Source organism: Hordeum vulgare, chromosome 5H, assembly GCF_904849725.1.
Source record: "Hordeum vulgare subsp. vulgare chromosome 5H, MorexV3_pseudomolecules_assembly, whole genome shotgun sequence".
Lineage (NCBI taxonomy): Eukaryota > Viridiplantae > Streptophyta > Magnoliopsida > Poales > Poaceae > Hordeum > Hordeum vulgare.
The window spans coordinates 469,989,548-470,133,726 of record NC_058522.1 but is presented as its reverse complement, the minus strand read 5'-3'; the positions used below and the strand labels follow the sequence as shown (position 1 = coordinate 470,133,726).

Genomic DNA, 144,179 nt, shown 5'->3' with positions numbered 1-144,179 from the left:
GAATAACTTGCAGTTCACTTCTTGCATGCAGCGTTAATCAACACGGATGGTTTTATGACACAGCTTCCTGATGCTTTTCTTAAGCCCGCCCGGATTTGAAAGCTTAAGGAGGAGGGAAGGGGGAAGGGGGAGGGGGGGCAAAAGCGTGTTTGGAGTGAATAAAAGTATTGCATGGGTGGTAGGCTTTAACTAATCTAAAGCTAGATTCGAGCCTTCGCTAACCCCGAGGCTAACGAATTGTTTTTATCCTACTGCAGCCACAGAAAGATTGAGATTAGGAGAATCTCAACTCTGCGAGAAAAAAGCATCTCCAGCAGCTGGGGCAGACCGCAACTCCTCTAATAATCAATCAAACAAAAGGTTTCATTTCAGCTCTGAATTTCTCAAGAAAAAGAAACGCTGCAGTTCCTACGAGTTTCCTATACGCTCGAATGTCCAAATAAATATCCCTGCTAATTCATAAAGGAAATGGGACGAAAGCGGCGTTGCTTTGCCGTGGGGGGCAAAATGGCGAGGCCTCGATCGCAGCCCCTCGTAATGTTGACCACCAATTTCCCTTGAAGAAAACTAATGATGGATCATGGAGGGCGTGTAAATAATTGCCCGTGTCGACCGATTAAAGAAGTGCAAACAGTCAAATAATGATGAGCGGGGTGGGTGCACAAGTTTTACAGCCAGGCAGGCACCTTGAGAAAGCGAGCATAAACTAATGCCTGCGAGGGTTGGCAATGTCAGGGATGCCCTCTTTACGCCTGCTCCTCCCCTGCTCTGCTATATGTGATGCGGTGCGGTGCGGTGCCAAGCAAGTAAGTAACCAGGGAAGATGGAGTTGTAACTAAAGGAAAGCAAAGGTAAACACCATGATTAAAGGGCTGTTAACAAAGGAAAGATAAAGCGGGAGCGATTACGGTGCCATAAACATTTTTGTGCTTAAACAAAACAGGAACAGGCCATGGATGGCGGTGGTGGCCAGTTTGTGACTAGGCGGAGGAGGAGAGGACTAAAGCTGTTTGTTCGTTGCCCCTCTCTCCTCTTTCTCTCTCTCTCTCTCCCCCTCCCTCTCTCTGGTTAACCATGCACAAAAACTAGTAGGGCCTCTGGTGGTAGTGGTCAAGAAGAAGTGGTACTAGTAGTGTAGTCCTACAAATGCCACAAGCCTTTGCCTACACACTCCCTCTAGCTATCTATGTAAGCATTGGTCTATGCGTCTCCCTCTTTTCCTAGCCCATCTTCTTCCTACGCCCCTCGCCGGAACACCTAGCGCCACAATCTGCAGCGGCCGCCTCTCCTTTTCTTGCCGTTTCTGTCCATAGGCTCGCTGCCATAAGACCTTTTGCCCGCCTCGCTTGACTGGCGCTCACATCGCATTGCCCATACGCTTCTCTCCGAGCAGAGCACTTCGTCTTCTCCCTCGTGTTCTTTCGGCCAGCGGAGGAATCCATTTGCTCTGCTTCTTGTTGGAGAAGGCAGTTGGCTAGGGGCCATGGACATGAACGAGAGCAACGAGAAAGGGATGGAGGGCAATGGTTCCTCTGGCCCCGGCAGCGGCATCCCCGTGGAGTGGCAGAGCCAATTCGGCGGCGGCAGCGGCGGCTTCTCGGCCCACCACCATCACCACCAGCAGCAGCATCCCCACATGATGGACTCCTTCGCGTCCGGCATGTGGCCATCGGCCTCACAGAACGGGGCGGGGTTCCTGGCGCCCGTGCCCGGGTTCCTCCCGCCGCCTGGCCTCGGGGGCCATTTCCCTGTGGACTCGGGCTTCATCGAGCGCGCCGCGCGATCGTCGTGCTTCGTCGGCCCCGGTGCCGGCGGCGGGATGATAGGCGCTGGGGCTTTCGGTGGGGCGGGCGATCAGCACATGGGCAGCGCTTTCGGGGAGGGGTACTTGGATCATCGGAGGAAGGACGGCGGCGACAAGGCCGAGCCGGAGCTCGCCGGGAGCGGCGGGGTGCCGAGCTCGGAGGCAGCCGGCGGAGACTGCTCGTCCAAAGGGTCGGACTCCAAGAAGAGGAGGAGGCCCAGCGAGGTATACACTGCCTGCTGTTCATCGGCGTTTCCAGCTTCAGTTCAGTACTTGTGTCAGGCCTTCAAGTACGAACTTGTCTTTCATTCAGGTGATGGGAGGCGATCAGGTTCAGTCCTCCAACGTGGCCGCTGATTCGGCGAACGAGAGCGTCCAGAGCAAAGATAAAGGCGAGGAGAGCAGCCCGGCGACGGGGACGACGACCGGCGGCAGGTCCAAGGGGAAGGGGGCCAAGGAGGGCTCCGAGAAGGAAGACTACATCCATGTCCGAGCCCGGCGCGGGCAGGCAACCAACAGCCACAGCCTCGCTGAAAGGGTACGCATATTTTGCTCGTCACTTGCTCGTTTGATTAGCGTGGAACTATGGATGCAGTATGTCATGTATGCATTAGAGTAGACGAGTGGTGCTGAGACTATGGATACTTGTGCGTGCAGCTGAGAAGGGAGAAGATCAGTGAGAGGATGAAGCTTCTGCAGGACCTTGTTCCCGGCTGCAGCAAGGTATGTGGGTCGCTCTTTCTTTTTCTACAGAAAATAGTTGTGTATTTCTGATCAGTCCATTTCGTAGCAAATGTAAACATGTTCTGTGTCTTCTCTTGAACTGAATTCAGGTCACCGGGAAGGCGGTGATGCTCGACGAGATCATCAACTATGTTCAGTCCCTTCAGAGACAAGTTGAGGTAACAACCTGCAATTCTTCCAATGTGTATGAGAATCTAGGCAACCTTAATTAGCTTACTACAGCAGGAGTTTAGCTTTGAACATAGTTGTCAGGTGTAACGGAAGAAGTACAACCACTGGATACAGATAACTGAATACTGTGTGTTGTAGACTTGTAGTAACTAGCATGTCTTTGACACTCCCTTTGCAATTTGCAGTTCTTATCGATGAAGCTCGCGACAGTCAACCCGAGGCTTGACCTCAACATAGAGGGGCTTCTCTCAAAAGATGTAAGAGCACCCTCGCTCATATGAATGGCCTTCCATCCATCGGTAGCCTTTCGTGTGGATTGTCTAACTAAACCAATAATACTCCCTTGTCAACAACAGCTTCTTCGCTTCCCTGGGGTGTCTTCGTCCTCGATGGGATTCTCCCCGGAGATGATGCACCCGCAGCTGCAGCTGTCGCAGCCAGGGCTGATGCAGGGAGGCGCCGCCGCCATGGCTAACTCGGACGTGTTCAGAAGAATCATGCAAGCGCAACTAGGAGCAAAAGATGGATCCCATTCCCAGGTTAGCATCTCTTCAACAACTGATATGTACCAACAAGTGTTTTGTTACTCCAACAACGATAAACAATCTAATTTGGTCCCAAAACCTCAGCAGTCAACAGCTACCAAAGATCAACCAGCTATGTGCTAGATAGACTCTAGTGTGAATGTGTGACCGATACCTACGCCTGTAGGATAGCAGCTAGCGGCCTATTAGATTCACTCACCTGGCCAGTAGGAGTAGGAGTATGACTATGAAATGAATACTTTGAACAAGTACGTGCATGCATATGCATATGCATACTTACATAGCTAACGTGTAGCCTCATGCATGCATAAACAACATGTGGATGAGCTACGAACATGTTGCTGATGATAAGTTTTGTTGATGGATGGCGCAGATGGCCCACGCATTGAATGGCCCGTTCAGCGAGCACGTTGCGCAGATGGCGTACCCGTCCATGGGCTCCTCACACTCGCAGGACCTCAGCATGAGGCCGTCCCAGGACGCCTACCAAATGTGACGCCACTGCCAGCCAGCTCCTCCTGAGAGCCACCCGGCCCGAGTCTGTTTGTCCAGCTAGCTGGCCTAGCTATCAATCACCTGACCGCCAACGGGACGGGCAGCAGAGGCCGGCCACATGCACCAGCAATATCACCACTGGAGCTGCTGCTGCTGCTGCTGCCGCCCCGTGCGTGCGTGCAGTGCACAGCTGGAGCCTTTAACTGCTCCGTGCGTGGCCGTGTGTAAATCGACCGTGTTCTTGTTGTATCCGGGGCTGGAACTGGAAAAAAGGGGCCGAACCCCACGGGCAGAAATGAGATCCTGTGGCGTGGAATCGATGGGAATTGTCTTCTATCTGCATTTATGTGTGGTGCATGCACGAGGCAGCGGCAGCGGCTGATGAATTGCTGCTGCCTCCTCCTCCTGCTGCTGCTGCTGCCGGACGTATCTCATCTCATGATGTAATGCGAGGGGTTTCCCGTTTGTGTTGGGTGGAATTTGTTGTGCGACCCGTGTTGCTCCGTTTCGATGCTCGGGGACGCAGGCATTTATTCACCACTCCCACAACTTGGGGGACGGCGGTCTCCAAACATTGAACGGAAATCCGAAATCTCTGCGTGTAATACGAAAGAATGATGAAAAATGCTACTAGCCATCGAGTTACCATTCCTCTTGCGCGTAGCGTGTTCGTTGATCCACTCGCTCGCATGCACGGTCGTACGGCCTACCAACGAAAGCAACTGCGCAAAGCGCGCGCGTGCATGTAGTAGGCGACGCTGAAGCGGACAGTGCTGCGGGCGCGCATCGTGCTAAAAACAAGTCGAGCTTTGGGGCAGCACGTACGTACGTACGTTCTGCTCTGCCGGTGTCGTGTCGTGTCGTCGCTAGGGGTTCCGGCCAGGACAAAAAAGGGTTTGGCAAGATCAGACCCCTCCGACGAGAGGGGGGGCGCTGCCTCCGTTTACGCGATTATTACATCTGTGCCTGCGGCTTGCACACGTCGAAAACATCGGGGCAAGGGGCGATTCCGTGGACGCCCTTTCTTTAACCCGGCTGTTGAAGGGTTTGGGTCGTCCGTGCAGCGATTTGTACCATTGCGGACAAGATTATGCGGAGAGAGACCGATCGATCCCGGTTGGCGGTACGGACGGAAACACCCCCAGCGAAGGCGACGGCGAATGGGACAGTTTTCTCGCCGTGCGCTCCTGCTCTCCCGCATTTCCACCGGCGTCTTGTATTCTTGTTGGCCGTAGAGACACGTAAGCCGGACACACACACACACACAAAATCGGCCATGAATGTTTTTTGTTTCTCCACAAAGGGCTACTTTATTCATCACAGACTGTAAACAGTGTACGCACGACCACCTTCCCTTTGTGAGGAACAAAGCTTCAAGGGCTGATTTAGTTTTGCAGCACCAAGGTCGGCTGCAGCGAAACAAGCAGCGTGAGGAGGAGCGGTTCCTAAAAGCTCTCTTAGCTAGAGAATGAGTTACCAAACTCAAGACTCTAGGGATGTGAGAGACTTTGTAGCGTCTCAAATAAGCAGCAATGAGAAGAAAGTTCGTCGGAATTGGTCCGATATTCCGGTGGCCTGGATTGGACAGAAGGTCCTTAGAGCATCTCTAACAGCCGCGCTATATAGGCGTCGTGTTGAAAAAGTAGTTATTTTAGCGCGTGCGCTACCGTTCCGGGCGCTCCAACGGAGGCGCAAAAACCACGCGCGCGGCATATGTAATTCAGCGCACGGGAGAAAACGTCATGGCGCGCCTGTTGAGTAATTAGGCACAATTTCCATGTTTAAATTCAGAATATAAAGCATGACGATACTAGTTACTAACATGTGAAACTCTAACATATTAGATGCAGTAGACAACATGAATAGCAGCAATACCGTATATCAAAACATGTACGCATCTAACATGTTCATCAGGCCAACGGGAACACGACGCACGTGCCGAACGTTTGTAGATGAAGCAGATGTGTTCGGTGCAGCTACGTTGTTGACGATGACGTTGGCGATGACGGGACGAAGTAGACGACGCTTGAGGCGGCGGTACGCAGTACCGCCCGACTTGCTAGGTAGACAACCCGTTGTGGAAGCAGCGAGCAGTCGCACAGAGCACTTATTGGTTCTTGCGATGTAAATACACTGCTGGAATGAATGTTTGTAATGTTATATTTTGGGCTCCTATAATTTTTCATGTTGCTTTGGAAATGTATCGAAGCCGAATATAGATTGTGGTGTGATGTATAGTAATGTCAACGGCCTAGAAAATCAGGCTGGATTAATTATTTCAGTGTAGCTTAAACTATATTGGATAGTTGTTTATGATGGAAAAAACGTGAGAAGTCCAAGGCACATCTAAGAAATGACCCAAGAAAATACTACACCAAAAAGAGATATGTTGTTAAAAGGCCATTACACAGAAATTAAAAAGACCATGACCCAACAATTAAAAAGGCTAAAATGTTGGGTCTCGCCCATTTAGCTGACCAAAACTAATAGGAAAAATATAAAAAGGTTGAATTAATCGGCTCAGCCCATCTAAAACACCAAACTGGACCGGGCTGATTCTAATCTACGACCAATTCATTTGGTCAAAATTTTGCCACGTCAGCTTGCCATGTTGGATCTGATGTGGCTTAGGCAGACAACCAACGACCAAAATAATTGCAGTGCTTTCGTTTGGTCGTAAATGTCTTCGACCATTCTAGAAAAAAGGTCGTTATAGTTCATTAGAGACCCTCAGCTTTTGACCGTCTGTTTTTGATCGTAAAAAGGTCGCAAATGAAAATCAACGACCATTCGGTGACCAATATTAAAGGTCGCAAGTTAGCATATTTCTTGTAGTGGTGAGCTCTAGTAACTGGTATAGTATGTATAGCATCTGGGGCTGTGGGTGTAATAATGATATTGATGTCCTCATCATGTATCATTACTCAAAGTAGAACGAAGAACATACATATTAGGTGCTCTAGTGTTGGTAGGATTACTCCCAGGCAATAAACAACGACTCTTGAAGAAAGCAAAGTATTGCACAACTGAATTTTGAATAATCGCTAACTTAGCCCTCATCAAGTCCCCATTCCCACCTCTACAAAGTGAGTGATATAAACTATCAAGAGATAAAGGAGATGCTCTAGGTTCAAATAAGCGCCCACCAAACGGCACTCGAATAGTCTCGCAAAATTGATCCAAATACAAGCTAATATGGTGATCATGCAACCTAAACAATACGCAAGGATTTCCCCGACTAAAATTACAATAAATGTGATGCATGTATTGATCACATAAAATTTCATATGCATGGGAAGGATGTGCGAGGAAGTCTGTTAACCTGCATGGGCTGCGAAGGCCGCAAACTCTCTCTTAATATCAGTATCCATCATGGAAGTTTCACATAGATACTTAGCTGACTTCACTTTCGCATACCGTGGAAGATCCCCGATGAAATCTTTGTAAGCAACTATCCCTTGCCGCCTACTTGAAGAAGACCTTTCTCCCTTGAAGAAGAGGACGATGAACTCCCCATGAACTTTCTTCTTATGCTCTTCCACATAGTGTCAATATTCTGAAATTTTTGAACATATCAAAGAAAGGTGAAATGTGATCACAAAAATCAAAGGGGAAATATTTTTTTTGTCCTAGTGACGTTGATACAAACCAACAGTACAACCATCAACTCCCTGAGCCTTTCACGATGCCATGCCAAACAATGCTTTCTTCACTTCCTCGGCTACAATTTTTTTCCAAGAGGTTCATTCATATGTTTCGAGACCCGAGGACTGATGACATCTAACAATTCATGCATCTCATTAAAACCTCGTGAGTGATACACCGACTAATGGAAATTGAGAATCTCTTCCCTAGCATCATCGGGATCAACACAAACATAACCGTCACTTCTCTAGAGAGTAGTGATTCAGTTCTTTATTTTTATCTACGTTGCTTAGGCTTGAAAATAACGAGTATTGCCGCCCCCCTTGTGTAACCATTGCACATGTGAATGTTGTTTAACCCATACTTCCTATTGAGCCTTAATGTAAAGCTTCTTTCCACCGCGTTGTCATGGCCATTACCTGTGTCGATGTACCATGTCAACCAAGACAGTTTTCAAATATTCAAGCCTTTGTTGCAACCTACAAATATTTTTTTGATAAATTACCGAATTCTTTCGTGCCCCAAGAGCCTAAATGTTTTTGGATGGACGATAAGGCTTCAACGACTCCCCTTAAACCCCTCTCACCAACCCCACTTGCTACCAATCCATGACAAAAAAATCATGGTTAGTGCGACACTTTCATATATTCTCATACTGTAACGTACGGGGTGCCTTTGGCAGATGATTCAATGACACAATTTTGACTTCCGCTAGTACAAAACAATATTATGATTCCACTTAACCAATGTCCTTGACACTTGCATAATCAAAAGGCCTAGAAATGCATCATACACAAGACCTCGATCCAATCTTGCCTTATTAACATTGGCATTTCCTTGTTAACTATTATCCCAACTAAAGGAACACCCGTCCAACTCAAGTCCTGGAAGGAGTTTCAGTCACCACATCGTGAGAGAAAAACATCTCCCTCTCCGGACGGGCATTAACACTAAAGTGTTCATTTGTATGGAGCGTCTTGATACGTCCATTTTGCATCATGCTTTCATGTTGATATTTATCGCTTTATGGGCTATTATTATACTTTGTGGAACCATACTTATGCCTTTTCTCTCTTACTTTGCAAGGTTTATTTGAAGAAGGAGAACACCAACAACTGGAATTCTGGACTGGAAAAGGAGCAAGTCCGAGTCCTTTATTCTGCGCAACTCCAAATGCCCTGAAAATCAACGTGGATTTTTTTGGGAATATATAAAAAATACTGGGCGAAAGAAGTGTCAGAGGGGAGCAACTAGGGGCCCACAAGCCTGGTTGCCGCGGCCTACCCCCCTGGCCGCGGCAACAGGGCTTGTGGGCACCCTGGTGGCCCACTGGCCCCCCTCTTTTGCTATATGAAGGGTTTCGTCCGAGAAAAAATCAGTGTGGAGCTTTTTCGTGGATTCGCCGCCGCCACGAGGATGAACTTGAGCAGAACCAATCTAGGGCTCCGGCACGACGATCCTGCCGGGGAAACTTCCCTCCCGGAGGGGGAAATCGTCGCCTTCATCATCACCAACACTCCTCTCGTCGGAGGGGAGTCATCTCCATCAACATCTTCATCAGCACCATCTCCTCTCCAAACCCTAGTTCATCTCTTGTAACCAATCTCCGTCTTGCGACTCCGATTGGTACTTGTAAGGTTGCTAGTAGTGTTGATTACTCTTTGTAGTTGATGCTAGTTGGATTACTTGGTGGAAGAGTTTATGTTGAGATCCTTGATGCTATTCATTACACCTTTGATCATGATTATGATTATGCTTTGTGAGTAGTTACTTTTGTTCCTGAGGACATCGGATAAGTCATGCTAATAATAGTCATGTGAATTTGGTATTCGTTCGGTATTTTGATATGTTGTATGTTGTTTTTCCTCTAGTGGTGTTATGTGAACGTCGACTACATAACACTTCACCATATTTGGGCCTAGAGGAAAGCATTGGGGAGTAGTAAGTAGATGATGGGTTGCTAGAGTGACAGAAGCTTAAACCCCAGTCTATGCGTTGCTTCGTAAGGGGCTGATTTCGATCCACTAGTTTAATGCTATGGTTAGACGTTGCCTTAATTCTTCTTTCATAGTTGTGGATGCTTGCGAGAGGGGTTAATCATAAGTGGGATGCTTATCCAAGTAAGGGCAGTACCCAAGCGCCGGTCCACCCACATATCAAACTATCAAAGTAACAAACGCGAATCATACGAACATGATGAAACTAGCATGACAGAAATTCCCGTGTGTCCTCGGGAGCGTTTTTCCTCTTATAAGACTTTGCTCAGGCTTGTCCCTTGCTACAAAAGGGATTGGGCCACTTTGCTGCACCGTTGCTACTACTTGTCTCTTGCTACTTTTCTCTTGCTACGTTTCACCTCACTACACCATCACTTGTTACCGCTACTTTCAGTGCTTGCAGTTATTACCTTGCTGAAAACCGTTTATCTCAGCCTTCTCCTCCTCGTTGGGTTCGACACTCTTACTTATCGAAAGGACCATGATTGATCCCCTATACTTGTGGGTCATCAAGACTCTTTTCTGGCGCCGTTGCCGGGGAGGGAAGCGCCTTTGGTAAGTGGAATTTGGTAAGGAAACATTTATATACTGTGCTGAAATTTATTGTCACTTGTCACTATGGAAACTGTTCCTTTGAGGAGTTTGTTCGGGGTATCTTCACCAAGAACGGAAGCACGAGGAGTTGTTCCTCAACCTGAGGTACCTACTGAAAATATCTTTTATGAAATTCCTTCGGGTATGCTTGAGAAACTGCTGGCTAATCCTTTTACAGGAGACGGATCTTCACATCCAGACTTGCATCTAATCTATGTAGATGAAGTTTGTGGTTTATTTAAGCTAGCAGGTTTGCCCGATGATGAGGTAAAGAAGAAAGTCTTTCCTTTATCTTTGAAGGATAAGGCGTTGACATGGTATAGGCTATGTGATGATACTGGATCATGGGACTACAATCGGTTGAAATTGGAATTTCATCAAAAGTTCTATCCTATGCATTTAGTACATCGTGATCAGAATTATATTTATAACTTTTGGCCTCGTGACAGGGAAAGCATAGCTCAAGCTTGGGGGAGGCTTAAATCAATGCTATATTCATGCCCCAATCATAAGCTCTCGAGAGAAATTATCACTCAAAACTTTTATGCTCGGCTTTCTCATGAAGATCGTACCATGCTTGACACTTCTTGTACCGGTTCTTCTATGAAGAAGGATATAGACCACAAGTGGAATTTATTGGAAAGAATCAAACGTAATTCTGAAGATTGGGAGATTGAAGAAGGTAAGGAGTCAGGTCTAAATTTCCAGTTTGATTGCGTTAAATCTTTTGTTGAAACAAACACTTCTAGAGATTTTAGCGCTAAGTATGGACTTGACTCTGAGATAGTAGCTTCTCTATGTGAATCTTTTGCTGCTCATGTTGATCTTCCCAAAGAGAAGTGGTTTAAGTATCATCCCCGTGTAGAAATCAACATAGTTAAACCCAATCTAGTTGAGGAGAAAGTCATTGCTTTTAGTGATCCTATTGTTCCTTGTGCCTACGCTGAGAAACCACCTTACCCTACTAGGAAAAAGGATTATGCTAAAGCTCCAACTGTGATACGTAGGGGTTACATTAGACCACTTGCACCCCCTGAGGAGATTAGAGTTGAACCTAGTGTTGCTATCATCAAAGATCTCTTGGCCGAAGACATAGACGGGCATGTTATCAAATTCTGTGAGGACTCCGCTAGAATTGCTAAACCTCACGCGAAAGACAAATACGGACCTGTAGTTGGCTTGCCCGTTGTTTCTGTCAAGATAGGAGATCATTGTTATCATGGTTTATGTGATATGGGTGCTAGTGTTTGTGCAATACCCCGATCCCTATATGATGAAATCAAAGATGAGATTGCACCTGCTGAGTTAGAACCCATTGATGTCACTATTACGCTTGCTAATAGAGACACTATCTGCCCTCTAGTAATTGTGAGAGACGTAGAAGTCCTGTGTGGTAAGACAAAGTATCCTACTGATTTCCTCGCCCTTGCTACTGCACAAGATAGCTTTTGTCCCATCATATTTGGTAGACCCTTTCTCAACACTGTCAATGCTCACATTGATTGCATTAAACAGACTGTCACTGTTAGTTTCGAGGGTGTGTCTCATGAATTTAACTTCTGCAAGTTTGGAAGACAACCCCATGAAAAAGAGTCGTCTGGTAGGGATGAAATCATTGCTCTTGCCTCTATTGTCGTACCTCCTACGGATCCTTTAGAGCAATATCTGCTTGAGCATGAAAATGATATGCATATGGATGAAAGATATGAGATAAATAAAATTGTTTTAGAACAATATCCTATTCTCAAGAATAATCTGCCTGTTGAACTGCTTGGGGATCCTCCCCCACCAAAGGGTGATCGTGTGTTCGAGCTAAAACAGTTACCAGATACTCTTAAGTATGCCTATCTTGATGAGAAGGAGATATATCATGTTATTATTAGTGCTCACCTCTCGAATCACGAAGAGAAGAAGTTATTAAAAACTTTGAGGAAGCATCGTGCGGCTATTGGATATACTCTTGATGATCTTAAGGGTATTAGTCCCACTCTATGTCAGCACAAGATTAAAACCGATCCTGATTCTAAGCCAGTTGTTGATCATCAAAGGAGATTAAATCCTAGGATGAAAGAGGTTGTGAGAAAAGAAATATTAAAGCTTCTGGAAGCAGGAATCATTTATCCTGTTGCTCATAGTGATTGGGTAAGTCCAGTACATTGCGTACCTAAGAAGGGAGGTATCACCGTCGTTCCTAATGATAAGAATGAACTAATCCCACAGAGGACTATTACTAGCTATAGGATGGTGATAGACATCCGGAAACTGAACAAGGCAACCAGGAAAGACCATTATCCTTTGCCGTTTATCGACCAAATGCTAGAAAGGCTATCTAAACACACACACTTCTGCTTTCTAGACAGTTATTCAGGTTTCTCGCAAATACCTGTTGCACAATCTGATCAGGAGAAAACCACTTTCACCTGCCCCTTTGGTACCTTTGCTTATAGACGTATGCCTTTTGGCTTGTGCAATGCACCTGCCACCTTTCAAAGATGTATGATGGGTATATTCTCTGACTTTTGTGAAAAGATTGTTGAGGTTTTCATGGATGATTTCTCCGTTTACGGTTCTTCCTTTGACGATTGCCTCAGCAACCTTGATCGAGTCTTACAGAGATGCAAAGATACCAACCTCGTCTTGAACTGGGAGAAGTGCCACTTCACGGTTAATGAAGGCATCGTCTTAGGACACAAAATCTCTGAGAGAGGCATTGAAGTTGATAAGGCTAAGGTAGATGCAATTGAGAAAATGCCTTGCCCCACAGATATCAGAGGTATACGAAATTTCCTAGGTCATGCTGGTTTCTATAGAAGGTTCATTAAAGACTTCTCTAAGATTTCTAGGCCTCTTACCAACCTCTTGCAGAAGGATGTTCCTTTTGTTTTCGATGAGGATTGTGAGGAAGCTTTCGAAATACTTAAGAAGGCCTTGATAACCGCACATATTCTTCAACCACCTGATTGGAACTTGCCCTTTGAAATCATGTGCGATGCTAGTGATTATGTTGTTGGTGCTGTTCTAGGACAAAGAGTTGACAAGAAGTTGAATGTCATTCACTACGCTAGTAAAACTCTAGACAGTGCCCAAAGAAACTATGCCACTACGGAGAAGGAGTTTTTAGCGGTCGTGTTTGCATGTTAAAAGTTCAGATCTTATATAGTTGACTCCAAAGTCACTATTCACTCTAATCATGCTGCTATTAGGTACCTTATGCAGAAAAAGGACGCTAAGCCTAGGCTAATCAGATGGGTTCTCCTGCTACAGGAATTTGATTTGCACGTTGTTGACCGAAAGGGTGCTAATAACTGATACGTCTCAAACGTATCTATAATTTTTTATGGTTTCACGCTGTTATCTTGTCAACTTTGGATGTTTTGTTTACCTTTTATATCTTTTTTTGGGACTAACTTATTAATCCAGTGCCAAGTGCCAGTTCCTGTTTTTTCTGTGTTTTTGACTCTTTTCAGATCTGATTTTGGAACGGAGTCCAAACGGAATAAAATCCCCGAAATAAATTTTTCCAAAACGGAAGAAGATCGGGAGGCCTGAGGGCCAAGGTAGGGCCCCCCTGGGAGCCCACAAGCCATGTTGCCGCGGCCAGGGGGCCCACGACAACCAGGCTTGTGGCCTCCCTGGCACTCCCCTGCCCTAGCTCTTTGGCCTATAAATTCCCTAAAAATCCAGAAAAAATCACAGCATGCACGAAAACACTTTTCCGCCGCCGCAAGCTTCCATTTCCTCGAGATCTCATCTGGAGACCCTTCCCGGTGCCCTGCCGGAGGGGACTTTGGAGTTGGAGGGCTTCTACATCAACATCATCGCCTCTCCAATGACTCGTGAGTAGTTCACTTCAGACCTACGGGTTCGTAGTTAGTAGCTAGATGGCTTCTTTTCTCTCTTGGATCTTCAATACAAACTTCTCCATGATCTTCATGGAGATCTATCCGATGTAATCCTCTTTGGCGGTGTGTTGGTCGAGATCCGATGAATTGTGGATTTGTGATCAGATTATCTATGAATTATATTTGAGTCTTTGCTGATTTCTTATATGCATGATTTGATATCCTTGTAAGTCTCTCCGAGTCTTGGGTTTTGTTTGGCCAACTAGATCTATGATTCTTGCAATGGGAGAAGTGCTTGGTTTTGGGTTCATACCGTGTGGTGACCTTTCCCAGTGACACAAGGGGAAACAAGGCACACATCGTGTTGTTGCCATCAAGGGTAACAAGATGGACTTTTATCGTAGATATGAGATTGTCCATCTACATCATGTCATCTTGCTTAAGGCGTTACTCTGTTCTTTTGGACTTAATACACTAGATGCATGCTGGATAGCGGTCGACGTGTGGAGTAATAGTAGTAGATGCAGAAAGTATTGGTCTACTTGTTTTGGACGTGATGCCTATAGATATAATCATTGCCTTAGATAACGTCACGACTTTGCACGGTTCTATCAATTGCTCGACAGTAATTCGTTCACCCACTGCTTAGCAGTCCCCGACAACGACACTAGAAGGATGTTGTTGACGAGTCCCTGACTTGATGCCTTCGCGACAACAGAGCCAGAACTGCTCCCAGTTGCTCAACAATTAGCAATTGTCTTGCAATGGCCCACCAGCGCGTGGGTTCGCGGCAGTTTTCGAGGGTAGAGTATTCGACCCAAATTTGTTGATTCGCTAGGTAGGAGGTGAGAGAATACTCTCGAGTATTAGCAGCTGAATGCGTCGGATTCAACCACACCTGAAAGATTAGTATCTGCAAGCGAAGTAATAGCAGCAAAGTAGTATGATAACAACGGTGTCAGAAACGATGTGTTGACACGGTAGACTATTTCTAACGGTCGTATCAATGGCACCAGAAGTTGCCCGTTGACGGGAATTGTCTTTTCCCGTCAACGACGAGCGAACCAGAATTATAGCAGGTAGCAGCAGTGTAACGAGTAACAGCGGTGGCAAGGAACAGCAGCAGTGACAACGGTAGCAAGTATCAACAGTAGCAAGTAACAGCAGCAAGTAACAGTAGTGGCAACAGTAGCAGCAAAGCAAGTAACAGTAGCAGCAGCAGAGCAAGACAAGTAACAACAGCAGTGGGACAAACTCGTAGGCAATGGGTCGGTGATTCGTTTGGATGATATTCATCATGCAACAGTTATAACACGAAGATATATGTGGCTAGCTCCCGTCCGTCAATGTGATGTAGGCATGCATTCCGTGTGTCGTTATACGTGCTTAGGGAAAAGAACTTGCATGACATCTATTGTCCATCCCTCCCGTGCCAGCGGGGTCCAAAAGGATACTACGGGATATTAAGGTTCTCCTTTTAATAAAGAACCGGAACAACGCATTAGCACTTGCAAGATCGGATCTAAAACACAAATATATTGGTGACAACATAATAATTTCAGATCTGAAATCATGGCACTCGGGCCGTAGTGACAAGCATTAAGCATGGCAAAGTAGTAGCAACATCAATCTCAGAACATAGTGGATACTAGGGATCAATCCCCGTCAAAACTAACTCGATTACATGATAGATCTCATCCTACTCATCACCGCCCAGCGAGCCTACGAATAGATTACTCACGAACGATGAAGAGCTTCATGGAATTGGAGAGGAAAGAAGGTTGTTGATGACGATGGCGACAATTTCCCCACTCCGGAGCCCAAAACGGACTCCAGATATGTCCTCCAGATGAAGAACAAGATGTGGCGGCGCCTCCGTATCGCAAACGCGACGAAATCTTCTCTTCTGATTTTTTTCTGGGCGAAAGTGAATTTATAGAGCTGAGATTGGGGGCGGCAGAGCCACGTGGGCCCCACAAGCTTGGTTGCCGCAGCCAGGGGGTGGCTGCGAGAACAGGGCTTGTGGCCCACTGGCCCACCCCCTTTGGTGGATCTTTGCGCAGGTATTTTTCATATTTTCCAGAAAAATTCTCCGTGAATTTTCAGGACGTTCCGAGAACTTTCATTTCTGCACAAAAACAACACCATGGCAATTCTGCTGAAAACAGCGTCAGTCCGGGTTAGTTCCATTCAAATCATGCAAGTTAGAGTCCAAAACAAGGGCAAAAGAGTTTGGAAAAGTAGATACGATGGAGACGTATCAAACTCCCCCAAGCTTAAAACCTTGCTTGTCCTCAATCAACTCAGTTGACAAACTGAAAGAGAAAGAAAAACTTTGACAAACTATGTTTGATCTTGTTGTTGCAACTATGTCTAACTCGTAACCAGAATTTCAGCAAGATCACAAGTTAACCACATAAGCAAGTGACACAAAGGTCTCATGGTAAACTAATACCAATGGCATAATCAGCTAGCGAGCAAATAATAATGAGTTTCAGATACCAACGATTCAATCAAAACAAGCATGAAGCAATATGAATAGGTGGTATCTTGCTAGTTCTTTCTGAGACCGCAAAACATAAATGCACATCACTTTCAAAGATCAAGGGCTGACTAAACATTGTAATTCATAGCAACGAAGATGCAGTCATAGTCATACTCAATATCAATCAAAAGCAAAGCATAAAAATGACAGAGGTGCTCTCTAATTGGTGCTTATAAGAAGAGGATGACTCAACAGGAAAATAAATAGACAGGCCCTTCGCAGAGGGAAGCATTGATTTGCAGAGGTGCCAGAGCTCAAGCTTTGAAAACAGAGATAATAATTTTGGGTGACATGCTTTCATTGTCAACGCAATGACCAAGAGTTCTCAATATCTTCCACGCTGCTCATGCTATAGGCGGTTCCCAAACAGAAAAGTAAAGTTTTAACTCCCCCACCACCAATCAATCACACTCCACGGCTAGCCGAATCCTCGGGTACCGTCCATACTAACATCAGTCCAGGGGGAGTCTTGTTTTACAGTTATGTTTTCGATTTAAGCGTGGAACTGGGCATTCCAATTATCGGCCCCTTTCTCGTGAATGACAGTGAATAAACACATGTCGAGGATAACACGCCTAGCATGGAAGATATCAATAGCCCCCTGTCACGACATGAGCGGTTCGGGCATGCAAAACAGATTATTTCTTGAAGGTTTAGAGAATGGCACATGCAAATTTACTTGGAACGGCAGGTAAATACCGCAAATAGGTAGGTATGGTGGACTCTCATGGGAAAACTTTTGGGTTTATGGAAGTGGATGCACAAGCAGTATTCCGCTTGGTACAAGTGAAGGCTAGCAAAAGACTGGGAAGCGACCAACTAGAGAGCGACAACGGTCATCAAGATGCAATGAGTTTGACTAACATGGAGTGCAAGCATGAACAAGATATAAATCACCATGAACACAAACTTCATTGAGGCTATGTTGATTTTGTTTCAACTACATGCATGAACATGCGCCAAGTCAAGCCACTTGAATCATTCAAAGGAGAATACCATCCTATCATACCACATCATAGTCATCTCAAAATCTATGTTGGCATTCAAGACAAACCATTATAAGCTCCTAGCTAAATAAGCATGGCATCAGAAACTATGATCTCTAAGTTGTCATTGCAAACATGGTTCTCTCACAACAAAGCTGAATCTAGGACAAGCTAGTCATATTTACAAAAACAAAATAGATAGAGTTCATACCAGCTTTTCCAGTCTCAGTCACTTCATCATATATCATCATTATTGCCTTTCACTTGCACGATCGAACGATGTGAACAATAATAAGAGTGCTCGTGCATTGGACTAAGCTGAATCTGCAGGCAAACACAAAGGAGAAGACAAAGTAATATGGCTCTTTGAAAGCTAAACAGGTAAGCATGCAAAAGCCAATAAACATTGTAACCAATATCTTCTACCTTGACCCAAAGAAAAAGAAAACTATTTACACGGGAAAGCTCCCAACAAGCAAAAGAAGGAAGGAAAATCTTTTTGGGTTTTCTCAAAAGGACACAAAACAAGAAAACAAGAAAACAAAAATAAACTAGCATGGATAATACAGTGGCAAAGTGTGAACACCGACTAACAAAGTGAAAGCATAAGCAGGAATGTAAAGTTGGTGAGAACACGTACTCCCCCAATCTTAGGCTTTTGGCCTAGCTTGGTCTACTCCCAAGGACGGTCCTGGCGAAATTCAAAATCATAATCGGGGTTATATGGAGCGCTGCAGCCACTGCCTGAATAGCTGCCTCGCAAAGACGAGCAGCCGTCGCCTCCATCTCATACTCCTCTGCCTCTCCTATAGTTATGTAGTATCTCCGTTTAACCTGAAAGTCAAAGAAAGCAGGAGCAGGAAGGGTAATATGGAAAACACGTTGTCGGTTAAATATCAATCAGTATAGGAGGGATTCATCATCCCTCTCAAGAAACTGGTAGCGTGTCAAAGCGACGCGGTCAAGGAAAGCTGTATGAAGCGGGGGATCTCCTGCGCGGATGGGTACTCCAAGAAAATTTGCTATGCGAGTGGCATAGATGCCGCCAAATAAATCTCCCTCAATGGCGTTCTTATTCAGCCTCCTTGCTATAATAGCTCCCATGTTGAAGCTTTTGTCACCCGTAACTGCGCTCTTAAGGATACTAAGGTCGGATGCGCATAGGTGACAATGTTCAACCTTACCGTTAATGCATCTACCTATGAAGAGGGCAAAGTAGTGCAAGGCAGGGAAATGAATGCTTCCTATGTAGCTTGCGTGATGTCTCTATTTTCTCCAACAGATATACTAGAGAAAAAATCTCTAACCGAAGATTTTGCAGGATCTTTAAGATTACCCCCATCGGGTATTTTACAAATCCTATTGAAATTCTCCAAATCCATGGCATAGGATTTATCATACAAGTCAAACAGTATGGATGAGTCACGGCCAACTGAAAATTTAAATCTACGCACGAAAGAGGCAGTGAGCATAGCATACTGTTCACATTTATCTGAGAGGAATTCTTCTAACCCAGCATTGCGAACAAGTGTATCAAACTCATCCTTGAAGCCTGCTTCGATCATGAACTCATCGGAAGGCCATTCAGTTGATAAGGATCGGGCTCCCGGAAACAAAGAAGGGGACCCTTCTTACTTGAGGAACCATCATGAAACTTCCTCCTGAACATAATTTCTCTTTGTTGAAATTTTGAAGTTCAAGAGAAAATCGAATAAAGACCAACCACACCTTGTAGCAACTACTCCCACAAGTGCCTAGGGACCGTATCACGCGCTAAAACTACTTGGGACCAGCTAAAATCAACATTTCAAGCTCAAGAACAGGGTCACCAAGGTAGCAAGAACACGCGAAGGATAAAGCACTAGAGCAAAAACTAATTGGACCAATGGAGGAGTCACTTACCAAGGAGCAATTTCCCCAAAACGGTTCGGAGAATGATGCTTTGAGCAAGGAGATCGAAAATCACAGCCAGATGAGCAAGAACACGGGTTTGAGTTGCGAAACAATTTTTTCTTGAGGAAGAAGAAGAGGATAGGAGCTGGAATGAGTGGAGGGGGCCCTTGTGGGCCCCACAAGCTTGCTCCCTGCGGCCAGGGGGGTAGCCCGCGGTGACAGGGCTTGTGGCCCCCTGGGGTGGCCCCCAGGCCAGCTCTCTGTCCCAGTATTTTTCAAATATTCCAGAAAAAATCATACTATATTTTCAGGACCATCGGAGAACTTTTATTTTCGAGGTATTTTTCTCTCGGACGCTAAAACAGAAAACAGGGAAAACTAAACCAAACCTATCATTTTTCTTCTAAGAAAAAGAAAGTGAAAGCTTAAAACAGAGGTATGTGACTCTTTGATTCATCCATTTCATGGTCATCGAGAGAAATCCGTCAATGGGGTTGATCAAATCCTTATGACAAAACTTTCTCGAATCGCAAGAGAGAACGGAGAATTTTCGAATAGCCACTAAGTCACCTCAATGGGGACATGTATCTCCCCAACAAGCAATTCATACTTCATCTTGACACGAGGAATAGGGCATTCAAAGCTCCCAATAAGAATCGATGAAGTTTTTTCGATAGAATTGATGCATAGTACTTGATATCGTTTCTTCCAAAAGTGCACGGTATGCTCATTACCGTTGACATGGAAAGTGACATTGTCTTTGTTGCAATCTATAACAGCCCCTTAAGTGTTTAAAAAGGGTCTTTCGAGGATGACAGCCATGGCATCATCCTCGGGAATATCCAAGATAACAAAGTCTGTTAAGATAGTGGTGTTAGCAACCACAACAGGCACATCCTCGCAAATGCCAACAGGGAAAGCAGTTGATTTGTCAGCCATTTGCAGAGACATTTCAGTAGGTGTCAACTTATCCAGCTCAAGTCTACGATAAAGAGAGAGCGGCATAACACTAACACCGGCTCCAAGGTCACATAAGGCAGTTCTTACGTAGTTTCCTTTAATGGAGCAAGGTATAGTGGGCACTCTGGGATCACCAAGTTTCTTAGGAGTTCCACCCTTGAAAGTGTAATTGGCAAGCATGGTGGAGATCTCAAGATTGTTGGAAATATGCCCTAGAGGCAATAATAAATTAGTTATTATTATATTTCTTAGTTCATGATAATCGTTTATTATCCATGCTATAATTGTATTGATTGGAAACACAATACTTGTGTGGATACATAGACAAAACACTGTCCCTAGTAAGCCTCTAGTTGACTAGCTCGTTGATCAAAGATGGTCAAGGTTTCCTGGCCATAGGCAAGTGTTGTCACTTGATAACGGGATCACATCATTAGGAGAATCATGTGATGGACTAGACCCAAATTAATAGACGTAGCATGTTGATCGTGTCATTTTGTTGCTATTGTTTTCTGCGTGTCAAGTATTTGTTCCTATGACCATGAGATCATATAACTCACGGACACCGGAGGAATGCTTTGTGTGTATCAAACGTCGCAACGTAACTGGGTGACTATAAAGATGCTCTACAGGTATCTCCGAAGGTGTTCGTTGAGTTAGTATAGATCGAGACTGGGATTTGTCACTCCGTGTGACGGAGAGGTATCTCGGGGCCCACTCGGTAATACAACATCACACACAAGCCTTGCAAGCAATGTAACTTAATGTAAGTTGCGGGATCTTGTATTACGGAACGAGTAAAGAGACTTGCCGGTAAACGAGATTGAAATAGGTATGCGGATACTAACGATCGAATCTCGGGCAAGTAACATACCGAAGGACAAAGGGAATGACATACGGGATTATATGAATCCTTGGCACTGAGGTTCAAACGATAAGATCTTCGTAGAATATGTAGGATCCAATATGGGCATCCAGGTCCCGCTATTGGATATTGACCGAGGAGTCTCTCGGGTCATGTCTACATAGTTCTCGAACCCGCAGGGTCTGCACACTTAAGGTTCGACGTTGTTTTATGCGTATTTGAGTTATATGGTTGGTTACCGAATGTTGTTCGGAGTCCCGGATGAGATCACGGATGTCACGAGGGTTTCCAGAATGGTCCGGAAACGAAGATTGATATATAGGATGACCTCATTTGGTTACCGGAAGGTTTTCGTGCATTACCGGAAAAGTTTCGGGCTCATCGGTACTGTACCGGCAGTGCCGGGAGGGGTGTCGGGGACCATCGGGAGGGGTGTCACGCCCCAAGGGGTCTCATGGGCTATGGGAAGAGATAAACCAGCCCCTAGTGGGCTGGAATAAGTTCCCACTAAGGCCCATAAGGTTTGAGAAGGAAAAAACACAAGGTGGAAAGAGTTTCCAAGTGGGAAGGTGGAATCCTACTCCAAGTAGGATTGGAGTAGGACTCCTCCACCTCCAATTTCGGCCAAACCTTTAGGTTTTGAGGCTGCCTCCTCCCCTCCCTCCCACCTATATATACGGAGGTTTTAGGGCTGATTTGAGACGACTTTTCCACGGCAGCTCGACCACATACCTCCACGGTTTTTCCTCTAGATCGCGTTTGTGCGGAGCTCGGGCGGAGCCCTGCTGAGACAAGGTCATCACCAACCTCCGGAGCGCCGTCACGCTGCCGGAGAACTCTTCTACCTCTCCGTCTCTCTTGCTGGATCAAGAAGGCCGAGATCATCGTTGAGCTGTACGTGTGCTGAACGCGGAGGTGCCGTCCGTTCGGTACTAGATCGTGGGACTGATCGCGGGATTGTTCGCGGGGCGGATCGAGGGACGTGAGGACATTCCACTACATCAACCGCGTTCACTAACGCTTCTGCTGTACGATCTACAAGGGTACGTAGATCACTCATCCCCTCTCGTAGATGGACATCACCATGATAGGTCTTCGTGCGCGTAGGAAATTTTTTGTTTCCCATGCGACGTTCCCCAACAAAGATCTGGTATCTTCCGTTTATTAGTCACGATATCTTTCATGTACTTGGCATATGGAGACATTTTGAGCATATCAACTAACCGCATCTGCAGAAAGACGGGTCTTATCATTTCAATGAAGCACTCAAAATCCTCATCATCCTTTTTATTGGATGGCTTAGGAGGAAAGGGCATGGGCCTCTGAACCCATGGCTCTCTTTCTTTACCATGCTTCCTAGCAGTGAAGTCATTCTTATCGTATCTCTTAGGTTGTGGGTTATCAGAATTAACCGTAGGTTCAATCTTCACATCCTTATCATTGCTAGGTTGAGCATCATTATGAACATCGCTGTCCATATTGTCACGAGGTTCATGTTCATCACCAGATTGTGTTTCTGCATCAGACGCAGAAATATCATTAGGTTCTTCAGGTGTGACAGTATTTGGTGAACTGGCATGTAGGTTTCTATCATCCTTCTTCTTCTCCTTAGGATGACTGGGTGTATCAGCATTAATTCCTTGAGAATCTTGATCAATTCTCTTAGGATGACCTTCAGGATACAAAGGTTCGTGAGTCATTTTGCCTCCTCTAGTAATGACCCTGACAGAGTTGTCATTTAATTCATTGAGCAGGTCATTCTGAGCTTTAAGTGCTTGTTCTACCTGAGTAGTAATCATAGAGGCATGTTTACTCAAAAGCTCCAGATCATTGACATTTCTGTCTACGCAAGCACTTAAATGACTAAGCATATGAGTACTTTGTTCCAAATGTCTGCTAACATAATCATTGAAACTCTGTTGTTTGGCAACAAAGTTGTCAAATTCATCAAAGCATAGGCTAGCGGGTTTATCAAAAGGAATATCACTCTCATCAAACCTACGCAGAGAATTTACTTCCACTACCTGTATCGGGTTATCGAGACCATGGATCTCTTCGATAGGTGGTAGATTTTTGACATCTTCAGATCTAATGCCTTTCTCTTGCATAGATTTCTTGGCTTCTTGCATATCTTCGGGACTGAGGAATAGAATACCTCTTTTCTTTGGAGTTGGCTTAGGCGGTGGTTCGGGAATAGTCCAAGCATTATCGTTGATCAAGATGTTATTCAGTAGAGTCTCAGCTTGTTCTACAGTTTGTTCCCTAAAAACACAACCGGCACAACTATCTAGGTGGTCTCTAGAAGCATCGGTAAGTCCGTTATAGAAGATATCAAGTATCTCATTCTTCTTAAGAGGGTGATCAGGCAAAGCATTATGTAGCTGGACGAGCCTCCCCCAAGCTTGTGGGAGACTCTCTTCTTTGAGTTGAGCAAAGTTGTATATTTCCTGCAAGGCAGCTTGCTTCTTATGGGCAGGGAAATATTTCTCACAGAAGTAATGGACCATATCCTGGGGACTACTCACACATCAAGGGGCAAGAGAAGTGAACCAGGCTTTAGCGTCATCCTTTAGAGAGAAAGGAAACAACTTAAGGATATAGTAGTGGCGGATCTTCTCCTCACTAGTGAAAATGGTGGCTATATCGTGCAGTTTGGTAAGATGGGCTACGAGCGTCTCAAACTCATAACCGTGAAAAGGATCAGATTTGACTAGAGAGATTATCTCAGGGTCGATAGAGAATTCATAATCCTTATCGGTGATAAAGATAGGTGAAGTGGCAAACTTCGGGTCGTATTTCATCCTAGCTTTCAGAGATTTTTCCTTCCACTTGAGAAGTAATTTCTCAGCGTCATAGGCATCCTTACACGCAAGAAAATCCTCAGCTATCTCTCCCTCCGTGACATAACCCTCAGGAATATCAGGAAATTCATATCTAGGAGAGCTAGATCTAGCAGGAGCAAAAGGAGGTTCCATCTCAATAGTATCGGCAGTTTCAAAAGCATCACGAGCATTGGCAATAACTCTAGCAATATGAGCATCAAGGAATACCCCTAGTGGCACATCAGGCAAAGTAGTATCTCTAGAAGTATCAAGCATAGCATCATCAGGCAAAATAGCATCTCTAGCATCATCAGGCAAAGCAGTATCACGCATAGCATCTCTAGCATCATCAGGCATAGTATCTCTAGCAGTATCAGGCATAGCATCAGGCATAGTATCAAGCATAGTATCTCTAGCAGTAGCTGTTGGAAATATGCCCTAGAGGCAATAATAAAATGGTTATTATCATATTTCCTTGTTCATGATAATCGTCTATTGTTCATGCTATAACTGTATTAACAGGAAACAGTAATACATGTGTGAATAAATAGATCACAATGTGTCCCTAGCAAGCCTCTAGTTGGCTAGCTCGTTAGTCAATAGATGATCATGGTTTCCTGGTCATGGGCATTAGATGTCATTGATAACGGGATCACATCATTGGGAGAATGATGTGATGGACAAGACCCAATCCTAAGCATAGCACTAGATCGTATTATTCGTATGCTAAAGCTTTTCTAATGTCAAGTGTCTTTTCCTTTGACCGTGAGATTGTGCAACTCCCGGATACCGTAGGAGTGCTTTGGGTGTATCAAACGTCACAACGTAACTGGGTGACTATAAAGGTGCACTACGGGTACCTCTAAAAGTGTCTGTTGGGTTGGTACGAATCGAGATCGGGATTTGCCACTCCGTGTGACGGAGAGGTATCTCTGGGCCCACTCTGTAGAACATCATCATGATCTCAATGTGACTAAGGAGTTAGTCACATGATTACGTGCTACGGAACGAGTAAAGAGACTTACCGGTAACGAGATTGAACAAGGTATAGGTATACCGACGATCGAATCTCGGGCAAGTTCTATACCGACAGACAAAGGGAATTGTATACGGGATTGATTGAATCCTTGACATCGTGGTTCATCCGATGAGATCATCATGGAACGTGTGGGAGCCACCATGGGTATCCAGATCCCGCTGATGGTTATTGGCCGGAGAGCATCTGGGTCATGTCTGCATGCTTCCCAAACCCGTAGGGTCTACACACTTAAGGTTCGATGACGCTAGGGTTATAGGGAATTGTTATACGAGGTTACCGAAGGATGTTCGGAGTCCCGAATGAGATCCCGGACGTCACGAGGAGCTCCGCAATGGTCCGGAGGTAAAGATTGATATATAGGATGGATGGGTTTGGACGCCCGAAATGTTTCGGGCACCACCCGCAAAGTGTCGGGACCACCGGAAGGGTTCCGGAGGCCCACCGGGAGGGGCCACAAGCCCCGGAGGGCTACATGGGCCAAGTGCGGGAGGGAACCAGCCCCTAGGTGGGATGGTGCACCCTCCACACCCAGCCCATGCGCACCACAGAGGGAGGAGGGGAAACCCTCGGCACAGGGGGGGCCAAGGCCCACCTAGGGCGCCCCCCTTTCCCTGCCCTGGCCACCGCCCCCTCTCCCATCTGGGCTGCCGCACCACCTAGGGTGGGAACCCTAGGGGTGGCGCACCCCCTACCCTCTTCCTATAAATAGTGGGGGTTTTGGGGCTGTTTGACACATGGTTTCCCATCTCCCTCGGCGCAGCCCTGCCCCCTTTCTTCCTCCTCTGTGCCGGTGCTTGGCGAAGCCCTGCCGGGAGACCTCCTCTCTACATCAACACCACGCCGTCGTGCTTCCGGAGATCTTCCCCAACCTCTCCCTCCTCCTTGTTGGATCAAGGTGCGGGAGACGTCACCGGGCTGCACGTGTGTTGAACGCGGAGGTGCCGTGGATCGGCACTAGATCGGAATCACACCGCGATCTGAATCGCCGCGAGTACGACTCCATCAACCGCGTTCTAGCAACGCTTCCGCTTAGTGATCTTCAAAGGTATGAAGATGCATTCACCCCTCTCTCGTTGCTGGTCTCTCCATTGGAAGATATGAATATGCGTAGGAAATTTTTTGAATTTATGCTACGTTACCCAACAGTGGTATCAGAGCCAGGTTTTCTATGCGTAGATTCTATGCACGAGTAGAACACAAAAGGTTGTGGGCGATGATTTGTCAATTGCTTGCCGCTAGTAGTCTTATTCTTTTTCGGTGGTATTGTGGGATGAAGCGGCCCGGACCGACATTACAGGTACGCTTACGTGAGACTGGTTCCACCGACAGACATGCACACCGTGCATAAAGGTGGCTATCGGGTGTGTGTCTCTCCTGCTCTAGTCGGATTGGATTTGATGAAAAGGGTCCTTATGAAGGGTAAATAGCTTTGGCATATCATCGTTGTGGCTGTCACGTAGGTAAGAAAGTGTTCTTGCTAGAAACCCAAATCAGCCACGTAAAACTTGCAACAACAATTAGAGGACGTCTAACTTGTTTTTGCAGGGTTTGACATGTGATGTGATATGGCCAAAGTTGTGATGTTGCATGTATGATGTATCAGATGATCATGTTATTGTAATAGGTTTCACGACTTGCATGTCGATGAGATGACAACCGGCAGGAGCCATAGGAGTTGTCTTAATTTATCGTATGAGATGCAACGCCATGTGCTTACTACTTTTACTTCATTGCTAACGATTAGCTATAGTAGTAGTGATAGTAGTAGTTGGTGTGACGACTTCACGGAGACACGATGATGGAGATCATGATGATGGAGATCATGGTGTCACGCCGGTGACAATGATGATCATGCGATGCCTGAAGATGGAGATCGAAAGAGCAAAGATGATAATAGCCATATCATGTCACTATATGATTGCATTGTGATGTTTATCATGTTTTTCATCTTATTTCTTAGAACGACGGTAGCATAATAAGATGATCCCTCTTAAAATTTCGAGAACGTATTCCCCTAAGTGTGCACCGTTGCGAAGGATCGTTGTCTCGAAGCACCACGTGATGATCGGGTGTGATAGATTCTAACGTTCGCATACAACGGGTGTAAGCCAGATTTACACACGCGAACACCTAGGTTGACTCGACTAGCTTAGCATGTACAGACATGACCTCGAATACAAGAGACCGAAAGGTCGAACATGAGTCGTATGGTTGAATACGATCAACATGAAGTTGCTCACCATGGTGACTAGTCCGTCTCACGTGATGGTCGGACACGGGTTAGTCAACATGGATCATGTATCACTTAGATGACTAGAGGTATGTCGATTTAAGTGGGAGTTCATACTTAATTTGATTAAATGAACTTAATTTTCATGAACTTAGTCTAAAAGTTGTCTTTATAAATATTGTAGATGGCCAACGTCAACCTCAATTTCAACGCATTCCTAGAGAAAAACAAGCTGAAAGATGATGGTAGCAACTATGCGGACTGGGTTCGCAACTTGAAGCTCATCCTTGAAGCAGCTAAAAAGGCTTATGTCCTTGATGCGCCGCTAGGTGACCCTCCCGCTCCCGCAGCAGCCCAGGACATTCTGAACGTCTGGCAAACACGGAGTGATGACTACTCTCTGGTTAGGTGTGGCATGCTATACAGTTTAGAAACGGGTCTCCAAAGGCGTTTTGAGCAACACGGTGCATATGAGATGTTCCAAGAGCTGAAGCTAATTTTTCAAGCTCATGCCCGTGTCGAGAGATATGAAGTCTCCGACAAGTTCTTTAAATGTAAGATGGAGGAGAACAGTTCTGTCAGTGAGCACATACTCAAAATGTCTGGGTTACACGGTCGTCTGACTTCACTTGGAGTCGAACTTCCGGATGATGCTATAATTGATAGAATCCTCCAGTCTCTCCCACCAAGCTACAAAGGTTTTGTGCTGAACTACAACATGCAAGGGATGGAGAAGACCATTCCCGAGTTGTACTCGATGCTCAAGTCTGCAGAAGTAGAAATCAAGAAAGAGCATCAAGTGTTGATGGTCAACAAGACCACTAGTTTCAAGAAGGGAAAGGGTAAGAAGAACTTCAAGAAAGACGGCAAAGCCGTTGCCGTGCCCGGTAAGCCAGATGCCGGGAAGAAGAAAAAGAATGGACCCAAGCCTGAGACGGAGTGCTTCTATTGCAAGGGAAAGGGTCACTGGAAGCGGAACTGCCCCAAATACTTAGCGGACAAGCAGGCCGGTAGCGTTAAAGGTATATGTGATATACATGTTATTGATGTGTACCTTACCAGCGCTCGTAGTAGCTCATGTGTATTTGATACCGGTGCTGTTGCTCACATTTGCAACTCAAAGCAGGAACTGCGGAATAAGCGGAGACTGGCCAAGGACGAGGTGACGATGCGCGTCGGGAATGGCTCCAAGGTCGATGTGATCGCCGTCGGCACGCTACCTCTACATCTACCGTCGGGATTAGTTTTAAACCTTAATAATTGTTATTTAGTACCAGCTTTGAGCATGAATATTGTATCAGGGTCTTGCTTAATGCGATACGGTTACTCATTTAAGTCATAGAATAATGGTTGTTCTATTTACATGAGTGATATGTTTTATGGTCATGCTCCACTGGTGAATGGTTTATTCTTGATGAATCTCGATCGTGATGTTACACATATTCATAGTGTGAGTACCAAAAGATGTAAAGTTGATAATGATAGTCCCACATACTTGTGGCACTGCCGCCTTGGTCATATCGGCGTTAAGCGCATGAAGAAGCTCCATACTGATGGACTATTAGAGTCTCTTGACTTTAAATCATTTGACACATGCGAACCGTGCCTCATGGGCAAGATGACTAAGACTCCATTCTCACGAATAATGGAGAGAGAAACCGACTTATTGGAAATAATACATACTGATGTGTGTGGTCCAGTGAACGTTGAAGCTCGCGGTGGCTATCGTTATGTTCTCACTCTCACCGATGATTTGAGTAGGTATGGGTATATCTACTTGATGAAGCACAAATCTGAGACATTTGAAAAGTTCAAGGAATTTCAGAGTGAGGTCGAGAATCAATGTGACAGAAAAATTAAGTGTCTACGATCTGATCGTGGAGGAGAACATTTGAGTCACGAGTTTGGCACACACCTAAGGAAGTGTGGAATCATTTCACAACTTACGCCGCCTGGCACACCGCAACGCAACGGAGTGTCTGAACGTTGTAATCGCACTTTATTTGATATGGTACGATCTATGATGTCTCTTACGGACTTACCGCTATCATTTTGGGGATATGCATTAGAAACTGCATCATTCAGTTTAAATAGGGCACCGTCTAAATCCGTTGAGACGACACCATATGAACTATGGTTTGGCAAGAAACCTAAGTTGTCATTTCTTAAAGTTTGGGGCTGCGATGCTTATGTGAAGAAACTTCAACTAGAAAAGCTCCAACCCAAAGCGGAGAAATGCGTATTCATAGGATACCCTAAGGAAACTATTGGGTATACCTTCTATCTTAGATCCGAAGGTAAAACCTTTGTTGCCAAGAACGGATCATTTATAGAGAAAGAGTTTCTCTCGAAAGAAGTAAGTGGGAGGAAGGTAGAACTTGATGAGGTAATTACACCTCTTTCGAACAGGAAAGTAGCGCAGCGCGGGAAGTTGTTCTTGTGGCGCCTACACCAACTGAAGAGGAAGTTAATGATAATGATCATGAAGCTTCGGATCAAGTTACTACTGAGCCGCGAAGGTCCACAAGGGTACGCTCCGCACCAGAGTGGTACGGCAACCCTGTAATGGAAATCATGTTGTTAGACAATGGTGAACCTTCGAACTATGAAGAAGCGATGGCGGGCCCGGATTCCAACAAATGGCTTGAAGCTATGAAATCCGAGATAGGATCCATGTATGAGAACAAAGTATGGACTTTGGTGGACTTGCCCGATGACCGACGAGCCATAGAAAATAAATGGATCTTCAAGAAGAAGACTGATGCGAACGGTAATGTAACCGTTTATAAAGCTCGACTTGTCGCAAAGGGTTTTCGAAAAATTCAAGGAATTGACTACGAAGAGACTTTCTCTTCCGTAGCGAAGCTGAAATCAGTCCGAATCATGTTAGCAATTGCCGCCTTTTATGATTATGAAATTTGGCAAATGGACGTCAAAACAGCGTTCCTTAACGGGAACCTTAAGGAAGAGTTGTATATGATGCAACCAGAAGGTTTTGTCGACCCTAAGGGTGCTAACAAAGTGTGCAAGCTCCAGCGCTCCATCTATGGGCTGGTGCAAGCATCTCGGAGTTGGAACATTCGCTTTAATGAGGTGATTAAAGCGTTTGGGTTCATGCAGGTTTACGGAGAAGCATGTCTGTACAAGAAAGTGAGTGGGAGCTCTGTAGCTTTCCTCATACTGTATGTGGATGACATAGTATTGATGGGGAATAATATAGAGATGTTGGAGAGCATAAAGGCCTATTTGAACAAGAGTTTTTCAATGAAGGACCTTGGAGAAGCTGCATACATATTAGGCATCAAGATCTATAGAGATAGACCAAGACGCCTCATAGGTCTTTCACAAAGTACATACCTTGACAAGATATTGAAGAAGTTCAATATGGAAAACTCAAAGAAAGGATTCTTGCCAGTTTTGCAAGGTATGAGATTGAGTAAGACTCAGTCACCGACCACGACAGCAGATAGAGAGAAGATGAGTTATGTCCCCTACGCTTCAGCCGTAGGCTCTCTTATGCATGCCATGTTGTGTACCAGACCTAATATAAACCTTGCCATAAGTTTGGTAGGGAGGTACCAAACTAATCCCGGTATGGAACACTGGACAGCGGTCAAGAATATCCTTAAGTACCTGAAAAGGACTAAGGAAATGTTTCTCATTTATGGAGGTGACGAAGAGCTCGTCGTAAATGGTTACGTCGACGCTAGCTTCGACATAGATCCTGATGACTCTAAGTCACAGACCGGATACGTATATGTTTTGAATGGTGGGGTAGTGAGCTGGTGCAGCAGCAAGCAAGAAGTCGTGGCAGCATCTACATGTGAAGCGGAGTACATAGCTGCTTCAGAAGCGGCTCATGAAGGAGCTCATCACCGACCTTGGAGTGGTTCCAAGCGCGTCGGGTCCAATGACACTCTTCCGTGATAACACTGGAGCTATTTCCATAGCCAAGGAGCCCAGGTTTCAACGGAAGACGAAGCACATCAAACGCCGCTACAACTCCATCCAGGACCATGTCCAGAGTGGAGTAATAGAGATTTGTAAAGTACACACGGATCTGAATGTTGCAGACCCGTTGACTAAACCTCTTCCACGAGTAAAACATGATCAACACCATAATGTTATGGGTGTTCGATACATCACAATGTAACTAGATTATTGACTCTAGTGCAAGCGGGAGACTGTTGGAAATATGCCCTAGAGGCAATAATAAAATGGTTATTATCATATTTCCTTGTTCATGATAATCGTCTATTGTTCATGCTATAATTGTATTAACAGGAAATAGTAATACATGTGCGAATAAATAGATCACAATGTGTTCCTAGCAAGCCTCTAGTTGGCTAGCTCGTTAGTCAATAGATGATCATGGTTTCCTGATCATGTGCATTAGATGTCATTGATAACGGGATCACATCATTGGGAGAATGATGTGATGGACAAACCCAATCCTAAGCATAGCACTAGATCGTATTGTTCGTATGCTAAAGCTTTTCTAATGTCAAGTGTCTTTTCCTTCGACCGTGAGATTGTGCAATTCCCGGATACAGTAGGAGTGCTTTGGGTGTATCAAACGTCACAACGTAATTAGGTGAGTATAAAGGTGCACTACGGGTACCTCTGAAAGTGTCCGTTGGGTTGGTACGAATCGAGATCGGGATTTGTCACTCCGTGTGACGGAGAGGTATCTCTGGGCCCACTCGGTAGAACCTCATCATGAGCTCTATGTGACTAAGGAGTTAGTCACACGATGACGTGCTACGAAACGAGTAAAGAGACTTACCGGTAACGATATTGAACACGGTATAGGTATACCGACGATCGAATCTCGGGCAAGTTCTATACCGACAGACAAAGGGAATTGTATACGGGATTGATTGAATCCTTGACATCGTGGTTCATCCGATGAGATCATCATGGAACGTGTGGGAGACACCATGGGTATCCAGATCCCGCTGATGGTTATTGGCCGGAGAGCGTCTCGGTCATGTCTGCATGCTTCCCGAACCCGTAGGGTCTACACACTTAAGGTTCGATGACGCTAGGGTTATAGGGAATTGTTATACGAGGTTACCGAAGGATGTTAGGAGTCCCGGATGAGATCCTGGACGTCACGAGGAGCTTAGGAATGGTCCGGAGGTAAAGATTGATATATAGGATGGATGGGTTTGGACGCCGAAAATGTTTCGGGCACCACCGGCAAAGTGCCGGGACCACCGGAAGGGTTCCGGAGGCCCACCGGGAGGGGCCACAAGCCTCGGAGGGCTACATGGGCCAAGTGCAGGAGGGAACCAGCCCCTAGGTGGGCTGGTGCGCCCCCACACCCAGCCCATGCGCACCGGAGAGGGAGGGAGGGGAAACCCTAGGCGCAGGGGAGGCCCAAGGCCCACCTAGGGCGCCACCCCCCTTTCCCTGCCCTGGCCGCCGCCCCCCCTCTCCCATGTGGGCTGTTGCACCACCTAGGGTGGGAACCCTAGGGGTGGCGCACCCCCCTCCCCTCCTCCTATAAATAGTGGGGGTTTTGGGGTTGTTTGACACACGGTTTCCCATCTCCCTCGACGCAGCCCTGCCCCCTTTCTTACTCATCTGTGCCGGTGCTTGGCGAAGCCCTGCCGGGAGACCTCGTCTCTCCGTCGACACCACGCCGTCGTGCTGCCGGAGATCTGCCCCAACCTCTACCTCCTCCTTGCTGGATCAAGGTGCGGGAGACGTCACCGGGCTGCACGTGTGTTGAACGCGGAGGTGCCATGGTTCGGCACTAGATCGGAATCACACCGTGATCCGAATCGCCGCGAGTACGACTCCATCAACCGCGTTCTAGCAACGCTTCCGCTTAGCGATCTTCAAAGGTATGAAGATGCACTCACCCCTCTCTCGTTGCTGGTCTCTCCATAGGAAGATCTGAATATGTGTAGGAATTTTTTTTGAATTTATGCTACGTTACCCAACAGTAGCATCATAAGCATCATCAAGCAAAGGCAACATATCAAGATTTCTAGCAGGAGGTGATGTCGCAAACTTACTCATAACTGAAGGTGAATCAAGTGCAGAGCTAGATGGCAGTTCCTTACCTCCCCTCGTAGTTGAGGGCAAGACTTTGGTTTTCGGATCCTCCAGATTCTTCATAGCGATCAACAAATATAAATCCCGAGTGACTGAGAGAATATAGCAATTACCTCCCCGGCAACGGCGCTAGAAAAATGCTGCTTAGCAGTCCCTGGCAACGACACTAGAAGGATGTTGTTGACGAGTCCCTGACTTGATACCTTCGCGACAACAGAGCCAGAACTGCTCCCAGTTGCTCAACAATTAGCAATTGTCTTGCAATGGCCCACCAGCGCGTGGGTTCGCGGCAGTTTTCGAGGGTAGAGTATTTGACCCAAGTTTGTTGATTCGCCATGCAGGAGGTGAGAGAATACTCTTGAGTATTAGCAGCTGAATGCATCGGATTCAACCACACCTGAAAGATTAGTATCTGCAAGCGAAGTAATAGCAGCAAAGTAGTATGATAACAACGGTGTCAGAAACGATCTGTTGACACGACAGACTATTTATAACGGTCGTATCAATGGCGCCAAAAGTTGCCCGTTGATGGAAATTGTCTTTTTCCGTCAACGACGAGCGAACCAGAATTATAGCAGGTAGCAGCAGTGTAACGAGTAACAGCGGTGGCAAGGAACAGCAGCAGTGACAACGGTAGCAAGTATCAACAGTAGCAAGTAACAACAGCAAGTAACAGTAGTGGCAACAGTAGCAGCAAAGCAAGTAACAGTAGCAGCAGCAGAGCAAGACAAGTAACAGCAGCAGTGGGACAAACTCGTAGGCAATGGGTCGGTGATTCGTTTGGATGATATTCATCATGCAACAGTTATAACACGGAGAGATATGTGGCTAGCTCCCGTTCGTCAATGTGATGTAGGCATGCATTCCGTGTGTCGTCATACGTGCTTAGGGAAAAGAACTTGCATGACATCTATTGTCCATCCCTCCCGTGGCAGCGGGGTCCAAAAGGATACTACGGGATATTAAGGTTCTCCTTTTAATAAAGAACCGGAACAACACATTAGCACTTGGTGAACACATGAACTCCTCAAACTATGATCATCACCGGGAGTGGTTCCGGTTATTGTCACTCCGGGGTTGCCGGGTCATAACACATAGTAGGTAACTACAACTTGCAAGATCAGATCTAAAACACAAATATATTGGTGACAACATAATAATTTCAGATCTGAAATCATGGCACTCGGGCCCTAGTGACAAGCATTAAGCATGACAAAGTAGTAGCAACATCAATCTCAGAACATAGTGGATACTAGGGATCAATCCCCGTCAAAATAACTCGATTAGATGATTGATCTCATCCTACTCATCACCGCCCAGCGAGCCTACGAATAGATTACTCACGAACGATGAAGAGCTTCATGGAATTGGATAGGGAAGAAGGTTGTTGATGACGATGGCAACGATTTCCCCTCTCCGGAGCCCAAAACGGACTCCAGATCTGTCCTCGAGATGAAGAACAGGATGTGGCGGCGCCTCCGTATCGCAAACGCGACGAAATCTTCTCTTCTGATTTTTTTTTCTGGGAGAAAGTGAATTTATAGAGTTGAGATTGGGGGCGGCAGAGCCACGTGGGCCCCACAAGCTTGGTTGCCGCGGCTAGGGGGGTGGTCGCGGCAACAGGGCTTGTGGCCCACTGGCCCACCCCCTCTAGTGGATCTTTGCGCAGGTATTTTTCATATTTTCCAGAAAAATTCTCCATAGATTTTCAGGACGTTCCGAGAACTTTCATTTCTGCACAAAAACAACACCATGGCAATTCTACTGAAAACAGCGTTAGTCCGGGTTAGTTCCATTCAAATCATGCAAGTTATAGTCCAAAACAAGGGTAAAAGAGTTTGGAAAAGTAGATACGATGGAGACGTATCGCCCACCATCTACTTACTTTCATGAGAGAAGCCACTAGTGAACACTACGGCCCCCGGGTCTATTCACAACTATCGTTTCCACTTTCACTTTTACTTTGCTTTGTTTTCTTTGTTGCTTTCAGTTCTCACTTTGCAAACAATCTATAAGGGATTGAAAACCTATTCATAGCGTTGGGTGCAAGCTCTTTGTGTTTGTGCAGGTACTTGTGACTTGACGCAATCCTTTCTCTGGTTCGATACCTTGGTTCTCAAAACTGAGTGAAATACTTGCGCCGCTGTGCTACATCACCCTTTCCGCTTCGAGGGAACACCAACGCAAGGCTCCAAGGCCACGGGGGAATCCTTTGCATATTTTCCAAGGAAGTCCCTAAAGGCGTAGCCGTAGCAGAAGGATTCCTGGCGCCGTTCCTGAGGAGTATCAAGACAAGAATAGTCTCCCGTCAACACGCTTGTTTCTGGCACCGTTGGAAGATCTTTTGTTGCAGTAGCAGAAGTATTTCTGGCGTCGTTGCCGGGGAAGGAGATATCAAGACCTATACAAGTAGGTGTCACAAACTCATCTCTTGCATTTACCTTTTTTGCCAGTTGCCTCTCGTTTTCCTCTCCCCCACTTCACATTTGCCGTTTTCATTTGCCTCTTCTCGTTTGCCTCTTTTGTTCGCCCTTTTCTTTCGCATGCCTTTCCTTTGCTTGTGTGCTATGTGCCCTCAATATGCTTGCATCTTCGCTTGCTGAAAATCTAGTGATATGGATCCTCACCCACTTGCTAATCTCTTTAAGAGATCCACTTATGTGGAACCAATTGCTAGTGAATTGAGTGCACTTGACTATCTTTATGGAGTTTTGCTTGAGATAAGTGACTCTAAAAATCGTGATGAAGAAATTTATGAAGTGATTCACGAGGGCTCCTTGAATGAAAAGCATGATTGCAATGGTTTCACTATAAATCCTATTAGTGACAATCATGCTAAAAATATGCAAAACCCTAAGCTTGGGGATGCTAGTTTTGCTATGTCCCCTAGTTGTTGCAATAATCATGATTGGGGTGATGATCTTTCTTATGATCTTGAAAATTTGTTCAAGCCTCATGATGATTATGATATTTGCAACAATATTGAAAGTGGGATTGGAGAAGTCATGACTTTGGTTGATGACATTCCCACTATTTTTTAAGAGTGTCAACTTTGCATGCATGTGGATCATGAAAAGAATATCCTTTGTGATAGTTACATTGTTGAATTCGAATATGATCCCACATGTAATTGCTATGAGAGAGGAAAATATTCTGGTAGAAACTTTCATGTTACCAATTTACCTCTCGTTATGTTGAGATTGACATTGTCTCTTTATTCTTCCTTGCATATGGTAACTATTGGTTGTCTTGACAATCTGTTTTCCTATAAAATGCCTATGCATAGGAAGTATGTTAGACTTAGATGTGATTTTCACATGCTTTAGGATGCTCTCGTTGTGCTTCAATTCTTGTCTTTTGTGAGAGCATCAGTGAATGCCTAGCTAAGGGCGTTAAACAATAGCGCTTGTTGGGAGGCAACCCAACGAATCTATCATTTTTATTTATGTTTTGTGTTTTCCACACTTTCATAATTCTTTTATGATTGTGTTTTTTGTGTTTCTTATTCCGTTTGTGCCAAGTAAAACCGTTATGATTAGTCTTGGGGATGATCGTTTGGTCATGCTGGAAACGACAGAAACTTTCTGCTTACGAAAAGAATTTTCATTGTTTTTCTGTAAGAGCTTTTGAGTTGATTCTTTTTTCTTCTGATTGCTACGCAAATTCTTCAGAGTGTCGTAAGTTTTCAGAATTTTTGAAGTACCAGAAGTATACGAAGTATACATATTGCTACAGACTGGTCTGCTGTTAACAGATTCTGTTTTTGTTGAGTTGGTTGCTTATTTTGATGAAACTATAGATAGTATCGGGGGGTATTAGCCATGGAAGATTGAAAATACAGTAAGCCAACATCAACATAAGTAGAATTTAAGTTTGATACAGTACCTAAGGAAGTGGTGGTTTGCTTTCTTATACTAATGTTATCATGAGTTTCTGTTTAAGTTTCGTGTTGTGAAGTTTTCAAGTTTTGGGTGAAGTTCTTATGGACAAAAAGATAAAGAGTGGCAAGAGCTCAAGCTTGGGGATGCCCAAGGCACCCCAAGTTGATTCAAGTATGTCGTAAAAGCCTAATCTTGGGGATGCCCCGGGAAGGCATCCCCTCTTTCGTCTTCAATCCATCGGTAACGTTACTTGGGGCTATATTTTTATTCACCACATTTTATGTGTTTTGCTTGGAGCGTCTTGTATCGTAGGAGTCTTTTATTTTTGTTGTGTCACAATAATCCTTGCTGCACATCTAGAGAGAGAGACATGCACTCACCGTGATTTTGTCGAGCTTCACTTATATCCTTTGGTTAGACAATTCAGCTCACATGTGCTTCACTTATATCTTTTGAGCTAGTTGATTTTGCTCTATGTGCTTCACTTATATCTTTTAGAGCACAGCGGTGCGTGGCTTGGTAGTTGATCTATGCTTTTATAGTAGTCTCAAAAAGGGTAGTTATCCAAAGGGATATGAAAACTTCCACCTTCATGTGCATTGAGTAGTTGGAGAAGTTTGATTCATCTCAATTAGTTTTGAGTTGTGGTTATGGTAATATTGAAGTTATATTAGTGAGGTGTTGTGGATCTAGAAATACTTGTGTTGAAGTTAGTGATTCCCGTAGCATGCACGTATGGTGAACCGCTATGTGATGAAGTCTGAGCATGATTAGTCTATTGATTGTCATCCTTTGTGTGGCGGTCGGGATCGCGCGATGGTTTATACCTACCAACCGTTCCCCTAGGAGTATGCGTTGAATGCTTTGTTTCGATTACTATTAAAACTTTTGCAACAAGTATATGAGTTCTTCATGACTAATGTTGATTCCATGGTTTAGATGCACTTTCACCTTCCACCATCACTATCTTCTCTAGTGCCGTGCAACTTTCGCCGGTGCACAAAACCCACCAATAGCCTCCCTCAAAACAGCCACCATATGTACCTACTATGGCTTTTTCAAAGCCATTCCGAGATATATTTCCATACAACTACCACCATGGCATGTGCCACCACTTCTTCATTGCCATTGCATGATCATAAGATAGCTAGCATGATGTTCCCATTGATGTCTATGCCATGCTAGATCATTGTCACGGTACACTACCGAAGGCATTCCATATAGAGTCATTATTGCTCTAAGTTTTGAGTTGTAAGTGCGATGATCATCATTGATGGAGCGTTGTCCCATGTGAGGAAATAAAAGAGGCCAAAGATGCCCACCAAAATTAAAAAAAAGAGGCCAAAGAGCCCACCAAAAAAATGAGAGAAAAAGAGAGAAGGGACAATGCTACTATCCTTCCACACTTGTGTATATTAAGCACCATGATCTTCATGATTGAGAGTCTCTCGTTTTGTCACCACCATATAGCTAGTGGGAAATTTTCATTATATAACTTGGCTTGTATATTCCAATGATAGGCTTCCTCAAAATTGCCTTAGGTCTTCGTGAGCAAGCAAGTTGGATGCACACACACTAGTTTTCTTTAAGAGCTTTCACATACTCTTAGCTCTAGTGCATCATTTGTATGGCAATCCCTACTCATTCACGTTGATATCTATTGATGAGCATCTCCATAGCTCATTGATATGCCTAGTCAATGTGACCATCTTCTCCTTGTTTGTCTTGCAACCTCCACCACATCCACACCACTTATAGTGCTAAAACCATGGCTCACGCTCATGTATTGCGTGAGAGTTGAAAAGGTTTGAGAAAGTAAAGGTGTGAAAACAATTACTTGGACAATACCGGGGTTGTGCATGATTTAAATTCGTTGTGCAAGGATGATAGAGCATAGCCAGACTATATGATTTTGTAGGGATAACTTTCTTTTGGCCTTGTTATTTTGAAAGTTCATGATTACCTTGCTAGTTTGCTTGAATTATTATTGTCTCCACGTCAATAGCAAACTATTGTTTTGAATCTAACGGATCTCAACATTCACGTCACATGAGAGGATTTACAAAGGACATCTATGTTAGGTAGCATGAAAGCATCAAAAATTCATTCTTTATCACTTCCCTACTCGAGGACGAGCAGGAGTTAAGCTTGGGGATGCTTGATACGTCTCAAACGTATCTATAATTTTTGATGGTTTCACGTTGTTATCTTGTCAACTTTGGATGTTTTATTTACCTTTTATATCTTTTTTGGGACTAACTTATTAATCCAGTGCCAAGTGCCAGTTCCTGTTTTTTCTGTGTTTTTGACTCTTTTCAGATCTGATTTTGGAACGGAGTCCAAACGGAATAAAATCCCCGAAATAATTTTTTCCAGAATGGATGAAGATCGGGAGGCTTGAGGGCCAAGGCAGGGGGCCCCCTGGGAGCCCACAAGCCGTGTTGCCGCGGCCAGGGGGCCCACGGCAACTAGGCTTGTGGCCTCCCTGGCGCTCCCCTGCCCTAGCTCTTTGGCCTATAAATTCCCTAAAAATCCAGAAAAAATCAAGGCATCCACGAAAACACTTTTCCGCCGCCGCAAGCTTCTGTTTCCGCAAGATCTCATCTGGAGACCCTTCCTGGTGCCCTGCCGAAGGGGATTTGGAGTTGGAGGGCTTCTACATCAACATCATCGCCTCTCCAATGACTCGTGAGTAGTTCACTTCAGACCTACGGATCCGTAGTGAGTAGCTAGATGGCTTCTTCTCTCTCTTGGATCTTCAATACAAAGTTCTCCATGACCTTCATGGAGATCTATCCGATGTAATCCTCTTTGGCGGTGTGTTTGTCGAGATCCGATGAATTGTGGATTTGTGATCAGATTATCTATGAATTATATTTGAGTCTTTGCTGATTTCTTATATGCATGATTTGATATCCTTGTAAGTCTCTTCGAGTCTTGGGTTTTGTTTGGCCAACTAGATCTATGATTCTTGCAATGGTAGAAGTGCTTGGTTTTGGGTTCATTGTTGGGTAACGTAGCATAAATTCAAAAAATTCCTACGCATATTAAGATCTTCCTATGGAGAGACCAGCAACGAGAGAGGGGTGAGTGCATCTTGATACCTTTGAAGATCGCTAAGCGGAAGCGTTGCTAGAACGCGGTTGATGGAGTCGTACTCGCGGCGATTCCGATCGTGGTGTGATTCCGATCTAGTGCCGAACTACGGCACCTCCGCGTTCAACACACGTGCAACCTGGTGACGTCTCCCGCACCTTGATCCAGCAAGGAGGAGGGAGAGGTTGGGGAAGAACTCCAGTAGCACGACGGCGTGGTGTCGATGGAGAGACGAGGTCTCCCGTTAGGGCTTCGCCAAGCACCGGCAGAGAGGAGGAGGAAGAAGGGCAGGGCTGCGCCGAGAGAGAGAGAGAAAAGTCTATCTCCCAATGGCCAAAAGTGCCCGGTATATATAGGGGAAGGGAGGGGCTGCGCCCCCTTGAGGGTTTCCCCCTCCTGGGGGGCGGCAGCCCTAGATGGGGGCTGGTGCGGCGGACAAGGGGGGGAGGAGGCGTGTGGCGCACCCGTGGTGGGCCTTAGGCCCACCTGGCTTAGGGTTTGCCCCCCCTTTTCTCTCCCCTGCGCATTGGGATGAGTGGGGAGGCGCACCAGCCCACCTAGGGGCTGGTTCCCTCCCTCATTTGGCCCATCTTACCTCCCGGGGTCGTTGCCCCCCTTCGTTGGACCCCCGAGGCCACCTCCGCTGGTCCCGGTGGTCCCGGTACGTTACCGGTGATGCCCAAAACACTTCCGGTGTCCGAAACCATCCGTCCTATATATCAATCTTTACCTCCAGACCATTCCGGAGCTCCTCGTGACGTACGGGATCTCATCCGGGACTCCGAACAACTTTCGGTAACCTCGTATAACAATTCCCTATAACCCTAGCGTCATCGAACCTTAAGTGTGTAGACCCTACGGGTTCGGGAGACAGGCAGACATGACCGAGACACCTCTCCGGCCAATAACCATCAGCGGGGTCTGGATACCCATGGTGGCTCCCACTTGCTCCACGATGATCTCATTGGATGAACCACGATGTCAAGGATTCAATCAATCCCGTATACGGTTCCCTTTGTCTGTCGGTATAGAACTTGCCCGAGATTCGATCATCGTTATACCCATACCTTGTTCAATCTCGTTACCGGTAAGTCTCTTTACTCGTTCCGTAGCACGTCATTGTGTGACTAACTCCTTAGTCTCATTGAGCTCATGATGATGTTCTACCGAATGGGCCCAGAGATACCTCTCCGTCACACGGAGTGACAAATCCCGATCTCGATTCGTGCCAACTCAACAGATACTTTCGGAGGTACCCGTAATGCACCTTTATAGTCACCCAGTTACGTTGTGACGTTTGATACACCCAAAGCACTCCTACGGTATCCGGGAGTTGCACAATCTCACGATCGAAGGAAAAGACACTTGACATTAGAAAAGCTTTAACATACGAACAATGCGATCTAGTGCTATGCTTAGGATTGGGTCTTGTCCATCACATCATTCTCCCAATGATGTGATCCCGTTATCAATGACATCTAATGCCCATGACCAGGAAACCATGATCATCTATTGACTAACGAGCTAGCCAACTAGAGGCTTGCTAGGGACACATTGTGATCTATTTATTCAGACATGTATTACTATTTCCTGTTAATACAATTATAGCATGAACAATAGACGATTATCATGAACAAGGAAATATGATAATAACCATTTTATTATTGCCTCTAGGGCATATTTCCAACAGTCTCCCACTTGCACTAGAGTCAATAATCTAGTTACATTGTGATGTATCGAACACCCATAGCATTATGGTGTTGATCATGTTTTGCTCGTGGAAGAGGTTTAATCAACGGGTCTGCAATATTCAGATCCGTGTGTACTTTACAAATATCTATAACTCCACTCTGGACATGGTCCTGGATGGAGTTGTAGCGGCGTTTGATGTGCTTCGTCTTTCGGTGAAACCTGGGCTCCTTGGCTATGGCAATGGCCCCAGTGTTATCACAGAAGAGTGTCATTGGACCCGACGCGCTTGGAACCACTCCAAGGTCGGTGATGAGCTCCTTCATCCAAATTCCTTCACGAGTCGCTTCTGAAGCAGCTATGTACTCCGCTTCACATGTAGATGCTGCCACGACTTCTTGCTTGCTGCTGCACCACCTCACTGCCCCACCATTCAAAACATATACATATCCGATCTGTGACTTAGAGTCATCCGGATCTGTGTCGAAGCTAGCGTCAGCGTAACCCTTTACGACGAGCTCTTCGTCACCTCCATAAACGAGAAACATTTCCTTAGTCCTTTTCAGGTACTTAAGGATATTCTTGACCGCTGTCCAGTGTTCCATTCCGGGATCACTTTGGTACCTCCCTACCAAACTTATGGCAAGGTTTATATCAGGTCTGGTACACAACATGGCATACATAAGAGAGCCTACGGCTGAAGCGTAGGGGACAGAACTCATCTTCTCTCTATCTGCTGCCGTGGTCGGCGACTGAGTCTTACTCAATCTCATACCTTGCAAAACTGGCAAGAACCCTTTCTTTGAGTTTTCCATATTGAACTTCTTTAATATCTTGTCAAGGTATGTACTTTGTGAAAGACCTATGAGGCATCTTGATCTATCTCTATAGATCTTGATGCCTAATATGTATGCAGCTTCTCCAAGGTCCTTCATTGAAAAACTCTTGTTCAAATAGGCCTTTATGCTCTCCAACATCTCTATATTATACCCCATCAATAATATGTCATCCACATACAGTATGAGGAAAGCTACAGAGCTCCCACTCACTTTCTTGTACAGACAGGCTTCTCCGTAAACCTGTATGAACCCAAACGCTTTAATCACCTCATTAAAGCGAATGTTCCAACTCCGAGATGCTTGCACCAGCCCATAGATGGAGCGCTAGAGCTTGCAAACTTTGTTAGCACCCTTAGGGTCGACAAAACCTTCTGGTTGCATCATATACAACTCTTCCTTAAGGTTCTCGTTAAGGAACGCTGTTTTGACGTCCATTTGCCAAATTTCATAATCAGAAAAGGCGGCAATTGCTAACATGATTCGGACTGATTTCAGCTTCGCTACGGGAGAGAAAGTCTCTTCGTAGTCAACTCCTTGAATTTGTTGAAAACCCTTCGCGACTAGTCGAGCTTTATAAACGGCTACATTACCGTTTGCATTAGTCTTCTTCTTGAAGATCCATTTCTATGGCTCGCCGGTCATCGGGCAAGTCCACCAAAGTCCATACTTTGTTCTCATACATGGATCCTATCTCGGATTTCATAGCTTCAAGCCATTTGTTGGAATCCGGGCCCGCCATTGCTTCTTTATAGTTCGAAGGTTCACCGTTGTCTAACAACATGCTTTCCATCACAGGGTTGCCGTACCCCTTTGGTGCGGAGCGTTCCCTTGTGGACCTTCGCGGTTCAATAGTAACTTGATCCGAAGCTTCATGATCATCATCATTAACTTCCTCTTCAGTTGGTGTAGGCGCCACAGGAACAACTTCCCGCACTGGGCTACTATCCTGTTCGAGAGGGGGTGTAATTACCTCATCAAGTTCTACCTTCCTCCCACTTACTTCTTTCGAGAGAAACTCTTTCTCTAGAAAGGATCCGTTCTTGGCAACAAAGGTTTTACCTTCGGATCTAAGATAGAAGGTATACCCAATAGTTTCCTTAGGGTATCCTATGAATATGCATTTCTCCGCTTTGGGTTCGAGCTTTTCTGGTTGAAGTTTCTTCACATAAGCATCGTAGCCCCAAATTTTAAGAAACGACAACTTAGGTTTCTTGCCAAACCATAGTTCATACGGTGTCGTCTCAACGGATTTAGACGGTGCCCTATTTAAAGTGAATGCTGCAGTTTCTAATGCGTATCCCCAAAATGATAGCGGTAAGTCGGTAAGAGACATCATAGATCGTACCATATCTAATAAAGTGCGATTACGACGTTCAGACACTCCGTTGCGTTGCGGTGTGCCAGGTGGCGTCAGTTGTGAAACGATTCCACATTTCCTTAGGTGTGTGCCAAACTCGTGACTCAAATATTCTCCTCCACGATCAGATCGTAGACACTTAATTTTTCTGTCACGTTGATTCTCAACCTCACTCTGAAATTCCTTGAACTTTTCAAATGTCTCAGATTTGTGCTTCATCAAGTAGATATACCCATACCTACTCAAATCATCGGTGAGAGTGAGAACATAACAATAGCCACCACGAGCTTCAACGTTCATTGGACCACACACATCAGTATGTATTATTTCCAATAAGTCGGTTGCTCTCTCCATTATTCCTGAGAATGGAGTCTTAGTCATCTTGCCCATGAGGCACGGTTCGCATGTGTCAAATGATTCAAAGTCAAGAGACTCTAATAGTCCATCAGTATGGAGCTTCTTCATGCGCTTAACGCCGATATGACCAAGGCGACAGTGCCACAAGTATGTGGGACTATCATTATCAACTTTACATCTTTTGGTACTCACACTATGAATATGTGTAACATCACGATCGAGATTCATCAAGAATAAACCATTCACCAGCGGAGCATGACCATAAAACATATCACTCATATAAATAGAACAACCATTATTCTCTGACTTAAATGAGTTGCCGTCTCGCATTAAGCAAGACCCTGATACAATGTTCATGCTTAAAGCTGGTACTAAATAACAATTATTAAGGTTTAACACTAATCCCGACGGTAGATGTAGAGGTAGCGTGCCGACGGCTATCACATCGACCTTTGAACCATTCCCGATGCGCATCGTCACCTCGTCCTTGGCGAGTCTCCGCTTATTCCGCAGTTCCTGCTTTGAGTTGCAAATGTGAGCAACAACACCGGTATCAAATACCCAGGAGCTACTACGAGCGCTGGTAAGGTACACATCAATAACATGTATATCACATATACCTTTAACGCTACCGGCCTGCTTGTCCGCTAAGTATTTGGGGCAGTTCCGCTTCCAGTGACCCTTTCCCTTGCAATAGAAGCACTCAGTCTCAGGCTTGGGTCCATTCTTTTTCTTCTTCCCGGCATCTGGCTTACCGGGCACGGCAACAACTTTGCCGTCTTTCTTGAAGTTCTTCTAACCCTTGCCTTTCTTGAAACTAGTGGTCTTGTTGACCATCAACACTTGATGCTCTTTCTTGATTTCTACTTCTGTAGACTTGAGCATCGAGTACAACTCAGGAATGGTCTTCTCCATCCCTTGCATGTTGTAGTTAAGCACAAAGCCTTTGTAGCTTGGTGGGAGAGACTGGAGGATTCTGTCAATTATAGCATCATCCGGAAGTTCGACTCCAAGTGAAGTCAGACGACCGTGTAACCCAGACATTTTGACTATGTGCTCACTGACAGAACTGTTCTCCTCCATCTTACAGCTAAAGAACTTGTCGGAGACTTCATATCTCTCGACACGGGCATGAGCTTGAAAAACTAGCTTCTGCTCTTGGAACATCTCATATGCTCCGTGTTGCTCAAAACGCCTTTGGAGCCCCGTTTCTAAACTGTATAACATGCCACACCTAACCAGAGAGTAGTCATCACTCCGCGTTTGCCAGACGTTTAGAATGTCCTGGGCTGCTACGGGAGCGGGAGGGTCACCTAGCGGCGCATCAAGGACATAAGCCTTTTTAGCTGCTTCAAGGATGAGCTTCAAGTTGCGAACCCAGTCCGCATAGTTGTTACCATCATCTTTCAGCCTGTTTTTCTCTAGGAATGCGTTGAAATTGAGGTTGACGTTGGCCATCTACAATATTTATAAAGACAACTTTTAGACTAAGTTCATGACAATTAAGTTCATTTAATCAAATTAAGTATGAACTCCCACTTAAATCGACATCCCTCTAGTCATCTAAGTGATACATGATCCATGTTGACTAACCCGTGTCCGATCATCACGTGAGACGGACTAGTCACCATGGTGAGCAACTTCATGCTGATCGTATTCAACCATGCGACTCATGTTCGACCTTTTGGTCTCTTGTATTCGAGGTCGTGTCCGTACATGCTAAGCTCGTCGAGTCAACCTAGGTGTTTCGCGTGTGTAAATCTGGCTTACACCCGTTGTATGCGAACGTTAGAATCTATCACACCCGATCATCACGTGGTGCTTCGAGACAACGAACCTTCGCAACGGTGCACACTTAGGGGAATACGTTCTAGAAATTTTAAGAGGGATCATCTTATTATGCTACCGTCGTTCTAAGCAATAAGATGAAAACATGATAAACATCACAATGCAATCATATAGTGACATGATATGGCCATTATCATCTTTGCCCTTTCGATCTCCATCTTCAGGCATCGCATGATCATCATCGTCACCGGCGTGACACCATGATGTCCATCATCATGATCTCCATCATCGTGTCTCCATGAAGTCGTCACGCCAACTACTACTATCACTACTACTATAGCTAATCGTTAGCAATGAAGTAAAAGTATTAAGCACATGGCGTTGCATCTCATACAATAAATTAAGACAACTCCTATGGCTCCTGCCGGTTGTCATACTCATCGACATGCAAGTCGTGAAACCTATTACAATAACATGATCATCTCATATATCATACATGCAACATCACAACTTTGGTCATATCACATCACATGTCAAACCCTGCAAAAACAAGTTAGACGTCCTCTAATTGTTGTTGCAAGTTTTACGTGGCTGATTTGGGTTTCTAGCAAGAACGCCTTCTTACCTACGTGATAGCCACAACGATGATATGCCAAAGCTATTTACCCTTCATAAGGACCCTTTTCATCAAATCCAATCCGACTAGAGTAGGAGAGACAGACACCCGCTAGCCACCTTTATGCACGGTGTGCATGTCTATCGGTGGAACCAGTCTCACGTAAGCGTACGTGTAAAGTCGGTCCGGGCCGCTTCATCCCACAATACCGTCGGAAAAGAATAAGACTAGTAGCGGCAAGCAATTGACAAATAATCGCCCACAACCTTTTGTGTTCTACTCGTGCATAGAATCTACGCATAGAAAACCTGGCTCGGATGCCACTTTTGGGTAACGTAGCATAAATTCAAAAAAATTCCTACGCATATTCAGATCATCCTGTGGAGAGACCAACAACAAGAGAGGGGTGAGTGCATCTTCATACCTTTGAAGATCGCTAAGCGGAAGCGTTGCTAGAATGCGGTTGATGGAGTCGTACTCGCGGCGATTCAGATCGCGGTGTGATTCCGATCTAGTGCCGAACTACGGCACCTCCGCGTTCAACACACGTGCAACCTGGTGACGTCTCCCGCACCTTGATCCAGCAAGGAGGAGGGAGAGGTTGGGGAAGAACTCCAGCAGCACGACGACGTGGTGTCGATGGAGAGACGAGGTTTCCCGACAGGGCTTCGCCAAGCATCAGCAGAGAGGAGGAGGAAGAAGGGCAGGGTTGCGCCGAGAGAGAGAGAAAAGTCTATCTCCCAATGGCAAAAAGTGCACGGTATATATAGGGGAAGGGAGGGGCTGCGCCCCCTTGAAGGTTTGCCCCTCCTCGGGGGCGGCAGCCCTAGATGGGGGCTGGAGCGGCGGCCAAGGGGGGGAGGAGGGGTGTGGCGCACCCCTGGTGGGCCTTAGGCCCACCTCGCTTAGGGTTTGCCCCCCCCCCCTTTTCTCTCCCCTGCGCATTGGGCTGAGTGGGGAGGCACACCATACCACCTAGGGGCTGGTTCCCTCCCTCATTTGGCCCATCTTACCTCCCGGGGTCGTTGCCCCCCTTTGGTGGACCCCCGGGGCCACCTCCGGTGGTCCCGGTGGTCTCGATACGTTACCGGTGATGCCCGAAACACTTCCGGTGTCCGAAACCATCCGTCCTATATATCAATCTTTATCTTTGGACCATTCCGGAGCTCCTCGTGACGTGCGGGATCTCATCCGGGACTCCGAACGACTTTCGGTAACCTCGTATAACAATTCCATATAACCCTGGCGTCATCGAACCTTAAGTGTGTAGACCCTACGGGTTCGGGAGACAGGCAGACATGACCGAGACACCTTTCCGGCCAATAACCATCAGCGGGGTCTGGATACCCATGGTGGCTCCCACTTGCTCCACGATGATCTCATCGAATGAACCACGATGTCAAGGATTCAATCAATCCCGTATACGATTCCCTTTGTCTGTCGGTATAGAACTTGCCCGAGATTCGATCGTCGGTATGCCCATACCTTGTTCAATCTCGTTACCGGCAAGTCTCTTTACTCGTTCCGTAGCACGTCATCGTGTGACTAGATCCTTAGTCTCATTGAGCTCATGATGATGTTCTACCGAGTGGGCCCAGAGATACCTCTCCGTCACACGGAGTGACAAATCCCGATCTCGATTCGTGCCAACCCAACAGATACTTTCAGAGGTACCCGTAATGCACCTTTATAGTCACCCAGTTACGTTGTGACGTTTGATACACCCAAAGCACTCCTACGGTATCCGGGAGTTGCACAATCTCGCGGTCGAAGGAAAATACACTTGACATTAGAAAAGCTTTAGCATACGAACAATACGATCTATTGCTATGCTTAGGATTGGGTCTTGTCCATCACATCATTCTCCCAATGATGTGATCCCGTTATCAATGACATCTAATGCCCATGACCAGGAAACCATGATCATATATTGACGAACGAGCTAGCCAAATAGAGGCTTGCTAGGGACACATTGTGATCTATTTATGCACACATGTATTACTGTTTCTTGTTAATACAATTATAGCATGAACAATAGACGATTATAATGAACAAGGAAATATGATAATAACCATTTTATTATTGCCTCTAGGGCATATTTCCAACATTCATACCGTGTGGTGACCTTTCCGAGTGACAGAAGGGGCAGCAAGGCACACATCGTGTTGTTGCCATCAAGGGTAACAAGATGGGCTTTTATCGTAGATATGAGATTGTCCATCTACATCATGTCATCTTGCTTAATGTGTTACTCTGTTCTTTTGGACTTAATACACTAGATGCATGCTGGATAGCGGTCGACGTGTGGAGTAATAGTAGTAGATGCAGAAAGTATCGGTCTACTTGTTTTGGACGTGATGCCTATAGATATAATTATTGCCTTAGATAACGTCACGACTTTGCGCGGTTCTATCAATTGCTCGACAGTAATTCATTCACCCACCGTCTACTTGCTTTCATGAGAGAAGCCACTAGTGAACACTATGGCCCCCGGGTCTATTCACAACTATCGTTTCCACTTTCACTTTTACTTTGCTTTGTTTTCTTTGTTGCTTTCAGTTCTCACTTTGCAAACAATCTATAAGGGATTGACAACCCCTTTATAGCGTTGGGTGCAAGCTCTTTGTGTTTGTGCAGGTACTTGCGACTTGACGCAATCCTTTCTCTGGTTCGATACCTTGGTTCTCAAAACTGAGGGAAATACTTGCCGCCGCTGTGCTACATCACCCTTTCCGCTTCAAGGGAACACCAACGCAAGGCTCCAAGGCCACGGGGTAATCCTTTGCATATTTTTCAAGGAAGTCCCTAAAGGCGTAGCCGTAGCAGAAGGATTCCTGGTGCCGTTGCTGAGGAGTATCAAGACAAGAATAGTCTCCCGTCAACACGCTTGTTTCTGGCGCCGTTGGAAGATCTTTTGTTGCAGTAGCAATAACCCTGTAGCAGATAACTTGTCTAGGCTAGAGAATGTCCTTGATGACCCACGACCTATAGATGACAGCTTTCCTGATGTGCAATTGAATGTCATCCGCACTTCACATAGTGCACCGTGGTATGCTGATTACGCAAACTATATCGTAGCCAAATACATACCACCCAGTTTCACCTACCAGCAAAATAAGAAATTCTTCTTTGATTTGGGACACTACTTTTGGGATGATCCTCACCTTTATAAGGAAGGAGTAGATGGTGTTATTAGACGTTGTGTGCTTGAACATGAACAGGGACAAATCCTGCAGAAGTGTCATTCCGAAGCCTACGGAGGACACCATGCTGGAGATAGAACTGCTCATAAGGTATTGCAATCAGGTTTCTATTGGCCCACTCTCTTTAAGGATGCCCGTAAGTTTGTCTTGTCTTGTGACGAATGCCAAAGAATGGGGAACATTAGTAAGCGTCAGGAAATGCCTATGAACTATTCACTTGTCATTGAACCATTTGATGTCTTGGGCTTTGATTATATGAGACCTTTCCCGAGTTCCAATGGGTATACTCACATCTTAGTTGCTGTGGATTACGTCACTAAGTGGGTAGAAGCTATCCCCACTAGAAATGTTGATCACCACACCTCTATTAAGATGCTTAAAGAAGTCATTTTCCCGAGATTTGGAGTCCCTAGATATCTGATGACTGATGGCGGTTCACACTACATACATGGTGTTTTCCGCAAGATGCTCGCTAAGTATGATGTCAACCATAGAGTTGCATCTCCTTATCATCCTCAGTCTAGTGGTCAAGTGGAGTTGAGTAATAGGGAGATCAAATTGATCTTACAAAAGACCATCAATAGATCTCGAAAGAATTGGTCTAGCAAACTTGACGATGCACTATAGGCTTATAGGACTGCTTATAAGAATCCCATGGGCATGTCGCCATATAAAATGGTTTACGGTCAGGCCTGTCATTTACCTCTTGAGCTGGAACACAAGGCTTATTGGGCAATCAAAGAGCTCAACTTCGATTTCAAACTTGCCGGTGAGAAGCGGTTGTTTGATATCAGCTCATTAGATGAATGGAGGGCCGTGGCATATGAGAATGCCAAGTTGTTCAAGGAAAAGGTTAAGAGATGGCACGATAAAAGAATACAAAAACGAGAGTTCAATTTAGGTGATTATGTCCTGCTATACAATTCTCGTTTAAGATTCTTCGCACGCAAGCTTCTCTCTTAATGGGAAGGTTCCTACGTTGTCGAGGAAGTATATCATTCCGGTGCCATCAAAATCAATAACACAGAAGGTAATTTTCCTAGAGTGGTAAACGGGCAAAGAATCAAGCATTACATCTCTGGTACTCCCATAAATGTTGAGACAAATATCATCAATATCATAACTCCAGAGGAGTACATAAGGGATGTTTATCAGCCTGTTTTAGACCCTGAAAACGAAGAGGTATCTGTTTCGGTAAGTAATTGAACTCCGAAACTTTTCCAACAGGAATTTTTCTCCGCTTTGGAATTTATGAAAAATTAGAAAAATAAAAAGCAGTCCGGAGAGCGCACGAGGCGGCACAAGCTTGGTTGTCGCGGCCTCCCCCTGGCCGCGGCAACAGGTCCTGTGGGCACCTCGTGTGCCTTCCGGACTCCGTTTTCTTGCGGAGCACTCCTTATGGTCCAGAAAAAAATCATTATATATACGCCCGAGGGTTTTGATCTCCGTATCGCGCAGTTTTCCTCTGTTTTCGTTTTGAGCCTGTTTCTGTTGCAGATCTAGATCGTCGTGACTTCCCCAAAAGCTCCTAAGGACAAGATCTTCGAGAGGGTCATCAATCCCTACCTCACGGAGGTATTGTAGCACCCTCAATCTATCAAGATGAGCGAGGGGATGTTGCACATCCGTGATGTTGAGGGGCCTAAGAAGACCGGAAGCGTGGAGACGGGGCTCGAGGCAATGGAGCAACAAGTCTTCAAGTGCCAAGGGATGGTGGAGCGTGGACTCAATGCCAACTACATGATGATCATGGAGTTGACCAACAATAACAAGATGGATGCTATTGACATTGGGAAGCACCTCTCCAGGCTCTATGATAGGACTGATCAACTCCACGGCCAGATCTATGACCTGCAGAACCAAAACTGTGAGTATGAGTATACATTTAAATCAATAAGGTTGGCTGCAGATTTGAGGATTCCGGCGACTCGTTCATCCTGCCATGATGGAGCACCTATGCCTTGGAAGACGGAGGATCAAACTCATGTTGCAACTCCACCACCATCACCACCAAAGGAAGACAACTAAGCATTGGTATGGGCAATCCCCTTGGCTTATGCCAAGCTTGGGGGAGTTGCCCTGGTATCGTATCACCTTTATATCTTTTGCTTTTACCTTTGTTTTAGTTCTTTCCTTTTCAGTTTTATTTCTTCCCTTAGTGGAATAAGTCTTTAGTGTTTTAGTTTGAGTCTTTTGCCTTGTGTCTCCCCCGATGTATTCAAGCTTGCGAGCTATATAATAAATAATATCTTAGTCAAGGGCTTTGTTTTGTGCCGTGATCAAAAGTATGAAAAGAACGATAGCATGAAACATCATGAGATGATCTTATGGAAAGTGATAGCTTAACATATAACAAGTATGATGATTGAAACTTGTTGAGAATAGATCAACATAGTGTTGGAAATATGCCCTAGAGGCAATAATAAATTAGTTATTATTATATTTCTTAGTTCATGATAATCGTTTATTATCCATGCTATAATTGTATTGATTGGAAACACAATACTTGTGTGGATACATAGACAAAACACTGTCCCTAGTAAGCCTCTAGTTGACTAGCTCGTTGATCAAAGATGGTCAAGGTTTCCTGGCCATAGGCAAGTGTTGTCACTTGATAACGGGATCACATCATTAGGAGAATCATGTGATGGACTAGACCCAAACTAATAGACGTAGCATATTGATCGTGTCATTTTGTTGCTACTGTTTTCTGCGTGTCAAGTATTTGTTCCTATGACCATGAGATCATATAACTCACGGACACCGGAGGAATGCTTTTTGTGTATCAAACGTCGCAACGTAACTGGGTGACTATAAAGATGCTCTACAGGTATCTCCGAAGGTGTTCGTTGAGTTAGTATGGATCAAGACTGGGATTTGTCACTCCGTGTGACGGAGAGGTATCTCGGGGCCCACTCGGTAATACAACATCACTCACAAGCCTTGCAAGCAATGTGACTTAGTGTAAGTTGCGAGATCTTGTATTACGGAACGAGTAAAGAGACTTGTCGGTAAACGAGATTGAAATAGGTATGCGGATACTAATGATCGAATCTCGGGCAAGTAACATACCGAAGGACAAAGGGAATGACATACGGGATTATATGAATCCTTGGCACTGAGGTTCAAACGATAAGATCTTCGTAGAATATGTAGGATCCAATATGGGCATCCAGGTCCCGCTATTGGATATTGACCGAGGAGTCTCTCGGGTCATGTCTACATAGTTCTCGAACCCGCAGGGTCTGCACACTTAAGGTTCGACGTTGTTTTATGCGTATTTGAGTTATATGGTTGGTTACCGAATGTTATTCGGAGTCCCGGATGAGATCACGGACGTCACGAGGGTTTCCGGAATGGTCCGGAAACGAAGATTGATATATAGGATGACCTCATTTGGTTACCGGAAGGTTTTGTGCATTACCGGAAAAGTTTCGGGCTCATCGGTAGTGTACCGGGAGTGCCGGGAGGGGTGCCGGGGACCATCGGGAGGGGTGTCACGCCCCAAGGGGTCTCATGGGCTATGGGAAGAGATAAACCAGCCCCTAGTGGGCTGGAATAAGTTCCCACTAAGGCCCATAAGGTTTGACAAGGAAAAAACACAAGGTGGAAAGAGTTTCCATGTGGGAAGGTGGAATCCTACTCCAAGTAGGATTGGAGTAGGACTCCTCCACCTCCAATTTCGGCCAAACCTTTAGGTTTTGAGGCTGCCTCCTCCCCTCCCTCCCACCTATATATACGGAGGTTTTAGGGCTGATTTGAGACGACTTTTCCACGGCAGCCCGACCACATACCTCCACGGTTTTTCCTCTAGATCGCGTTTCTGCGGAGCTCGGGCGGAGCCCTGCTGAGACAAGGTCATCACCAACCTCCGGAGCGCCGTCACGCTACCGGAGAACTCTTCTACCTCTCCGTCTCTCTTGCTGGATCAAGAAGGCCGAGATCATCGTCGAGCTGTACGTGTGCTGAACGCGGAGGTGCCGTCCGTTCGGTACTAGATCGTGGGACTGATCGCGGGATTGTTCACGGGGCGGATCGAGGGACGTGAGGACGTTCCACTACATCAACCGCGTTCACTAACGCTTCTGCTGTACGATCTACAAGGGTACGTAGATCACTCATCCCCTCTCGTAGATGGACATCACCATGATAGGTCTTCGTGCGCGTAGGAAATTTTTTTGTTTCCCATGCGACGTTCCCCAACAGTGGCATCATGAGCTAGGTTCATGCGTAGATGTCTTCTCGAGTAGAACACAAAAGTTTTTGTGGGCGGTGATGTGCGTTTTGCTGCCCTCCTTAGTCTTTTCTTGATTCCGCGGTATTGTTGGATTGAAGCGGCTTGGACCGACATTACTCGTACGCTTACGAGAGACTGGTTTCATCGCTACGAGTAACCCCGTTGCTCAAAGATGACTGGCAAGTGTCGGTTTCTCCAACTTTAGTTGAATCGGATTTGACCGAGGAGGTCCTTGGATGAGGTTAAATAGCAACTCATATATCTCCGTTGTGGTGTTTGCGTAAGTAAGATGCGATCCTACTAGATACCCATGGTCACCACGTAAAACATGCAACAACAAAATTAGAGGACGTCTAACTTGTTTTTGCAGGGTATGCTTGTGATGTGATATGGCCAACGATGTGATGTGATATATTGGATGTATGAGATGATGATGTTGTAATAGATAATATCGACTTGCACGTCGATGGTACGGCAACCGGCAGGAGCCATAGGGTTGTCTTTATAACTAACGTTTGTGCTTGCAGATGCGTTTACTATTTTGCTAGGACGTAGCTTTAGTAGTAATAGCATGAGTAGCACGACAACCCCGATGGCGACACGTTGATGGAGATCATGATGATGGAGATCATGGTGTGACGCTGGTGACAAGAAGATCGTGCCGGTGCTTTGGTGATGGAGATCAAGAAGCACGTGATGATGGCCATATCATGTCACTTATGAATTGCATGTGATGTTAATCCTTTTATGCACCTTATGTTGCTTAGAACGACGGTAGCATTATGAGGTGATCTCTCACTAAAATTTCAAGACGAAATTGTGTTCTCCCCGACTGTGCACCGTTGCTACAGTTCGTCGTTTCGAGACACCACGTGATGATCGGGTGTGATAGACTCAACGTTCACATACAACAGGTGCAAAACAGTTGCGCACGCGGAACACTCGGGTTAAGCTTGACGAGCCTAGCATGTGCAGACATGGCCTCGGAACACATGAGACCGAAAGGTCGAGCATGAATCATATAGTTGATATGATTAGCATAGAGATGCTTACCACTGAAACTATTCTCGACTCACGTGATGATCGGACTTGAGATAGTGGATTTGGATCATGTACCACTCAAATGACTAGAGAGATGTACTTTTTGAGTGGGAGTTCTTAAGTAATATGATTAATTGAACTAATTGTCATGAACATAGTCTAATGGCCTTTGCGAATTACGATGTAGCTTGCGCTATAGCTCTACTGTTTTTATATATGTTCCTAGAGAAAATTTAGTTGAAAGTTGAGAGTAGCAAACTTTGCAGACTAAGTCTGTAAAACCGAGGATTGTCCTTGTTGCTGCGCAGAAGGCTTATGTCCTTAATGCACCACTCGGTGTGATGCACCTCGAGCGTCGTCTGTGGATGCTGTGAACATCCGACATACACGTTTCTGATGACTACACGATAGTTCAGTGCAAAATACTTAAATAGCTTAGAAGCAAGGCGCCGAAAACGTTTTAAAACGTCACGGAACATAAGTGATGTTCTAAAGAGATGAAATTGTGATTTCATGCTTGTGCCCTTGTTGAGAGGTACAAGACCTCCGACAAGATTCTTTGTCCACAAAGTAAAGGAGAAAAGCTCAATCGTTGAGCGTGTGCTCAGATTGTCGGAGTACGACAATCACTTGAATCAAGTGGGAGTTAATCTTCCAGATAAGATAGTAATGGTTCTCCAAAAGTCACTGCCACCAAGCTGTGAGAGCTTCGTGATGAACTATAACATATCAAGGATAGATACAATGATCCTTGAGCGATTCACGATGTTTGACATTGCGAAAGTAGAAATCAAGAAGGAGCATCAATAGTTGATGGTTAGTAAAACCACTAAGTTTCAAGAAAGGCGAGGGCTAGAAGGGATACTTCGTGAAACGGCAAAACAGTTGCTGCGCTAATGAAGAGACCCAAGATTAAACCCAAACCCGAGACTAAGTGCTTCTGTAATGAGGGGAACAATCACTGAGGCGGAGCAACTCTAGATACTTGGTAGATAAGTGGGCTGGCAAAAGTCGAGAGAAGTATATTTGATATACATGATGTTGATGTGTACTTTGCTAGTACTCCTAGTAGCACGAGGGTATTAGATACCGGTTCGGTTGCTAAGTGATTAGTGACACGAAATGAAAGCTACGGCATAAACGGAGACTAGTTAAAGGCGAGGTGACGATACGTGTTGGAAGTGTTTCCAAGGTTGATATGATCAAACGTCGCACGCTCCCTCTACCATCGGGATTGGTGTTAAACCTAAATAATCGTTATTTGGTGCTTGCGTTAAGCATGAACATGATTGGATCGTGTTTATTGCAATACGATTATTCATTCGAAGAGAATAATGGTTACTCTATTTGCTTGAATAATCACCTTCAATGGTTTATTGAATCTCGATCGTAGTGTTACACATGTTCATAATATTGGTGCCAAAAGATACGAGTTAATGATGATAGTACCACTTACTTGTGGCACTGCCGCTTGAGTCATGTTAGTATAAATTGCATGAAGAGGCTCCATGCTGATGGATCTTTGTACTCACCTGATTTTGAATCACTAGTGACATGCAAATCATACCACATGAGCAAGGCCTTGTTTTCATTGAGATGAAATAAGATAGTAACTTGTTGGAAGTGATACATTTTGATGTATGCAGTCCAATGGGTGCTGAGGCACGCAGTGGATATCATTATGTTCTTACTTCACTGACGATTTGAGTAGATACAGGAGTATTTACTTAATGAATCACAAGTCTGAAATGTTGAAAAGTTCAATTCCGTTTCAGAGTGAAGTTCGTCGTAACAAGAGGATAAACTGTCTACGATATGATCATGGAAATGAATATGTGAGTTACGAGTTTTGGTACACGGTTAAGACAATGTGGAAATTGTTTCGCAGTTCATGCCACCTGGAACATCATAGTGTGATGATGTGTCTGAACGTCATAGCCACGCACTATCTGGTATGGTGCATACTACGATGTCTCTTATCGAATTACCACTATCGTTTATGGGTTATGCATTAGAGACAACCGCACTCACTTTAAATAGGGCACCGCGTATTTCCGTTGAGATGACACAGTAAAGACTGAGGTTTAGAGAAATCTGAACTGTCGTTTCTTGAAAGTTTGGGGCTTCGACACTTATGTGAAAAAGTTTCAGTCTGATAAGCTCGAGCCCAAAGCGGATAAATGCATCTTCATAGGATATCCAAAACAGTTGGGTACATCTCCTATCTCAGATCCGAAAGCAAAGTGTTTGTTTCTAGAAATGGATCCTTTCTCGAGGAAAGGTTTCTCTCGACAGAATTGAGTGGGAGGGTAGTAGAACTTGATGAGGTTATTGAACCATCACTTCAACCAGTGTGTAGCAGGGCGCAGGAAGTTGTACATGTGGCGCCTACACCAATTGAAGTGGAAGCTGATGATAGTGATCATTGAGCTTCGAATCAAGTTACTACTAACCTCGTAGGTCGATAAGGTCGCGTACTGCTGCAGAGTAGTACGGTAACCCTGTCTTGGAGGTCATGTTGTTGAGCAACAGTGAACCTACGAGTTATGGAGAAAGCGATGGTGGGCCCAGATTCCGACAAATGGCTGGAAGCCATGAAATCCGAGAGAGGATCCATGTGTGAAAACAAAGTGTAGACTTTGGTAGAACTACTTGATGGTCATAGGACTATTGAGTAAAATGGATCTTTAAAGGAAGACAGACGATGATGGTGATAAATCACTATTAAGAAAAGGTCGACTTGTCGCAAAGATGTTTTCGACAAGATCAAACAGTTGACTATGATGAGACTTTCTCACTCGTAGCGATGCTAAAGGTCTGTTAGAATTATGTTAGTTGTTGATGCCTTATTTATGAAATATTGCACGTAGGATGTCAAAACATTGTTTTCTCGACGGTTTCCTTGAGCAAACATTGTATGTGATACAACCAGAAGGTTTTGTCGATCCTAAAGATACTAGCAAGTATGCAAGCTCCAGCGATCCTTCAATGGACTGGTGCAAGCATCTCGGAGTTGGAATATATATACTTTGATGAGATGATCAAAGATTTTGGGTTTGTACAAGGTTTATGAGAAACTTGTATTTCCAAAGAAGTGAGTGGGAGCACTATAGAATTTCTGATAAGTATATGTGGTTGACATATTGTGGATCAGGAGTAATGTAGAATTTCTGTAAAGCATACAAGGTTGTTTCAAAGGAGTTTTTCAAAGGAATACCTAGATTGCGCTACTTGAACGTTGAGCATCAAAGATCTATGGAGATAGATCGAAAGCGCTTAATAGAAGTTTCAACAAGATGCATGCCTTGACAAGTTTTTGAAGGAGTTCAAAATAGATCAGTAAAGAAGGAGTTCTTGGTTACGTTGTAAGGTGTGAATTTGAGTAAGACTCAAAACCCGACCCCGGCAGAATAAAGAGAATAGACGAAGGTCGTCTTCTATGCCTTAGCCGTAGAATCTAAAGTATGCCATGATGTGTACCGCACCTGATGTGTGCCTTGACTCAAAGTATGTTGAGAGGTACAGAGAGTGATGCATGATTGAATCACTAGCAGTGGTCGAAATTTATCCTTAGTAACTAAATAGACTAAGGATTTTTTCTCGATTATGGAGGTGGTTAAAGAGTTCGTCGTAAAGGGTTACGTCGATGCAAGCTTTGACACTAATCCGAATAACTATGAGTAGTGAAACGGATTCGTATAGTAGAGTAGATATTTGGAGCATTTCCGAATAGCACGTAGTAGCAGCATCTATAAGATGACATAAAGATTTGTAAAGAACACACGGATCTGAAAGTTTCAGAACCGTTGACTAAAACCTCTCTCACGAGCAAGACGTGATCAGACCCCATAACTATATGGGTGTTGGATTCGTTGGAATCACATGGTGATGTGAACTAGATTATTGACTCTAGTGCAAGTGGGAGACTGTTGGAAATATGCCCTAGAGGCAATAATAAATTAGTTATTATTATATTTCTTAGTTCATGATAATCGTTTATTATCCATGCTATAATTGTATTGATTGGAAACACAATACTTGTGTGGATACATAGACAAAACACTGTCCCTAGTAAGCCTCTAGTTGACTAGCTCGTTGATCAAAGATGGTCAAGGTTTCCTGGCCATAGGCAAGTGTTGTCACTTGATAACGGGATCACATCATTAGGAGAATCATGTGATGGACTAGACCCAAACTAATAGACGTAGCATATTGATCGTGTCATTTTGTTGCTACTGTTTTCTGCGTGTCAAGTATTTGTTCCTATGACCATGAGATCATATAACTCACGGACACCGGAGGAATGCTTTGTGTGTATCAAATGTCGCAACGTAACTGGGTGACTATAAAGATGCTCTACAGGTATCTCCGAAGGTGTTCGTTGAGTTAGTATGGATCAAGACTGGGATTTGTCACTCCGTGTGACGGAGAGGTATCTCGGGGCCCACTCGGTAATACAACATCACTCACAAGCCTTGCAAGCAATGTGACTTAGTGTAAGTTGCGGGATCTTGTATTACGGAACGAGTAAAGAGACTTGCCGGTAAACGAGATTGAAATAGGTATGCGGATACTAACGATCGAATCTCGGGCAAGTAACATACCGAAGGACAAAGGGAATGACATACGGGATTATATGAATCCTTGGCACTGAGGTTCAAACGATAAGATCTTCGTAGAATATGTAGGATCCAATATGGGCATCCAGGTCCCGCTATTGGATATTGACCGAGGAGTCTCTCGGGTCATGTCTACATAGTTCTCGAACCCGCAGGGTCTGCACACTTAAGGTTCGACGTTGTTTTATGCGTATTTGAGTTATATGGTTGGTTACCGAATGTTATTCGGAGTCCCGGATGAGATCACGGACGTCACGAGGGTTTCCGGAATGGTCCGGAAACGAAGATTGATATATAGGATGACCTCATTTGGTTACCGGAAGGTTTTGTGCATTACCGGAAAAGTTTCGGGCTCATCGGTAGTGTACCGGGAGTGCCGGGAGGGGTGCCGGGGACCATCGGGAGGGGTGTCACGCCCCAAGGGGTCTCATGGGCTATGGGAAGAGATAAACCAGCCCCTAGTGGGCTGGAATAAGTTCCCACTAAGGCCCATAAGGTTTGAGAAGGAAAAAAACACAAGGTGGAAAGAGTTTCCATGTGGGAAGGTGGAATCCTACTCCAAGTAGGATTGGAGTAGGACTCCTCCACCTCCAATTTCGGCCAAACCTTTAGGTTTTGAGGCTGCCTCCTCCCCTCTCTCCCACCTATATATACGGAGGTTTTAGGGCTGATTTGAGACGACTTTTCCACGGCAGCCCGACCACATACCTCCACGGTTTTTCCTCTAGATCGCGTTTTTGCGGAGCTCGGGCGGAGCCCTGCTGAGACAAGGTCATCACCAACCTCCGGAGCGCCGTCACGCTACCGGAGAACTCTTCTACCTCTCCGTCTCTCTTGCTGGATCAAGAAGGCCGAGATCATCATCGAGCTGTACGTGTGCTGAACGCGGAGGTGCCGTCCGTTCGGTACTAGATCGTGGGACTGATCGCGGGATTGTTCGCGGGGCGGATCGAGGGACGTGAGGACGTTCCACTACATCAACCGCGTTCACTAATGCTTCTGCTGTACGATCTACAAGGGTACGTAGATCACTCATCCCCTCTCGTAGATGGACATCACCATGATAGGTCTTCGTGCGCGTAGGAAAAATTTTGTTTCCCATGCGACGTTCCCCAACACATAGACCCCAGTCATTGTTGCAATTAATAATAAGTAATAAGGAAAGATAGGTTCACATATAAATATATCATCTTAGACACTTTCTATAATTGTGAGCACTCACCAAACTATTACATGCTTAGAAGTAGATGTTGGACAAGGAAGACAACATAATGAATTGTGTTTGCTTTGCTTTGAACAATGTTATATGATTAGAGATCCCTTAGCATGTGACGATTGCTTCCACCTCATATTAGCCAAAACTCCCATACCAAGTAGAGATACTACTTGTGCATCCATAAACCTTCAACCCAGTTTTGCCATAAGTGTCCACCATACCTACCTATGGATTGAATAAGATCCCTCAAGTAAGTTGTCATCGGTGCAAGCAATAAAAATTGCTCTCTAAATATGTATGTGTTGGAAATATGCCCTAGAGGCAATAATAAATTAGTTATTATTATATTTCTTAGTTCATGATAATCGTTTATTATCCATGCTATAATTGTATTGATTGGAAACGCAATACTTGTGTGGATACATAGACAAAACACTGTCCCTAGTAAGCCTCTAGTTGACTAGCTCGTTGATCAAAGATGGTCAAGGTTTCCTGGCCATAGGCAAGTGTTGTTACTTGATAAAGGGATCACATCATTAGGAGAATCATGTGATGGACTAGACCCAAAACTAATAGACGTAGCATGTTGACCGTGTCATTTTGTTGCTACTGTTTTCTGCGTGTCAAGTATTTGTTCCTATGACCATGAGATCATATAACTCACTGACACCGGAGGAATGCTTTGTGTGTATCAAACGTCGCAACGTAATTGGGTGACTATAAAGATGCTCTACAGGTATCTCCGAAGGTGTTCGTTGAGTTAGTGTGGATCGAGACTGGGATTTGTCACTCCGTGTGACGAAGAGGTATCTCGGGGCCCACTCGGTAATACAACATCACACACAAGCCTTGCAAGCAATGTGACTTAGTGTAAGTTGCGGGATCTTGTATTATGGAACGAGTAAAGAGACTTGCCGGTAAACGAGATTGAAATAGGTATGCGAATACTGACGATCGAATCTCGGGCAAGTAACATACCGAAGGACAAAGGGAATGACATAAGGGATTATATGAATCCTTGGCACTGAGGTTCAAACGATAAGATCTTCGTACAATATGTGGGATCCAATATGGGCATCCAGGTCCCGCTATTGGATATTGACCGAGGAGTCACTCGGGTCATGTCTACATAGTTCTCGAACCCGCAGGGTTTGCACACTTAAGGTTCGACGTTGTTTTATGCGTATTTGAGTTATATGGTTGGTTACCGAATGTTGTTCGGAATCCCGGATGAGATCACGGACGTCACGAGGGTTTCTGGAATGGTTCGGAAACGAAGATTGATATATAGGATGACCTCATTTGATTACCGGAAGGTTTTCGGAGTTACCGGGAATGTACCGGGAATGACGAATGGGTTCCGGGTGTTCACCGGGGGGGGCAACCCACTCCGGGGAAGCACATAGGCCTTGGGGGTGGCGCATCAGCCCTTGGTGGGCTGGTGGGACAGCCCAAGAAGGCCCTATGCGCCAAGGATAGAAAATCAAAGAGAAAAGAAAAAAAAAGAGGTGGGAAAGGAGAGAAGGACTCCACTTTCCAATCCTAGTTGGACTAGGATTGGAGGAGGACTCCTCCTCCCTTGGTGGCGCAGCCCTTGGGGTTCCTTGAGCCTCAAGGCAAGCCTCCCCTCCCTCCTCCTATATATATGGAGCAATTAGGGCTAATTTGAGATAACTTTTAAGGCAGCCCGACCACATACCTCCACGGTTTTACCTCTAGATCGCGTTTCTGCGGAGCTCGGGCGGAGCCCTGCTGAGATTAGATCACCACCAACCTCCGGAGCGCCGTCACGCTGCCGGAGAACTCATCTACCTCTCTGTCTCTCTTGTTGGATCAAGAAGGCCGAGATCATCGTCGAGCTGTACGTGTGCTGAACGCGGAGGTGCCGTCCGTTCGGCACTAGATCGTGGGACGGATCACGGGACGGTTCGTGGGGCGGATCGAGGGACGTGAGGACGTTCCACTACATCAATCACGTTCAGTAACGCTTCTGCTGTGCGATCTACAAGGGTACGTAGATCGGAAATCCCCTCTCGTAGATGGACATCACCATGATAGGACTTCGTGCGCGTAGGAAAATTTTTGTTTCCCATGCGACGTTCCCAACAGTGGTATCAGAGCTAGGTTCATGCGTAGATGTCTTCTCGAGTAGAACACAAAAAGTTTTTGTGGGCGGTGATGTGCGTTTTGCTGCCCTCCTTAATCTTTTCTTATTTCCGCGGCATTGTTGGATCGAAGCGGCTCGGACCGACATTACTCGTACGCTTACGAGAGACTGGTTTCATCTCTACGAGTAACTCCGTTGCTCAAAGATGACTGGCGGGTGTCGGTTTCTCCAACTTTAGTTGAATCGGATTTGACCGAGGAGGTCCTTGGATGAGGTTAAATAGCAATTCATACATCTCCGTTGTGGTGTTTGCGTAAGTAAGATGCGATCCTACTAGATACCCATGGTCACCACGTAAAACATGCAACAACAATTAGAGGACGTCTAACTTGTTTTTGCAGGGTATGCTTGTGATGTGATATGGCCAACGATGTGATGTGATATATTGGATGTATGAGATGATCATGTTGTAATAGTTAATATCGACTTGCACGTCGATGGTACGACAACCGACAGGAGCCATAGGGTTGTCTTTAAACTAACATTTGTGCTTGCGGATGCGTTTACTATATTGCTAGGACGTAGCTTTAGTAGTAATAGCATGAGTAGCACGACAACCCCGATGGCGACACGTTGATGGAGATCATGATGATGGAGATCATGGTGTGATGCCGGTGACAAGAAGATCGTGCTGGTGCTTTGGTGATGGAGATCAAGAAGCACATGATGATGGCCATATCATGTCACTTATGAATTGCATGTGATGTTAACCCTTTATGCACCTTATCTTGCTTAGAACGACAGTAGCATTATGAGGTGATCTCTCACTAAAATTTCAAGACAAAATTGTGTTCTCCCCGACTGTGCACCGTTGCGACAGTTCTTCGTTTCGAGACACCACGTGATGACCGGGTGTGATAGACTCAACGTTCACATACAACGGGTGCAAAACAGTTGCACACGCGGAACACTCGAGTTAAGCTTGACGAGCCTAGCATGTGCAGACATGGCCTCAGAACACATGAGACCGAAAGGTCGAGCATGAATCGTATAGTTGATATGATTAGCATAGAGATGCTTACCACTGAAACTATTCTCGACTCACGTGATGATCGGACTTGAGATAGTGGATTTGGATCATGTACCACTCAAATGACTAGAGAGATGTACTTTTTGAGTGGGAGTTCTTAAGTAATATGATTAATTGAACTAATTGTCATGAACATAGTCTAATGGTCTTTGCGAATTACGATGTAGCTTGCGCTATAGCTCTACTATTTTTATATGTTCCTAGAGAAAATTTAGTTGAAAGTTGATAGTAGCAAACTTTGCAGAGGATTGTCCTCGTTGCTGCACAGAAGGCTTATGTCCTTAATGCACCACTCGGTGTGCTACACCTCGAGCGTCGTCTGTGGATGTTGTGAACATCCGACATACACGTTTCTGATGACTACACGATAGTTCAGTACAAAATACTTAATGGCTTAGAAGCAAGGCACCGAAGACGTTTTGAAACGTCACGGAACATAAGAGATGTTCTAAAGAGATGAAATTGTGATTTCATGCTTGTGCCCTTGTTAAGAGGTACGAGACCTCTGACAAGGTTCTTTGTCCACAAAGTAAGGGAGAAAAGCTCAATCGTTGAGCGTGTGCTCAGATTATCTGAGTACGACAATCGCTTGAATCAAGTGGGAGTTAATCTTCCAGATGAGATAGTGATGGTTCTCCAAAGTCACTGTCACCAAGCTGTGAGAGCTTCAGGATGAACTATAACATATCAAGGATAGATACAATGATCCTTGAGCAATTCGCGATGTTTGACACTGCGAAAGTACAAATCAAGAAGGAGCGTCAATAGTTGATGGTTAGTAAAACCACTAAGTTTCAAGAAAGGCAAGGGCTAGAAGGGATACTTCGTGAAATGGCAAAACAATTGCTGCACTAATGAAGAGACCCAAGATTAAACCCAAACCCGAGACTAAGTGCTTCTGTAATGAGGGGAACAGTCACTGAGGCGGAGCAACTCTAGATACTTGGTAGATAAGAAGGCTGGCAAAAGTCGAAAGAAGTATATTTGATATACATGATGTTGATGTGTACTTTACTAGTACTCCTAGTAGCACGAGGGTATTGGATACCGGTTCGGTTGCTAAGTGATTAGTAACACGAAATGAAAGCTACGGCATAAACGGAGACTAGCTAAAGGCGAGGTGACGATACGTGTTGGAAGTGTTTCCAAGGTTGATATGATCAAACGTCGCACGCTCCCTCTACCATCGGGATTGGTGTTAAACCTAAATAATTGTTATTTGGTGCTTGCGTTAAGCATGAACATGATTGGATCGTGTTTATTGCAATACGATTATTCATTTAAAGAGAATAATGGTTACTCTATTTGCTTGAATAATCACCTTCAATGGTTTATTGAAACTCGATTGTAGTGTTACACATGTTCATGATATTGGTGCCAAAAGATACGAGGTAATGATGATAGTACCACTTACTTGTGGCACTGCCGCTTGAGTCATGTTGGTATAAATTGCATGAAGAGGCTCCATGCTGATGGATCTTTATACTCACTTGATTTTGAATCACTGGTGACATGCAAATCACACCACATGAGCAAGGCCTTGTTTTCATTGAGATGAAACAAGATAGTAACTTGTTGGAAATGATACATTTTGATGTATGCAGTCTAATGGGTGCTGAGGCACGCAGTGGATGTCATTATGTTCTTACTTCAGTGACGATTTGAGTAGATACAAGAGTATTTACTTAATGAATCACAAGTCTGAAATATTGAAAAGTTCAATTATGTTTCAGAGTGAAGTTCGTCGTAACAAGAGGATAAACTGTCTACGATATGATCATAGAAATGAATATCCGAGTTACGAGTTTTGGTACGCAGTTAAGACAATGTGGAAATTGTTTCGCAGTTCATGCCACCTGGAACATCATAGTGTGATGATGTGTTTGAACGTCATAGCCACGCACTATTTGGTATGGTGCATGCTATGATGTCTCTTATCGAATTACCACTATCGTTTATGGGTTATGCATTAGAGACAACCGCATTCACTTTAAATAGGGCACCGCGTATTTCCGTTGAGATGACACAGTATAGACTGAGGTTTAGAGAAATCTAAACTGTCGTTTCTTGAAAGTTTGGGGCTTCGAAACTTATGTGAAAAAGTTTCAGTCTGATAAGCTCGAACCCAAAGCGGATAAATGCATCTTCATAGGATATCCAAAACAGTTGGGTACATCTCCTATCTCAGATAAGAAAGCAAAGTGTTTGTTTCTAGAAACGGATCCTTTCTCGAGGAAAGGTTTCTCTCGAAAGAATTGAGTGGGAGGGTGGTAGAACTTGATAAGGTTATTGAACCATCACTTTAACCAGTGTGTAGCAGGGCGCAGGAAGTTGTTCCTGTGGCGCCTACACCAATTGAAGTGAAAGCTGATGATGGTGATCATCGAGCATCGAATCAAGTTACTACAAATCTCGTAGGTTGACAAGGTCGCGTACTACTGCAGAGTGGTACGCTAACCCTGTCTTGGAGGTCATGTTGTTGAGCAACAATGAACCTACGAGTTATGGAGAAAGCAATGGTGGGCCCAGATTCCGACAAATGGCTGGAGGCCATGAAATCCGAGAGAGGATCCATGTATGAAAACAAAGTGTAGACTTTGGAAGAACTACTTGATGGTCATAGGACTATTGAGTAAAGATGGATCTTTAAAAGGAAGACAGACGATGATGGTGATAAGTCACTATTAAGAAAAGCTCGACTTGTCGCAAAGATGTTTCCGACAAGATCAAACAGTTGACTATGATGAGACTTTCTTACTCCTAGCGATGCTAAAAGTCTGTTAGAATTATGTTAGTAGTTGCTGCATTATTTATGAAATATTGCACATAGGATGTCAAAACATTGTTGCCTCGACGGTTTCCTTGAGCAAACATTGTATGTGATACAACCAGGAGGTTTTGTCGATCCTAAAGATACTAGCAAGTATGCAAGCTCCAGCGATCCTTCAATGGACTGGTGCAAGCATCTCGGAGTTGGAATATACACTTTGATGAGATGATCAAAGATTTTGGGTTTGTACAAGGTTTATGAGAAACTTGTATTTCCAAAGAAGTGAGTGGGAGCACTATAGAATTTCTGATAAGTATATGTGGTTGACATATTGTGGATCAGAAGTAATGTAGAATTTCTATAAAGCATACAAGGTTGTTTCAAAGGAGTTTTCAAAGGAATACCTGGATTGCGCTACTTGAACGTTGAGCATCAAAGATCTATGAAGATAGATCGAAAGCGCTTAATAGAAGTTTCAACAAGATGCATGCCTTGACAAGTTTTTGAAGGAGTTCAAAATAGATCAGCAAAGAAGGAGTTCTTGGTTGCGTTGTGAGGTGTGAATTTGTGTAGGACTCAAAACCCGACCCCGGCAGAATAAAGAGAATAGACGAAGGTCGTCTTCTATGCCTTGGCCGTAGAATCTGAAGTATGCCATGGTGGGTACCGCACCTGATGAGTGCCTTGACTCAAAGTCTGTTGAGAGGTACAGAGAGTGATCCATGATTGAATCACTAGCAGCGGTCAAAATTTATCCTTAGTAACTGATAGACTAAGGAATTTTTCTCGATTATGGAGGTGGTTAAAGAGTTCGTCGTAAAGGGTTACGCCGATGCAAGCTTTGACACTAATCCGAATAACTATGAGTAGTGAAACGGATTCGTATAGTAGAGTAGATATTTGGAGTATTTCCGAATAGCACATAGTAGCAGCATCTATAAGATGACATAAAGATTTGTAAAGAACACACGGATCTGAAAGTTTCAAAACCGTTGACTAAAACCTCTCTCACAAGCAAAACGTGATCAGACCCCATAACTATATGGGTGTTGGATTCGTTGGAATCACATGGTGATGTGAACTAGATTATTGACTCTAGTGCAAGTGGGAGACTGTTGGAAATATGCCCTAGAGGCAATAATAAATTAGTTATTATTATATTTCTTAGTTCATGATAAACGTTTATTATCCATGCTATAATTGTATTGATTGGAAACACAATACTTGTGTGGATACATAGAACAACACTGTCCCTAGTAAGCCTCTAGTTGACTAGCTCGTTGATCAAAGATGGTCAAGGTTTCCTGGCCATAGGCAAGTGTTGTTACTTGATAACGGGATCACATCATTAGGAGAATCATGTGATGGACTAAACCCAAAACTAATAGACGTAGCATGTTGATCGTGTCATTTTGTTGCTACTGTTTTCTGCGTGTCAAGTATTTGTTCCTATGACCATGAGATCATATAACTCACTGACACCGGAGGAATGCTTTGTGTGTATCAAACGTTGCAACGTAACTGGGTGACTATAAAGATGCTCTACGGGTATCTCCGAAGGTGTTCGTTGAGTTAGTATGAATCAAGACTGGGATTTGTCACTCCGTGTGACGGAGAGGTATCTCGGGGCCCACTCGGTAATACAACATCACACACAAGCCTTGCAAGCAATGTGACTTAGTGTAAGTTGCGGGATCTTGTATTACGGAACGAGTAAAGAGAGTTGCCGGTAAACGAGATTGAAATAGGTATGCGAATATTGACGATCGAATCTCGGGCAAGTAACATACCGAAGGACAAAGGGAATGACATACGGGATTATATGAATCCTTGGCACTGAGGTTCAAACGATAAGATCTTCGTAGAATATGTGGGATCCAATATGGGCATCCAGGTCCCGCTATTGGATATTGACCGAGGAGTCACTCGGGTCATGTCTACATAGTTCTCGAACCAGCAGGGTCTGCACACTTAAGGTTCGACGTTGTTTTATGCGTATTTGAGTTATATGGTTGGTTACCGAATGTTGTTCGGAATCCCGGATGAGATCACGGACGTCACGAGGGTTTTCCAATCCTAGTTGGACTAGGATTGGAGGAGGACTCCTCCTCCCTTGGTGGCGCAGCCCTTGGGGCTCCTTGAGCCTCAAGGCAAGCCTCCCCTCCCTCCTCCTATATATATGGAGCAATTAGGGCTGATTTGAGACAACTTTTAAGGCAGCCCGACCACATACCTCCACGGTTTTACCTCTAGATCGCGTTTTTGTGGAGCTCGGGCGGAGCCCTGCTGAGATTAGATCACCACCAACCTCCGGAGCGCCGTCACGCTGCCGGAGAACTCATCTACCTCTCCGTCTCTCTTGCTGGATCAAGAAGGCCGAGATCATCGTCGAGCTGTACGTGTGCTGAACGCGGAGGTGTCGTCCGTTCGGCACTAGATCGTGGGACGGATCGCGGGACGGTTCGTGGGACGGTTCGCGGGGCGGATCGAGGGACGTGAGGACGTTCAACTACATCAACCGCGTTCACTAACGCTTCTGCTGTGCGATCTACAAGGGTACGTAGATCGGAAATCCCCTCTCGTAGATGGACATCACCATGATAGGACTTCGTGCGCGTAGGAAATTTTTTGTTTCCCATGCGACGTTCCCAACAGTATGATCTATTAGTGTGTGGAAAATAAACTTTGTATGAACCTGTGATGAGGAAGACATAAAAGCGAGAGACTACATAATAAAGTTCTTTATCAGAGGCAGCAATATAAAGTGACGTTCCTCCGCACTAAGAGGACACACATCCAAACCTCAAAAGCGCATGACAACCTCTGCTTCCCTCTGCGAAGGGCATATCTTGTACCTTTACTTTTTACCTTTGTAAGAGTCATGGTGATCCTCACCAATTCCTTATTTAGCCTTTTTCTTGGTGAACGTCGTATGCTTGGGAAAGATCTATATTCATATATCAACTTGGAGCTGAGTACTTATGCTTTATTATTGTTGACTTTACCCTTGAGGTAAATGGTTGGGAGGCAAAACTATAAGCCCCTATCTTTCTCTGTGTCCAACTGAAACTTTGATACCATGAGTACCACATGAGTTGTAACAATTGTGGAAAACAAAAGAGATGATTGAGTATGTGGATTTGCTTTGCAAGCTCTTATTTGACTCTTTCTGATAATATGATAAATTGCAATTGCTTCAATGATTATGGACTGTTTTTGGCTACTTCTCGGTAAGGTTTTTGTTTCATACTTTGCTTTGTGAAGGAATTGTTACTTTCCCATAAGAATCTCTATGATGTATTGTTTTTCTATGTGTGATCATGATGCCCTCATGTCCGTATTATGTTTTATCGACACCTTCACCCCTAAACACGTGGACATGTTTTGGGTCTTGGTTTTCGCTTGAGGACAAGCGAGGTCTAAGCTTGGGGGAGTTGATACGTCCATTTTGCATCATGCTTTCATGTTGATATTTATCGCTTTATGGGCTGTTATTATACTTTGTGGAACCATACTTATGCCTTTTATCTCTTATTTTGCAAGGTTTATTTGAAGAGGGAGAATACCGGCAACTGGAATTCTGGACTCGAAAAGGAGCAAGTCCGAGTCCTCTATTCTGCGCAACTCCAAATGCCCTGAAAATCAACGTGGATTTTTTTGGGAATATATAAAAAATACTAGGCGAAAGAAGTGTAAGAGGGGAGAAACCACGGGCCCACAAGCCTGGTTGCCGCGGTCTACCCCCCTGGCCGCGGCAACAGGGCTTGTGGGCACCCTGGTGGGCCATTGGCCCCCCTCTTTTGCTATATGAAGGGTTTCGTCCGAGAAAAAAAATCAGTGTGCAGCTTTTTCGTGGATTCGCCGCCTCCACGAGGCGGAACTTGAGCAGAACCAATCTAGGGCTCCGGCACGACGATCCTGTCGGGGAAACTTCCCTCCCGGAGGGGGAAATCGTCGCCTTCGTCATCACCAACACTCCTCTCGTCGGAGGGGAGTCATCTCCATCAACATCTTCATGAGCACCATCTCCTCTCCAAACCCTAGTTCATCTCTTGTAACCAATCTCCGTCTCGCGACTCCGATTGGTACTTGTAAGGTTGCTAGTAGTGTTGATTACTCTTTGTAGTTGATGCTAGTTGGATTACTTGGTGGAAGAGTTTATGTTCAGATCCTTGATGCTATTCATTACACCTCTGATCATGATTATGATTATGCTTTGTGAGTAGTTACTTTTGTTCCTCAGGACATGGGATAAGTCATGCTAATAATAGTCATGTGAATTTGGTATTCGTTCGGTATTTTGATATGCTGTATGTTGTTTTTCCTCTAGTGGTGTTATGTGAACGTCGACTACATAACACTTCACCATATTTGGGCCTAGAGGAAAGCATTGGGGAGTAGTAAGTAGATGATGGGTTGCTAGAGTGACAGAAGCTTAAACCCCAGTCTATGCGTTGCTTCGTAAGGGGATGATTTGGATCCGCTAGTTTAATGCTATGGTTAGACATTGTCTTAATTCTTCTTTCGTAGTTGCAGATGCTTGCGATAGGGGTTAATCATAAGTGGGATGCTTTTCCAAGTAAGGGCAGTACCCAAGCACCGGTCCACCCACATATCAAACTATCGAAGTAACGAACGCGAATCATACGAACATGATGAAACTAGCATGACAGAAATTCCCGTGTGTCCTCGGGAGCGTTTTTCCTCTTATAAGACTTTGCTCAGGCTTGTCCCTTGCTACAAAAGGGATTGGGCCACTTTGCTGCACCGTTGCTACTACTTGTCTCTTGCTACTTTTCGCTTGCTACGTTTCACCTCACTACACCATCACTTGTTACCTCTACTTTCAGTGCTTGCAGTTATTACCTTGCTGAAAACCGTTTATCTGAGCCTTCTCCTCCTCGTTGGGTTCGACACTCTTACTTATCGAAAGGACTACGATTGATCCCCTATACTTGTGGGTCATCACATCTCAGTAAAACCGCCCATGCAAAACCGGATATCGTGCCTAATAGCTAGCAAAGTACACAAGAACCGCCAATTGTGATGCATATTCTTAGCTCTTAGTTCGCCATAAAAACTGGTGAAGCGCCACAATTACGCTTTTTTTTATTCTAAAAGTAACATCAATATACGAGTCGACCCAAAATTCTAAAGTTCAACATCCACTTGATCATACCATAACATACCACCCCCACCACTACGCCCATCACTATCAACGTCAAAACTACTAACAAAACCTATAACGGTCTGCAAAATTTCAACTCTTTTATACATTATTTCCATAACAAACAATAGGAGGGCCCTTCTTGCTTCACAAACTCGCAAAGCTCTCGAACTGTTCCAGGGTTCCCATGCCCCTGAGGGTTCCAATTGATGCAACTCATTGGGACGGGAAGGGCCCGACATTTTTGATTTTTCTAAATTAGGTGGAGTAGGGTATCTTTTCTCAAGATCCCTATCATGCTCTAGTCCATTGCCTTGATCACCATCCTTCTTAGTAGCTAAACCACCATTGAGTTCCATTAAACCATACGACTGTCCTCGTGAGCTTGCTGAGTTAGAAGTAGCATCTCTACCTTGCGATGAACCTGTTTTTGTTGCGGTCCCATTTATGTCTATTCTGATACGCTAGTTTTAGAGGGGATGTAACTTCAAGATTGTTTCTGGTTTGTGAGTTCGAAGAATTGGCTTTTTTCCTGCTATATTGAGAGTCTTGCTCATCCTTCGAAGAGTTCTCACCAACCTACCTTGCGTTGTTCATCCGGTACCTTCAGGCTACGCTTAAGGAAAAAAGATAATTGGGAGCGTTTCATGGGAGGGTGGTTCTAAGCAATGCTCGCAAATTGTCTTATTACGATTAAGGCAATTTTTTCTACCTTTTAATTGATTTGGCATGGCAAATTTGACGTTTGCGAGGAAAATAGCTCCGAGGAAACATTCCTTAAATATTGTAATTCTTATTAAACAAACAATTGCTCTCCTCATCCTTCGTGGAGTCGGACGGAGAAGATCCAAATGGTCTAGCGACCACATGAAAAGCAGAAGTGAGGTATTTGTTCATACCGGACATCTTACCAATCACCATTGTTTCTTGTTACCGAATGAATGACAACACAATGGTGACACGATCCCTTGGAAAAACTCCCACAGGGTCGTTGCATGCTTGTTGATCTGTTGTGCAATTGCCAAGCCCATGTATCGCTGCTCATATTAAATGGAATATTAACAACTCCGATCCATACTTGAAGCCTATCAAAAACGAGTTCCGATGGCCGCATATACATTCCTCAAACTCCTTCAAAATCACTGCACGTTTACTGACATGCCATGACAACCCTTTCCAAACACGACCTCGATCGCGCCGAGGTTCAAATTCACACCATACCACGAGGGATTTCCCATGCTCGTGAAGGGCGCCAGATATTATCTGAATATGAAACATATTGTGATAAAGAATCTTTCCCACTGGTAGCCACTCCGATTTTGAACACTCAACAGAATCATCAATCACAAGAGGGGCCGCCTCTTCCTTCGTGATATCAAGCTTTCCCATGCCCTCCTCCATCAGACACCGAACCGAACCGAGCCGAGCCGAGCAGATTTAGTTTCAGCATCATTAAGGTTTCAGGGAAAAGTTTCTAACATCGGGCAGACGGCTAAGCGTCGTCCATTCAAACTTGCATTTTCAAGATTTAGCATATGATGACTCGTACAACAGAAAAGGCGTCCAATTACATCCAATACAAGTACAAGTATGAACTAGCTGAACATGAACAGACTAACATGACAAAGGTCAAATGAAGCAAATTTAGTTTCAGCATCGATCTAGCTCTGCCTCTGCCGCAGAGCTATGACCCATCAGCATTCGGCAATGCTGCGCCGGGGATCCATCCCGGTCATGCACGCGTAGCCCTGCAGCTTCTCGTTGAAGAGCACGAGGGGATCCTTGTCCCTGAGCACGCCGTCGTCGTCGTACGCGTCCCGGAGGAACACGGCCCAGTTCATCTCCGTGCCGGCGAGGTAGAAGGCGCGGGTCTGCTTCCGCAGCGACTGGTACATGTGCCGCGTGAGCCCGAGCTCCTCCTTGAACTCGAACACGTGGTGTATCAGCGCGCGCTTCTCCAGCGTCAGGCTCAGGAACTCGTGCACCACCCCGACGCGGTACTTCTCCGCCTCCGGCGTCCACGGCCGGAGCAGCGCGCCGTTGGTGTACGGCGAGACCAGCGGGAACGTGGTCGCCGCGTCCAGGCGCTCGGCTTCCTCCCCGTCCAGCGGCATCGACCGGCGGTGCGGGACTGAGAAGCGGAACGTGCGCCGGACGCGGCGCTCGTCCACCATGAAGTCGTGCTCCAGGGCGCTGACGGCGAGCGCGGGGTCCCAGTGCGCCAGCTCGAGGACGTGGAGCCCGTCGGGGTCCACGGCGACGCGGAAGTCGTCGGGGTAGTCGCGGACGCGGTCCCGGAAGTCGTCGGGGAGGCCGAGCACCGCGCGGCAGTGGTGGAGCTTCGCGAGGGGCAGGCGGCGGTGGGCGGTGAGCATGAGGAGCTTGCGGACGGCCAGCACCCGCGCGGGGAGGAGCTCCTCGTGGACGCGGCGCTCCTCCTCGAGCAGCGAGCACATGAGCGGCGTGAACGCGAGGTGCGGGACGGAGCCCACGGTGGTGCGGGTGAAGAGCAAGGGGTGCCGGGCGGCGGCGCGCGAGACGCTGCGGCCGCGGGGGAAGCCGAGCTCGCGGTACAGCTTGCCGGCCTCGGCAAGGGGGATGCGGTGCGGGGGCGGGAGGGAGGCCATGAAGGACCGCGCGCGGGAGAGGAAGCGGAAGGCGGCGTCGCGGTCGAGGACGGCGTCGAGGGCCGGCACACGGCGGTCGGCCTCGGGCTCGATGGGCGCGATGCGCGGGCTGTTGAGCTTCTTCAGCAGCTTCTTGCGCCGCTTGCACGGGAGCAGCGGCAGGAGCGACGCCGCGGCTTCCGCGGCCGCGGAAGAGGACGCGGGCACGGGCGCCGGCGCAGGGGCAGGGACGGGCGGGACGAGGGCTCTCGCGGCGGAGAAGAGGCGGCGCGCCATCGATAGGTTCGGGCGGCGGCGGCGGCCGCGGAGGAGTTGGGGGCTCAGTGTTTCATTTTGATCAGTGGAGCGCACGAACCTTGACGCGAGGACAGCCGTTGGATCTGGAGCGAGCCCACCCAGACGGGAGACTGCCACCTCTCTTCTCTCTATCCTCCGCATAGCCCCATGTCCTTCTCCGTTTCCTCTGGAACGAAACCGAAACCCCAAATTGCCCTCCCGCAGCAACCGCCGCCGCCGCCGCCGCCGTCCGCCATGGGCACGGAGGTGGTGCCCGTGGTCGACCTTGGCGCGCTGTCCCAGTCGGAGCTCGTGGCGCTCGCGGCCGCGTCGCCCTACGCCGTCGACCCCCGCCGCGGGCGCCGCGACGCCGACCTCCTCCCGCCCCCTAAGATCGATCGGGCCGTCTTCAACGAGAGTGCCGGCTCCCGCAAGCAGACCTTCTCCCGCCGCCGCGCCGCCACCAATCTCTCCCACAATCTCACCCCTAGCACCGCCTCCTCCTCCGCCATCGCCGCCCCCACCGAGGAGGATTCCGAGAACCGCCTCATCGTGTTCCACCTCCAGCAGCTCTTTGCGCGCGACGACCCCTCCTACCTGCCACCACCACCGCCGATTCCACTCCAACAGCTACCCCCGATACCCATACCCGCACCCACGATACCGGTGCCCGCACTCCCCGTGGCCTCCACCGTGCCGATCCAGCAGCTCCCGGACCCAGACCGGGAGTTGACGAACCCCAAGGGGGTGTCTGTTGATTTGGCCAGACTCGCGGAGTTGGTGGATCCGTATGGGGAGGAGATACGGAATCGGACTGCAGGACTGGCTCTGGAATCCGAGCTGCTGGGTTTCATGAATGAGTTGGAGGGGCAGTGGGGGAGCCGGAGGCGACGGAGGAAGTTTGTGGACGCAGCCATATTCGGTGACCACCTGCCCTGTGGTTGGAAGCTAATCCTTGGGATTAAGCGGAAGGAGCGTGCTGCCTGGATCAATTGCCGCCGCTATGTTAGGTTTGTTCTGCTCGATGTTTATAGTTTTTTCTGATTCTAGTGATAGTGGATGGTGGTTTATACTTGATAGGTGTTGTAACCTTCTAGACGTAAATGATTCAGGTATTATGATCCAAATGTGATGCCCTGTGAATGGATGCAGTGCTTCTCACAAGGATCATGATTCCTTCTCATATTTATATTGTAGAGAAATGGGTTTTGTAGTATGAACATAAATGTCTTCTAAGAAGTACTGTAGAAGTCAATGATACTGATTTCAGTAACCAGATCAAACATAACTGCATTGGAATACATATTAGAAACATATGCATCAGGACAATGGGGTTTCTGGCTGTATGAGTCCATCTTATTTTTGTTCTAGTTGGAGTAGCATTTACAGGGTGTTATTTCAGGATGTCTGGCATCTAATTTTTTGTTGTCTTTTGGTAATACTTGCATACATAGTGCTCCTGTTTGTTTCCTTGTAAGCACCTCTGATTGTATTGAATGCATACCCTGTACAAATTTGTAATCTAACAATCAGTTTGTTGTCCTATTTGCTTTCATTCCTTCTGTCTGCTTTTTTGTGTATATAATGCTCAATCCAGGTATTCTTTGTCGTCTGCTAGCGAGTGTTAACTGAAAGTGCATGCCTAACCGCATGTTTTGCTGGCTACCTGATGCCTCTGCAAATTTCCATGTCTGGCATATACGTGATACTTCCAAATTCCATAGTATAAATTGTCCTGATAAGGATTATACGATTTCCGCTTTCTAAAGTAACAGAACAGCGTTTTTTAATATCTGTTTTAGTTCTAGGGTTCAGGCATTGCTTTTTTCTTTATTTGCTTGATTTGTTCATTTAATGTGAAACCAAAGACGCCTTGTACCTACTTTATTTTGGTTTGGCGTGTACTGTGGTCTGGGTATATGAACTTGCAAGCCACAAAACCTTTTCCGGTCATGCTTGCGTGCACAGGCTCAACAGTTCCTCAAATTTCTTTTTAGGAATATTAGCCAGATTAACTTGGTTACTAGCTGAAAAATAGAACCTCGAAGAGTTAATTGTAGGGGGGCTGCTACGCGTCCACCGACGGATCTTTCTAAAAGATCCGCCGCCTCGCACCCCGTTCGATTGTATGACGCGAGTCGTCCGTTTCTCTTTTCTATTTTCCTGCCACAAGCACCTTGTTGCAAAGATCATTCCCGCAACAAGATCCCAGTTGCAAAACTTGTTCTCTTTTTTTCTGCAACAAGACTCTTGTTGCAAACATAATTCCTGCAACAAGATCTCGTCCGTTCCTCTTTCCTATTTTTCTGCCACAAGCGCCTTGTTGCAAAACTCATTCCTGCAACAAGATCCCAGTTGCAGACCTTGTTATTTTTTTTCTGCAACAAGATCCCAGTTGCAGACCTTGTTATTCTTTTTCTGCAACAAGACTCGTGTTGCAAACATAATTCCTGCAACAAAATTTCAGTTGCAAAAGTTCGTTGGAGATAAGAAAAAAATGCGAGGCGTGGTGCAGGCTCATGCAGGCACGTGGCGCACAGGGAAAACGGTGGAGGTTTAGTGTGGGATCCGTCGGGTGATCAGAATTTTTTCCCTAATTGTAGGGGGATAGTTTAGTCCTGTGTTAAGAGTGCTAAAAGGCTCTAGCCAGGTTAACATAACCCTCCCTAATCCAAGAGTTTTTTTGGGTGTGTGTGTAAGCTCTAACCCAAGTCTTAACCCCAAAACCAGACTTAGCCTAAGGAAGAATTACATTCCCTCCGTCCGGAAATACTTGTCGGAGACATGAGAAATGGATGTCTCCGACAAGTATTTCCGGACGGATGGAGTATGAGGTAATTAGATTCAAGTCTCTTCATGTTCGAACTATTTATTTGTTTCCAACCTTCTTAATTCTTACAGTGTCTTGTACATAAGGCTAATCATTGCCGCCTTTGGAGCAAAAGGAATAAACTTATCTAATCCCTCTCTTCTTCAACTAATCATTACCACTCTCATTGTGCTTTACATAAGTTATGTTCTTGAGAAAAAGATCCATGTTAAATTTCTACTCCCTCCGTCCCATAATGTAAAACGTCTTGCATTATGGGACGGAGGGAGTACTTTTTAAATGAAGATCCTAACCAAGATGGCACCTCTTTATTAGAACAGTGTAGCACTGTAGCATGTCTGTGCAATGTTTATATTCTCTGTGTGGCTTGCTATGTAGTTTGTGATGTTTGTTTCATCTAATCAAGTAGAAAATTGTGTTTTTCATGTTGATTTCCCATTATTGCCTTAGCTAAGCGTGCATACCATGCTTTCCAGCCCCAGGGGACATCAGTTCGCTACTTGCAAAGAAGTTTCTTCCTATTTCATGTCACTTCTTGGATATGTGGAGGCAAAGCCAACTACTGTTCAGAACAACGATGTGGGAGTTCATGACTTGAGTGCTGTTAACGTGAGTTTTTTCTTAGTATGCACCTTATCTTTGCAGTCTGCACTTTAATTTCCATTGTTTAACTCCATGAAATGTTTAATTAGACTGCAGGTCTTCACCAGCAAAATGATTCAACTGGGGACATGCAAAGTGCAGTGTCAGCCACTTCTGTTACATTATCCATTCACAATGGTGATTCTCAGGGACAGAGACAACCTTATAAAGATGAAGCTCTGATAGAAGCAGTCAAGAAAGAGTGCAAAAAATGCAAATTGACTTTTGAGGACCAGAGTTCCTATGTGCAGCATCAGTTGTCCTTTCATCAAAGGAAAGCTAAAAGGCGCAAGGTTGATAAATCTATTGGCCTGGGAGTCGGTAAAGATGAAAAGCTCGAGACTCAGGAAAGTCAGAGGACCTCTGAAGATAAGCCTGGCTATTCTGGCCATGGTGTAGCTGATGTTAAAAGTCAAGGTCAGATTCCAGCAGAACTGTTTGGCGGAGCTTCTTCAGGAGATGTAGGTGCTGAACTATCCTTGGCTGAAGCGCCATGTGGGTTGCAAGAGATAACTGGCTTGCCTGAACAGGAAGAAGAGCCTACTGGCTTGCCTGAACAGGAAGAAGAGCCTACTGCTGGAGAGCCTGTCTCTGGGCATCAGAAGGACCTTCCTCAGGAGACTACTGGTTTACCTCAACAGGAAAAAGAACTTTCTGCTACAGAGCCTTACGCTGGGCATCAAAAGGAACATGTTGACAATTCTGGTGACCATGAAATCCATGATGGAGCATGTCATATAGCTGAAGAGCCCCTTGCCTTTGATGCTCCAAGCAACCTTAGTACTTGCAAGTCTCCTGAACCAGAAGTTCATGAGCATGACAGATCAAAAGATTTGGAATTTTCCATTGCAGATTGCTCTGGAAGTTTTGACAGGTCTCATGAAATCTCTAAGATACCTCAGGACGTTCCATGTACTACAGATGCTCCAGGTGAAAGAAAAAGCGCAGATGATCCAATGGACTGTGCTGATATAACACTGCCAAAACGAGTTCCTGAGCACTGTGATATGCTGGATCGCAAATTTAGAGGTTTTCCTGGAGAAACTGGTTTTAATCACCAGGTGGAAGACAATCCACTGTCTGCCAACTTGGATGAGCCTGATCTTAGTTCCAACAGCATGGAGGTAGATGACAGCAAGATAGCTTGCAAGTTTGGCGATGTGCTGAATCCTACTAGCTCTGAATATGATAAACCTGTTGTGGATCAAATTGATCGTGGAGTGACTGCCTTGAAAAATGATGCGATCAACATTGATAATGGGATGAACATTGATGTCAGAATAAAGGAGGTCAACCTCAATTCATGTTTAGATACAATATCTTCTCCTGTTTCTGGTGCAAACTGTGAAACTTCTAATCCCCTTCATGATGGCAATCGATCGTCCATTCTTGCCCAATGTTTTGGTGCTAGCTCTAATGATGAAAATGTTTGTCAGGATGAAAGTTTTGTCAATCAGAACAATGTTTCTAAGGCTGAAATTTTTGTCAACCAGAGCAATGACATGGTGTATCAATCCAATTTGAACATGAACCCTATCTCTCCTCCTCAAATTAGTGTGGATTATTTCACTTCCTGCTCAATGAATTCTGGAATTAAGAACCACGACAACCGACGTGATGATAATGCCAAGGAACAGTTTGTGAACTCACGGAACATATCAAGTAATGAACCAGGTTTTGATGCTGAAGCTTACAGCAATGACATCTTTACTGGTGCTATGGCAGAAACTAGCTTTGCTCAGCTAAATAATGCTATGAATATGAAGACTGATTTCTCAAGCTGCTATTCAATATCTGATCTAAATACGCTGACTGGTGGTACTACAACTGATGGAATTGATTTCCATGGTATGAGGAGTTCTTTTGTAAGTGGCTCCACCAGTCGCAGTGAACCAAATGAACTTGATTTTGATATCAAGGGTTCCATGCTCGAGGCTCTTGAAAGATCTGACAGCGACCTGGAAACTCAGTACAATGGTGGCGATCCTGCCATTGACTCACTCCCTGCGTCGGGTACAAGTGGGAGTGTCGATGATTTTATGTCCATGCACACCAATTTTGGTAGCTTGACCTCTCTGGTTCGTTCCGTTGAAGGTGGTCCAATGAGCAGACTTATTCAAGATCAGGTAAATTTTACTGGGTATCCTCACATGCTGTTTCTGCTCAACAATTATTTGGAAATTTTACTAAGTCAATTGGTATATAATGGTTACTTATATTAAATTTCAATGGGTATATATTCTTTTGACTTCCACACATATCATGCAATACACAAATGACGTTTCATTTGAACTTCAATCAGCTGTCACTAAAATGTGCAACTATTGAAGGAAGAAAGAAATACAGTTTTTTGTTTGTTAACTGAAAACATGTAAATGTGAGGTCAGTGTCATACAATGTAGCATGTTGGCGTATCTATTGCAATGGCTGAACAGATGTAATTGCTGCTATAGCCATCGTATGCTTTGTCATGAACATTCTCTTAAATATAGCAGCAGTACACACCGTTACCCATTATGTGTTTTACCCATCTGCGTGTTGACTCTGGTAATATATTTTCTACAGTGCGATTTGCAACTTGGATTTGGTGCACAGAAGCAGCAAATATATCCTAGTTTTGAGGAGCACCTTCGGATGGCCTCAGCTGGAGCTCCGCAGTTCGGGAACATGGGCAGGCACAATCCCATGCCTGTGCCTGTGCCCGTGCCTGAGCCGACACTGATGCTAGGCTATGAGCCAACGTTGATGCTGGGTTATGCACCGCAGTTTGGGAGCTGCCCTCCGGTCCAGTTAGGTTGGGACCTGTCCAAGATGGTTGGCGTGCTCCAATCCGTATGTGTGTGGTGCAACACAAGGTTCCAGCATTTTGGCACTGCCGAGCAGCAGAATGACTCTGTTGGCTTCATTTGCCCCACGTGCAAGGACAAGACATCCAGTCATCTTCGCATACTCAACAATGGTTCATCGCTTTAGCATTCGATCTCTGATGCTGTTTTCATCATATGTAGTCTGATTTTTTTCTTCTTCACGCGGGGATCATGTAGGGTAGACTGGAACCAGAGCTAGCAAATTCTAGTGTGTGTGCGGTGGTTACGTTGACCGGTTTGGCTATGTTTAAATGACACTGTTTTCCGTCGTCGACTGATTTGGCTATGCAGCAACGTAATGTGTGATATTTTTAAATGCCGATGTCCAGATTGAGCCGGAGAGGTGCATGATTCTTTTCATTGGCCTTGTTCCTCCACCCGGCAAGCTCGGTGTATCGTCTGCTTTGCCAGGGTTGGGTCGGTTTCCCAGCTGCTTCGTGCATACGGAAGTGCTGGTCACCTTTTAAGTCCAAGATTTTGTACTACTTGGCTTGCCTGTGTAGGTTTGCAGGACGAGGTTTCCCTGTGCTTTGTTTGCCATCAAGGGAAGGAATCCGTGGACCATATTCTTGTGCAATGTGCCCGTGTGTGTGCGTGCGCGCGCTCGAGTGAAGTTTGTCAAATGCGCCTTTTCTGAGTTAAGGATCAGGATCAAATTTACCATGCCACGACGTAACTGATTCCTTTGACGTGGCAGTTTTGGAATCAAGGGAATGCGAGAGCATTTGCCATCATTAGGCTGCAGTGCACGATCAACAACGAAATGGTGGAGTTGATATTTGCAGAGCTGAATGGCAGGAATGAAACTTGCTGGAGCTGGCGTTTTAGATAGTTTCGTGAGAAGTTAGACTAGCAGAGTAGTGGGAGGTGGGTGGGTGTCTAATCTTGCCTGATATGTTGGCATACTGAATAGGGAAGTGCACTGTGATATGCTGGAACGCAAGTTTAGTACTACTACTTAAGCATTGTAATTAGCTTGGTAAATGTTGAGCAGAAAGAGAAGAGAAAAGCCAAGGCTGCGTGAGGCAGCAGGCACAAAAACACGTGTACGTCTCCACATCGTGTTCATGCGTGAGGTATGTGAGAGTCAAACATGAGGAAGAAGACAAAAGCAAACGGCCAGTTCATTGGTCCTCGACTCTCTTCTGCATGGAGGTAGACGACAGCAAGATAGCTTGTAAGTTTGGGAATGGGCTAAATCCTACTAGCTCTGAATATGATAAACCTGTTGAGGATCAAATTGATCGTGGAGTGACTATCTTGAAATATAAAGGATGATATGATCATTGATGATGGAATCACAGAAAGTAGCTTTACCCAGCTGTACAATGCTATGAATATAAAGATTAGCTTCCTAAATTTGCTAGGTTGGCAGAAGGATGCGTGTGACTGACGGAGAAACCAATTTCTCTGACAAACGGCGTAGGTGGGTCAGGATAAACCAATTTTGAAGTCGAATCATTCCAAAATGGTCGCCTCCTAAAGTGAAAGTGAAGATGTCTCGCGGTCTCCGTGCGCGCGCCTACGTTGCCGTCAGTCCACAATTCTCTGTGAAGGTGGTTGGATCGGATCAGTGACCAACGTTATAAAGCAAAAAACGCCTAACGCCGCCCAGGTCACTCATCGACGGCGACACGAGAAAATGGCCAGCTTGGAACGATATTTGCACTCCTAAAAGGGATGGTGGGTGAGGAATAAGGAACATCTAAGCCCATGAATAGGAGCTTAATCCTCCATTTGGAGAATTGCAGAATGCCCTGAAAGTCTTATAGCCAGAATTCTCAAAGCTAAATACTTCCATGATACCTTCATCTGGAGAGCTCAGCCTACTGTCCCCAAATCGAACTGGGATCCATACCTTCATCTTGTTAGCGCACCCCTCCTCACACGACCCCTCCTCAATCAGCGCCGCCGCCTCCGTGCCCCCCTCCGCCTCCACTCGACCCTCTCCTCCTCGTCCGGCGCCACTGCGTCTGCGGCATGCCCGTCGGCAAGCACGACCTGCACCTCATCTAGGGCTTCTCAGTTTCGAGTGCCCCTGGTCACCACCCCGTTCTTTGCCACCTAGCTCACCATCGTCGCCGGACGGCCGGAGCATTCGCGTGCTGCCGCCCCAGCTCGCCGTCGTCGCCGGACCGTTCGCTGCAAGGTACAGTATCCCTCCCTCGTCCCTCCTTTTTGTCCTCAATCCACCGTCCTCTCCTTGTATGCTCTCCTTCTTTTTCAGCCAGCGGCCGCAACAACCACGAAGCAGCATTCGCGTGCTGCCGCCCCAGCTCGCCGTCGTCGCCGGACCGTTCTCTGCAAGGTACAGTATCCCTCCCTCGTCCCTCCTTTTTGTCCTTAATCCACCGTCCTCTCCTTGTATTCTCTCCTTCTTTTTCAGCCAGCGGCCGCAACAACCACGAAGCGGCATTCGCGTGCTGCCGCCCCAGCTCGCCGTCGTTGCCGGACCGTTCGCTGCAAGGTACAGTACCCCTCCCTCGTCCCTCCTTTTTGTCCTCAATCCACCGTCCTCTCCATGTATTCTCTCCTTCTTTTTCAGCCAACAATCATATGCATAATTTTTACTATTTCATTTGTGAATAAACTGGGTACACTAAAATTTATGTTGTATGGTCAGCTAAGCAATTTAAAGAAAATAGGGTCATAAACATTCACTGTAAAAGTTGGTCCCTCTTGTCAATCTGATGCTTATATTAGTTTTGTTAGGTAAATTAGTAACACTTCCGTGCCTACTCAAAATTTTAACATCATATAATCCTTCACTAAGTTGTTCTTCAACAGTAACTAAAACTAATTCTACCAGCAAAGAAACTAATTCCACAAAATTTCTAAGCTGTAAAAGTACTACTTGTATGTGTTCTGAATAAATGTCAATAGCTCCTCCAACAGGCTCGATCAACTCATATGCATGTTTTTTTCTTCTCATTGTCGGATGAATACTCTTGCCAAATTAATAGTAATCTTGATAATTAGCACACAAATATATGACACAAGACGAGAAAAATTACGAACACAACTAGTTAAATGAAAAAAGTTTAAGAAAGGCATGAAACAGAGGTACCTGAGTGGCTAAGAAATTAGAAATTGCGAGATTTTGCTGCAGCTTACAAGTCACGAGTAAAAGATTTGGTTTTCCTTTCCTAATCCAAATCAATACAAGAAATTGAAGTGTGAGAAGGAGATACGTAATGAGGATTAACTTCACGAAGTGAACAATCTAACAAGACTACAAACAGATGGGATTTACGTTGATGAGGAGGTTCATGTAATCGGGAAAATCACATTACCTTCATGCACTAAGTACACCCAGCAGCCGAAAATCACAATTAGCCAACGCGGACGAGAGGCCGTTGACCTTGGCATGGCTGATTGTTGCTAATTGGGAAAGAGAAAAAGTAGCACCCGAGTAGATCACGCGCGTGCGGCAAGCAGAATTAGTCATTCTTTTACCACCTTTTTTTATTTTTTTAGAATCAATCGATCTGTTACATGGGCTATCCATCACGTACTTATATAGAGGAAACAAGCCATCGGGGGCCCTTCATACTCGGAGGCCCGGGGCGGCCGCCCCCTCTGCCCCCCTCAGGGTCGGCCCTGCGGCCGCAACAACCACGAAGCAGACAGTTCAAGCAGATTCCTTTACAGGCATGAATCATACGAAACCAGGATTTATCCCTTACCTCTCCGTTACCAGCGTGATCTATTTCCCTTACCGTTTACGTTACCACTCTCTAATCCAAACACCTCCCAGGTGCTAATAATTTCAATGAGAAGTAGCTCAAGTCAATATAGTGTGTATCGAGGTTGAGTCTACTATAGGGTCGTGGCCCTGTCACATTCACTTTTGTCTTCTCATCATACAAACCCAAGGGTAAAAAAGACTTTTCATGTGGACCTAGAGGTGTTAGTGGCTAAACCTGATGAAAATGTCATGTAGGGAACAAAATAAAGTTTTGAGTGTCAAAATGGGTAGAAAAACATTTTTTGATTAAAAAGGGAATCAAATTTGAAGAAAAGGGCCAAATAAGGAATTCTCTCGTATTTCAGACCGAGGAAAAAACCCTGATTCATATACCATAGCTATTTATTAATTGATAGATCATTTATTTGTTGGATTTTTGTAGGCATCATGGCGAAGGATATGGGCGTCGTCCTTGGTCCCTCTGCCCCGCCGACGGGAGGAGGTGACATTCTTTGGGTAGTGGGAGGGATAGTTTTAGCAATTGTCCTCGCCCTCATCATCTTCTACTACGTATGGCGACGCGAGGCAGCAAGGCGCGCGCAGGAGCAGGCGCAGGAGCAGATCCATCACCCACCAGCGGCGGGGGGTGCTGATGAAGATAAGATCAACGCACTCAAGACCATGAAATACTCAGCACCGGACCTGGAGGATGGGAAGCCTGACATGCATGAGTGAAGTTTGCGTGGAGGAATTTATCGAGGGCGAGACGTTGACGATCCTTGGGTGCGAGCATTATTTTCACCGTCATTGTATTCAGAAGTGGCTGCGACTGAACAACGCATGCCCAATTTGCCGAGGGGAAGGGGTAGCGTAGGTGTTATATATATATATATATATATATATATATATATATATATATATATATATATATATATATATATATAATGTTAATAGTAAAAGAATAATAATATTCAGTTGCTGTCGGCCCATATAGGGCCCGATCGCGATTTCCACCAGACAGCCCAACAAAAAAACAAAAAACAAAAATCATCCACACACACTCCCCACTCCACACTCCCCTTGCTCCTCCCCTCGAGCACACACGACACGACCACCGTCTCCGCATCGACGCGCTGCCGGATCTCCCCCCTGCTTCCACGCGCCACCGGCCCACTTCCTCCTGATTGCTTGCGCCGCCGTCGTCGTCCCCCCTGCTTCCTCGGTGGCGCCGGCCCACTTCCTCCTGATTGCTCGCGCCGCCGTCGTCGTCCCCCAACTGCTTCCTCGGTGGCGCCGTCCCCCCTCCCCGCTGCTTCCGAACGCGCCGCCGCCCGCCCACCCTGCTTCCTCCGCGCCGCCGGCCTGCCTCCCTGCTGCTTCCACCGCACCGCCGACCCGCCTCCCCGCTTCTTCCGTACGCGCCGCCGGCCCACCTCCCCGCTGCTTCCACCGCGCCGCCCTGGTTCCCACCTAACTCCGCCAGCTGCCTAGGACCCTCGTGCGCGAAGCCCTAGCTCATCACAGCGCACCTCTGCTGCTCAGCGTCGGCAGGAGCCCCGTGGCCTCCCCTGCGCCTCGTGGTCGGACCACCACGGCCTGCCGAGACCCGGATGCCGACAGCCACTAGCACGCGGAAGATGCAGGTGTTCCTGGACGCCCTCTGGTGTCTGGTCTACTCCGGGGCCGTTCACAGCCGCCACCCCAGTCCGTTCAGCACCGCCGCATCTTGCCACCTGGAGCCACCATGCACGGGATCCGTCCGGTCCCACCCACTCCTCCTCGATTCCCAGCCGGGAGCTCGCTGCCAGAAAACGGCCAAGTCCAAAGGGTCGCCCCGCGCGCCGTCGGCTGCATGTCGCCGAGCACATGGATCACCCCCCTGCCCCGGTGACCACCCATGCAGTGCCCCCGATCTGCTCAATTCTGATGCTCCCCTGCCCGCCGGCGCAAGCGAATTCAAGGTTTTCCCCCATGTTTGCTCTGTTTCTGAATTCGAGTGTGATTAGGTGATGTTGTTAGTTCCCATTTGTTTCTCTGAATCTAAATAATTTATCTAGTTTTCAGGTGGGTGTTATGGTTCTGAGTGACATTTTGTTCCCTGGGTCATTTGTTTTTTGTTCCTGTGTACTAAATGAGTGGAGAACCTTTTGTTATTCCGCATAGAAAATTTTGATCACATAGCCAGTAATTCAAGAAAGTAAAATAACCGCAGACTGTTTCTATATTTGGGTTATGAAATATTTTCATTGTGAGGGCACTTTTATATGTGATCGATGAATTTGGTTGTCCATTGATGAACTAAAGCTAAGGCGTTCCGATGTCACAGACAGGGAATAATGCAGATGTTGTCTGGCAATGAAACTGAACAGAGCACTAATAGACCGTAAGTTCTGTATCTGAATGTGTGCATATCATTTCGTGAAGTAGTTCATGGTGGCTGATTGCATTTCAAATCCAATTTGTACTGTATTTACTAGGGCTGGTATATGTGGGGTCGTCACCACCACAAGGTTTTAGGAGCACTTCGCAAGCGGGGGTCATTGCGTCTGATTCAGTTAGGTCTGGTGAACCAAAAGGTGCTGCTATTACCTAATTATGTATGGTCATTCTATACAATCTAGATGATGTCATGCTAACTCAAATTGATGGGTGGCCTACAATGCAGCTAAGACGGATGGCATGCTGCCATTGAACACGTCGGCAGCAACAGGCATTTGGAGGCGGCAGGAGAGGTGTGCAAACAGGGGCAGCAGGCAGTATCGCTAGAGATGCTTAACGCCATCAAGCAGGCACTCGTCATCCTCGGAAAGCTCTGATGAAGATGAAGATAATCTTGCCAGCTGCAATCAAGCTACAGATATTGGCAGAGTGAATGCTTCAGGCAATGTTGCTCCTGTTAGCTTAGCAAACCATTCGGCAAGCATGCTGCAATATGCATCGCCGCCAATGGGCACAGCCGTGCTTCATAGCAGCGCGGTGTATGTCTTCCCAGGGATTACAAGTGAGTAAGCCAAACCTAATGGAGTTAACATAAAAAGCCGGCAGATTATGTGTTAACTTTATACTAACTTCAGTAGTGACTTAACTTTATACTAACTTTCCGTTAAAAAAACTTTATACTAACTTTAATTCAAAGTCAAGTCACTTCTTTTGGGATGGAGGGTGTATGTGGTATCATGTCTGTATTGTCATCTATCATCATACCCTCGTCGACAAAGTAACGAAGTTCAGCTGATTAAGGCTTGTTTGAACCTGGCCAATCTTAAAGGGATGAGCTCAGCTCCGCATGGGTATTTTTTTTAACACAATACAATGCAGATACCTACAAACATGCACATATACTCATCCTGGATACGCACGCTCCACATCCTATCTCTTTAAGCACCTTGAGATACCGAGCCGGGACTGCATATTAAGATTGGCGAAGCCACCACATGCGTCATGTAGTTGACGGAAACGTTTCTTCCAATTGAACGAACATCGTCGAAAAGACTGAAATAAATCTAGAAAAATATGAGACCAGTGTCAAGTCTAAGAGTTGAACCCTGTGGGTTAGTTTCACTGCAAAGATTCTAACCATCAGAGTTACGCCCAGTTTGCCTAGACACATCTATTATAAACCAACGGTGGCCGTTGGCGGTGGCCGTCGGCGGCCCTCGATCGATCGATGTGTACCAGTGTTTCCTTTCAATGCATGTTAGTCGTCGGAGAATTCATCGGTGTGCCCATAGATGTCACAAACCTCCCGATCATGAGCTAGAACATCAGGGTCCTAAACACCCCGGCAAGGCGAGAAATGGTCAGCAATACGGTAAATTCACACAGGCTAGCGATTCTATGCCTCCAAGAGACGAAGATTGAGATGTGGGATCGCGCTTTAGTTCGCGAAACTAGCGGAAGTAGGATGACTGACTACGTAGTGCTCCCAGGGCTGGGGACGCGAGGCAGGCGACAATCTTCTGGGACAAGAACATGGCCAGGGTTATCTCGCAAGCGGTAGGATAGTTCCCAATCACAACCCGAGTCACGGTGATCGCATCCAACACTAGTTTTTGGCTCACCATCGTCTATGGGCTAGTGGATGACTCGCTAAAGGACGGGTTCTTAGTAGAGGTAGGAAACGTAGCACCATCGGCTACCGAGCCATGGATCATCAACAACGACTTCAACCTCATCTACAAGGCGAGAGATAAGAACAACTCCAACATCAACCGTAGGGTGATAGGAAAATTAAGGGCTGCAGTTGACTCAGCATGACTTAGAAAGATCAAGTGCAAAAATTTCAAACTCCACATATGGTATTTCAAATACCATTTAATTGATTTGACCTGATCAACACATATAACTTGTTCTAACATGCATGATAATAGCACCAATTGATTCTTTGCATTTTTATAATAATTTTTATACATAATTTATTTCAATCTAAGTTACAGATTAATTTCTATAATGTTTCAAAGTTTTAGGTATTTTCTCAAATTTCCATAATTCTTTCAAAAGGGAAAATTATTAAATACGTCAGCACTGCATCATCACTACATCACTAGGTCAGGTGACCGTTGCCAGGTCAAACCTGACCAGTGGGGTCCACTGATCAGTGACCCTGGGCAGGCTAAAGTCACCGGCAGGTGGGTCCAAGTCACTCAGGGTTAATTCCCGAGTTGACCCCAGCTTTGACGAGGGTTAGGGCCCACTGTCTGTGACTAATTAAAGATTAAACTGGATGGGTTTGCTTCTAATGAGTCTCGTCGGCGATGACCAAACTGGCGGTGGATCCTCGCAGGAATCGCGCTATACGCGGCGGTTGGGCACGCGATGACTACCAAAATGAAGCACGTGCTCAGGCGCATTGAACTGGAGGGTCAAGTGTTGGCCGGGCTGCCAGAAACCTCACCGGCGTCGAGCTGCGCGACGATCGGCGGTCGGGCGTCATCGGGAACGATGATGCAAAGCACAAAAGGGCTCGGGCTTAACGTCTACAGCATCTATGCAACATAACGAAGCTAACGGTGGCGCGAGAAGGATCATAGGATTAACGGAGCATCACCGGCGATGGGCTCATGCGGCAGAGCTCCTTGGACCTCGAAGAAATCCAAGCATACGGCTACCAATCGACAGTGAGGAGAGGGGTAATGGATACTGGGGCTCACGGAGAAGACGTAGACTTCGAGAGATTGCTCTAGGACGGCCTGAAGACGACAAAAGGCGACGGCGATCTATGGCGGCCGAAGTTGAAGACGAGCTTGGGGTCGACGCTGTGGAGCTCCTGGCAACGATTGGCTTGCTGGAGAGCTCTAGGGGACTAGATGGAGCTTTCGGGATAGGCATAAGGCGAGGGAGAGGCGCTGGTTAGGTGGGTGACGGCGGCGAGCTCGAGCAGCAGGCGACCATGGCGAGCAGGTGGTGAGGGAGAGAGCAGGGGGCAACTGGGGAGCGGGCTCGATGCGGAAGGCACTGGGGTCTTTATCCCCTACGTCATGTTGTCATCGGGAGGCAGGCAGGCTGGCTGCTGCCGGCGACGCTCGGCCGTGGCACGGTGGCCTCGTTCTCCTCTGAGGAAGAAGACGACAGGGTGAGCGCCAGTGGTGGGCTGGCCACCACTTACCCAGGTAAGAGGCCCAGGAACTACCTCCCTGTCCTAATTTTTAATTTAATTATGTTTTCTATTAAATGCCCTCTATTTTTATTTTGTTTGGGAAAATACTTAGCAAAAAACTCATGAACTTAATTATGGAATATAATTGGAATATTTCCAAGATCCACAAAAAGTTTCAGAATTTTTGAAACAACTATAATAATATAGTCATTTATTTTGTGTTTTGCAGCAACTTTTCTTGATTATTTAAAGTACCAATATTGTTATGAAAATTTAATGCACCACTGATATGTTGTTGCCAATATTTATGAGACGTGGTTGACATTTTTAAAGGCCATTTTGGATTCATTGAAAATCACAAGTATTTTAATTGTTTTATTCAAATGAGGTGCTAGGGTTTGTTAGTCTCATTTCAAGACTAAATGAAATTTAAACATGATGCATCAATCTATATAGCACAAAGAAAAGGGAGAAACTAGGGATGTGACAAAATCATAGCCATGAAAATATGGTCAAAGAGAACTTGCCTAGTAAGGTTGATGAAGATAATATCGCTCTCAGAAAACTTGATAGAACTATCCGTCACTCTCCGATGAAATCTATTATAATTGAACATAGCACTCATAATCATATAATTATGAATCATTCTAACAATCATGAAGCAAAAGCAAGTACTAAACACACTAGTGTTGAGATGAAGGAAATACTTAAGACAAAAGTCAAAACAATAAAACTTTGTCAAAGCAACCAGGAATACTTATTCAGCAAATAACCTATTATCTTCACAAAACATCATAAGTAAACACTTCACAAAAAGTATTTTAGCAAATCTTTTAACAAAAAAAAATTTAATTTTAAAGAACAACGAAATAGACTATGAAAAGTAAGACACTAAACAATAAAAGCTTTTGTCCTAATAAAACTTAATAGCAAAGAAAACAGTAAATAACAAACTAATAGAAAAAATATATAGAACAACTAAGTTACGGTAAAGTATTTTATTTAAAGTTTTAGTAGCAAAAATAATTAATTGAAAATATTTTATAAAACTCTACTTATGACCTAAACAAGCTTTGCTTCAAAACAAAATAATAAACATATTAAAATTATTTTAGCTATAAATAAAAGTGGCTACTGTTGACAAACAAAAACATAAAGAATTTTTTTGAAAAATGGCAAATAGAAAGTAATTGAAAGCAACTAAAAGTGAAAAGTTAAAGATAAAAATAAATAAAATCAAAGCAATAATATTTTTGCTAAAAATTTAATTTAAAATAAACTATAAACAAAACCACTAAATACTATAGGATAAACTATTCACCTAGTGACCACTAGCAAAAATAATTAATAAAAAATTTGTTTTATAACTCAAGATATTGCTAATTTAGTGATCTGATCAAATTCGAACTAATTCATATTTAAACTATTCAAATTTGAAAACTAATTGCACAAAAAACTACGTAAAATTTATGATCTGATGCAACAAGAATCGCTCAAACTGGACTTAAAACATAAAATATACTCCGTCCTAAAATAAGTGTCTTAACTTTGTACTAGCTCTAGTACAAATTTGTACTAAGCTTGAGACATTTATTTTGGGACGGAGGGAGTATGAAAGATCTAGGAATATAACTTTTTCTAAAAAAGATTAAAATGGAAAAAAATACTAAATGCTATGGGCAGTCACTCGACACGTGGCACACTTCTCATGGTCTAAAGGTGTGCACCCCGAGGGCTAAACGCGGACGATCGATCGTTACAGAAAAATGGTTCGACGCTGTAAGTTGCTTTTTCTAATCTTGGTCGTTCCTGTGAGATCAGACGGACGGGAGTGAGAGGGAGAGCTCACATCGGTGGGGAGGGGTACTCCGACGATGTCCGGCGGCGGTTTCGGCTGGGCTCAATGCAGACGACAATTGTGGGCGTCCCCGACAATAGCGGGGCAACTCAGGCAATGCTGGCGAGGTCGACGGTAATGTTGGTGGTGGTAGCTGGAGCTGGGGAAGGGTGTGGGCGGCGGAGCGAGTGATGATGTGAGGAAACCGTGCGAAACAACAACAAGCGATTGGGGTGGCGGTGGTGCGAGGAGGGAGGGTGTTAAAGGGGGAATCGGGTGCAGGGAGCCTATTGTTTATAGGGATGAAGACTTGGGGCACAGAGCACACGGGATCGATAACAAATCTGGATCCTGGGAGGATCTCCGGCGAAGGAAAGAACCGCGGGGAGGAAGTAAGGTGGGCGCATGGTAGCTGCGATCGGTTGGGTGGCGTCCAAGCAAAACACACACACACACACAAAGAGAGAGAGAGCAAGAAAGAGATGAGTGCACGATCCGTTGCGGATTGGTGTGCGCACGAGGCTTAGCTGGGCCGCGGTAGCCAATGGGCTTGGGGAATTCGTTTTCTTTTTATATTTTTTGACAAAAAAGAAAGAAGGAAAATAAATAAATAAAATAAAAAAAGAATTTGTTTAGGCTATATATATATATATATATATATATATTAGGAGAAAAATAAATCATGAAACATTGACATATTTTCAAAGTCAAATAAAGTCTACAAAAATTCAAATAATCAAAATAGTGCTAGCGTTGAATTTAAAAACAGTAAAAATTATTTTTAAAATGCCAAAATAATTTTAAATTCATTTTTCTCCATTTTTCAATTAAAGGGAATCATTTTACTCTGATTTTCATATATTTTATTTTTGGAGGAAAAGAAGTTGAAAACCACGCCCAAAATGTCTTTGAATTTGAATTCCTAATCTTTTCTAATTTTTTCCTTTGATCAAATATATTTTAAAAATCTGTGATGCTGAGGCCTCATATTACGCCTCTCGTTTTGAATAACTTTCAAAGGATTTGAAATTTGTCAATTCAAATAATTTAAAAATAAATTGGGTTTCAAAAATCAATTTCAAATTGTTTCTTTGAAACTTCCAACTCTCTTTCTTAGAATATGAAGAAGTCATTTTATCTTCTCTCATGAAACTCATTGAGTTGCATAAAGTTTTTGGTTTGAAAATATTTCATTGAAATTCAAATCATGTTCAAATCCCTTTTCATTTCTTTTAATGGAAGAAGTCATATCATCTTCACTCTAGGGTTTTGTAATGAAATGAATTTGAATTCATTGAGATCAAAATGCAAAAGGAAAGTTTTGGGGAAGTCATTTAATTCCCTCTCATTAACTTTCAAAAAGTTTCAAATTCCACTCAATTTCACACAATCAATTACGCCACAATAAAACAAACAATCATAATTATTTATTTAATATAACATTCCAAAATTCAGATCTTTGGGATGTTTCGAAGTACCACACTTAAAAATGAATCTCGTCCTCAAGATTCGGGGAGGCTAGAAAGAAAAGGGTTAGGGTTGGGTTCGTCTTCAAAAAAATTATCGATCGTCACAAGGGTGTGGGGTACTACCACACATAGTGTCGGAGACAAGGCTCCATAAAAATTAATGTACTCCATCCTTAGAGTTGACGATGTTTGTCTTCTCATATTTTCCGAGACAACTCTTTCACTGATGCTATTCCAATAGAGGCATAACCTTTTCATCAAATCTATTGTCCTTTCATCCTAATAAGGTTCTTCTAAGGCCGGGTCTTCTTATCATATAAGGTTGTCTCTAATACTAAATAATTATCGAAAACTCATGGTGGTCAATCAGTTAATGATTCTCCTGCATGAAATGGGTCTGGGCTGAATCTCACCATATAAGCTACGTTCGGTAAAAAATACCTGGTACCAGGGTAACATACTATTCTAAGGTTTAAACAAGATATTGATATCATCATATCTCTACTATAGATAAGTCACCCAGATTTATCATTCCAAATAGAAAGAGGGAATGATAAGAGTAAGTCGGCATGGCGATCAATCCATTCCTCACCCACATCATTACCATGTATATGGTTTAGCGAACCTCGTATTTCTAACACCCGAGCATTCTCACGAGCATTGCAGAATTTCTATTGTCGATGAACAGAGTTCGGATAAATCCATTGATTTTCGCAAGCTAAACAAAACATCTATCTGTTCGTCAAAACTCTTGTGTTTGCGGAGAAAAACACATCTCACACGCAGCAGCCTCCCAAGAAAACCCTCCCGACCCCGTGTGGCCATCACTGGGCTGCATCGGGCGGCCACCACCGGCCTCCCTCTCGACCTACCACGCCTCCGATCCCTCCGCCGCCGCCGGCAACATCACCGGGCAAAGGCCATGTGGCGTGGTGGCGATGGACCTCCTCTCACGTCTGGGATCTGATGTGGCGGCAACCTGATCTAGGTCCTTTGAGGCGGTAATGGTGGGTAGCGGTGGCCGGGAAGTGTCGGGAGGCCTGTTGCTGTTGGCGGGGAAGGCAGGAGGTGGCGCAGTGGGCTCGGTCCTCACAAAGGCGGGCTGGTGCCATCACGAACTGCTTTCTATCATCAGCTACGATGATGGTTCACGGAGGTTTCTGAGTTCTTACACACATCACAAGGATTATGGTGGTGGTGATTTCCTCCTCCGCTTGAGGTGGCGTGCCGGTTTTTGGCTGGTTTGGTGGATCTCATTATCCGTCATCTAGTCCCAGTTGTGGTCCTCGTGCTTTCTCGCATCACGACAATATCCTTCTTGATCGGTCCTCCTCGATCTGGCCATCGACATGTTCTGGAACGGCCGTCGGAGAATTTTCTTAGGGTATCTGGATTGGTTAGATTCCGGTCGTGTATGTTGATATTAGCCTACGAGGTTTTGAGGCCGTGGTCCGAAGCACTGTTAACTTATGACACCTTGGACATGTCGGCTTCTTGATTTTCATGGTAGAGACAACTGTGGATAAGGTCATGATGGCCGAGATCGAAGGATCAGTTACACAGACGGAGTCTTGGAGGCGATGGGGACAACCAGGTGTTAGATGAATCCCAGGAGCAGCAATGATTTGTGGGGTGACAACAGTGGATGATTTCATCTTCAGTGGTACTCCTCGGGGTGCTGAGTCATGACTTTCAGAGTAAAAACCTAAGGTATGGCCTTCATTGGTTGTGCCTCGCGATTACCTTGTTGAAGGTATTGTTTTGGAAGCACAAACTTTCTCCAGGGTGAAAACCTAAGATCTTTGATCGGGCAACGACCTTCTTGAAGGCGTTGCTTTTGTAGAACTGTTATGTTTCCTGGATTTTGTATTTAGTGGTGGTATGAGTTTTACTGCTGGGAGGAGTTGATCGCTGTGGTACGACCTTTATTTTATTTTATAAATTTCCTTTTAACTTTTTTGGTTGTGTGCATCCTGGATGTCTCGGCGACATCTTATAGGTGCACAGGCTAGGTGTAATTGATATCTTCGCGATATCAATACATTCCCCTTTTCGAAAAACTCACGTGTTAGCATAACTTCCATCAGAAATGTTTGCTGATCAAATCACAACTTCTTCTAAACTTCTTCTTTGAACATGGTAGTGATTGATCCTCATTAACATCTGGGCCTCTCGGTCATGGGCCCACTTCCACACTTCTATAGATTATATTCATCCTTGGAGTTATGATTGTTTCACATTCCAACATTACCATTTAGTAGTACTTCACTCCTTCATACTCTTGGGGTAACCAATATATCGAAATATACTCATACTTATTTTGTCCGAACTCCACTCTGTGGAATACATTTTCTTTTCCATTGGTCTAGTGTTCACTCAGAGAAATATCACCACAAAATGCACAAATTCTTCCACATACCTTATTCCTCTTATCCACAAAAATGGTCACAATCAAGTTAATAGAGGCACAAATCATACAATACATCATGTGAAATCGTGACACCTTTATTTTATTGATTCTTCAATTTATTACAATCCTCAAGACTTCAAATACATAATTAGATTCCCTATCCTCATGAAAATAAGAGTACTTCCTACTACATATATTACCAACGCAAAAACAATTAGCTACTCATCTCCATATTTCTTATTTTTTGGGAATTTATTTGCATAATGTCCAGCTTCCTTGGAGCGAAAACAGACGACTTTCGATAAGTTTCAAGGCTTCTTGGTTATGGGTTTGCTCCTTGGGCTATCTCCTTATTTTTTGGGCATTGGTAAATGTAGTGACTCGATTGCTTGCACCTGAAACACATGATATGACTCCGATCCTTCTCTGCATAAATTGGGTTGTTATGGGGATGTTTTTCGGTTTCTTTTCCTAGACTTGCTTGTTCCGATCAATTCTTCTATTTCATGTGGATCAAGCTCCAGTTTTCTGTTGGGAAGTCTCCCAGATACTCTTGGCTCTCCTTCGTGCAATCCTATAAAAAATGTCCTTCTCCACATGAATTGTAGGCATTGGAGAAAAATATGGTTAGGCCTTGTCCATAAGGGTCTTCAACTTCTTCCATCATCATATGTTCTTCTAAACTTTCACCAAGGGCTTCTTTCATCGCTTATTTTTTCTTCTTGGGAATTTCTTGCACCTTTGGTTAAATGTGACACTGAATCGAGTAATGAGTAGTTCCTTCACACAAGAAACATGTCACCTGCCATGTTGGCCATTCTTTCTCTGGGTGATTTACCTCACAATGAGGGCATCCACCCTTGTGTTATTCATGGATGTGTCCTATTTCTCCATAGATCTTGCACGAACAAGGCTTCTTCATCGGCCTATGACAGTGCTTCGAGATGAGACTGGCTCTTAAGAGAGTCTTCTTGAACTCCTCCCAAGTTTCTGCTACATCACATCCTTGTTTGGCTTGATGCATTTTCCACTAGGTTGCAACACTTTCTGTAAAGTACTACACATCATATTGAACCTCATACTTCCTTGCAATCAAGTTGTTCCCGAAGTGATTCTCCATATTGTGAATCCATAGTTCTCCCTGTGACTCGATCATTGGTCCAGAAAATAGAAGTCCATATGCATTCATCATCTATTGGGTGAAAAGATTTTGGGATGAGATACGAGAGAGGTAGAGACATACACAATAAAAACAATATAGTTTTCAAAAAGGTTTTATTTTGTTGCCGTCTGAAAACACACAAAAGACATCTCACCATATAACAAGGGGTTTTGTTCTTCTAAAGTGTCATGTAAATCTTGGAATTCTTTAGGGTCTTCAATTTCTCCGAGTCTTCGGAGTCTTCAATTTCTTCGAGTCTTTGGAGTCTTCAATGGTTGTAGCTTTAGTTCTGCATGATGAATCCATTTTACTCTGAAGTGGTCCTCGGTTAATTCTTTGTGTGGTCAAAAGGGAAAGTGTGTATTCTAACTATTTGAGGTACGAGGGACCATTTGATAAAATAAAAAAAGATGTGAAGTAAAGGATCTTTTTGAAAATAAAATTTTAGACATATCCTGTCCTAGGGGCTTTCCAGTTTCTGTGGTCACCTCCTATAGTCAACATGTGCTCTGATACCATTTCTGTAGCGACCTGACCCAATTGGATCGGTGTCGTTGTGCTTTGTGTGCCATCTGTGGATCAGTATGCTCGCACACAGAGTACTTCGATGAATACCATAACATCACATGTAAAATTAATATCGTGGGTCCATAGTATACCTTATATTATAGCGGAAACGAAACATTAAGGGTGTGGTGTCCCATCAACGCTAATGGCAAGTTGAGTGAAGACCATAACTTCAAATTGTAACTCTTTCTTGTCACAGAAATATCTGCAACATGAGACATTGCAGCCATGTACATCACTATAGAAAACAAATGATAAAACTATTCTATGCGCAATATGGCTTTGTGGCTCTGTGTTTGAGTTTTTGCGTAAAATATGGTTTTATTTATTTTCCATACACCAAATGAATATTGGGAGTCTTCAATATAGAGTTATCTACCATGACATGGTTCCGCAAACTGATGTCTCATAGCCCACATGTATCATAAGTTGCCCACAATTAGTTATTAGTCCGATGTTGAGAGTTCACGGATGGATCCAATTCAAGAGGCTCAAATTTTCCATAACCCGGGACACAACTAATCGATTAGGTTTTAACTCTGTAGAGTGTTGTGCACTTTTCCCACAAGAATCATTCCCTCCTTGTAAGTCCTCACAATGTTGGGTGTTTGAGAACATGACGAACAAAACATGATTTTTCAAAGAGTTCCAGTGACCACTGTCCGGTGCTCATCCAAGCCTACTGTTCGTCTACATCTGCTAGCACCATCCCGGCTAGAGTCACAACGAAGGTCAACCAAGCCAGAGCCCATATTGAATTCTGGCTACATAGGTAACCTTCCGAGCTTGAAGTATTCTTCTGTATCTTTTAATCTCGGTGAATCTTTCCGCAAGATGTCATGGCGGTTCTCCATGCATGCCGGGTCATCCATTGGTTTCTCTGGGGTGCCCATCACAACCATCCTTCACCAAGTAGTGTGTATTGAAAATCTTGACTCGAGTCTCAAAGTCTTGAGGTCTTGAAGATGCAGGCCTTGAAGATGCCATCATGGAGAAGTCGTATTTCACGTAGAGTCCTCCTTCTCACACCACTCCCGAGCACTCATACCAACCCCGTCTACTATAGAGTAGCATTAAAAACAAATAACGTCCCAGTGCTTGATAACAGGGTGGTGGGTTGCTACCTCATGCATTCTACTCAACTACAAGATTCAATATCACTACTGGAAGAAATGGTGAAATGGTGACACTAAATGCAATAGAAGCATACGCATTAAAATATGGTTAAAGTGAACTTGGTTGGTAAGGTTGATGAAGAAAATATCGCTCTCAGAAAACATGATAGAACTATTCATTATCCTCTAATGAAATATTTTTATTACTAATTAGAGGCACCAATAAAGCCTTCACGTTAATTCTAAAAAAGTACTTTACTGTCCATCAGATCTACATATTAGTTATTAACAACCGTCGGATGACTTAATGAAGAGTCCATGCAAGTTGTCCCACGTCCACACCTTTAAAAGGTTCATTCCGTAGAACTGGGCCCATAAGAAAAAACAATACAGTCCAATGAAAAATAAAAATCCTTTTCTATGTTAAAGAAAAAGGGAATCTATACCTAATAATAAAGCGGCTATCGCTTCCGTCGGAAAACCCACCGCATCATTTTTATAAAAAAGCCCCTGTAGTTTTTGTTATTCAACCCGCGCTCCATCATTTATCTGCAACGCAAAAGAAAAAAACGATTCGCTGCAAAAATTATACCCTACGCATCGCCTCCTCCCGTCGATCCTGGGCCACCCTGGCCTGTGCACAGGCCGCCGCCACACCACTCGCCGCCGCGGCCGACCTCAACCGCCACCGCTGCCGATCTCAACCCACCCGCCTCCGCGGCCGTACCTCTCCCCGCTCACTGCCCCCGTTGCGGCGCTCGAGCGCATCGCGTCGACCCTGGTCCACCCTGGCCTGTGCCCAGGCCGCTGTCACACCACTCGCCGCCGCGACCAACCTCAACCACCACTGTTGTCGATCTCAACCCACCCGCCTCCGCGGCCGTAGCTCTGCCCGCTTGCTGCCCCTGTTTCGGCGCTCGAGCACAGCTTCTGGATCAAATCAACGCGACATCTATAGTGACTGGGGATGATGCGTCTGCTCGATGCAGAACGGCGGCGGCGCGCGGATAAGGCGCGGCGGAGCGAAGTACTTGCAGGTGGGAGGCGGGCCTCCATGGCTCACACGGGGAACTTCGAGGTTATGACGCGGCAACGGCGACTCCTTATAGCCAGATATAGGCGCCTAACCCTTGCTCCCCTCATCGTATCCCCTCCTCCGGCAGACTCATCATCTGGTGAGATCCCCTTCCCATGCCTCCAACCGTGTGCCAAGCACCGGCAAGAAATTTTGTTTTGTGGGGATTTGTTTGCTGATGAATGAATGTATTGAATGTAAGATTGTATTGTTGTAGAGACAGAGAATGGAACACCACCTTCAGTTTGTCATCTGATCCCACATTCTCTACCCCATGAGTGAAATAAGATAACGGTCCATTGATCAATTCACGTAGCCTCTTTGTTTTGCTTTGCTTGTCCGGCTCAATTTCTCATCATGGTGGAATTAACAATGGACGGGTTGATTTCTCAACAAAATAGGATAGGACTGACTACATTAGTTAGTTAGCTTATTATTTTAATAAATTAAAATAATTATAAAAAAATTAAAAACGTGTGGTATTTTTTCTCCCGTTGCAACGCACGGGTCCTTTTGCTAGTTATGAGAGCATCTCTAGTGGAACGTGTAAATTTGGACGTGCATATCTTCATATACACGTCCATATACCCCTTGCTAAATTTTACACCTCTCAGTTTTTCAGTGAAACGTGTATACAGGACGTGGAAATCAAGACGTGTATATTCCAACGGCTATATTTTCGAAAGTCTATATTTCCAACGGCTATATTTTCAGAGGCCAAAGCCGGCCACAAAAGCAGTTTTCTGAATCAGACAAAGATGTAATTTCTGAACCGCACGGCCCCCATTTTTATGACAGAAACACACGAGGTTAACTGACACAAAGATTGACATGCCCAAGGAACCTACGGACGCAATCCAGTTCGAGGCAAACCGAATCAGGAGAACAGGTAAACAAATTTTGCAAGAGATGCTCACCGATCTGGTTTCGTAGAGCCGGAACTTCGGGAGGAATTTGCCGCCTCTCATGGCCTCCATCGGGTCAGATATTCAGATCAACACGCAGGCAGCAGACAAGAGGGCCAGAACGAATCCGAGCCTGAGAAATTCAGAAAGACAAACGGAGACTCCGCGTGGTTCAGCTAGCTCCTCTTCGGCTGCTTCAAGTAGAGCATCTTGGTCTCGCGCGAGAATGCTCCAGGGCGACACGAGACCCAATCAAGGAGCCCGCCCCTGGGATCAAGAGGCACGGCTGTATGGGGGCGTGGGGTGTGGGCGGGAGGGGGCGTCGGCGGTGAGGTACGGCGCGGCGGCGGGGCAAGGGCAGGCGGCGGTGGAGCGTGGAACCGCCCCGCACCCCGCAGCGCCGCCGCCGCCCGTAGCGCCGCCCCGCACCCCCGCCGCCCGCAGCGCACCCCGCCCCGCACCCCGCACCCCGCCCGCAGCCACCCGGCACCCCGTCCCGCACAGCGCCGACCCCTCCTCTGCCCAGGCGGCCGGCCCCTCCTCTGCCAGGCCGCCGCCCTGCCCCTCCCGTCGCCAGATCTGGCTGCAGGGCGTGCGGCCCCTCGTCCCCGCCCTCCCGCTCGTGAGCTCGGCCAGGGAGGAGTAGTTACCTTGAGCGGCGGCCGGAGAAAACACGACGGCGATCTGGGGCGAGGCAGGGGCCGCGGGACGAAGCAGCCGAGCTCACGAGCGTGGCTTCGTCGTGGTTGTTTCCACGCCTCGTACCGTCGTGGCTTGGTCGTGGCTGTTTCCACACCCGTTTACACGAGCCGCTGGGAGTCGTTGGGGAGTAAAAAACTGTCCAAATCTTGTATATTTACTATACACGTCCATATAGAGGATCCACTAGAGATGCTCTGACAATTTCTGAAGCGCAAGGAGGATAGTAAGATATACATGCATCAATATGTACGCCACCCATCGATCCAAGGAGGATAGTAAGATATACATGCATCAATATGTACGCCACCCATCGATCCTTATCATCCTTACCATCCCAGCCATGAGCGTTGTCCACCCATAGAATATGCAATTTTCACGGACGCCGTTGTAAATGCCAACAACCAATCTGTATCTTTTGATTACGCGACCACGACAGACGCCATTGTATAGGCTAGCAAGCGACGAATCAGAATGGCTGGGAGTCACACCATCCAGCACACAGACACTTAGAGCAAGTGCAATAGAGTTGAATCAGCTGGCTATAAGGAATAAAGTAGTATATTTTTGCTTAGTTGGAGGAGAGAGAAGAGGAGAGAGAAGGTAAGCGGGCTCTTAGTTAAGAACCAGCTCTAGCATGTGCTTCTAGGCACTTTGTGAAAATAAAAGATGGGTCATGTAATAAATAAGTAATACACCCTTTTAACCAACTATTGTACATGTTAGCTATGAGATGAGCTATAGGTGACATGGCATGAGCTTACAGCCGGTAACCGGCTCTACTATTGTACTTGCTCTTATCAGATTGTTATAGCAAATCAAACCCACGGCTGTGTGCCGTAGTCTTAGCCGCTAAGTAGGATGCCATGCCACGATTTTTACACAATGTGACGGTGTCGTAGCCGTACACTATGTCCCGCTAAATGCGCCGCAATTTTCTCATGGCAGAGGTGCCGTACTCTATTCCACAAGGCAAGTCGCTAGGTAAGTCAAAAGTGTTTTTTTACATGCATGATGTTTACTACTCCCTCAGTTTCTAAATATAAGTCTTTTAAAAGATTTCACTAGAGGTCTACATACGAAGCAAAATAAATGAATATACACTATAAAGTATGTCTATATACATCCGTATATAGTCCACTAGTGGAACCATTGAAAAGACTTATATTTAGAAATGGAGGGAGTACAACGCTCATAGTAAGAATTTACATCATGCAACAAGTAAGCCAAGAGTGCTGTATATGTGTATTCATGAATAGATATAGTCTCATACAAGTATTAGTTGGTTGATCTACATAGATACAGAGTACATTACGTACGGGGTACAGGTTTGCCGTGACATGGAAAATCATAGGGACAAATATATTCCAGACATCTGGAGGCACCATCGAGCCTCCCTGTTAATCCTACTCCATCCGTTCCTAAATATAAGTCTTTTAAGAGATTTCACTAGGAGTCTACATATGGAGCAAAATGAGTGAATCTACACTCTAAAGTATGTCTATATACATCCGTATGTAGTCTACTAGTGGAATCTCTTGAAAGACTTATATTTAGGAACGGAGGGAGTAGAAGTTAAGCAAGTTTGTCCATTGGATTAAGCATTGCATGCGCGCGTCCCTGTTCTGTGCACATGAGTTGTCATGTCCATCGTCTCTATCCGCCACGATTTCCTTCGAGATACACATGACAGAGAGAAGTATTATCGCAACCCCGATCTGTCAAGCATCGCCAAGCAATTTGTCGAAAACTGCCCAATGAGCTCTATGCCGCTGCCCAAAGCTGGCTAGTGCATTTTGACTTGAAAAACGAAACTAGCACGAGAACCGGGGAACTCCTTCGTGATTACATCGTTGGATGCCTATATACACGGTCCACACATGTACGCTGATTGATTCACGTACACTGCTTGAATCTGGAGCTAGCTACAACTAACCCACCAACACAAGTCGATACTAGAGATTGCTACAGTACCTATATTTTTCTTGATTTACTCTTATGGTGTTGATTACATGGGTAGTGTCTAATATCTGTACTGAAGAATTAACACCTAACTTAGTAGATTTCAGTTTCGATCTACACATGTTCTAACAAGAACTCATGTTTAACCCAATAAATTTGTTAACCTTCCTCCAATAGATTTAGCCAGTGCAAGATGAGAACCTGCCTCTGTCTTCCCATGGCCTCTTCACAGCAGGTAGCAGCAATGTCTGAAGTATCATTGATCACAAGTAACAACATGATATTCTCTTCCCATGTGCTGATTCATCTGCAAAAAAGGTTCTTTGGACTAAGGACCATAATTGCAGGGACATTGGTTTTGAGCACATTTTTAGCGGCTTTAGGATTTCAGTTTTGAGGAGAAAAAACAGAATTAGTGCTATGATGCAATTATTATTGTCCAGTGCTTCTAAAAAAGTTGTCTTGTATGATCATAGGTTTTGTTGCAACCTCTAGGCTGATGCACCAGAAAAAGAAATGTTTCGTGAAATTGTATCTGCAACACTCAGATTATTTTTGGTACACTACTTCGTAGACCATCTTGCAACAACTTTGGCTCATATTAATATATAATGAACTATTTTTCTTATGTAAAGTAATGATGCGTTGTGATAAATATTTTCCATCGTCTTGCTATTCCAAATTATTTCCAGTAACACGGGTTAACACAATTTACATGTTGATGTTAGTTAGACTCTAATACTCGAGAAAATCCGTAAACTTATTCGATGATTTCGTGATAGCACAATGAAAAAATCCGTAAGATGTGGGGAATTAATTCCAATGGAGACAACATGATTTGGTGGATAAGATGATAAAGTATAAAGGAATTTTATGTATGATAATTTTCTGATAGCAATATATATTTGAGGTATAAGTTAAACTTCATTTATATTTGTTAGCTTTATCTATAATTACCACTGTCATATATTCTGCTTTTGTTAACAAAACCTGTCTTCCTTGCTTATGTGAACATGATTGTACATGTTGCTAATGTATGGAACTTTAATTTAAACCTAAAAAACAAGTGGAGAAGTAAAACCTTATGGATAAATTAAAAATTGGATTTAAAAGTGATATAATTGTCACTTCATAGAATTTATTATTCGCATTTTGTTTTTCCAAAAATATCTTTGATAGTTAGTTATAGTAAAATATTTGTCTTTCGTTTTTGAAAAATAGAGATTCATATGATATAAATAGTGATAAATATATAACTTCCATTTTCTAATTATGTCTGGAAGGTCAATTTGCACACTATATATTAATTAGCACCATATAGTCGTATAAAAATCCCTAGCCCGTGCAAGTGCACGGGGTTGATGACTAGTATATTATAATCAAACATCACACTCATAAGCATAGAATCTAGCAATCATTCTAACAATCAAGAAGAAAAAGCAAGTACTAAACACACTAGTGAGATGAAGGAAAATACTTACGCCAAAAGTCAAAACAATAAAACTTTGTCAAAGCAACCGGGAATATTTTTGTGTAAATTACCTATTGTCAATACAACCAGAACATCAAAAGTAAGGACCTAACAAAAAGCATTTTAGTAAATCTTTTAATAGCAAAAGAATTACTTTTGAAGAACAACTAAAGACACTATGAAGAGTAACACACTAAATAATAAAATTTTTGTCCTTATAAAAAATTAACAACCAAGAAAACATTAAAATAATAACTTAACAGAAAATAAAAATATAGAACAACTAAGTTAACATAAAGTATTTTACTTAGAGTTTTAGTAGCAAAAAGAATTAATTGAAAAGCTTTTATGAAACTCTACTTATGACCTAAACAAGCTTTGCTACAAAAACAAAGAAATAAAAATAATAAAAAATATTTTAACTACAAATAAAAGTAGCTAGTGTTGACTAACAGAAAAATAAAAGGATTAGTCCAAAATGACACAAACAAAGTAATTTAAATCAATTAAAAGTGAAAAGTTAAAGACAAACCAAAATAAAGTCAAAACAGTACCGTTTTTGTTGGAAATATGCCCTAGAGGCAATGATAAAATAGTTATTATTATATTTCCTGTTTTAAGATAATAGTTTATTATCCATGGTATAACTGTATTGAATGAAAGCATAGATACATGTGTGGATATATAGACAAAACAATGTCCCTAGCAAGCCTCTAGTTGGCTAGCTAGTTGATCAAGGATGCTTAATGTTTTCTGACCATATGCAAGTGTTGTCTCTTGATAACTGGATCACATCATTAGGAGAATCATGTGATGTACTAGACCCAAACTATGAACGTAGCATGTGGTCGTGTCATTTTGTTGCTATTGTTTTCTGCGTGTCAAGTGTTCATTCCTATGACCATGAGATCATGTAACTCACTGACACCGGAGGAATACCTCGTGTGTATCAAATGTCACAACGTTACTGGGTGACTACAAAGGTGCTCTACAGGTATCTCCGAAGGTGCCCGTTGAGTTAGCACGAATGAAGACTGGGATTTGTTACTCCGTGTGACGGAGAGGTATCTCGGGGCCCACTCGGTAATACAACATCACATACAAGCCTTGCAAGCAATGTGACTAAAGTACAAGTCATGGGATCTTGTATTACGAAACGAGTAAAGAGACTTGTCGGTAACGAGATTGAAATAAGTATAGGGATACCGACGATCAAATCTCGGGCAGGTAACATACCGAAGGACAAAGAGAATGTTATACGGGATTATATGAATCCTTGGCACAGAGGTTCAACCGATAAGATCTTCATAGAATATGTAGGACCCAATATGGACATCCAGGTCTCGCTATTGGATATTGACCGAGGAGTCTCTCGGGTCATGTCGGCATAGTTCTCGAACCCGCAGGCTCTGCACACTTAAGGTTCGGTGACGTTTTAGTATAGTTGAGTTATATGTGTTGGTAACCTAAGGTTGTTCGGAGTCCCGGATGAGATCACGAACGTCACGAGGGTTTCCGGAATGGTCCGGAAATGAAGATTGATATATAGGATGGTTTCATTTGGTCACCCGAAAGATTTCGGGCATTACCGACAGTGTACCGAGAGTGACGAGTGGGTTCCGGGTATTCACCGGGAGGGGCCCACCCACCCGGGAGTGAGCCTAGAAACCCTAGGGTGGCGCACCAGCCCTTAGTGGGCTGATGAGGCCAGTCCAAGAGGGTTATGGCGCCACAAGAGAAAAATACCAAAGAAAATAAAAAAAGGAAATAGGGAGGTGGGAAGGAAGGAATGGACTCCTTCCCCCAAACCGAATTGGGGTGGGAGTCCACCTCCTCCCTTCGGCCGGCGCCCTTGGAGATCCCTTGAGACCCAGGGCTAGCCCCTCCCTTCCTCCTATATATATTGGTGGTTTTAGTGCTTTTGAGACACAACTTTGCCACGTGCAACTCAAACCTATACCACGTAGTTCTTCCTCTAGATCGGATTTCTACGGAGCTTGGGTGGAACCCTGCTGGAGTAGATCATCACCATCACCGACGCGTTGTCACGCTGCCGGAGAACTCATCTACTTCCCCGTCTCTCTTGCTAGATCAAGAAGGAGGATATCTTCATCGAGCTGTACGTGTGCTGAACGAGGAGGTGCCGTCCGTTCGGTGCTAGATCGGAACAGATCGTGGGACGGCGGTGATTTGAATCACGAAGCTGTACCACTACATCAACTGCGGTTCTTAACGCTTCTCGCTTAGCGATCTATAAGGGTATGTGGATCCAATCTCCCTCTCGTAGATGAACATCACCATGATAGGTCTTCGTGTGCGTAGGAATTTTTTTGTTTCCCATGCAACGTTCCCCAACAGTGGCATCATGAGCTAGGTTCATGCGTAGATATTTTCTCGAGTAGAACACAAAAGGTTTTGTGGGCGTTGATGTTCGATTTTCTGCCCTCCTTAGTCTTTTCTCGATTCAGCGGTATTGTTGGATTGAAGCGGCCCGAACCGACATTACTCGTACGCTTACGAGAGACTGGTTTCATCGACCAACATGCAACTCGTTGCATAAAGATGACTGGCGGGTGTCGGTTTCTTCAACTTTAGTTGAATTGGATTTAACCGAGGCGGTCCTTGAAGAGAGGTTAAATAGAAATTTGCACATCTCCGTTGTGGGTTTTGCATAAGTAAGATGCGATCATACTAGATACCCATAACAACCACGTAAAACATGCAACAACAAATTAGAGGACGTCTAACTTGTTTTTGCAGGGTATGCTTGTGATGTGATATGGCCAAAGACATGATGTGATATATTGGATGTATGAGATGATCATATTTTAATAGTTAATATCGACTTGCACGTCGATGCTACGGCAACCGGCAGGAGCCATAGGGTTGTCTTTAAACTAACATTTGTGGCAGATGCGTTTACTATATTGCTAGGTTGTAGCTTTAGTAGTAATAGCATAGATAGCACGACAACCTCAATGGCGGCACGATGATGGAGATCATGATGTTGGGGATCATGGTGTGGCACCGATGACAAGAAGATCATGCCGGTGCTTTGGTGATGGAGATCAAGAAGCACAAGATCATGGCCATATCACGTCACTTATGAATTGCATGTGATGTTAATCCTTTTATGCACCTTATCTTGCTTAGAATGACGGTAGCATTATAAGGTGATCCCTCACTAAAATTTCAATATAAAATTGTGTTTTCCCCGATTGTGCACCGCTGCGACAGTTCGTCATTTAGAGACACCACGTGATGATAGGGTGTGATAGACTCAACGTTCACATACAACGGGTGCAAAACAGTTGCACCTGCGGAACACTCGGGTTAAACTTGACGAGCCTAGCATGTGCAGACATGGCCTCAGAACACAAGAGATCGAAAGGTCGAGCATGAGTCATATAGTTGATATGATTAGCATAGAGATGTTTACCACTGAAACTATACTCAACTCACCCGATGATCGGACTTGAGTTAGTGGATTTGGATCATGCACCACTCAAATGACTAGAGGGATGTATTTTTTGAGTGGGAGTTTATTAGTAATTTGATTAGTTAAACTCTAATTGTGTTGAACATAGTCTAAGTCCACTATGCAATACTTTATGTTGTAGATCAATGGCTCACACAGTAGCAACCCCGAATTTCAATACGTTCGAAGAGAAAGCTAAGTTGAAAGATGTTGGAAGCAACTTTGTAGACTGGGCACGTAATCTTAGGCTCATCCTACAAGCTGGGAAAAAGAATTATGTCCTTGATGCCGCGCTAGGAGATGAACCACCCGCTTGACCAAGATGTTTTGAACGCTTGGCAATCACGTAAGGAGGACTACTCAGTAGTTTAATGTGCAGTCTTGTATGGCTTAGAACCGGGACTTCAACGACGCTTTGAGCATCATGGATCATATGGGATGTTCCAGGAGTTGAAGTTTATCTTTCAGAAGAATGCCCGGATCGATAGGTATGAGACCTCCGATAAATTCTATGCTTGCAAGAAGGAGGAGAATTCGTCTCTCAGTGAACATGTGCTCAAAATGTCTGGATACTCAAATCGTCTAGCTGAGCTCGGAATTGAACTCCCACAAGAGGCTATCACTGACAGAATTCTTCAATCACTGCCACCTAGCTATAAGAGCTTTGTGTTTAACTATAACATGCAAGGGATGAACAAGTCACCCGGCGAGTTATCCGGGATGCTGAAAGTCGCAGAGTCAGAACTCCGGAAAGAGCATCAAGTGTTGGTGGTCAATAAGACCACTAGTTTTAAGAGAAACGGAAAAGGCAAAAAGGGTAACTCCAAGAAGAGAGGCAAAACTGTTGCCAATCCGACGAAGAAACCCAAGGCTGGACCTAAGCCGGAAACAGAGTGTTATTATTGCAAGGGGATGGGCCAGTGGAAGCGCAACTGCCCCAAGTATTTGGCTGATAAGAAGGTGGACAAAGAAAAATCAGGTATATGTGATATACATGTTATTGATGTGTACTTAACCAACTCTCGTAGTAGTGCCTGGGTATTTGATACCGGTTCTGTTGCTCATATCTGCAACTCGAAGCAGGAACTGCGGAATAAACGAAGGCTGGCGAAGGATGAAGTGACGATGCGCGTGAGAAATGGTTCCAAGGTTGATGCAATCACCCTCGACACAGTCTCACTTCAGTTACCATCAGGATTAGTTACGAACTTAAATAATTGTTATTTAGTGCCTGCGTTAAGCATGAACATTATATATGGATCTTGTTTATTGCGAGACGGTTACTCATTTAAGTCAGAGAATAATGGTTGCTCTATTTCTATGAGTAATATCTTTTATGGTCATGCACCCAATGTGAGAGGATTGTTCATATTGAATCTTGATTGTGATGACACACATATACATAACATTGAGACCAAAAGATGTAGAGTTAACAATGATAGCGCCACATTTTTGTGGCACTGCCGTTAGGTCATATTGGAGTAAAGCGCATGAAGAAACTCCATTTCGATGGACTTTTGGAGTCACTTGATTTTGAATCACTTGTCACGTGCGAGCCATGCCTCAAGGGCAAGATGACTAAGACTCCGTTCTACGGAACAATGGAGCGTGCAAGTGACTTGTTGAAGATCATACATACCGATGTGTGTGGTCCAATGAGTATGGAGGCGCGCAGCGGATATTGTTATTTTCTCACCTTCACTGATGATTTGAGTAGGTATGGATATATCTACTTGATGAAGCACAAGTCTGAAACGTTTGAGAAGTTCAAGCAATTTCAGAGTGAAGTTGAAAATCATTGTAACAAGAAGATCAAGTTCCTAGATTCTGATCGTGGGGGCGAATATCTGAGGTTCGAGTTTGGTGCTCACTTAAGACAATGTGGAATAGTTTCACAGTTAACACCGCATGGAACACCACATCGTAATGGTGTGTCCGAACGTCGTAATTGTACTTTGTTAGATATGGTGCGATCTATGATGTCTCTTACTGATTTGCCATTATCGTTTTGGGGTTATGCTTTAGAGACATGTGCATTCACTTTAAATAGGGCACCGTCAAAATCCGTTGAGACGACACCGTATGAGCTATGGTATGGAAAGATGCCAAAGTTGTCGTTTCTTAAAGTTTGGGGATGTGATGCTTATGTTAAAAAGCTTCAGCCTAATAAGCTGGATCCCAAAGCAGAAAAGTGCATCTTCATAGGTTACCCAAAGGAGACAGTTGGGTACACCTTCTATCTCAGATACGAGAGCAAAGTGTTTGTCGGTCAGAACAGAGCTTTTCTTAAGAAGGAGTTTCTCTCGAAAGAATTGAGTGGGAGGAAGATATAACTTGATGAGGTTGTAGAACCTCTACCCCCTCTAGATGGTGGCGCAGGGCAGGGGGAAACCTCTGTCAAAGCGATGCCGGTTGAGGAGGAAGCTAATGATGATGATCATGAAACTTCGGATCAAGTTCCTATCGGGCCTCGCAAGTTAACAAGATCACGTACTGCTCCTGAGTGGTACGGTAATCCTGTCTTATCAATCAAGTTGTTAGACAACAATGAACCTGAGAATTATGAAGAAGCAATGGTGGGCCCGGATTCCAACAAATGGCTGGAGGCCATGAAGTCTGAGATAGGATCTATGTATGAAAACAAAGTGTGTACTTCGGAAGTATTACCTGAAGGTCGCAAGGCTATTCAGAACAAATGGATCTTTAAGAAGAATACGGACGCGGACGGTAATGTAAGCGTTTATAAAGATCGACTTGTGGCAAAGGTTTTTTCACAAGTTCAAGGAGTTGACTACGATGAGACGTTCTCAGCGGTAGCGATGCTTAAGTCCATCCGAATCATGTTAGCAATAGCTGCATTTTTCGATTATGAAATCTGGCACATGGATGTCAAAACGGCGTTCCTTAACGGTTTTCTTAAGGAAGAGTTGTATATGATGCAACCTGAAGGTTTTTTCGATCCAAAGAATGCTAACAAAGTGTGCAAGCTCCAGCAATCCATTTATGGACTGGTGCAAGCATCTCGGAGTTGGAATATGCGCTTTGATGAGGTGATCAAAGCATTTGGGTTTATACAAGTTGTTGGAGAATCTTGTATTTACAAGAAAGTGAGCGGGAGCTCTGTGGCGTTTCTAATATTATATGTAGATGACATATTGCTGATTGGAAATAATGTGGAGTTTTTAGAGAGCATAAAAGATTATTTTAACAAATGTTTTTCAATGAAGGACCTAGGAGAAGCTGCTTACAACATTAGGCATTAAGATCTATAGGCATAGATCGAGACGCCTAATAGGACTTTCACAAAGCACATACCTTGATAAAGTTTTGAAGAAGTTCAAAATGGAGCAGTCCAAGAAGGGATTCTTGCCAGTATTACAAGGTATAAAATTGAGTAAGACTCAGTGTCCAGTAACTGCGGAAGATAAAGAAAAGATGAGTACCGTCCCCTATGCTTCAGCCATAGGGTCTATCATGTATGCAATGTTGTGCACTAGACCGGACGTCAGCCTGGCCATAAGTATGGCAGGGAGGTTTCAAAGTAATCCAGGAGTGGATCACTGGACGGCGGTCAAGAATGTTCTGAAGTACCTGAAAAGGACTAAGGAAATGTTTCTCATTTATGGAGGTGACGAAGAGCTCGTCGTAAAGGGTTACGTTGACGCAAGCTTTGAAACTGATCGGGATGACTCTAAGTCTCAAACCAGATACATATTTATTCTTAATGGGGGGTGTGGTAAGATGGTGCAGTTCCAAGCAAAGCGTCATAGCGGATTCTACATGTGAGGCGGAGTACATGGCTGCCTCAGAGGCAACTAAGGAGGGTGTCTGGATGAAGCAGTTCATGATGAATCTTGGAGTTGTGCCAAACACACTAAATCCAATAACTATGTTCTGTGACAACACTGGTGCCATTGCTTTAGCAAAGGAACCAAGGTTTCACAAGAAGACCAGACACATCAAATGACGCATCAACCTAATGACTACGTCGAAGGAGAGGACGTAAATATTTGCAAAGTGCACACAGATCTGAATGTAGCAGATCCGCTGACTAAACCTCTTCCACGAGCGAAGCATGATCAACACTAGAACTGTATGGGTGTTAGATTCATTCCAATGTAAATCGCATAACGATGTGAGACTAGATTATTGACTCTAGTGCAAGTGGGAGACTGTTGGAAATATGCCCTAGAGGCAATGATAAAATAGTTATTATTATATTTCCTATTTCAAGATAATCGTTTATTATCCATGCTATAATTGTATTGAATGAAAGCATAGATACATGTGTGGATATATAGACAAAACAATGTCCCTAGCAAGCCTCTAGTTGGCTAGCCAGTTGATCAAGGATGGTTAAGGTTTTCTGACCATATGCAAGTGTTATCTCTTGATAACTGGATCACATCATTAGGAGAATCATGTGATGGACTAGACCCAAACTATGAACGTAGCATGTGATCGTCTCATTTTGTTGCTATTGTTTTCTGTGTGTCAAGTGTTCATTCCTATGACCATGAGATCATGTAACTCACTGACACCGGAGGAATACCTTGTGTGTATCAAAAGTCACAACGGTACTGGGTGACTATAAAGGTGCTCAATAGGTATCTCCGAAGGTGTCCGTTGAGTTAGCATGGATCAAGACTGAGATTTGTCACTCCGTGCGACGGAGAGGTATCTCGGGGTCCACTCGGTAATACAACATCACATACAAGCCTTGCAAGCAATGTGACTAAAGTGTAAGTCACGGTATCTTGTATTACAGAACGAGTAAAGAGACTTGCCGGTAACGAGTTTGAAATAAGTATAGGGATACCGACGATCAAATCTCGGGCAAGTAACATACCGAAGGACAAAGGGAATGTTATACTGGATTATATGAATCCTTGGCATAGAGGTTCAACCGATAAGATCTTCATATAATATGTAGGATCCAATATGGACATCCAGGTCCTGCTGTTGGATATTGACCGAGGAGTGTCTCGGGTCATGTCTGCATAGTTCTCGAACCCGCAGGGTTTGCATACTTAAGGTTCAGTGACATTTTAGTATAGTTGAGTTATATGTGTTGGTAACCGAAGGTTGTTCGGAGTCTCGGATGAGATCACGGATGTCATGAGGTTTTCCGGAATGGTCCGGAAACGAAGATTGATATATAGGATGGTTTCATTTGGTCACCGGAAAGATTTTGGGCATTACCGACAGTGTACCGAGAGTGACGAGTGGGTTCCGGGTATTCACCGGGAGGGGCCCACCCACTCGGGAGTGAGACCAGTAACCCTAGGGTGGCGCACCAGCCCTTAGTGGGATGATGAGGCTAGCCCAAGAGGGCTATGGCGCCACAAGAGAAAAATACCAAAGGAAAGAAAAGAAAAAAAAGGAAAGAAGGAGGTGGGAAGGAAGGAGTGGACTCCTTCCCCCAGACCGAATTGGGGTGGGAGTCCACCTCCTCCCTCCGGCTGGCGCCCTTGGGGCTCCCTTGAGACCCAAGGCAAGCCCCTCCCCTCCTCCTATATATATTTGTGGTTTTAGGGCTTTTGAGACACAAGTTTGCCACGTGCAACTCAAACCTATACCACGTAGTTCTTCCTCTAGATCGGATTTCTGCAGAGCTCGGGCGGAGCCCTGCAGGAGTAGATCATCACCATCACCGGCGTGCAGTCACGCTGCCGTAGAACTCATGTACTTCCCCGTCTCTCTTGCTGGATCAAGAAGGCGGATATCGTCATCGAGCTGTACGTGTGCTGAACGCGGAGGTGCCGTCCGTTCGACGCTAGATCGGAACGGATTGTGGGACGGATCGTGGGACGACGGTGATTTGAATCACGAAGCTGTACCACTACATCAACCGCGTTTCTTAACGCTTCCCGCTTAGCGATCTACAAGGGTATGTGGATCCATTCTCCCTCTCGTAGATGAACAACACCATGATAGGTCTTCGTGTGCGTAGGATTTTTTTTGTTTGCCATGCAATGTTCCCCAACAATTTTTGCTAAAGCACTAATTTAAAATAAAATAAATAGTAAATCAATAAATACTACTGGATAAACAATTCACCTAGTGACCACTAGCAAAAATAATTGATCAAAATATGTTTTTAAACTCAAGATATTGCCAATTTTGTTTTTTGAGCAAATTTGAACCTATTCAAATTTAAACTATTGAAATTTTAAAACTAATTGCACAAACAGAAACTACATAACATTTATGACCTAATGCAAAAAAGAATCACTCAAATTGGACTTAAAACATAAAAGATATGAAAGATCTAAAACATTAACTTTTTCCGAAAATATACTAAAATAGAAAAAATACTAAACGCTACGTGCGGTCACTAAACACGTGGCGCAATTCTATTGGTCCAGAGATGTGCGAGCGCGAGGGCTACGGGCGGACGACCGAACATTAGAGGAAAATGGTTCGGAGCTTTATGTTTTTCTAATCTTGGCCGTTGTTGCGAGATCTGGCGGATAGAAGCGAGAAGGAGAGCTCACAACGATTAGGGGGGGGGGGGGTACTCCGGCGATGTTCGACAGTGGTGGTCGCTCGGCTCGATGCAAGCGACAATTGTGTGTGTTGTCGGCAATGACAGAGCAACTCAGGCGATGCATGCGAGGTCGGCGGTGACAGTGGTGGTGGTGGCGGGGGCCGGGGAGGGGTGTGGCGGCGGAGTGAGTGATGGTGTGCGGCGGCTGTGCGGAATGATGACGAGCGATTGGGGTTGAGGTGGTGAGAGGAGGGAGGGGTTTATGGGGAATTTGGTGCGTAGAGCCGAGGCTTTACACGGGTGAATACTTGGGGCAGGGGGGCATGGGTTCAACAACAAATCGGGATCCGTCGAGGATTTGCGATGGAGGAAAGATATCACGACGAGAAAGGAAGGTGGTTGCATCATTTCTGCGGTCAGTTGGGTGGGTCCATGAGAGAGAGAGAAGGAAAGGGATGGTTGCACGATCCATTGCGGATACGTCTGCGTGCGTGGCTTAGCACGCCCACGGTGGCCAATGGGCCTCGGGAGTTTGTTTCCTTTTACACGATTTTTTTGCCTTTTTAAATATTTTACACAAAATTAAGAAGGAAAATAAATAAATAAAGAAAATGAAGAATAATTTACATAGGCAATATATATCAAAATTATCAGAAAAAGAACCCCTAAAACATGTACATATTTTCAAAGTCAAATAAAGTCTACAAAAATTCAAATAATGCAAACAGTGCTACTGTTGCATTTAAAAACCATTTTTTAAATACCAAAGTAATTTCAAATTTATTTTTCTCCGTTTTTCTATTGAAGGGAATCATTTTACACTATTTTTCATATAATTTAGTTTTGGAGGAAAATAATTTGAAAACCACTCCCAAAATGTCTTTTAATTTGAATTCCAAAACTTATCTAAATCTTTTATGTTTTTTCCTTTGATCAAATGTACTTCAAACACCCGTGATATTGAAGTTTCATATTACTCCTCTCATTTTGAATAACTTTCATAGGGTTTGATATTTGGGACTTCAAATAACTTTAGAATGAAATTGGGTTTCAAAAATGACTTTCAAATTGTTTCTTGGAAACTTCCATTTCTCTTTCCTAGAATTTGAAGAAGTTATTTTATCTTGTCTCATGAAACTCATTGTGTTGCATAAAGTTTCTCGTTTGGAAATATTTCAATGAAATCCAAATCATGTTGAAATCCCTTTTCAATTCTTTTAATGGAAGAAGTCATTTCATCTTCACTCTACGGTTTCCTGATAAAATGAATTTGAATTCACTCAGACCAAAATGCAAATTGAAAGTTTTGGGAAATTTATTTTATTCCCTCTCATTCAACTTTCAAAACCCACTAAATTTCACATAGTAAATCACACCACAATCAAACAACTAATCAAAAGTAGCTACTTAATATAACATTCCAAAATTTAGAATTTTGGGATGTTACAAAGAGATTTATTGTATTTGATTGCAGGGTTGTTTGAGAGAGACCATATTCATCCTACACCTCCCATAGATTAATAAATCTTAGGTCATCCACTGGAGGAAAAATCACTATTGTCCTAGAAAACTCTGCGCTTGGAGGCCGAACATAGTTTACAAGAATAAAGGTGTGTAGTAGACATCAACATTTTAGTTTCTCGGAAGGACCACCAACATCCACTGCCTTACTAATTTCCTTCTGCTTTATTAATTTTGCATTGTGAAGTCAAACCTACAAGAAAAATGAATAAATTTGCTCTTAAGAACTCATTGATGCATGGTACTGATGAACACTACTTTGTCATAAGGCAAACACATGATTTGGGGATGGAATATTTACAAAAAACATGACATCATGACATAGTCGCATGTATGATGTGAAAACTAAGAATAAGGCATTTAAACAAATTAGAAGCATTGCAAGTTATACGCCATATGAGGGATACAACCAATATCACTCCGCCAAGTTAAAAGTGTCTCGCCATAAGTGGCATTTCAACAAACTAGAAGCAGTACATGATAGAAATCATATGTAAGACACAACCAATATTACGCAAACAACTTAAAGGTATCTCATCATGAGTGATTGATGCGGGATACACAAGAACATTAGTTTGATGTAAGAACAAGGTGGGATAGATAGATGTAGTATGTACCAAAAATGGGAAAGCATGTCATATTCACATGTATAATGTGTAACCTAAGAAGATGCAGTTTAACCAAATTAGAAGTAAACAACGTAGACACATATGCAACATGCAACCAAATATCACACTGCCAAGTTAGAGCAAGCACCTGTGATGGTGGCATAGAGGAGATGAGACTTAGAACTTGTAGTGCACTACAGTACGACGAGAACCTGTAGAGATGCTTTGTTTATGTTGCTGTAGAAGACCTCCATCATCCCATTACTTACTATTTGCTACTTGTAAAATGTGTTGGGATTTTCCCCGAAGAGGAGAGGAGATGCAACACAGTAGAGATAACTATTTCCCTCAGTTAGAACCAAGGTTATCGAACCAGTAGGAGGTCAATGCAAATCTCATCGTGAGGATCTACACAACAAAATAGCAAACACTTGCACCCAAAGTGGGCAAGAGGATTGTCAAGCCCCTTGAACTCGCTACTTTCAAGAGATAAGTAGTGATAGATAGATAATATAAATACAAAATAAAATAACATAAATATTTTTGGTGTTGTTGCAATGTGATTATTAGAGACCCGGGGGCCATAGTTTTCACTATTGGCTTCTCTCTCGTAGTAAGCATACGATGTGTAAACAAATTACTCTTGGGCAAGTTATAGAAAAACACATAGTTATGTAATATTTATTCAACACAATGACCATATATATATGTGATACATCTCCAGCGCATCTATAATTTTTGATTGCTCAATGTTGTTATATTATCATCCTAGGATACTTATTGGGTAATAATTCACCAATTTATATTATTTTGGGCACTAACCTATTAATCGAGTGCCCAATGCGAGTTGTTGTTTTCTATATGTTTTTTCTTTTTAGGTTTTTAGTACCAAACGAAGTCCAATTGCCATGAAACTTTTTTATGATTTGTTTAGACCAAAAGAAGACCTGGAAGCTTCGGGAGGAAACCTGAAGCAACACGAGGAGTCCCAAAGGCAACAGGGCGCGGTCAGGGGGGTGGATGTGCCCTGATGCCTTGGTGCCTCCCTGTGGCCCCACTTGACATGATTTCTGGCCTATAAATTCCCAACTATTACAAAAATCCTAAATATACTCCACAAAAAAAATTACACTGCCGCAATTCTCTATTCCGTGGCGACCCCATCTGGAGCTCTGCTCTGGCACCCTGTCGGAGGGGGGGGGGGTCGATCATGGAGGGCCTATTCATCAACCTTGGTGCCCTTGTGAACATGTATGAGTAGTTCACAAAAGACGTATGGGCCCGTAGTCAGTATGTAGATGGCAGTCTCTCTGTTGACCTTCAATACAATGATCATCGCATCTTTGCTTTGATCTATCCGATGTGATTCCTTTGTATGGTGTGTTTGTTGGTATCCGATGAACTGTGAGTTTATGTTCAGATTATTCATGGAAAGTATTGGAATCTTCTATGAGTTTTATGATTCTTATTTGCATGATCATCATAGCTTTGTAAATCTATCTGATCTATATTTCTTCAATGACAGGTGTGCGTTGTAGTGGGTTCAACCCGATGAGTTTTCTATATCCCAGTGTCAGAAAGGGGACAAGTTGCGTATTTGTGTTACTGCCACTAATGATAAAATGACGGGGTTTATTCATATTGGTTGATTTTACTTTGTCTAGACCATGTCATTGTTCTGCAAGCATTACTCTATTTTACTTAATACTCTAGATGCATGATGGATAGCGATCGATGGGTGGAGTAATAGTAATAGGTGCAGACTGGAGTCGTCCTATTTTGATATGGACGTGTTTCCTATATATACATGATCATTGCCATGAAAATCGCATAACTATCCTCTCTTATATCAATCGCCCAACAGTAATTTGCTTACCCAACATATGTTGCTTTCATGAGAGATGCCACTAGAGAAAACTATGGCCCCGGGTCTATTTCACTTATATATATATATATTCAAAAAACATATAATTTTTTATTATTATTTTACTTTGTAAGTCACAACTATCTATAATTGTCTACACACCTCATTCGCTCGCAAATACCGAGATCAAGTGGATTGACAACTCTCTTGCCTGCATTGGGTGCAAGTTGTTTGCTCTTTTGTGTGCAGCCGTTGATGACGGTTGAGGATTGATATTCCTATTGGTTCGATAAACCTTAGTTTCTTAATCAAGGGAAATACTTACCCGCATTGTGCTGTGATAACCCGTTCCTCTTCACGGAAAACCCAACACAGATCACAAGTATCAATAGACATCACATCCATAAGCAAGTAGACTGACTCCTGCTTGCATCTACTACTATTACTCCACTCATCGACCACTATCCAGCATGCATATAGAGTATTAACTAAAAACGGAGTAATGCTATGGGAAAAGTGACATGATATAGACACAGTAAACTCAACTGATATGAATGAACCCCATCATTTTATGGGTCATGTCCCCTTCTACCATTGGGATTGAGCACCACAAGATTGAACCCATCATAATGCACCACTCCTGCTAAAGATAAATCAATCTAGTTGGCCAAACCATTAGATCAGAGAGAAATACGAAGCTATCATAATCATGCATATATATATATATGAAAGGCCAACAAACACTCAATATATTTTCATGAATAATCTGAACATAAACCCACAATTCATCGGATCCCAACAAACACACCGCAAAGATGATTACATAAGATATATCACTGCGGGAATCATGGTGATCTTAGGATTGAAGAACATAGAGAGAGATACCCATCTAGGTATGAAATATGGACCCATAGGTTTGTGGTAGACTACTCACACATCACCATGGGGGCAACGAGGATGATGTAGAGGCCCTCCATGATCAATCCTCCCTCCGACACGACACAAAAACAAGGCTCCAGATGGGATCACGGCAGAACATAAGCTTGTGGTGGTTGAAAAAGTATTTCGGGTGGCTCCCTCATGTTTTTTCAATATATCAGAATTTATAGGAGTGGAGGTAGAGCAAGAAGCGTCGAGAGCTGGCCCGAATCCATCAGGGTACAACCACCCCTAGGTGCGCCCTCTTAGCTTGGCGTCACCTCATGTGGCGTCATGTCTCCCTCCGAAGTTAACTAGCACTTGACACTAGATTAATAGGTTAGTTCTCATAAATGATATAAAACAACATATAAATGCATATAAAGCATCCAAGATTGATAATATAATAGCATGGAACAATAGAAAATTATAATTACGTTGGGGACATATTAGCATCCCCAAGCTTAATTCCTTCTCGTATCGAGTATGTAACTGATAAAAATAGAATTTTTGATGTTTCGTGCTACCCAATAATAACCCACAAGTGTAGGGGATCGTTTGTAGCCTTTTTCGATAACTAAGAGTGTCGAACCCAACAAGGAGCTCAAGGTAGAACAAATATTCCCTCAAGTTCTATCGACCACCGATACAACACTACGCACACTTATAATTTGCTTTACCTAAAACAACAATAAAAATAGAAGTACTTAGTATGTGTAATAGATACGTTTTCAAGATAATAAATAAAAATTAAATAAAAGTTAGGTGTTGTTTAGTAGAAAGCTTTTTTGTGTAACGCAAGAAAAAGATTGTCCATAGGCAATTGAATACAACATGATAGATACTTATCATATGCAATGAGGGAGATGCATACTCTAACACACTTTCCATACTTGAATCATATGAACTTATGATTGGACCTCTAGAAAGCATACACAACTACTATAAATCATTAAGGTAAACCCAACCATAACATTAAATATCAAGTCCTCTTTACTCCCATACGCGCACAACTCCCTTACTCGGGTGTAACTTTCTATCACTCTCGCCACCCACTATAAGAGAATCATGAACATATTGCAAATCCTCCAGCGTATATCCTTCACATGTGCGCCTGATGGGAGGCACCATAGGATAGCACCATATCAACACACAAATCTTATAAATAACATCATATAAAAATTAACCCGTAGGACAAAACGGATCTACTAAAACATCAAAGGATAGCCACATATCATTGGGAAATAATATGTAGTGTTGAGCACCATGTTTAAGTAGAGAGTTAAAGTGGGAAAAGAGGTGTTACACCGCTGCATAGAGGGGGAGAGAGCTGGTGTTGATGGCGGCAAGATTGTTGGTGTAGATTGCCGTAATGCTCCTTGCCCCGGAGGCACTCCAACGCCACCGGGAGAGAGGGGAAGAGATCCCCCTCCTCCTTCTTCCTTGGCCTCCCCCTAGATGGGAGGAGAGTTCCCCCTATGGTCCATGGCCTCCATGGCAGCGGAGGGGCAGGAGTCCATCCGAGATTGGCTATCCCTCTCTGTTCTCTTTTGTTTCGTGTTCCTGTTTTCTAGCCCTTCACCATTTCTTAAATTCCCGGAGATCTGTAACTCTGATAGGGCTGACATTTTTACACGATTTGTTCCATAAATTATCTTTCTTGCGCTTGAAGAAGAGCCCAACCGACTCACGGTGTGGCCACTAGAGGGAAGGGCACACCAAGAGGTATAGGCCACGCCTTGGTGGGTAGTGGTGGCTGTGGGCCTCCATTTACGTTGATTCCACCTGCAAAAAATCACATATATTTCAAAATAATTCTCCATAAATTTTTATCACGTTTGGACTTTGATTGATATGGATATGATGCGAACCAAAAAAAATGCAACTAATAGGAACTGACACTTGGCACTAGATCAATCTATTAGTCCAATAAATCATATAAAATATGGTAAAAAATATCTGAAAGTTATATAATATTGGCATGGAACAATAAAAAATTATTGATGCAGCAGAGACGTATAATCATCCCGAAGCTTAATTCCTGCTGGTCCTCGAGTAGGTAAATGATAAAAAAGATTTTTTTGATGTGGAATGCGACCTACATAATCTTGATCATATATCTAATCATGGCATCAATATTAAGACACGAGTGATTCAAAGAAATAGTTTATAATTTGGCAAAAAGACATCCATACTCAGGTTTACTAGCAAACAATCACGTGCTTTCAAAATAATAATGCTTGAAGAATGCTATCACTACAAAATCATATAGCTTTTCATGCTTGGTCTTCCTAGCATAAGGTATAAATCATGAGTACCCCGGTGTCAAATCATGCTATTGGATCTTACTTTTTAACGCGCTTCAGCTTTTTATTACTCACTAAATACATGAGTGTGAACCATGGATATAGCATAAAGGTGGAATATAATATGGTGGTAGGTTTCGAAGGGGTAAAAGTGAAGAAGAAAGTCTCGCATCAACTCGCATATCGACGGGCTATGGAGATGCCCATCAATATATATCAATGCAGGGAGTAGATATTGACATGGAACGGATGCACTAGAGGTGTAAGTGTATGAAAGCACAATATGAAGACTAAGTGGGTGTGCATCAAACTCTATAATGAAAAATTCCCACTAGTATATGAAAGTAAGAACATAGGAGACTCTCATATGAAAAACATGGTGCTACTTTGTAGCACAAGTGTGGAATTGGCATTCCCCTTCTCTCTTTTCTTTTTTTTCTTTTTTCTTTCTTTCTCTTTTTATTTCTTTCTCTTTTTATTTCTTTCTCTTTTTTTCTTTCTCTTTTTCTTTTTCATTTTTCATTTTTCTTCTTTTTTTCTTTCTCTTTTTCATTTGGCCTCCCCTATTTTTCATTTTTCGTCCGGAGTCTCATCCCGACTTGTGCGGGAATCATAGTGTTGATCATCCTTTCCTCACTGGGACAATGCTCTAATAATGAATAATGATGATCATCACACTTCTATTTACTTACAACTCAATATTACAACTCGATATCTAGAACAAAGTATAACTATATGAATGCCTCTGGCAGTGTACCAGTATGTGCAATGATCTAGCATAGCACGGACATAAAAAAAGTACAAGCCATGGAAATATCATGCTAGCTATCTTACGATCATGCCAAGCAATATGACAATGAATGCTCAAGTCATCAAAATGGAAGAAGTGGAAGTTGTATGGCAATATATCTCGGAATGACTATGGAAATGCCATAATAGGTCGGTATGGTGGCTATTTTGAGGAAGATATAATAAGGCTTATGTGCAATAGAGTGTATCATATCATGGGGTTTGTATGCACCTGCAAAATTTGCACCGACTCTTGAGGTGAGAAAGGGCAATGCACAGTACCGTAAAGGCTAGCAAATTGCGAAAAGGTAAGAGTTCATATATCCATGGATTCACATTAGTCACAAAGAACTCACATACTTATTGCAAGACTTTATTAGCTCTCTTGAATCAAAGCACTACTCGCATGACCCTAGGGATAAGGTTGGGAGGAGTTAACCATCGCACAACTCCGATTATAACAACACAAAGGATTTCAATCAGAGATAAATTATGCTCCAACTTCATTGCATAACAAGAGACTATACGCGCATGCTTTGGGAATCACAAACCTTAACATCAATATTCTTACTAATCCACAATCATCAACTAGTGCACCCACATATTGCTATCTTAATGTCACAAAACTATTGCAAGGAATCAAACATATCATACTCAGTGATCTACAAGTTTTATGTAGGATTTTATGACTAACCATGTAAATGACCAATTCATTTTGACTCTCTAAATAGATATAAGTGAAGAATGAGAGTTTAATTCCTTCTACAATAGACCACACTCTAATAAATATAAGTGAAGTAGAAGATCATTCTACAAATAATGGTTTTCTATATGTAGAGAAACAAGCAATCCAAACTTCAAATGATATAAGTGAAGCACATGAAGCATTCTATAAAGCCATACTCAAAAGATATAAGTGAAGTGCAATGAGCATTATACAAATAAACCATGGACTTTCTCATACCAGCATGGTTCATAAAATAAAAGTTAAAACTAAACACAAAAGACGCTCCAAGTTTGCGCATATCACGTGAACGAAACAAAGACGAAAATATATCGATACTTGTCGAAGAAAGATGGGATGCCTTCGGGGGCATCCCCAAGCTTAAACACTTGAGTATACTTGGATATTTACTTGGTATTTCTTGTGCATCCCCAAGCTTGAACTCTTGCCCCTCCTCCATCTCCTCATATCGAGACCTCCTCGATCTTCGCACACTTCACCGACACAAAACTTAACAGAAAACTCATGAAATCCGTTAGTATAATAATGCAAATGTCACATCCCTGGTATTCCCTGTTAGGGTTTAGTAACTTGTGCTCATGTTTTCTTTCAATGCATCCAAGCAAATGAAATGAAAACCCAAAAGCAAAACAAGAAAAACCAAAGCAAAACCCTAGCCACTTATTATTCAAAAGAATTCCAACAAGTGCCAAAATCAATGAACCCAAAATGCCTTCTTAAAAGTTCAATATTTCTGATAAATGTTGAAAACAAAATATCAGAGATGAAACTTATATTCAAACTACTTTTGGCATTTTAAATTTAAGTTAAAAGCTACTCAAATCAATTATATATTTGATTTCAAATAATTCAAAGTTTCCAAAAATGTTGAAAACTTTATGAGTGGTTGGAAATATTCCAACTAACACTCTAGTATTTGTCAAACTATTTTAGGAATAGTTTGGAGCCAAAAATAAAACAAAACAAATGTCAGAAAGAATTAACAGAAAACAGAAAGGAAAGAAAGTAGAAAAAACACTATCTAGCGCTTACCTGGCCCAGGCCCAGCTGCTCCTCATCGTCTTCCTTTGCCAGCGAGCAGCACGAGCTGGCCGCCGTGTTCCCCGGCGCGGCCACGCACCTGTGCGCCTGCGTGGCCACCGCGTTGCACTAGCGCGGAAGGGGATAAGCTCCCCGAGGCCTCCCCGTGCTCATCCCCTCCTCATCCCCCCCTGTTCTCTCGCTCTCTCGGCTGCCATGACCTGAGCTTGAGCTCGAGCTCGCCGTCGCACCTGCCCCTCTCCCTCTAACCTGAGCCGTGCAACAACTTTGCCATGATCCCTTGAAGCTCTCCATCTAGTCGTGCGACGCCGAGAAGCTCTGAAACGCCGTGAAGCCATCGTCTTCTTCCTCGGGTCACCGGAGCTCGCCTCCATCGTCGTCCCTCCTCAGGCCATCCCCGCGCCCACTCTCGATGCCTCTGCACTCCCCGTGAGCTCAGGGTCCTTTCCCCTAAGTTTCCCCCCTCGATCCATTCCTCTAGGCCCCGATTCCACCGGAGCCCGACGAGATCCACCGCGGGACCTCGTCGCCGGTAGCCCTCCGGTGATCGTCTGGTCATTCCGAGCCCACCAATGGCTTTAGGGCATCGCGTAGTTGCTCTACGAGCTAAGCCCCGCGCGTGATGCCCTGTGTTTCTATGATCCCGACATAGCCTGAGCTTCGGCCGCCGCCAAGCTCGTCGCCGGCGTCATCTCCGGCCATTTCATCCCCTGCTGCGTGTAAAAATGGAGCCGCGGGTGAAGTGTCGTTCGTCTGGTGCCCTCCGCGTGAAGTTTGGTCATCGGAGATGCATTTCCGAGCCCCTCCGCCGTTCTGGTGGTCGCCGGAGGCTCACCGCCGGCGAGATCGACCTCGCCGCCGGTGGATCTGACTCCCGTGAGTCACTGGCATGTGGGGCCAGCCCCTGGCTAATTAAAATTATGTTAATAAAAACAATTAATTAAATACAAAATTAAACAGACACTGACAGGTGGGTCCTACTCTGTTAATTAACTAATTAAGTTGAATTTAAACTAAAACCTGGCCAGAGTCACTGACCAGTGGGTCCCACTGGTCAGGTTTGACTATCAACGGCCAGTTGGACCTGCTGATGTCATGCTGATGCAATAAAGACTTTTCCGTTTAAAAATAATTCCAGAATAAGTTCAAAACTTTGGAAATTCATAGAAAATTGAATATAACTCCAAATTTGACAAATAATATATGTAAATGGATCAGAAAAATACAAGGAATCCAATGGTGCTATTTTCATGCATGAAAAACAAAGTTATGAAACAGCATCAGGTCAAATCATTTAAAATAATTTGATAAATTATAATTTAAGTGATATTTGAATTATGATTTCAAATCAAGATCACCCCAAAGGGTTCAGCTAGACATTTCAAACCATGCTACATTGCATTTCATGCATCATTTTGTTGCATATGTTTGATATTGATTGATTGTTGTTATTCCGGTAGGCTCCGCCCCTCCGAATACGTGTGATTATCCGACTCACGGATATCACCCCTCTGCTGAGCAACAAGGCAAGCAACCATTTTGATCATCCCGATAAATCCCATGTTCTCGCTCCTGCTCTTACTTATTGCATTAGGATCAAATGCTTCAAATGCTTTTGCCACGTTAGTTGAACCCACTTCCTTTGCATGACCTGTCCTTGTCACAGTAAATAGCTGAACCTTGCAACCTAGCATACCTGGTAGATGCTTGAGCCATGATGTGCCTTATCCTGCTATGCATGCTATGCTTAGAGTTGTGTATGGTCTGTCATCTGGGTGATGAACAGAATTGTGAGAATGTGTTCAGTAAGTAAAGGTTGTGTGTTGAACCTGATTTGGTAAAGGTACCGGTGAAAGGCTATCTAGGAGTACATGGCGGGTTGTTTCATTGGAACCGTCCTTAGGAACTGAGTTCCGTGTATGTAACCAAGACTAGATACTACCACACGTTGGGATACTTAATTGACCCTCTCGACTTATTAATCGCTTAGTACTCGGTCCAGGAGTTGCAAGTAGTTTCTGGTGTTTATAGTCGTGCTGGAGGCCGTGCGTAGCGCTGACCTTAGAGGTGGGCTATGATGCGGTAGGTAGTGGCACGGTGTACCAAGTGGCACGCGGATGGAGAGCTTGGGAACCCTGCGCACATCGTTTGGGGCCGTGGCGGAAACCTCGACCGGAGTTCCGTGTGGGTTACCCTCAGTTAGGCGATAGACCTGGACTAAGTATTAGCATGGTTAACGGTCGTGGCCGACTCCCTCGCTTGAAGGTTGCCGAGGTGCATGACGTGCACATGGCGATAAGTGGCGAGAGCGTGTGTGAAGAAGTACACCCCTGCAGGGTTATGATCTATTCGAATAGCCGCGTCCGCGGATATGGACTACTTGGAAACATATGTTGTTCATAGATAACTATAATGGCTACTCATAAAATTGTCAAGATAAGTGTGAGTGTCATGGATGGCATTTCCGTAGGGAGACGGAATGATTCCTCGATGGAGTATTTTTGTGGTGTTAGTGGACTCGTGTGCGAGAAACATAGTTGTCAAAACTATTTAAAAATGCAAGTTGTCTAACCAAGAGGCAAATGCTGGCTTTCCGCATGAAACCGCACAACTCCTTGATGATACATTGCATGAGTAGACAGATTATCCTAAAGTCTTGCTGAGTACTTTTGTACTCACGTTTGCTTAATAATTTATTGCAGAGGTTGTTAATGACCCTAATGGAGGGTCCTTCCTAGACATCAACGACGACGAGTAGCTGGTATCCCAGCTACGATCTGGCCCTAGGATGGGTCTGTAGATAGTGAGGCCATGTGCCTTTGTCTTTCCATCTGTCTGTACTCAGACATATTTACTCTTCTGCTGGCTTGTAAGACTTGTGTGTATGAATTATGATGATGGGTCGTGAGACCCCTATCTGTGTAATATTATGTGTGAGGCTCTTCCGAGCCTTCTAAATAAAGTTTGTATGTTTATGGTTATGTTGTGATGCCATCGATGTATCTATGCGTATCGATATGCCATGCGCACGTGTGTTGTATTGATATGCATGGGGTTCGAATACCTAGTCGTATGCCTTTGTAGCACTCCTTACCGGGAAATGCCCCTTTGTGATTCCATCGAGCCTTGGTAGTTCGCTACTGCTCCGGACACATTGGTTGACCGGCATGTGTCCTTCTTAGGTGTTATGTCTGTCCCTTTGGGGAATGTCACGCGGATGTAATGGAGTCCTTGTAGCTTGCTACGACTCGTCTACATTCATTGATAATCGACACCTGCTTTGCTGGGTCATGTATGCCTGTCCCTGTACGGAACTGCCACTTTAGTTTATGACTAGACATTTCGATCCAGGTTCTTTGACACTGGATTGTTAGCGACACAATTGCATACGCAAGTCAAAAGGCGCAAACCGTCCCAGGTAAGGTAAGGCTGCAGCCGTGGGGATAACCGTGCGTGAGACCGCAAAGAGATGCGATGTGTTACATGCTGGATTCCTATGGCTTAGGATCGGGGTCCCGACAGCGTTGGTATCAGAGCCCAAATGATTGTAGGATTACTAAGACAAACTGGTCGAAGTTGAGTCTGGAATTGCTTTAGTTATACATAAGGGAATTGTTTGTGGAAGGGAACGTAAGATTCTTGCTACTCCTCTCAACTTATTCTATTCTGGTCATCCTCGACTTTTCTGCGGGGATTAAGGACTAGGTTGCTTATCTTTCTCTTAGGCTCGTGTTTTTGATCGGTAGATTATAGGACAACGAGTCGAGAGTTACCTCGGGTTTCTTTTATCCTAAGGAAAATGAAGTAAGTTTTGATGACCATGGAATTGAACTTGATAGTTGAGTTGTTATGCTATCCTACCTTTGTGGGTTGTCTCAAAATTGTTTTGAGCATTTACAGTCGTTATGCTGCCCAATTTTGTCTTCAGAGCTCTAATGGTTTTGCATTACTCTCTATTTTCAGATGCCTGGCCGTCCTTCTCGTCAGGTGGTCCGTATGACTAGGTGCATTGATGTGCAGGGTCATACAGCCATGCTAGTCAGGATGATGTTAGTAGCCGGTTACCGCTGGTACCCAGAGTACACAGTGGAGGACCAGTACCGAGATTTTAGTCAGAGTCAGTACCTCTGCACTGTTAGGGTATTCCCAGATTACCCTGGAGCTGAGGAGCCGATCCATTGGTCTTATGGATTGGGGGTCACTGTTGACATGGAAGTACGAGATGCTGCCTATTTAATGCTGACCATCATGAGGGCTAGACATGCATTGTTGCAGAATTCAGAGTTCTGCTATGTTCCTGCCTCTCAGCCAGGTGAAGAAGGATACCTAAGTGGGGTCTACTTTGATTCCTCTATGGAGGATCCGCTGCTGCAGTGCACTGCTAAGATGCTAGAGAATAGAGACAGGGATGCTCGTGCCCTTCGTATGGAGCTCTATGCTACACGTGCCCGTGTGTGGACGGCTTTGACGTAGCTGGCACCTGTAGTCCAGACAGGGTATGCAGATATAGAAACGCTGAATCCTGTTAGGACCCATCTTCCGGCTCATGTTGACTGGCCTGCTATAGGAGGAGTCACCCCTCTTCGGGGACCTCTACTACCACCAGTCAGGGGACCAAGGCCACACCCGTGTCCTTATGGATCCCAGGGGTCTCAGGCTGGAGTATTTCCTGATCCGCAGGTTGAGCTCCCAGGCCATGGAGGCAATCTTTATGAGATGTTCTATGCGGATGCCTGAACCCGTGAGTGGAAGGATAGTATGGTGGTAGTTGTACTTCCACAGTCCTGTGTGTCTTGTGGAGTATGCTTGTGTCGTGAGATGAATTCCGGAGGCATAGATAAATAATGTATAGGAAGCTTGGAAGCCTCTGATGAGTAGTTTCATGTTTTCAGTAGATTGCTCCTCGGTTAAGGTTGTACTGAACTATGTAATGGTGTGTATGAACCATGGTGTATATATAGCAGTTGCTTGTTACCATGTTGTTCGGATGTTCATTTCCGCATTCCATGTGTTCAGTGCATTCTTAATCCATAGTTAGTGTTGATGTTGATATTGGTCTAAGCTGTGAGTTTGTTTGTCAGGATGGTGTTCACCAGGTTGAACCGTGCCCCTGCTCATGAGCAAGGAGAGGGTAGTCAAGCATCGCAGGAGGAACTGCCTCATCCGCCCTCTCTGGCGGAAGTTATGCTTGAAGCAGAGAGAAACAAAAGGGAGACCAACTGTGTGTTAGAGCGTATTGAGCAAAATATGGCTCGTCTGCCTAGGAATGATGCAGTGTCCCCTCAATGACTTTGTGAAGCCGAATCCTCCAAAGTTCCATCATTCCGTCGATCCCCTCGACGCTGATGATTGGTTGTGCAGCATATCGCGCAAGATTCGCTCTGCAAATGTTTTCGAGGCCGACAAGGTGACCTTTGCGGCGTACTTTCTGGAAGGACCTGCCAATCTGTGGTGGGAGAACTTTGAAGCTATGCGTCCTACCGGACCAGCAGCCACATGGGCAGACTTTAGTGCAGCCTTCCGTGTGCACCATATTCCAGACGGCCTGATGGATAGAAAGAGAGAGGAGTTCTGTGCATTCTCCCACGGGAAATTGACCGTGGATGCCTATAGCCGCGAGTTCGGTAACCTCGCCCGCTATGCAACTGAGGAGGTGTCAACTGACGCCAAGAAACAAGCAAGATTCCGTAAGGGTCTGAGCCCTGAACTTCGTCGTGATTTCGCCTCCACGAATGTACAAGTTTTCAAGCTCTTGTCAACAAGGCGATCAGTGCCGAGACTGGTCTTACCGACAATGAAGCCACAAAGAAGCACTCCCGTGACTCTGGCTCGTCATCTGGTTCCGCGTTCCCAAAACGCAGGCTGTGGGTTCCAAATAGTTCTCTGCCGCCAAGATATACCCCGAGGCCATCCTATGTGGCGCCTCAGGCGAATCAGACAAACCCTCCAGCAAAAACTTATGGTGGCCCAGCTAGCAATGCTGCACCACGTGCCAATCAGGTGATCTGTTACAAGTGTGGAGAACCAGGGAACTATTCCCGAGAGTGTCCTCAGAATATGGGTGCCAAGCAACCCAGAAAGTCCGTTGGGCAAGGCAAGTCGGGCAAAGCTTACTATGTGAAGCCAACTCCTGCACTTGGCCGTGTGAACTATGTTTCATCAGAAGAAGCTGCAGAGGATCCCGACGTCTTACCGGGTACGCTCCTTGTTAATCATCACCCAGCGTCTGTTCTTTTTGACACTTGGTCTTCTCATTCCTTCATTTCAGAAAGTTATGCACAGTTGCATAACATGTCTTTCTGTGATATGCCAATCCCATTGGTTGTCCAAACCCCTGGTAGTAAGTGGCAAACCTCCAGGATAACCTATGACAATGAAATTCTAGTAGACATGCTAGTTTTTCTAGCATCTTTGATAGCCCTGAAATCTTCGGATATCAATATCATCTTGGGTATGGACTGGATGTTAGCTCATTATGCCAAGATTGATACTCATTCTAGAAATGTTCAGCTTACCCATCCCTCGGGTGAGATAGTCAATGTCTCTACTCGAGTTGCCAAATGCCAACTCTATTCCCTCAATGCCAATCCTCTTCCGGAACTTGAAGACATTCCGGTAGTTCGTGACTTCCCGAATGTTTTTCCAGAGGAACTGCCAGGAATTCCACCTGACAGAGATGTAGAGTTTGTGATAGACCTTCTTCCGGGAACTGTCCCAATAGCCAGAAGACCTTATAAGATGGCACCCCTGGAGCTAGCCGAACTTAAGAAGCAACTAGATGAGGCCTTGAATAAAGGTTTCATTCGTCCTAGATCTTCTCCTTGGGCTTGTCCCGTCCTCTTTGTTAAGAAGAAAGACGGAACGGATCGGATGGTTGTAGATTATCGACTAGTTAATCTGGTCACCATAAAGAACAAGTATCCGCTCCCCAGGATCAACGGCCTGTATGATCAGCTCGCTGGATCCTCAGTCTTCTCCAAAATGGATTTGAGGTTGGGATACCATCAAATGAAGATCAAGAACGGGGACATTCCAAAAACGGCTTTTGTCACTCGTTATGGCCAATACGAGTACACCGTCATGTCCTTCGGTTTAACCAATGCCCCAGCCACCTTCTCTCGCTTGATGAATTCAATCTTCATGGAGTATTTGGATAAATTCGTCGTAGTATACCTCAATGATATTCTCATCTACTCGAAGAATGAACAAGAACATGCCGAGCATCTAAGGCTGGTATTGCTGAAACTTCGAGAGCATCGCCTTTATGCCAAGTTTTCAAAATGTGAATTTTGGTTACCAGAAGTGACCTATCTAGGTCACGTAATCTCTGGTAAGGGTATTGCTGTCAATCCTGAGAGAGTTGAAGCTGTCCTTGATTGGACTCAACCTGAATCGGTTAAGCAAGTTAGGAGTTTTCTTGTTCTAGCGAGCTATTGTCGCCGCTTTGTCGAGAATTTCTCCAAGGTTGCAAACCTCTAACGGAACTCCTCAAGAAAGATAAAAAGTTTGAGTGGACACCACAGTGTGAGCATAGTTTTCAGGAACTGAAAAGACGTTTGACTTCCGCGCCTGTGTTGTTACCACCAGATTTCTCTAAGGACTTTGTTATCTACTGCGACGCCTCACGACAAGGATTAGGTCACATTCTCATGTAGGATCGTCATGTGATTGCATACGCATCTCGACAGTTGCGTCCACATGAGGATAATTATCCCACACATGATCTTGAGCTTGCAGCAGTAGTCCATGCACTTAAAACCTGGCGACATTACCTTCTTGGTAATCGTTGTGAAATATTCACTGATCACCAAAGTCTGAAATATATCTTCACCCAGCCGGATTTGAATCTCAGACAAAGACGGTGGGTTGAGTTGATCACGGATTACGACTTAGGGATAACTTACACCCCAGGGAAGGCCAATGTTATGGCTGATGCACTAAGTCATAAGTCTTATTGTAACAACCTGATGCTACAACGAGGTCAACCACGTCTCTATGAGGAATTTCGGAAGTTAAATCTTCACATTGTTCCTCAAGGATTCCTTTCTAACCTGGTGGCGAAGCCTACTCTTAGGGATCAAATCATAGCCGTGCAGGCATATCATAAGGGTATATCCCGGATCAAGGAGAATATTGCTAGCGGAAACGCTAGGGATTTAACTATCAATGAGCAAGGTGTTGTGTTCTTTCAGAACCGTCTAGTGGTTCCTAAGAGCAAACGTCTGTGGCAATTGATCCTTAAGAAGGCTCATGATTCTCCTCTCACCATTCATCCTGGTAGTACTAAGATGTATCAGGACCTACGCCAGAGGTTTTGGTGGACTAGGATGAAGAGAGAAATTGCTGAGTTCTTTGCTAATTGCGACGTTTGTCGTCGAGTTAAGGCAGAACATCAAAGACCTGCTGGCACCCTTCAACCTTTAGCTATTCCTGAATGGAAATAAGATAAAGTTAGTATGGATTTCATCACCGGATTTCCCAAGACCAAGAAAGGAAATAATGCTATCTTTGTGGTCATTGACCGTCTTTCCAAAGTAGCTCATTTTCCTCCAGTTCATGAGAGTATAACAGCTAGCCAGCTAGCAGAGTTATATATCTCTCGAATAGTGTCTCTTCATGGTGTTCCTGTGGAGATTAACTCAGACCGTGGAAGTATCTTTACTTCTCGCTTCTGGGAGAGTTTTCAGAATGCCATGGGGACTCACTTATCTCTTAGCACTGCTTTCCATCCTCAATCAAGTGGTCAAGTAGAAAGTGTGAATCAAGTCCTAGAAGATGTGCTCCGAGCTTGTGTTATATCGTTCGGTATGAATTGGGAGAAGTGCCTTCCATTCGCCGAATTTGCCTATAACAATAGTTATCAATCAAGCTTGGGAAAAGCTCCTTTTGAAGTTCTCTATGGACGAAGATGTCGAACACCTCTTAATTGGTCAGAAACCGGAGAGAGGCAACTCTTTGGTCCGGATATGATCGAGGATGCAAAAGAGCAAGTTCGCATTATTCGCGAAAAGTTGAAAACAGCCCAGTCTCGTCAAAAGAGCCAATATGATCGTCATCATAAGGCTGTGACCTTTGAAGTTGACGAGAAGGCTTACCTTCGGGTTACACCTTTGAAGGGTACCCATCGATTCGGTATCAAGGGCAAGTTGGCTCCTCGTTACATTGGTCCTTTTCGCATTCTTTCTAAACGAGGAGAAGTTGCCTACCAATTGGAACTTCCTCTGCATCTTTCCAAGGTTCATGATGTATTCCACGTCTCGCAACTCAGGCGTTGCTTTTCGGATCCTATCCGCGAAGTGGACCACGAAATGCTTGATCTCCAAGATAACCTGTGCGTATTCTTGATCAAGTTGAGCGTACCACTCGACGTCGAAATCTCAAGTTTCTTAAAGTTCAATGGTCAAATCATTCTGAAAAGGAGGCAACATGGGAAAGAGAGGATCGTCTCCGACTTGAGTATCCCGCGCTATTCCCGACGACTAGTTGTTCTTTTATTGTTGTGTATGTACCATCGAATTTAGTGCAAAATAAGAATTAAAAAGTTCCCAAAACAAATAAATGGGAAAATTGGGGGCAGCAAAATAGCCCCATCCAATTTAGTGCAAAACCTTAAACCCTAAAAATTGCTCAAAAAAAAAAAACAGCGAAGAAATAGCCCCCACGCTCCTAGCCCCGCCACATGGAAGGTCTTTAGCCCCGGTTCAGGGCCGAACCGGGGCTAGCATTAGTCCTAGTTGATTAGTCCTGATTCGCGAACCGGGACTAATGGCCCAACCGAACCGGGGCTAAAGGCCCTTTTCTACTAGTGTAAGTTCGATGAGGTTTTAGTCGTCGGCAAGTCCTTTAATAGGACAAACACGTAAATGTTTGCGGAGCAATGTTATTTCACAAAAACAACCACTATTTACTAGAATATATGTGGTTTAAATGTACAAATCTAAATTGTATATCCAATATTTTGGAATGAATTTCTTATCTATATCACGATATTCCTATTGTATACATTAATTGCAAGCACTAATGTATCGATGATATAGGAACCCAAATCTTATCATGCTTTTGAAGAATATACATTATAAATAGAAATCCATAAAAATGGAATTATTGCTAAAGATATTTTTTCTGTGATATGCCTTGTGGCATATCTAAAGATACGATGCCAATATTAAATGATGAAAAGAGTATGTAGCCTCGCCTCTATAAATTAAATATGATGATCATATATATGTATGCCACCACAACACATGACTCTTACAAAAAAAAGGATTGTTTCCTACACCTGATGGGTTTTGTGGTAATAGTTGTCTTTCTGTGCCTCTTACATTCATCCTACTATATTCGTCCAGTCAAGTCCATAGATGCACATGGAAATATACTTACCAAGATAAAGGTATGAATAACATTCAAAGCTAATTGATTTTTTGTGAGCCAAAGATGAGACTCTTAGTCCCTTCGGTTTGAGTCAAGGTGCAATTTTAGGGAAATATTGCATCAAATATGATTTTTTAGCCATTCAATGGTATAAAATAATGGGAATTATAGCTTCCAATTTTATTTGTTCTGTCTCTCTTTCTCTCTCTTTCTCTCTCTCTCCCTCTCTCCATCTCTGAGTACAACAAAACTATTTGGCACTCTAGAACTTGTGACTATTTGTACTATCCATCTATGGACACTAAATTTGCGCGTCACAAAAACCTAATTAACTACACTATTTTTAAATTTCTCATGACTAGAAAAAACTTCAATATGATGATTATCACACAATTTTGTGTTTTGTGTGAAAATAATATTGTTAACTTTTGTAAATCATCTCAACAGGAGCATGCACCTCTTGTGAAGCGACACCATTTTGAGTTGTCTAGGAGATATAAATTTCCTTCTAGAGAATCCCAAGATAACACTGTTACTCGGGTAAGTCACGGAAATTTAAGGATGGAGTAACATATGTTATTCCAATGGAAGGGGTATTTTGTTTACATATTTGTGCAAATCCAATCAACTAGGAGGATTAAATCGTGTAGTTACCTAAAGGGATAAGATATTCATTCCTTTGAATTATGAATTATGCTTAAACGTTTTTTTATTACCAGTTAGCTGTGTGGAAGACACAATCAGGAAAATACTATGGTCTTCGAGCTAAAATAGGTGTGTGGGCTCACCCGAATCAAGAACATTCTCAAGAATCTGGAGCATCCATATCTGTCATCAATACAAAGCCTGGATCCATGTTCAACATAGTCGAAGCCGGGGTTCATGTAAAATCAAAAAATAACTAAACACATAAATGTACATGCTGCTACGAATGACCCATTTTCTAATATATTTTTTCACTCAGGTTTTTCCTGACCTGTATAATAACAGTGATGTTCGCTTCTTTACGTATTGGACTGTAAGTGCAAACCGTTTGTTTTCATTGTGCAAGGATTTCTAAAATTAAGGACACTAGAAATCACAACAACGTATCTATTTTTATCATTACATAGAGGGATGGATATAGATCAACAGGCTGCTATAACCTACAATGTAGCGGATTCATTCCTGCTAAAGGAGCTGCGCTTGTCCCAGGTCAAGCGATTGGTCCTCCATCAACATATGATGGAGAAGATCACTACATCACAATTAGCCTATACACGGTATGCCTCAATTTGGTTTCGATTTTTTGATATAGTTATGAAGTTTTCTATTATGAAACCAACCTTATAATGTTGATGAAACCATGGTAAGATAAAAAATAAGACATGCAATTTTGATTCCAAGAGAGTAGTATAAAAAATCCAGTTCAAGCTAGGTACATATTAATACCATATATGGATAAATATAGCATGAGCCAACCCCATTATATATGTTAATAGGATCAATGTATAGTTTTGGTGCTATTAGCGATGTTGCAAAGTAAAATTACACATCACATATGGATCTTTATGATTTTCTATTACCAATGGGTGGAAAGGGAGGCCCCTACATTTAACTTGCATTGAAGTATGTAAGCAACAAAGCAAAATATATAGTAAACTAAGATGCCTCATGGTCTTTGGGCATAATTAACCATTTTCGGATGTACCCACATCTGTAGTCTATTTATTAGTACAATCTCTATCATCTTAACCATTGCCATCTTAACCGCTATATTCGTACCAAAAATATTTCAAATTGTGTACATAAGATGGATGCGGTGACTAATCATCCATTGCGACAATGAATCTTAATACAAAAACCGTTTGAGCCATTTGCTAGTGATTGGTATTCTTTCTTTTGTTTTGAAATTGTAGGAACCTCATACAGGAAACTGGCTATTATACCGGGACGACCTAGAGAGGCCTTCATTCCTAGGGCATTTTCCTAAAGATCTTTGTCCCGAGTTGAATGGTGTTGCACCGATTGTATTATTTTCTGGATTTGCGATTTATCCAAAGAATGGGAGAGGGCCGGCAATGGGCAGCGGACATTTTCCAAAGGAGGGTGATAGAAAAGCAGCATACTTTAAAAACATGAAGATATTCGACTCAAATGCTATTGCTCATGATCCCAGTCCAAGCATCATGATCCCTTGGATGAATAGGCCGGATTGCTACAAGGTGGGTGACATTCCTCTTGGAGTAAAGGATAGTTATCTTTTCTATTACGGTGGGCCGGAAGGTTGTCGTGGTTGATAACAACAAATGTTGTCATTGTCAACTAATTATATAAATAAAATGAATAATATCTTTATTGTCACATCTCTCCAAAGTGAAGTTTTAGAGAGGTGGTTTCAATGTTGTATTTTGGCAATATCTATCATGGTAAAATTGGTTCTTGTGGTGAACTATTGTCTTGGGCTATCAACATTTTTTGTGTCCTTTGAGATTGGTCGAAATGAGATACATCCTCGTAATTTGATATATGTCATTAATTATTGGGATACGTCATAGAAATGCATAGAACTCTTGAGGCACTTACTGGGGCGCTTCCTATTTGGTGCTTCGGGCACTCGTAATAGATCATTTTCCAAATGTACGCCTGAAGCGCACCCCCTCTATCGTGAGTTAGGGTGGCCCATGTATTTTGTTTTCCAATATTTAAATTGCAGAATAGAAATACGTGAGGAGGTGGGTTCGGAGTGAGTCAAATCTGTGGTCTCCATGTACTAGGTAAGCGACTTTAACCACTGATGGCCAACAAGAAACACAATGTTATGTAGGACTTTCGTGGAAGTATCCCAATTAGTTATCGTCTCAACGAAGAGTAGAGGAGAGTATTATATGAGCGGTTCTATCACACACAAGTTCTCATAATTCTTATGTGAAGTAACTGTCTGTGATTATGCAAATATCCTTACTATCCTGGTTACGAATAAATCAGAGTGACAAAGATGAAAGTCTTGTAGTAACAAAGGTAAAAGACTTTAAAGTAAATGACGTAAATAAACTGGGAGACAGAGTTATGTTTCCTGCAATGCACGAACATAATTTACCACAGGGTATACATCAAGTGTGTTAGTGCGACGATAAGACCAGTTACTTTGTATCAAGTTCATAGTTTTGATATGTTTGTTCTATAGGCGGATCACCATAAGGTTATGGAACTCCTCCTCGTGGGATTACATTCTATTCTATGGTTCTCCTATGCAATTGCCACAACGTGGTTGTCTCCACAATTAAGATCCTCGTGCCATAACTAGAACCAAGAATTAAGTTTAATGGGTCATCTCATCTCATACAGTGACGCCCTCGATTTAATCATACGCTAACAATACTCGCAAATGCGTCCGACCAAGCTCAAGGACTCACGGGAAGATATCACAAGACAACTCTATACACAAATAAAACATACAAGCTTCATATTACAAGTGACGGGCCTCGAGGTCTAGAATACAAAAGCTCGATAAACACATGAGTCAGCAAAAGCAACAAATATTTGAGTACAGACATCAAACATGATAATGCCTTAGAGAAGGCTAGCACAAAATATACAATGATCGAACGAGGCAAGGCCTCCTCCCCGGGAACCTCCTAACAACTCCTGGTCGTCAGCGGCCTCCACGTAGTAGTAGGCACCGTCGGGGTAGCAGTCATCATCGACGGGATACGCCATCTCCTAGGCTCCATCATGTGGTCACGACAATGTATCAAGGGGAAAAGCGGGAGCAAAGCAACGGTGAGTACTCATCCAAAGTACTCGCAAGACTGCCATCAAAACTATGCTAGGTATGCATCAGTATCAAAGGAATGGGGTTATATGTGGGCTGACTGCAGCAATGCGAGAATAGAGAGAGGGGACTAGTCCTATCAAAGACTAGCATCTTCAAGGTCTTGCAGCAAAAGACGAGAGTAGAGGAAGTAACAAAAATATATAGTCATATTGTTGTAGCAATATTAATTAAGGTCACACCCAGAGATTCTTCCACGACTCCCTACAAGGAAACAATCCTGGAGCAACATTCTAGTTAAGTAACAGTCGTAGTTATATAAGAACGGGGCACAACTCCAAGTCGTCCTTTAAACGTGGACACGGCTATTCGAATAGCTAATTTTCATCCCTGCAGTGGTGCACCATCTTACGTGTCACGCTTAATAAACTCTGACTCGACACACTTTCCAGGGTCATGCCCTGCCTTGGAACATTAACACGTCGCAGCCCTATCTAGACTCAATAGAGAGGCCACCGCCGATCGAACTCCTAAGCGCGCAAGGTTCATGGGCCCATCACCCATTGTGCTCCTGCATGCAGCAAGGGCGGTCGATGTCAGTCCTGGCACCTCTTATACAAGAACGGTGATAATCGAGACCACTCGGACGCGCGCCGCTCCATTGCTGACGTCTGAAGAGATTCGGCTGATACCACGACGTCGAGTACCCATAACTTCTTCCACGTCGACGGTGAGTGCGAAAAGGTCTACAACCAACCCAAATCAAATAACCAAATCCGTTATCATTTTAATTAACACAAAGTCACATCGACGCGGGAATCCACCTGTAACACCCTTTCATGTTCCAGGTAGCACGGTCAAGTAACTATGTGGTTGTAACACCCGAGGGAACCGAGGTATCACCCTTGATGGGTTCCGAATGATGTAATCGTCAAGGTGGCCAGGGAGGAATCACCCTCATGGTCCACGCTTGATGGGTTGTACAAAGATTCGTTATCAGAGGTGGTGAAGGAGGAATCACCCTCCGAGAACCACCACCGGTTAACTACACTATAGAGCTAAGATCAGGGGTGCGTATCGAGGTGTCACCCTTGGTACTCGATAGTAGATCTGCAATGTCGTACAAATAAGTGGGGGTGTGAGTGCTGTGATGGGTCTTGGCTCGTCGATCAGATGATCGAGGCTTGCTGAAAAAGCAGGGGCAACTGGACTAATGGTCAAAGACGATCACTGCTCCACGTATACTAAGCAGTTTAAAGGTGCGGTATAGTAAGGTACAGTTCATCAAAAATAGGTTATGCATCAGATATAGGGGCTAACTACAATAGTAGCAAAATCTAATGCAAGCATGAGGGAGAAAGAAGTAGGTGATATAGGAATGATCAAGGGGAGTTTGCTTGCCTTGTTGCTCCGCGACAAAGGGCTGGCCGTCAGGAAGGTAGTCGTACCCAGCAGCATCGTCTGTCTTGGGGTCTACCGGTAAGAAGAGGGGGGACAATAAATATAAGCATAGATGCAACACTATGCATCACATGGCAATATGCAGGGCTAGGCATGCACTAACGCAACATTAGACTTTATAGACGAATCCGGAAAATATCTGATTATATTTCCTCGGTCTCTGGCTACTACCGCAGAGGTGAAACGGATGGAAAAGTTCCACGTTCTCTATGTTAGAGATGCGTGAGAGACGAACGGATAGCATATCCGGGTCCGTCTCGATTTTCTGATCAACTTTCATGTACAAATTATTTTCATCTGGCTTACGGATTTTTTTATATTAATTTTTATAGTTTTATTAATCATTTAGGAATTTAAAAGGTTTAATTAAATTTAATAATCATTAATTACATTAGCATGATGTCATTGTGACATCAGCAGTCAACAGTCATGTTGACTCGTCAACTCTGACCAGCGGGTCCCATACGTCATACCCACATTATTTATTTATTTTAATTATTAATTAATCAGGTTAATTTAGGGGGACCCACGTGTCATTCTCTCATCGGATTAATTAATTAACATAATTAAACTAACAAGATTAATTAGTTGTTAATGGGGCTCGACCAACATGTCATTTTCACAACAACTTAACAGAGTTTTAAAATTATCTAATTACTCTAATTAAGTTAATTAACTACTTAATTAATTATTTTTGTTATTTTTATTATCATTATTTAATTTTTATATTCATTTTTTTACATTCTAATTAGCAAGGGGTGTGGGCCCCTGCTGTCATCCACTCGGGGGGTTAGTGGGGGGATTAATCCCCACTAACCAGTCTGTTCGATGGCAAATGGCATGGGTAGTGGGCGGCACATGGCGGGGCAGGTGCAGGCAGCAACACGGGGCTGTGGGGGGGGGGGGCAACCCGGTAGGCTAGCCGGAGCAGCTGCGGGGGGCGGGGGAGATGCATAGGGGGCGAGCGGCAGCCGAAGGGGGCAGCTTGGGTGCGCGCGCAACCATGGGGTGAGGGGAGGGTGAGCCGGGGCGAGGCTCTGCAAGGGAAGGGGCCGGAGCTACGGAGAGTGGGGGTCGGGGTCCGCCAGAGTGCGGCCGGAGGGGCGACGGCGGCGGCCGGAGCTAGGGGAGAAGAGGGAGAAGGGGAGGAGCCCCGATGGCTCACCACCGCTAGTAGTCGATGCAGAGGCGTGGTACACATGTCTGGGGGTGGCTTGATGTGGATGGCGGGGAGGAGGCGGTCGGTGTCGAGGTGGGGAGGCTCCATGGTCGGCTGTGGCTGATGTGGTTGTCGGGTATATGGTCGGATCCGGATCGAGTGGGGGGAGGCGGGCGAGCAACCGCCGGTGCGAGTGGGGCATGGGGTGAGGGGCAGAGCGACGAAGAGTCAGTTAAGAGTTAGGGTTTGGGGGGGGGGGGGTTTATACCCCCCCCCCCCCCCCCAGTGTTTAGTGGGTCGGTGGGGGGAGGCTAGTTGGGCTAGCTGGCCAGTTGGGCCGAGGCCCAACTGGGCCGGCCAGGGGGTTAGGGGGTCTTTTTTTTCCTTTTTCTTTATTTTATGGGTTTCTTATATCTGTGCCCTCATTCCTTAGTTTTACTTAGTGAACCCCACGCTCTAAATTTTAGCTCGGTTTTCCCCACTTGCTTGTCCAAAACCCCCCTTGCTTGTGTGAAACCCTCACAAAAGCCCAAACTGGGCATTTTCCGTTGAGTCAAGCTTTGACAGTTAACTCTGACGAGTGGGGCCATGTTGGCAGTGGACTGTGTTCTGTAGTTGAACCTTACAGGTGGGGTCACGACACTGGTTGGACCGTTGGGCTTCAGATGACTGTTGGGCCGCTCTTAATTGCATGCAGCCTCTGGTATGCCGCTGATGCAGCCTGGCCTATTGTGCATGCATGCGACCGTGCAACCTGTGGTATGCCGCCGATGCAGCCTGGGCCTGTTATGCATGCGCGCGACCGTGCAGCCTGTGGTATGTCGGCCGATGCAGCCTGGGCCTCCTATGCATGTGTGTGACCATAGCTTTTTTCTGCATGCATGCACGTGCCGCCATGGATGTAGCCTTGCCTCGGCTCGCTCGCGTCTCCTGACCTTGATCGTGTCTCCTTTCCTTGTGTCTCGCTCGGCGCCAGGGACTTAGCCTACCTGTATTACGTGTATGATGCCAGGGGTGTAGGCGCCACCTTCTCTTCTTCATCGCCTCGCGTTTCGCGTCTCCTGGATTGACATGTAGCCACGGACTGACATGCAATCACGAACCAACATTTCCTCGCCACGGACTGACATGAAGCAATGGACCGGGATGCACACGCCTCTCGCGTCTCCTAGATTCAGAGTGGCGTCGTTTCAGAGCGGCATCACAGGCGCACGCGTCTGACATCTCCTCGCCTCGCTCTCCTCACCAGGGAGCAGACGTTTCAGCCACGCTAGAGTCGCAGAGGGCCGCCGCCGCCGTTTCAACTTTCAGAGTCCGCTCGTGTCGATTAAATGGCTGGCATCTTAGTTCAATGCCCGACGTCGATTCAGTGGCTCGCATCGAGTCACTTGCCAATTAAATCCCATGGCATACTTAGCCCAACCACCCTCTATTTAAACCACCCACCCCTCCGTCTCTTCTCCACAACTTCCATGTCCGTTGCTCCTTCTCTTCTTCATACCCAAAGCAGTTTCGAAGCGAGGCGGGTAGAGAAGATGAACTACAACGGCCCCACCTTCCGCTTCCCACCCACTATGCCGGAGAGGAGGTACCCCGTCGGCGTCGGCGTGGAGACCATGTTGCGTGTGTGGGCGATCTCAAGGTGGAGGGGTTCTAGGGAGTTGGCCTAGGCGTTCCTCCGTGCGGGCTTTGGCCACCTCCCGGCGGGCACGTCGGTCATGTTCCACCTGGAAGAGATGCGTCCGAATGCATCCTCTCCGCCGATCGCACTGCTCGCGAACTTCACCAACCGCTTCGATGTTTTCTATCTTCTCGGGAAGGTGTTTTGGTGTGGCTGCGAGTTCATCGCATTCACAACCTACAACATCTTCACCGACGTCAAGAGCGTCTTCCCCACCGTCAACGCTATGCATAGCCTCCCCTACTACATGAGCGAGAACGGCATGGAGGAGGACTACTGAAGATCGCTAAAGGCAGGTCGGTTTGTCGTGGAGATGGTTTTGCCCTGGTGTTGCCCTAGTTTGTTAGGGCTTTTAATTTCTATTATTATTGTATCATTTTAAAGTCATAGCATGAACTTGGCGTACCATTTAGCCCTTATCTTTAAGGTGCACTTATTTTATTGTTGTCTATGTCGTGTTATATTATTTTATATGCTTG

The 144,179-nt window shown here is 44.5% G+C and overlaps 5 protein-coding genes across 8 annotated transcripts; 4 read left to right on the top strand and 1 right to left on the bottom strand.

Annotated features, from left to right (window-relative positions):
- Positions 1 to 100: 100 nt before the first annotated feature.
- On the top strand, positions 101 to 4,238 carry LOC123399058 (transcription factor bHLH49-like). The gene is made up of 8 exons (XM_045093485.1): positions 101 to 178; positions 258 to 2,029; positions 2,118 to 2,342; positions 2,462 to 2,527; positions 2,638 to 2,706; positions 2,905 to 2,976; positions 3,076 to 3,258; positions 3,638 to 4,238. Exons 2-8 carry the CDS (start codon positions 1,484 to 1,486, stop codon positions 3,758 to 3,760), a joined length of 1,284 nt encoding a protein of 427 aa, XP_044949420.1. The 5' UTR covers positions 101 to 178; positions 258 to 1,483; the 3' UTR covers positions 3,761 to 4,238.
- Positions 4,239 to 73,791: 69,553 nt separating this feature from the next.
- Positions 73,792 to 75,381, bottom strand: LOC123399055 (protein WHAT'S THIS FACTOR 1, chloroplastic). Its single transcript, XM_045093482.1, has one exon. The coding sequence runs from the start codon at positions 75,379 to 75,381 to the stop codon at positions 74,011 to 74,013; it is 1,371 nt and encodes a 456-aa protein (XP_044949417.1). The 3' UTR covers positions 73,792 to 74,010.
- Positions 75,382 to 75,387: 6 nt separating this feature from the next.
- On the top strand, positions 75,388 to 81,874 carry LOC123399054. Its single transcript, XM_045093481.1, has 4 exons — positions 75,388 to 76,229; positions 78,526 to 78,658; positions 78,742 to 80,817; positions 81,257 to 81,874. The coding sequence occupies exons 1-4, from the start codon at positions 75,388 to 75,390 to the stop codon at positions 81,662 to 81,664; spliced, it is 3,459 nt and encodes a 1,152-aa protein (XP_044949416.1). The 3' UTR covers positions 81,665 to 81,874.
- Positions 81,875 to 83,194: 1,320 nt separating this feature from the next.
- Positions 83,195 to 88,402, top strand: LOC123399053 (homeobox protein ESX1-like). Of its 4 annotated transcripts, none has more exons than XR_006610311.1 (7): positions 83,195 to 83,707; positions 83,786 to 83,866; positions 83,945 to 84,025; positions 85,689 to 86,029; positions 87,573 to 87,629; positions 87,724 to 87,822; positions 87,912 to 88,402. XR_006610311.1 is itself a non-coding variant. In XM_045093480.1 (4 exons), exons 1-4 carry the CDS (start codon positions 83,358 to 83,360, stop codon positions 85,750 to 85,752), a joined length of 576 nt encoding a protein of 191 aa, XP_044949415.1. In that variant the 5' UTR covers positions 83,195 to 83,357; the 3' UTR covers positions 85,753 to 87,434. The 4 variants fall into 4 exon arrangements, 1 of the variants encoding a protein (XP_044949415.1); XR_006610312.1 differs by having other exon boundaries at positions 85,689 to 87,207; XR_006610313.1 differs by lacking the exons at positions 83,786 to 83,866; positions 83,945 to 84,025 and having other exon boundaries at positions 83,691 to 83,707; positions 85,689 to 87,207.
- Positions 88,403 to 135,517: 47,115 nt separating this feature from the next.
- Positions 135,518 to 138,067, top strand: LOC123397640. Its single transcript, XM_045092177.1, has 6 exons — positions 135,518 to 135,664; positions 136,093 to 136,185; positions 136,365 to 136,529; positions 136,610 to 136,663; positions 136,758 to 136,907; positions 137,544 to 138,067. The coding sequence occupies exons 1-6, from the start codon at positions 135,557 to 135,559 to the stop codon at positions 137,922 to 137,924; spliced, it is 951 nt and encodes a 316-aa protein (XP_044948112.1). The 5' UTR covers positions 135,518 to 135,556; the 3' UTR covers positions 137,925 to 138,067.
- The last annotated feature ends 6,112 nt before the right edge of the window (positions 138,068 to 144,179 follow it).

What these genes read in the sequence shown, in the direction of transcription:
- LOC123399058 (XM_045093485.1), top strand. Translation starts at nt 1,484, where the DNA reads ATGGACATGAACGAGAGCAACGAGAAAGGGATGGAGGGCAATGGTTCC. An exon ending in AGGGGCTTCTCTCAAAAGAT is followed by an intron (nt 2,977 to 3,075) that starts GTAAGAGCACCC and finishes TGTCAACAACAG; the next exon opens with CTTCTTCGCTTCCCTGGGGT. An exon ending in AAGATGGATCCCATTCCCAG is followed by an intron (nt 3,259 to 3,637) that starts GTTAGCATCTCT and finishes TGGATGGCGCAG; the next exon opens with ATGGCCCACGCATTGAATGG.
- LOC123399055 (XM_045093482.1), bottom strand. Translation starts at nt 75,381, where the DNA reads ATGCGGAGGATAGAGAGAAGAGAGGTGGCAGTCTCCCGTCTGGGTGGG.
- LOC123399054 (XM_045093481.1), top strand. Translation starts at nt 75,388, where the DNA reads ATGTCCTTCTCCGTTTCCTCTGGAACGAAACCGAAACCCCAAATTGCC. An exon ending in ATGACTTGAGTGCTGTTAAC is followed by an intron (nt 78,659 to 78,741) that starts GTGAGTTTTTTC and finishes ATGTTTAATTAG; the next exon opens with ACTGCAGGTCTTCACCAGCA. An exon ending in GCAGACTTATTCAAGATCAG is followed by an intron (nt 80,818 to 81,256) that starts GTAAATTTTACT and finishes TATTTTCTACAG; the next exon opens with TGCGATTTGCAACTTGGATT.
- LOC123399053 (XM_045093480.1), top strand. Translation starts at nt 83,358, where the DNA reads ATGATACCTTCATCTGGAGAGCTCAGCCTACTGTCCCCAAATCGAACT. An exon ending in GCCGGACCGTTCTCTGCAAG is followed by an intron (nt 83,867 to 83,944) that starts GTACAGTATCCC and finishes CTTCTTTTTCAG; the next exon opens with CCAGCGGCCGCAACAACCAC. An exon ending in GCCGGACCGTTCGCTGCAAG is followed by an intron (nt 84,026 to 85,688) that starts GTACAGTACCCC and finishes GGATTTTTGTAG; the next exon opens with GCATCATGGCGAAGGATATG.
- LOC123397640 (XM_045092177.1), top strand. Translation starts at nt 135,557, where the DNA reads ATGGGTTTTGTGGTAATAGTTGTCTTTCTGTGCCTCTTACATTCATCC. An exon ending in TAGTCGAAGCCGGGGTTCAT is followed by an intron (nt 136,530 to 136,609) that starts GTAAAATCAAAA and finishes TTTTTCACTCAG; the next exon opens with GTTTTTCCTGACCTGTATAA. An exon ending in GCTTCTTTACGTATTGGACT is followed by an intron (nt 136,664 to 136,757) that starts GTAAGTGCAAAC and finishes ATCATTACATAG; the next exon opens with AGGGATGGATATAGATCAAC.